This window comes from Phyllostomus hastatus, unplaced genomic scaffold (genome assembly GCF_019186645.2).
Source record: "Phyllostomus hastatus isolate PE091 unplaced genomic scaffold, TTU_PhHast_1.1 phas_scaffold_78, whole genome shotgun sequence".
NCBI classification, from domain to species: domain Eukaryota; kingdom Metazoa; phylum Chordata; class Mammalia; order Chiroptera; family Phyllostomidae; genus Phyllostomus; species Phyllostomus hastatus.
The window spans coordinates 107415110-107539670 of NW_025334041.1; the positions used below are offsets into that span (position 1 = coordinate 107415110).

At 38.2% G+C, this 124561-nt stretch overlaps 1 protein-coding gene across 1 annotated transcript; it reads left to right on the forward strand.

Annotated features, from left to right (window-relative positions):
* The first annotated feature begins 15183 nt into the window (after window positions 1–15183).
* Window positions 15184–117844, forward strand: LRPPRC (leucine rich pentatricopeptide repeat containing). The gene is made up of 38 exons (XM_045827802.1): window positions 15184–15387; window positions 27380–27579; window positions 28620–28742; window positions 32544–32665; window positions 32767–32825; window positions 33489–33575; window positions 34250–34376; window positions 34912–35056; window positions 35369–35514; window positions 36033–36138; window positions 36217–36324; window positions 40864–40982; window positions 42616–42709; window positions 45403–45469; window positions 56246–56273; window positions 58011–58068; window positions 59146–59252; window positions 59472–59549; window positions 59902–59946; window positions 60303–60407; window positions 61405–61535; window positions 62266–62351; window positions 63768–63975; window positions 71904–72028; window positions 72531–72637; window positions 87374–87442; window positions 88270–88360; window positions 92446–92588; window positions 92713–92821; window positions 96808–96934; window positions 102904–102992; window positions 106445–106649; window positions 108329–108468; window positions 108589–108704; window positions 111190–111264; window positions 113161–113245; window positions 115691–115833; window positions 117684–117844. Exons 1-38 carry the CDS (start codon window positions 15239–15241, stop codon window positions 117738–117740), a joined length of 4179 nt encoding a protein of 1392 aa, XP_045683758.1. The 5' UTR covers window positions 15184–15238; the 3' UTR covers window positions 117741–117844.
* Window positions 117845–124561: the final 6717 nt, after the last annotated feature.

Here is a 124561-nt window from a genome sequence, read left to right on the forward strand (position 1 = left end):
CATACAGGGCTCTCCTCTCCCTGCTGGGAGTCTAAAGAAAGAGAATCTTGTAGAAATATTAGTCTTTTAAATCCACCAAAAGATTCATTCCCCTGGTTTGGGGTGACAGATACACTACATCAAGTCAGCTCCACCGCCTGGAGATGCAGCATGGTGCTGCAGTACTGCTGTCCATGGTGCTGACACGGCACTGTGGGCTAAGAAGGCCTGGTTGCTTCTCTCAACTCCGAGACACTGGAGAATTGAAAAGCCCTCATAAGCTCTTGTGTAAAAATGTTCAGAGTTGTATGCATTTTATGTTCTATTTTTGGATGTCAATATCTTTTCATGGTTCACACTTTGTGTGTGTTTTTTTCCTGGGAGATTCATAACAAAAACACATGGAACTTAATATGAGTTTAAATATACTGGGCAATTACAAAAATCTAAGTAAGACAAGCCCATAAATTATGATCCTTCCTGTGGGGACAGAACCTTCCATTCCACTAAGCACAGAGAACTACAACGACCTATTTTCCTAATTACAGAGACTGGCATACTTGGAAACAAATAAAAATAAATAAGCTCAACTCGGTCAGTTGCCTCAACCACTCTACTCACTGTTTCCTTTTCTCGTCCCCATCACATACCATATGGGGTGAGGGCATGAGGCAGAGCTCCGTGGGACAGGGTTAGGGGCTCTGCTGACTGAATACCTAGCAGACACATACGTTTCCTGAGGTGACTGATAAAGGTACTTTAAATCAACCGCTTGGTGTTGTAGCTGAGAAATACAAGCCGAGGGGAGGGAATAAAAAAGGAGCTACAATAAAAGGTGCTGGTGGGGGGCCTGATATCCACAGCACATATTTAGAATCCCCAACTTACACAGTGAGAAGATGGCCTCAATATAATCCTTAGTACATTCACATAGACACATGCAACTGTGGAGTTAATATCTCTTTGTAATGACATAAATTGGAATGCTAACAAAGCATAAACATTTCTGACCAAATCCCACCTCAGCCAAAATCCTACCACATACATTCATTCCTTCAACAGAAGTCAAAGCCACTTGGTTCTTAAACAAAAACTGTTCACATTCACTTGTGTTCCATAATAACTTAACATCTTCCTTTAAAGAGCAATGATCATAGAAGAGTTGTTATAAATATGAAAAGATCTATTTTCCTATAAATGTAGTGCTTAGGAAAGGATAGATACATGCATAACACACATGAAAAGTAAAGCCATGATATTTTGTTCTTAGCTTAAAGCTAAAGCTACCAAAAATGTTCTAAACAAGTGTTAAGTATTTCTGCTCACTTAGACCAGCACGCAATATACTAAGGGCATTTATTGTTTCCCCTCATTTAAGGTGCATATCTGCCCCTGTGATGAATAATGGTCAAAATCATAATAGTCTACAAGTTCCATGCAGTGGAATATTACCTCAAATAGGCTGGCCAAGCAGCCAGTTTCTTTCCTAAACAAAAGTAAAAATAATAATAGTAATGTATCATAGCACACAGGGGAAAATTTTGCCAGAGTCAGTCATAAATTCATTTGTTTTGAACATGTATCTTGTTAGGGGAGACCTGGATGAACAGGTCAGCTAAGTAGAATAGTGCATTTGAGTGCATTCATGGGACAAGCCCATTAGGGCCCAAGGGAGCCCAATCATGCCTTCCAATCAAGAAGCAAACGTACCTGCATACTCGAGACATGACCTGCTTTCAGACAAAAATTGAGAGCTAACTTTTTTAAATTTCTAGTATCATTAACACCTTATTATATTTGGCTGACTCCTTAGCAGCCGCCAGTCCTCCTGAGCTCCTCCAATATTGATGAGGTGATAGTCATAGGATTCAGAATGATCCCTGGAACAACTCGTTTAAAATTTTTTTAAAAAATTCATTGGTTAGAGAGAGATTGAGATTGGGAGATTTGTTGTTCCACTTGTTGTGATTCATTGGTTGATTCTTGTATGAGCTTTGACTGAGGATAGAACAGGCAACCTTGGTGTATAGGGACGAGGCTCTAACAAACTAAGCTACCCGGCCAGAGCCAGAGCCTTTTATTTTTAGATGTTTTGAAGTCTGCCCTCCTGATAAGCCTCGAGGGTTGGAGCATGGCTGCGTATCTTTCTCTGTTTCACAAACACAATGGGTACATCAGTTTCCAAGATCAGTTCCAACAATGCTCCCTTGAGGCCCATCCCATCCTTTGAACACAAACTCTAGGACACCAGGCTCTTCTTTAAGAGTCTCACCACCTTCTGCTCCCACGCAATGCAAAACCAAACTGTATTTTATTTTCTAGATGAAGAGAAACTTTAATTTTTATTGTATTGCAGAACAAAATTATGATTTATATATCCCAATGTATGTAGAGAATTCACATACACTGAGAGTTCTATCAGGTTTCAGTTAATTACAGATGTCTCCCTCTAGAAAGTGCATGAACTATCCACTCTTCCCCATCTCTCTTACTTATAACTCAACCTGGCTTTGAAAACACTACAATTTTACCAAAATGCCTGCGTAGCCCTATCTCCTACTTTCAGCACGCACTGTTAGCAACAGTGAGACAATTGCTTCTTCACTTCTTGCATGCCACTGTCATTGCCCTCTATTTTTAGCTCATTCTGGTTCCCAGACTGCAATCCCCCTCACCTGCTGTGACTTCCTTTCTGTTCATAAAAACCCCACCCAGAATCCAAGGCCCTGCTCCAACCCTGCCTCTACCCAGCCTCTACTCTCCTCTCTTGATAATCCAAATATTTTTGTTCTTCCTCTTCTCTTAGTTCCTTCAGAATTTGTTATTTGGCATTTCATCTTGGGCTGTAGCATGTTTGGATGGGAACCTCAACTTTAATTCTGTGCCAATGTAGTACAACAAACAGGGTATGTGTTTTAGCACCAGACAGTTCTCGATTTCAATTCTAGCTCCCCCATTTCCTAGTTTGAGTAAGGTAGTTAACCTTTTAGTGTCTCACTTCTCTAACCATGAAAAATTATATTAACCTATATGTTATGAAATTGTAAATGCAGTATAAATTACTCAGCACACCACAGTCTCTCGGTAAGCTTTTGCTCTCTTCTCTTGCCCACTGGGGCCTTCCAAGCACACAGGACGGTGAACACATGGTGTCTGTGGCTTTTCAGAAATGCATCCACAGTTCAGCTTGTCCACTCAACCTTGCCATGTGATCCCCCTGCAAGAAACTGGACACATCTGATCGAGCACATTCTGGGTGGAGAAGTCTCCACAAAACCTAAGGGAACAAACATAAGAGAGACCATTTGGAGAAGATGTTGGCTCTTAAAATGCTTAGTGTGATGGTTAATTTTATGTGTCAACTTGAATGGGCTAAAAGATGTCCAGAGAGCTGGCAAAACATTATTTCTGGGTTTATCTGTGAGGATGTTTCCTGAAGAGCTTAGCATCTGAACAGGTAGACTAAGAAAAGAAGATCAAGCTCACCAACATGGGCTTCATCCAATCTTCTGAGGATCTGAAGAAAACAAAAAGGTGGAGGGAGAATTTCCTTTCCACCTCAGCCTCCACATCCATTTTCTCCTGCCCTTGGACATCACGGAGCTCCTGGTTCTCAAGCCTTTGGATTCAGACCAGGATGTCTTACATCATTAGTTCCCCAGCCCCAGCCCCAACTCTTGGGTCTTTGGACTTGGACTAGGGTTGGTTCCCACTGATCTCAGCTCTTCAGATTTGGACTAAATTATACCACCAGTTTTTCTGGTTCTCCATCTTGCAGACAGCAGTTTGCGGTACTTCTTGATTTCCATACCCTGTGAACCAATTCCTGTATTGAATCTCCTCACCTATATTTCTGTCTATATGTCCTATTCATTCTAATTCTCTACACAACCCTGACTAATACAGTCATGTTCTCATTCAAGGTGTGAGTGCAAATACTCTGAAGACATTCATGGACAAGGGCATTGACAAAAACACAACATGGATGTGGAAATCTGACTCCTGAGCAACCTATGTCCCAAAAATCTTTAAAATTCAAAGCAGCATTGGGGGAAATTTCCACTTGCTACAGCATGCTAAATTTGGACATTTTCCCCCTGACATTTTTTATTTTCTATTATCAGACAGGACAGAATTTCTTCTGAAAAAGAGAAGAGAAAGAAATACACAGAATATCGGTCTTAAGTGTTATTTTTGTTCTTGAAAAGGCTTCTCATAGACTTTAAAAGAAAGCTTTTTTATTTCCTTCAGAGATTTATTTTGATAGAATTATCCAAGCCTTGTCAGGGGAACAAAATTTTGTGAGCCTACCATACCAGTAAAATGCCAAATTATAGGCTGTAATTTTTTTGTTTTATTATCTCTCGGTCCAAAGAGAGAAAAAGAGTTTGAATCCAGAACTATTAGCATTTGGAGACAAAAGAGAGCCTTCACTGCAGCCTTCCCCCAGAGCTTCGCTTCCTCAGCCCTATGGGCTCCATCACTCAGACGGGAAGATGCTGTACCCACCCTCCCCACAGCTGTACCCCCCTCGCACACTTCTCTTATGGAGATTCAAGGAGCTTACCAATAGGATTAATAGGATCAGTTTCCTCAGTAACTTCTTTCAAAACCTTTAAGTCAGCTTTATAATAAGCACTAGGACACCAGTGCTCTCTCTCTCTCTCTCAAAAAAAAAAAAAAAGAAGAAGAAGAAGAAGAAGTACCATTTTACTGAGGGCATTATGTCTGCACTGGTCTGTCCTGGTCACGAAGAAGCAGCATAATGCAGCGGAGAGAGTTTAGACTTTAATACCAGACCACGTGGATGTGAATCGCAGCTTTATTACTGTCTCGCTCTGCTACTTGGGGCAAATTACCTAACTTCTCTGAGCCTCTGTTTCTTAATTTGTAAAGAAGAAATAATAAGATCCACATTGAGTGGTCCTGGTTAGGATGAAGAATGTATGTAAAACATCTAATGTACTGACTTGCCTGCAGTAGGAGCTCAATAAATGATATGCTGTTATTGTATGTGACACCTGGGGCTATGACATCTGAGAGACAAACTAGGTTTTGGAGATACCACAGGAAGGCTACTGTGGGTGGAAAGAGGTACCAAGAGGGGCAAGTGAGTAAAGCTAGAAAATGGGCAGGGCTCACATCATATAGGATCTCCCACAAACACGGGAAGACCTTTGGACTTCTGAGTGTGATGGAAAAGGTGTAAGAGTTTTGGCTAGGAGAATAAATGATTAGATTTATGTGTTCAAAATATGACTTGGGTTGCTCTGTGGAAAACAGACTGTAGGTGAGCAGTGAGGAGGCTGTTCAGGTGTCCAGGTGAGGGCCGACCATGGTAAGAGGTGATGGTGCAGGTGGCAAGAAGTGTTGTGAAGCGCAACATGTCCTGATGGTGGAGCTGACAGGACTTGCTGATGGACTGGATGCATCGTGTGAGACAGAAAAGAGGAATAAATATGATCTTCGGGTTTCTGCTCTGAGGGACTCAGAGAATGGATGAGTTATTAATGAGAGGGAAGACTGTTAGAGAAGCAGTTTGGGTCACAGATATTTATTAAACATCCAGGTAGGAATTGGAGGCTGGACCTCAGAGGACAAGTGAGACAGGAATTTGGGCGCCATCATCATAGAAATGGTATATAAAAAGCCACTATAAAAAGACTAGAAGAGTTTGCCAAAGTAGACAGAGAAGAAATCCAAAAACTGAAGCCCAGGGCACTGCAATGTTTAGAGGTTGGAGAAAGGAGAAAGTCCAGGAAAACAGACATAGGACCAATTTCTCCTCTGGATTTGGCAACACAAAGGTATTGGTAAAGGAAATGGTGGAGACAAAAGCTCGATCTGAGTAAGTTCAAGAGTGAACAAAAACTGATGAAGTGGGGGGAAAACGGTATAGACAACTCTTTTTAGGAATTTTATTGTAACAGAAAAAGTAGGGGGTGGCTTCTGGAGGGAGCAGTAGAGTCTAGAGGTTTTTTTCTTTTTCTTTTTCTTTTTTTTTAAGATGAAATGCATACTGATGGGAATCATTTAGCAGACAGGGGAACTTGATGGTACAGGAGAAAGAAGAGAGAATTTCAGGAGTGGAGTCCTTAAGCAGGAAAGAGGAGATGAGATCTGAAATAAGTGGGAAGACTGGCCTGAGACACAATGGGTCGTTAAGACGAAAGAAGGCCAAGTTTATGGGCACAGATGCAGAAGGCTGGTAGAACAACTGTCTTGCATATTCCAGAACAGGGCCTGGTCCAGGGCAAATTATTGGAGAGTACTGCATTTTGGGAGAAGGTGCATTCTATCATTATGAGATTTTGCAGCACAGTACAGGAAAGTTAATTTTATTTTTCCCCCAGTTCCTTCCCACCGACTCCTCCTGCAGTCTCTGTGGCTTTCTACCCAGACTCCAGCATGGCCACTGCATGCTAATGAGATGACACTTGGTCTAATCCCAGGCACTTGTTTCTGAATAATTAATCTGGCACTTTACCAGCACCTACAAGCCATGGATTTTCTGATGATTAAATAAAAGGCCAAGGCTCTTAACAACCATCAACTAGCTTTTCAGTATGGTTTGGCTCCATGTCTTATGAACACACTGGGAAGTCTGGACGGATCTGATGAAAGGAAACACCCTCCCCGCCCCCCATCCCTTCGCCCTCCACCAAACCATAGCTCAGACAGCAGGGGGTTCAGTTTAGTCATTCCAGGAAGATGAAGGAAGATAGGATGTCCTGATGGTTCTGACCCTTCACACGCATTTCAAGCATCACCTGAAGCCTCTAGCTTTCCTGAGTCCCTCCCAGCCATTCACATATCTTGTTTTTGTTGTTTTCCAGCAATGCTTGCATCTCCCTCCTCCAGTCTCATGTCTCCTGAATGTGATCAACATCAGTTTATATTCCCCAGACTGCATGACTCAAGACCTAAATTCAAAATAAAAGAAAGCCTCCTTTCTACTGAGAATTAAAAAACAAAAACAAAAACATAACCCAGGTTGCTCTTAGATCAAATTTGAAAATGCCAAACAGAAGACCCACCTTTTAAACGAGCTTTGACACTTTCTTTAAAGATGACTCAAAGAAAAAGAGGATGGATTAGCGACCAGTTTTGACAGTCCTGCTGGCACTGCCGAGTTTGCTGAATTCACAAGGGGCATCGGAAGCACTGACATGGCAGAGATCGTTGTGGCAGAAGCAACTGGAAAATGTCCTGAGACTGAAACACAGACAGATTAACATCACCCTGGTGGACACTAATGACTTGCACTTTGAAATGCCAGAGGCTCATACTGTCAGTTAAAACAAGGAAAAAAACCAATAACAACACATTTTTAGTCTCCAAAGACTTTAGATCTTCCCAAACTCTGCAGGCAAATGTGACTGTCATGAGTTTCTGAAGCTGGGCAGCCCCTAGGTGCCACTAGGGGAATCGTTGCCAGAGTTGCTGTGGGCAGCATGCTCAGTAAAGCTGAATCAAACAACCATGGAAACCCTCCGAGAGGTTGTTAGTAATGATTCAACTTATAATTCAATGCAATCAAGCCTGCAGCATTTCCAAATACAAATCTTATTTTAGCAGTACTTAGTAAACCACTCTTTGCTCTGAGCATTCTTACAAGCTCAACAAATGGGTTTCCCAACAAGTTTTACATTCGCCATCGACAGATAATTAGAAAGACTTTCAATCACAGGCATCTGGATAAAGTAATTTTGTCTCAGCATGGACATCTGTAGGAAATAAACAAAAGCCAAGGGGACAGGCTTGCTGGAAGCTTTCTCAAAAGGAAAATCTTTGAAGAAGGAAATGTTCCTACACCAATTTGATTAGCAAAATAAGTGCAGGCTTTGAGTAGTGCAGAGCAACAAAAGGATATCTGATGTGACAGAAGGAAGGAGTATCTGGTGAAATATCTGAAAGTGCAAGGGGGTAGGGACCAATAAAATGTAATGACAGTCTCATGAATTCAGTCCTTAAATGAATCTAAATTCCCAAGTAACAGGTTTCTAAAGTCGATTTAGCACTTTCAAGTTTGGTCAACAAATAATAGTGCAGTGCACCAGGTTCTACATGCAAGGGAAGAGTAAAACCAAACATGACTTCTCCGTTAATTTCTGATAAAGTTGAGAAGACTAGCACAATGAAAGGGAAAATCATTAAATGTCAAATTGTGTGATTCTGATTTTAGGTTAATATAAGAAGTTCAGAAATTAGAGAAATCAGTGTTGGCTGGGGTGGAAGAGTTCCTGGGAGGAGCAAAAGACCCCAAATAAGCCTAAATATGTCTTCTACTGACCTGCCTGCAATTGCCATCTTTGTTACTGCACCTTTGCATCAGGGCTGTTATTTTAAAACAGTACTGGGTAGTGGTTAAATACCCTGGCTCTGGAACCAGCCTGTCTGGGTTTCAAACCTGGCTCAACACTTACTGGCTGTGTGTTCTTGATCAACTTAGCCTTTCTGGGCCTCAGTTTCCTCATTTGTAAAATGTAGTTAGTAACAGAATCCACCTCATAGACTCAATGTGAAAGTTAAATATGTTAATTTATGTAATTCACTCAATAAATTTATCCTTAGGTGTGAAACAGAATAACTTGGGAATCTGTACAAGTTGAAGGAACGAAGCCCCCTAGAGCAGTGAATGATGTTGGGGGAGACAGTGGTAGCACTCAGTGCAGTCCCGTATTTCTAGGTGATTTTCATTCCTCTCAGTCAGGCCTGGAAAGCAAGATGGGAGGCCAAGAACAGCCACCAGCAGTGTCTTTGCAACGTAGTGGAATAGAAAATGCATGTCTTCTTTCCTAAGCCCAAGTAAACTTTATTAATAGTCTTCCTCTCCAAATTAAACTGAAATTACCAAAAGGTAAGTTATATAAAAGTTTTTAACTTTTAAAAGATAAATTTTCAACCCTTAGAGAGACACAAGCTAACACTGAAATTCCACATTATCTATTGCTCGGAGACATTAAATATATTTTCTAGTTCCTTAAAAACAAAACAAAAAAAATCAACCAGGAAATTTAAGAGACTCAGGCCACATTTTAGGAATTAACAATGACTATTAGTAACACTTCCTAAAGTTTATGTTCAGCTATTACAAGAATTATAACTGTTTCTGTCTTGAAAGGACTCAGTTGTACAGTACATTGAAATGACAATTATGTTTGACTACTGTTCTATATTGATTTATTCTGACACTATCTTCCCTGTGGGAAACACATAAACTTTCAGCCTTCACACATGGTAACACTGGGAAAATATCAGCAACAGCCCCTTGTTGCCAGTGCTGGTTACTTTCTTACAGTAAATGACCCTGCATTTGTCTTCCTGGTTTGTGCACTTATGAAAGAATTATTGTTTGACAGAGTGTTGCTGAAGGGTGTAACCATAACAAATTGGACCTCCACTTATAATGAGAATCTTGGCGCTGTGTGCAAATAAAGGTCTAAGCAGGATACTTTTTTGAATAATTGGGAATTACATACATGAATAAATTTGGATATGAAAGATGTAGTCACAGATGGAAGAAGCCCTTGATGCATGACAAGTTGCCTTAAGAAAAAATACAATCATAGCTAAACATTAAATCTTCTGCTTAAAATGTTAAGACTTTAGCAAAATAGGCTTTTAAACTCAAGGCAATAACATGGTTCTTTTGCTCACACTATTTTGAATGTATTTGTGTGAAAATTGGAGGAGACTCCAAAGGGGCTGACAAACAATTATGAGTGATCAGCTATTTTCTGATCCTTTGTGATTCATCATAAACTGTTATGAAGCAAAAAAAAAAGGTTAATTAACCAAAGTGAAATGACATTAACGTCCACTGCCTTGTAAATTTCCCATTCAGGGCGTTGAGTGCTATAATTTCAGCTCAGGATTTTGAAGATACAATACATGCAATATCTGACTATTTAGTCAGGGTCACTGACTCTTTTCCCTTAGATTGCCAAATAAAAAAAATGACAACAGCCAAGACAACAATAGCTGTCTGGTGTGAATAAATCAAAATTATACCTATTTTTGTCAGATTGGCAAAAAATATATAATTTCTGGTGTGCCACGGAATTTTAGTAATTAGTTTACGTGTGCCATGAGAGGAAAAGGGTTGAAAACCACTCTCTTAGGCTGTAATGGCTACAAGCTCAGATATTTTATGTTTTGTGTAAGATGATTTAGCAATAACAGTAAGTCTTGATGTTTGGGCAACTATTTTCCCGAGAGGTCAATCAGCCATGTTGTTCCCATGAAGGGACCCGCAGCTCTCACAGGTATGGACTGGTAAGTCTGTCTGCCTGGTGGGCATGAGTGTTTTTCAAACTCCAAGTCATGCTGTATTAATGAGTAGTAAAATCAAAGTACAACCAATAATTAAGACTTTTTCTCTATAAACATTTAAAAATATATGCTAAGTGGAGGGAAGAGTAAAGTAAACTCCTACATCAGCCCAATTCAGTGATTATCAAGGTATTGTCACATTTGCCTCCCCCCTCCCCTACCCAGAGCCACAGAGCTGGCAGGCAGATGCCATAGCTGGGATTCCATCAACCTGGCTCACACTGTTTGCCCTACCCTGGTGATTCCTGGAGGCTCTGCCCCACCAAACTTTTGGGTCTGCCAAGCTGTTTCCAGCAGTTTTTCCATACAAATGGTTTGTCTTGGCCCATGCTTCAAATTTTCCTAAATTGTCTCAAACAAACAGCATCTGGCTTCAGCAAGCCCCATACCTCTTGATTAGTAGCCCAGGCCTGGCACTAGCAGCAGCTGGCCTTGGTTCACAGCTTGGCGTCATTTGGGCACCTTCAAGCCCAGGACAAGTAACAGCAATCTGCAGATCCCTTTGCAGCTTATGCTGTGTGATCCTGGACAGGACACAGATGGTGACTGACCTTGGACATGCCAATAGCCATCAGGGCTCAACTACAACTGCAGGGTATACACAACCCACACAGTTGGTGCACCTTGAGCACCCAGCTTGGGTAATAGAGGAGCCTGTACCACTAGACCCTACTGGACACTGACTACATTAGGCCACTTTACCAAGCCTGGGAGACAAAGCAGCTCTACCTAATACACAGAAACAAACACAGGGAGGCCACCAAAATGAGGAGACAAAGAAACACGGCCCAAATGAAAGAACAGAACAAAACTCCAGGAAAAAAAAACTAAACAAAGTGGACAATAGCAATCTACTAGATTCAGAGTTCAAAATATTGGTTATAAGGATGCTCAATGAACTTAGTATCTCCATAGCATAAAAACTATCCAGACAGAAATGAAGGTAACATTCATTGATATAAACAATTTACAGGGAATCAACAATAGAGTGGCTGAAGCTGAGAATCAAATCAGCAATTTGCAATATAAGGAAGCAAAGAAACAACCAATCAGAACAACAAGAAGAAAAAAGAATCCCCAAAATGTGGATACTGTAAGGAACTTCTGGGACAACTCCAAGTGTACCAACATTTGCATCATGGTGGTGCTGGAAAGAGAAGAGAGAGAGCAAGAAATTGAACACCTATTTGAAAAAAAAAGTCAGAAAATTTCCCTAACTTGGTGAAGGAAATAGACATACAAGTCCAGGAAACACAAAAAGAGTCCCAAACAAGATGAACCCCAAAAGGCCCCCATCAAGACACATCGTAATTAAAATGCCAAAGGTTAAATACAAAGAGAGAATATTAAAAGCAACAAGAAAAAATTACCTACAAAAAAGTTACCTACAAGGGAGCTCCTGTAAGAATGTCAGCTGATTTCTCAAAAGAAACTTTGCAGGTGAAAAGGGATTGGCAAGAAATATTCAAAGTGATGAAAAGGAAGGACCTACAACCAAGCTTGCTCTACCCAACAAAGCTATCATTTGGAATTGAAGGACAGATAAGCTGAAGGAATTCATCACCACCAAACCAGTATTATATCAAATGTTAAAGGCTCTTCTTTAAGAAGATAAAAAATACAAACAATAAAATGGCAAAAATATGTGTCTATAAAACAATTGAATCTAAAAAACAAAAAACAGACAAGAAGAGAAACAGAATCATAGATACAGAGAATGTTTTCATGGTTGCCTGATGGGAGGGGGATTGGGGAGGTGGGCAAAAAGTGAAGGGATTAAGAAGTGCAAATAGGTAGTTACAGAATATCCATGGGGGTGTAAAGTACAGTAGAGGGAGTAGAGTACTCAAAGAATATATATGCATGACCCACGGGCATGGACAGTGGTGTGGAGATTGCCTGAGGGAGTGGGGGGTGGATGAAGGGGGCCAAAGGAGGAAAAATTGACACAATTGTAATAGCCTAAACAAGAAAATATAATTTAAAAAATAAAAAATAAATAAAATTTTTTGGATCATTAAAAAAACCCCTAATATTCCTCCAAAAAATCCTAGGAGGAAAGGCTGGGTATCGCCAGCTTTACACACAAGGAAATCAAGCAGTTAAGTTCTTTTGCAAAATCTAGCTCCTAAGCTGTCCTTCTAAGATTCTGTTCAGAAGCGATACCATTCACTGGGACAGTCAGAGATCTTAATTTCCTAGCCAGTGTTTGAATCCATTTCATAAATCAGAATAAGCTAAGGGAGAAACCAAGGACGATCAGCTTGGACTTCTCTTCCACTTTGTCACAGCTTCTGCATTCTAAAGAGATCTGAGAACTTGAGAAGTCTGCACTGAAAAAGAAGCAAACACCACTTTTTCTCTCACACACACATATGAAACATACAGACACATATGCACCTTGCATGTGCTAACAACTATTCATCCTTCTAATTCCAACCTAAGGATCCTTTCCCTGGGAACCTTCTGACTTCCAGGTGAGGCATATTCTCATGGAAACATGTTTCTTTTTCAGAACCCATGCTTCAATGCATAATTCATTTAGTATGACTACTTGATTAACATCCGCCTCCCCCTCTGGAATGTAAGCTCCATAACAGTAACGACTGCTCCTGCTTTTGCCCATCATATTTTTTCTAGCGCTTAACTTGCTGCTTGGAAGATCTCCTACCTCTCCGGCTATTCTTAGTGTCTACTGCTGGATTTTCATTTTCACATCCTCTAACTATTGAAATTTGACAAGCCAAGCCTCAGTCCTTGGATCTCATCTTGTGTCTATTTATATTTTCTTCCTAGATGCCCAGTGGCTTCATTATTAGGTATAGGCTGTAGATCCCCAAATGTAACTCTAACTCTGATCTCAGGACTTGTATGTCATACAGCCAATTCCCTACTCAAACTTGACCTCTGGATGTCTAACAGGCACCTCAAGCTTAATATCCCAGAAGATCACTTTTGATTTCAACTTTTACATCTGTTTTCCCACAGTCTTCCCAATTTTTAATCAGTGCCATCTCCCTCTTTCTCAGGCCAAACATTTTGGAGTCATTCTTGACTTACATCCCACAGCCAGTCCACCAGTAAATCCAGGTTCTACTACTTAAATAAGAATGAAAACTGGCCTTTTATTATCTCCACCCCCGCCCCGCCCCAACTGGGCGGGGCCATCCAAGTCATTACCATCTCTTGTGTAATTTATTGCAGGGGTTTCCTCACTGATCTCTCTACCTTTAAGTATGTTTATCCCTTAAAATCACCTCTCCAAAGAGCAGCTAGAGTGATCCTTTAAAACCACAAATGGATTTATATCATGACAACACACTAAATTTTACAATGGTTTCCTATCTCATTCTGAACGGAAGTCAGAGTTCTTACAGTGGCATATTAACACCCTGATCTGGCCACCAACTACCTGACTTCTATGCTCACCATCCCTCTCCTCCCTGCCTTGCTCTTTTCTCACATCCACCGTCCTCCTTTCTCCTTTCTCCTCTTTGAAGGGGCCACACATGTCCTCCTCAATCCCTACACCCTGATTTATTTTACCACGCAGTTCTTATCTCTTCCCAAAAATAAACTTCGGAATGCTTAATCAGAGACCAGACTTGGTCTGTTTTGTTCTCTGCTGTATCGCCTATCTCAAATAGAGCCCGGCACTGAATATGTGTTCCCCAAATGTGTTGAATGAGTGAATAAAATATATTCCTAATGCTTGATAGCATATCCCAGAGTAAACCAATGAACCTTTTTTTGGATTTCATCTCTCAAAGGATTGTAAACTAGATAATCTCAAAATACACTTATTCAGTAAACAATGCACCCTAATGGGTGCCGGGCACTGAGTGTGTGCTTGGGCTATAAGAAAAAGTCACAGTTTTTGCTAAGAGCTAGGCAGGGAGGGAGGGGTGGTGGTGGCGGGGGATAAACAGCCAAATGGGTAATTACGGTGGAGGACTTCCAGAGGAAACTTCTGAGTGCTCACCCGGCAATGGGTAGGATACAACTAGGTGAAGAGGGAGTGGAAGCCTGTTCCGGGCTCCCCACGTGTGCACAGGGAACGCTTCCAGACTGCACACCATGGGAAAGCAAGAGCCTCCTGTTTAATCCCCAGATTTGGCTCCAGACTCTTAATCATACTGCTCTTACCTCTGATGCTGATGCATTTACTGACGGAAGGAGCAGAGTGGGAGTTGGGGAAGATAATGAGTTTAGTTCCAGGTTTAAAACTATACGATCTTTGTCAGACTCCATCTATTTCTAAAAGGGAGGCACTGCTTAAGGACCTAGGGTCGGACCTGTGTATTCCTTTATACTGCGCCCCTGGCCCCGATAATACTAATCACGTTACATGTAACTTTGGAGGCCCCTAGCACAGTGCAAAGGTCCTCAACGTTTCTTCTCTCCCACATTTCTGAAAGCGAGGGAGCGCTCCAATGAGTTGGCGCGGCAACTTCAGCTCCCAGCAGCAATCACTAAACGCCAGCGGGGACACCAGCCCCCGCAGAGAACAGCGCCACACTCAGGGATCTTTACAATCGGCTGTTTCCGAGAGTTCTCGAGCATTGGTTCAGTTGGCCCCCCGGCAAGCCCCTGCGCTAACCTGGGAGGAGTCGACCTCTTCCGACTCTACCAACCGAATAGCGTAGGGGTGGAGCGTCTGCACAAGCTAAGATGATAAACAGAAGACCGAGAGAGAAACTCCATTAAATAACATATCAAGCCACATTTGTCATTCAAATTTGGCACGGGGCTCGTATCTCCTCGGGGACGTAGGTGTTGACATCTTCTAAGCTAAAGCGACACTTGCCTCCCCTTACGTCTGGCACGCTAGGCTTTTGGTCTCTCCCGCGCCGGGCGACCCTGAGGTCACGTGCTCCCCCTGTCCTTCTGGCGGAACGTGCAACCTACTGGGGACAGCCGAGCTATGGCAGCCCTTCTGAGACCCGCACGCTGGCTTCTCCGTGCCGGTGTGGCACCGCGCCTCCCGCTGTCCATGCGCCTACTCGCTGGCGGCCCGGGCCGGCCGCATGCCGCCGTCTGTCAGCCCGCAGCTCGCGCCGCGCCTGCGGCCGGGTGAGTGCCTCTGCACACCTGCAGCTCAGACGTCTCCCGGGTCGTTGACGCTGGCTGGGGACGGGTGTCTCCTGTGTTCTCTACGTGCCTATTTCTCCGCTCCAGGGCTAAGCATCCCGGGGCCTCAGAACTTGCTCCCCACCAGGGATTTTCGGGTGATTGGGTTGGTGGCTTTAAAAGGTCATGGCCGCGGGCAAGGCTTGTTTCCGGCTTTGGCCCTGTCCTCGGGCTACCTTTAGCCCTTGCAGCTGAAAGGGGCTTCGAAGGGCCGTTGCGAGGGTCGGTTGCTATTCCTGTGTTTAGTGTTGACCAGTTTGTGATCTGTCTCATGTGCAAGCATTATTGGTGATCAGTAGTAACCAGCGGGGACTCAGTTTTCGAGTGTTACTTATTTTTTATGGTGGGGGGGGTGAATTGGTTGGGAATTTGGGGTGAGCTAGGGATAGCTTAGAAATAGGCGTTTAGTAATGATCCGTTTGGGCTTTTGCCTGACTTTTCTTGGAGTTTCCTTTTAGTATTCATGACGGTGTGATCTGGGTTGGGAATGGTCACAGTAGGCTCAGTAAGTGGCAATGAATGAATAAATGAATACATGCAAGGCACTACTTGGGGGGCCTGGGGGGTGCAGGGGCAAGTTAAATTCTCAGTGAGGGTCACATGTGTGAGTAAATGCCCTCATGGACTGAGGTTTATCAGGAGATAGATATGATAATAGACTTTTTGGGCGTGGAGTGAGGAGCAGGAAGCTTGAATAGTATTCTGACCAGCTGAGAAGGGAAGATGGGCACTGAGGTTTTAGGTTTGGGGAAAGGCTGATTTTGGAACGACGGGTATTTAAAGTAAAGGTATTTTGGGAGACAGCATAAGGTTTAAGAGCTAAGGAGGTGGGATAGGCCAGGGCTGGACTGCTGACCTCTCTTTTTATTTGCATAATGCCATTGGACAAGTTACTTAACATCTCCAGGCCTCTTCTTTAGTTATAAGGTGGGAGTAGTAATAGTGGTAGAATTTTATGTCAAGCACTAACATGGGACCTGGTACCTGATAAGTGCTTTATTAGTTACTATAATAATAACTGTGATTACATGAATCTTTGTGGACCATCCTGGAAACCTACTCTTTATGTAAAATTATATGGAGGAAATGTTTTATGACTTCTTAACAAGTTAGTTACACATTTTGGAATGTGGCCTACTTGTAACCTGGAGTCTGCCCCTAGATTTCCTCATTAGACCTCAATAGTTAACCTTCATGCCTCTGCTTTTGAAGATTTACATCTGTGGCTTTCAGAGTTTCTTTTGACAAAGAAAGGCATGCCATTTACTCTTATTGTTGTCCTTCATTTTTTCTGTCGCATGTGAGGGAAACCCAGTCTAGTAGAAAGGGTATTCTAAAAGGTCTGGGTGTTCATCAGACCCAGGTTCCTTTAACTTGCTGCGAAATCTTTGATCTTCAGTTTCGTTATCTGTAAACTAAAGGTAACAGGCCTGCTTCTTTGTAAAGTTGATTTCTTGTCTTTTAGGACTGAAATGCCCTCTTTCCTTCCTCCCTTCCTCCCCTCCCTTCCTCCCCTCCCTTCCTCCCTCCCTCCCTTCTTTCCTCACCCACCCACCCAAGGACATGCTTATTGATTTTACAGAGAGGGGAAGGGAGGGAAAGAAACATCAATGTGAGAAAGAAACACTGACAGATTGCCTCTAGTATGCACCCAAACTGGGGGGTGCCAGGACCCGAAACCTGGGCATGTACCCTGACCAGGAATCAAACCCGTGACCTTTTGGTTTATGGGATGACGCTTCAGCCCACTGAGCCACACTGGCCAGGGAATATGCTCTTTCTTCAGGCAAGCCTCACCTCAACACTCATTCTAAAAAACTACCTTATTTTAGTTTTGTCAAGGCATGTCTGATTTGTCTGATACTTATCTTTTCTGTTTTCTTAGTAGAGAATGAGTTGCATGAGAGCAGAACTTGAACTTGTTCACCCCTGTGGTGCTCAGCCCATAGCAAGTAAAGAAGTGTTTGTTCCCTTTTTCTCCTGGGCACTGAAAACTTTCTCTGTGCAATCTTCTATCCCTCAGCCTCTAAGGACGCCTAGACCTTTCCCACCTGAAAGACAGACCTTTCCTGGGAATCTGGACTTACTCACGATGCTTCCCAATCTCTCTTCCCTATCTGTACTCCCATCCTTCATTACTTGCTTCGTATTCACTCTTCTACCTGTTGCAGTCACCACCGCAAAAGCCATCGTTGTCTTGTTTATTAATTTTTTATTATACATTTTTAAATTAGAAAACTCATGTGCCTTGAGGAACAGTTGCCAAATGTAGGGGGAAAGCAGTGAACTAAAAATCACCCTTAAGTCTATCATCAATATGTATATAACTTCTTTTAATCACTTATGTATGTGTGAGATGGTCCACATTCAAGGCCTTGACCTCTGGCGTGTTACTCGGTCTCCCATTTCCCCTTCATGAGACCCTTTTCTTGGCATCAGTGACACTAGTCTTGATTTTCTTCTCCTTAGGATTTTTCTCACTCATTTTGCTGCTTCCTTTTTCCTCTGTTAATCTCTTGAACGCTGATGTGGGGAATTTTGTCCTTAGTCACTTTTTTTATTCTTTTAATCCTTCCATTTTTAGGGCGTCAGTTCCTACCTACCTCTCTGATGATGGCATTATTTCTCCTCCTGTACACAGACAGTCTGTTAGACATGTTCTAGTTGAGCTACGGGTACTTCAGACCCATCGCATCTCACGTTGGACTCGCCTTTCCTCCCCAAACTGTTGCTCATGTGTTCCCTTCTTTGTGGTCATTGCTGTTTCTGTATCTTCGAGATTTCTCATTCATGTATCATTGACATTTTCCCCCATATGTTGATCATACAACTGATTAAATCCTGTTATGTTTTCTTCATCTGGAATGAAGTCCTTTTTCCTGCAGCTCCCACGTTAGTCCCTGGTCTCCCTGATAATTTGATCATGTCGTTTCCTTACAGGCAGACACTGGTGGCTTCCGTTAGGTCCCGGAGAAGGTGCTTCATGATCTGGAGATGCCTCTGGAGCCTCACTTCTTAAGAGTTTTTTCCATGCTATTCTATTGGACTGGCCCAAAAGTCTGTTCAGTTTTTTTCTGTAAAATAAAAGACACATTTTTCATTTTCACCAGTAACTTTATTGATTAGGATATTTTGAGTATGTCAGCTGTCTCCTGTGTGGTATAACATTGATTGTTCTCAATTAACATCTTGATCACTGTCAGTTTCAGTGGTTTACCTGACTGTAGAGTGTCCTCCAGCGAGAAATCTCCAGCACAAATCTTTGCACACTAGTTTTCGCATGTTCAGTCATCCCCAGCACCTTCTCCATACACTGCACAAATCTTTTTTTGTGTTTCGGTTTTATTTTTACCTTTCTGGAGATAATAAAGCATAATATACCGAAAATGTTGCATATTTTCTTCCATCTTCTGCATTAAAATAGCCACACAAAAATTCACCAATATTGGTCATTTTTTAAAAAAAATACATGCCAATATGACAGATGTCACAATGCAATCCAACAAAATTGTTTCAAATGAAGTTAAAGACAACTAAGTGCTACTAGAGCCATCTTACGGAAAAAAGCCAAATGAACTTGTTGGTCAACCCAGTATATTCTAGTCCTACCAAATTACTGTCTTGAAGTCAGCAGAGCTTCTGAAACTGTAATGAGCATTAGAATTCCCCGGGATCTTATTAAAAAATGTATGTCTGATTATGTAGGTCTAGGCAGGGCACTGAGATTCTGCATTTCTAACCAGCCCCCAGATGGTAAGATGCTCCTGGCGGGTAGACTAGCAAGGCTCTGATGGCCCATGCTGTGTATCTGCTTGCCTTTGAATGCAATGTTCACTTTTGCAGTTTGTCTCCCCTTCCCGCTACTCCAGTGAAATCTGTCTTGACTGCTTCTCTCGTTTGACTGCTCCTGTCTTGTGCTTTCTTCCACAGCCTGAGTCACTAAAGCATCTATTAACATGGTTACACGTGAACCCACCAGCACGCTAGACCTGGATGGAAGTTCCTTGAAGGCAGAAACTTTGTCTTACTCTTTTTGCCTTGAGTTGACTATATCAATGAAAATCCTAGACCCTGGGGAAGGAATATTGTGAGATGCAAAGAAGTTTGAAGGGGTACTTAAACCATTCTTGTAGTGTGGCTGATTCCCACACATTCACCCTGATCTTTATTTCCAGGAATGCCCTGTCTGAGAAGGAGAGATGAATATTACAATATTAAGGGAAATTAGAATTTATTAATCTTTTTTCAAAATTGGAGCATCAAAAAGTATATATTTTTATATTCTTTAGCCTTACTCTTTATTTTCCTATCTCAGCACTTTTTCTGTTTTTTTAAACAAATGTTTTCTTAAAAATCAGCTCTTACCCTATCCTTTTTGGGGAGGTAGAGGAGCAACTTTTTTTTTTTTTTTATTTTCATCTGAGGATGTTTATTGATTTTTAGTGAGAGAGAAAGGGGGAGGGGGAAGAGAGCAACATCGATCAGTTGCACCCACTTGTGTGCGCCCCCACTGGGAATTGAACTCACAACCTAGGTATGTGCCCTGAGTGGGGATTGAACCTGCAACTTTTTGGTGTATGGGAAGATGTTCCAACCAACTGAGCCCCCCAGCCAGGGTGAGGAGCAACACTTCTGTTTTCTCACACTTTTTTTCTTCTCACACTTCTGGGTCAGAAGCTGCTTATATATTTCTTGTGAGAGTTTTTAGAATAATATTTGTGTGTTTCAGAGGAAAAGATTAACTTTGAGATAAATCACTCTGGAAGTCAAATCAGATTAATGGTTGGCTCAAAGGTGAAGACCACATATTGCCCATGACAGGATTATGTAAATTCTTCTAATGTTGGAAGGAGAGAAAACTTTCCCTTGTTTACCTCTCATCAAAAAAGATCTCAACAACTATTAAGAGTATGTCCGGATCCTTTGGGTTTGTGGTTCAGCCTCTGCTCCTTGTGCGTTTATCACAGAGGGCTGTGATAGGCACAGTGCAACTGTTACCTGTGTGCTAACCATAGGAGGCGAATTCACTGTGGCATTTCAGAGAGAAGAGCAATTGACTGATATTTCAGAAGAGCAGTCACATTTGTTCGTGGTAGGGAATCACTTGAGTTTGAGAGAATGAATGGTAATAACTAGACAGTGTCACAGGGGAAGAGAAGAGCATGAAGAAACTATGTGGTGGAAGTTGATAATTGCAAAGGCCATTTGATTCCTTGAAGCTACAAGATTGATGAGAAAGTTGGTCATTTGGTGGTTGGAAGCCTTCGGAGGGTTTTGAGAGAGATAAGTGTTGGCAAAGTTTGCAGTGACTGATGGAGCGAGAGAGGCTGGAGATGGGCAGACCAACAAGGAACAATGTTGATACTGCAGGTCAGGGCTAACAGGGCCTCAGCTAGTGGGTGCAGAACTGAGGAAAGATCCTTCCTTCCTTCGTGAGAGACAGAGAACAAGAGACTGGTAAGGATGTTAGCAGAATTAGGAAGAGCAAAGTTGGAGATTAGTATAAACAACAGTACCTTTAGGTTAGATCTTTACCATTTTCAACATACATTTGTATGACTATGTCACACGTTTTGTGAGTTGGTATTAAACAGTGGGAAATGGAGACATGGAAGTGTGAACTGATTTATCCAGTGTCTCCAGTTGGGGTCCAACTACTGTGATTCCCAGCTCGGAAGTGTTTTGAGTATGTTGTAGTTTAGGTGCTGGATGTGTTTAAGTACAAAAGCATTTTAAAAAAAGACAGTACATGATACATGATACATTTAGGAATTAAAGACTGTCACAGGTAAAGAAGCACATGATAAGATTGCAGAATGTGATCTCTGGAAGGGATCTTTGGAGTAACCTATCCTACTTCATCCACTTTCACTTTGTGGACTTAGAAGAGTATCCACGTCACATTACAGGCCCCAGCCTGGTTAACGGACTCTTCGCCACTTCCTGCCGTACCTGAGACATCCCTATGAACTGGAGGGGGCTGAGGTGCATGGGACATCTGGATGGGGGGAAGGAACGCATTGGTATTTCAAGCCAGGAAACTTATCAAAGTGTGGAAAGGCTGCACACCTTTTTTAGGCTGAAATTCTGTGATTTACCATAAAGTCTAAAGCTGTGTTTGCGGGACAGCTAAACTGAGCAAGATGTCTTGCAGAATAGTTCAGGGAGAAAGTTGATTGTGACAGCTCTAAAAAAGATTAGGGAAAAGGCCGATCAACAGGTGTGTTTTGAGTACCTTCTAAAGTAAGAGCTTTACTGAGCGCTGTTTTGTTGGGAATCAAATATAGATACTTGATTTTTAATGTGATCCTTACAAGTCAGTATTTTTCTTCAGAGGAAGGAACTAATGCTTAGACCAAATACCTTTCCCAGAGCCACGTAGTTGTTAAATAGTATGGCTTAGATTTATATAGACCTTTAAAATAAATCTTATGCTTTCTGCTAATACATTTTAAAAGAAAGAAAATGCTCTAGTAAATATTTAGTAAATGTTTGTTACACTTACTTTGCCAGGTTCTTTATATACTCTTTCCCACTGTTGCCCAAACTTTGGGCATTTATGGTAGTGCCTTCAGATTTTTTTTTGCCAAATCTGAGAACTACCTAAACTATTATTATTTATATTTAATATTTTTCTTGACATTGGTTTTAGGGTTAGACTGACATTTTTATAACTTAATTTTTGTCTTAAGGGAGAATGCTAGTAAAATAAAGAGCTTGCTGGATAGTTATTTTAAAATACTAAAATAAATGGAACTACCACGGTGGAAGATCTTTGTCTGTGTGCAATCTAAAATGGTCTTCCCTAGCAGCAATGTGATATTTGGGAAACACTGCCTGTCTCAGCCATCTTTGTGATACTCTTGTGAGGCAGATATTGTTATTTCTCAGATGATACAAGCTTAGAGAAAGTTGCAGTAACTTGGCCAAAGTCACACATTTTTTGAATGGCAGAGCTCGAACTCAGACTGGGCTGCAGGGCTAAGCAGACAGTATTAAAGCTCAAGTATTTCCACCAGGCCACAGAGCCTGCTGTAAGATTCTGCTTAGCAAGTGTTTATGGAAATCATACATAATAGGATAAGATATATACACAGGATTAAGTAAGCACTTCTATGTGAAATTTTCATTACCACGTGGAGGTGAGAATTAGCAAATCGTGTGGTGTGATTTGTGGCCTGGAACTTGTGGTTAAATCAGGCCATGGCTTTGGTGAGACGTGTTTCTCCCCTGTCTGCAGGGCCCACTGGGGTCTAAGCTTCCATCGGTCTCTCACCTGGGCTGCACTGCAGCAGCTTCCTGAATGGCCTCTCTTCATTCTTGCTGCCCCCCCAGTTCTCCACCGACTGTTCTACCTTGCTTGGAAGGATTTGGCACATGGGGTATGCAGGGTGAGAGGGATTGAGCAATGAAATAATTATCCTAAGATTTTGAGCTCCAGAGAACAATGTAGTGGTGGTCGAGTGGGTAGCAACAGAGCAATATGAAAGGAGTACCAACCACTTTTAGGAGGAGTCATTATCTTTTTGAATTTTTAACATATTAGAACTCAAATGAAATCAGTGTATATGTAAAATATATGAAAAGAATTACATACAATGGCCAAGTTGGGTCTATTCCATGTGTGCAAAGCTGGCTCAACACTTGAAAACCAGTTGATGTAATCAGCCATATCAACAGGCTAAAGAAAATGCGAGTGGAATAGTTAAGGGATTGGTGAGAACCTAAGTGATGTTTGAGATCCCCATGACCTACAGAATGGAACTACAAAATAAGCTGAGAGAGCAGCTTTATAAGCACATCATGTAACCTAAATCGCTTATCAGCCATTGGAGGCTTTCCATTATCTAGACTCACCTTCCCTGTCTAAGCTTAATGTTGACCCTTTCCAACGTGAAACCCTTCTGCAGCCAGATTAGTTTCTTCAATGCCCTTCCACTGTGTTGAACTCATTTCAGAATGAGACTACCTGAGTACAAATTTTGGCCCCTGTCATCCTGTCATTAACTAGCTTTTACTGTGACTTTGGGCAAAGTGCTTCAGTTTTTCTGTCTGTTGAAGTAGGATTATAATCATAATTTTCTGTTACCTGGAGGTATAATGAAATGCCTATCCTATCATATTTGCATCCTTCTTGAAACTCTGATAGCTCAGAAGTGATGCTGAATTGACTCAGCAGCAGTGAGGATGAGAATAGGGAAGGGAGAGTTTTAAGAACAGGTGTGATTAGTTTGGTGGAGATTCCAAGTTAAAAAGGAATGAATAACACTTCAATAAAAAGTTCACTTGAAAAAATAAACACTGAGACTATCTAAAACATACAAAAAACTCTTAAAACTCAACAGTGGGACATACAGAAGGTAAATAAGCATATGAAAAGCTCAACATCACATGTTGTTAGGGAATTGCAATATTAAAACAACAATTAAATAACTACTACATACCTGTTAGAATGGCTAAAATCCAAAACATCTGTGGCATGAAATACTGGGGATTTGGGACAGTAGGGATCTGTCATTCATTCCTCCTGGGAGTACAGAATGGTACAGTCATTTAGAAGACAGTTCAGCAGTTTCTCATAAAGCAAAATAAATCTAAACTTACATTGTGATCCAGCCCAGATATTTATTCAAAAGAGCTGGTAATTTATATCCATACAAAAACCTGAACACATGTTTCTAGTAGCTTTATTCATAATTGCTCAGAATTGGGACCAATTAATATGTTCTTCAATGGGTGAACAGATAAACAAATTGTGGTATTTCCATACAGTAGAATATTACTCAGCACTAATAAAGAAATGAGCTAGGGAGCCACAAACAGATGTGGAGGTAACTTAATTGCATGCTAAGTGAAAGAAGCCCCAGTCTGAAAAAAGGCTACATACTGCATAGGCCAACTGTAACATTCTGGAAACAGCAAAACTATAGAGACAAGTAAAAAGTTTTTGCCAGGGGTTCAGGTGGAGGGGATAAGGGATGAGTAGGTGAAGCACAGGGCATTTCTAGGACAGGGGAACTGTTTTGTGTGGTACTGTAATGCATCTCATATATTTGTCAAAACCCATAGATGTGTACACACACACACACACACACACACACACACACACACGAACCCTATTGTAAACTGTAGACCTTAGTTAATAATGTATCAATGTTGGTCATTTGTAACAAACATGTCATTAATATCAGATGCTAATAGAGGAAACTGGGTGTAGGAGGAAGAGGGTGTAGGGGAAATCCTCCTTTCTGGACAATTTTTTTGTAAACCTAAACATGCCTTGAAAAGCAAAGCATTCGTTTTTAAAAGGCAGAGCCTTTTGACATTGGAGGCCTGCTTATAATAATCTGGTTCTTACACCTTTTTGAAATACACTCAACTATGAAATTATTATTTTTTTGTACTAGTCAAAATAAAAATCACCACCATCAATTTAAAAAGAATGAGAAAAATACCTTTTTAATGCCGTATTTTGCCAGAGAAAATTTATGGGTCATCTGCATATTAGTGGTGTGTGCCGGAGTCATAGGAGGGAACTCCTGAGCCATTTAAGATGGAGTTGCATCAATTTTGGTCATTGGCCTTTGAAGGCAGTGCATTCTAGCTTGTAGCAGCCAGTGGGTAGGTGCCACCTACATGGACCTGCTGTAACCCCTGGACTTGTTTTTTTCTATCACAACTTATCTGTTTCTCCAGGCTACGAAGTTCTTGTTTGCTTCGGAATGTGTTCAGTGAATTTAAAAATAATTTCTGGGCCCAATAATAAATGTAGAAAGCACTGCCACTGGGGAAGCGCTGGAGAATCCTTTTGAAGACTGAGGAGTCATTTGCTTTAAAATATGTAATCCTTCTACCCCAGTTTATTTTATAGCAGGTTCATATTTCAGCTAAAGTAATGAAAGCCATGCTAATCTTTACACACTTATGTTTAATGGCTGCATTAAAGATTTATGAGAAGAATTAGTGTTCAAATGTTCAGAATGCTATACTGATTTAGTAACATCTCTGTCTTCTGCCTGAATTTTGTTTTGTGTTTGATGGTAACATGTTAAAACCTCACTTTAGCAAAGTTTTATTTTTATTTTATACATTTTTTACTCTCACAGTTTATCAGATTTGCACTGTATAAAAAACTCTGGCAAATATACTTCATTACAATTTTGAAATCTGTTTATTAATCAGCTTTTGTTGCTACTGTGTACTCACTTGAACTTGACACGTTATTCTGGGTGATTTAAAATAATGTCATTTTGTGTTTGCTTGACTAACAAAGGCATAGGTTAGTAACAGCTGACCTAGTTAGTAGGCAGATAAATGGGCAGAGAAAAACTTTGAAAAATAAGGAATAAATATATGCAGGAATATATCTTTTGTGGTTTGTAGGTAATAATCTAGTATCTAATTAATTTTGCTCATTTAACAGACTTTAATCAACTAAATGTGACATTGTTTTAGTGTCCTGAGTTTTTCCACTTTATTTTCATTTCATTCTAATTATTTACGTGAGTGGAATCATTGATGGCCAGAGTAGTTGCGATGTGCCCCAGACCACAGTGATAGCATTTCCAGTCTGTATCAGTTACTGTCTCTGTGTTTTGTGTAACCTTGTGGTGAAACTACTGGTGTAGCTTTTCTTTAATGTAACATCACATACTTAATCATTTAATTTGTGATTGGCTTTCCAGAGTAATGACATAAGGTAGAAATTGAATAGTTTTATTATTAAAATTATTACTGTATAAATATTTATTTTGGTAATTGACTGTGGTAAAAAATGTACACATGCCAGAACACTTGTGTTTATAATGCCGAAGGCATTCTTAGATTAATAAGTAGAGTATCTTTATATTATACTTAGTTCATATGTACTTAAGTGTACATTATTTTTCACATTTACTGACTGCTGTTGGAAAGTAAAAATATTTTGGAATAAATATATAAATATGTGAATTAGAAATTTTATGTTAACGATGTTCAAGTGCAGAAGAAGAGTTTAAATTCAATTCAAAGATTTATGATGGTTTTCTTCACACATAGGATTATTTTTAAGTTTGATATTTGCAAATCAGGTACAGCTTATATTTCTACAGAATGGACTACCTCTGATTTCATGTTTCAGAGCATTTGGCATCATGTTAGACCTGTACTTTCAAGATATTGAGTGGTTTAAAGGCTGTTTATTCTTAATAAACACACATGTACTAGTCTGACATTTCCTAATTTATGATGAACATTTTTCCCTTTTGATTTCCCAATGTTAAATGTTAAACCAGAAATCTAGTTTTATTTTTGATGCTGCAGTAGTTAAAAAATGAGAAAAGTATACAGTTACCATTTTGACAGATGGAAAGCAGGTTTAAATTGAGAGATGTAACAGTATCACTAGACACATGGGAATTCTTTTGTCCTGAATGATCCTTTTAAAAAACTGCATAATTTTAATTTGGACATTGGTCTTCTTTTGATAAACTTAACCTTGAAAACATTTGAAGGTAGTTATCAGAAATTTAGTTATATTTTAGATCCCCTTCCTCATTTGTAGAGGTAAGAAGAGCACTGTAGCATAAACTGCTTCATTTTTCTCTTATTAAACTGCTTTTGGTTAAGGGAGATTTTTAAAAAACACTTAAAACACACCATATTATTGTCTGAGTTTGAAATGATTCCATGTGAAAAGTTATCAGTGCACTGTTGAATAATTAGTCAAGAGATTTACTTTGCATACAGTTGGTATGTGTGCCTGTAATTTTATTTAAAGCAGCAGTCCAAATTTTCTTTCCTACCAGTTTATACTTCCCTGAGCAAAATGCTGGTACACTATAAATGTTTGTATTTAGTAACTAATAAAAAAGGTTTGTATAAATATTGCTCAAAAAGATGACTTATACAGATAGTAGTTCATGTGGTTTATTATTAATTGTGTTTCATTTTATAGAGGGCCACTGAGCCAGGCCAGGCTGTATGCCATTGCTGCTGAGAAAAAGAATTATCTTGCAGAGGAGTCCACTTCTTCCCCAAGAAGGAATGCCAGTCAGTTTGATTGGGCTCTGATGAGGCTGGATAATTCCGTCCGCAGAACTGGCCGCATCCCAAGGACTCTCCTACAGAAAGTCTTTGACAACGCCTGTCACTCAGGTATCTCAGACTTCTCTGGTCAACAGTTTGAACTTTTACTAAGTACTTGTTTGGGGCAGGCTCTTTGGTACTTTCAGTTTTGTTATGGCTAGTGATCATGATTTAATGTTATGATTGTAATCTTTCCAACTCATCAGGGTAAAGGTTTGAGTAAGACATTTTATCTCATGTTTATTTCAAAATCAAATAAAAATCAGTGTGACTCACACTGATGTGAGTGTGAGCCACACTCACATGTGGCTCATTCAGTCACACTGGGGAGCTGAGTCCGCATTGTGAAGTCTGATGAGGGATACCGGACAAGTGTCAGTTATAGTTAATGTGCATTAAAATAATGCTTTTCATTTTCTCTGTTTGGTTTATTCATAGCTGTCCCACTATTACCACAATCCATTTCAGAACATTTCTTTCACCCCGAAAAGAAACCTCCATATTCCCATCAGCCCCAAACCCTCCCATCCCTTCCCACCCTAGGCAACCACTAGTGTACCTACTATTCATATAGATGTGTTTATTCTGGATACTTTATGAAATGGAATCATATAGTCAGTGGTTTATTTTTGTTTTTGTTTTAAAGTCAGCTTTCAGGGACATTTCAATGAAGGACTTGGCTAAGGGTAAAGGAAGCTTATATTTTGTAATTTTTTTATAGGCCTAAAATTGATATTCATGGCTATTAATCATACTACTTTGTGTAATTTCATGAGATAGTGAGAAATAGCCACTGAATTGCAGTAAGTACTGCTTATAAGTTAGGTTCTGTGTATTTTTGTAGTCTGTAGTCTTGCAAATTATATACATTCATAACTTTAGCTGCCTTAAGAAATCAGACTAATTTTTTAAAACTTAGAACTTTTTGTAACATTGTAAATTATACTTGTGGATTAGGATAGAATTTCCCCAGTTACAGGTAGTCTCTAAATAATATCTTCAAGGAATCAAGAGATTTTTGAATATTTACAGATTCCAGTTTAAAATTTGGTATTTACAATGTGATATTGTACTATGTTAAGTGTTACCCATTAATCTTCTTTTCACAGGTTGCCCAGGCGGTAACCATGCCTTGCTTCTGCTGCGTAGCTGCGGCTCTCTCTTACCCGAACTGAAGTTCTCCGAGAGGACAGAGTTGGTTCATAGGATATGGGACAAACTTCAGAAACTGGGTATGATTATTTGAATATGAGATGTGTGTAAAGGGTGTAGATTTTTTCCCCTTTAGTTAAAAAAATATATACATAAAAGCTATAATTTTATGGAAGGGCTACTTGATTCATAATTTTTTTTGAAATAAGATTTATTTGGTGAGTTATAGCGACATCTAGGGGCATTAAGATAAAACAATTTTTCATAACAGCATTACTTTTTTGGTAAGCTAAAAAGCAAAAGAACAAACTGAAAAGGCCTTTGGTTTGTCAAAGTTATCAGTGCACTTACTGTTAGACTAAACAGTTCCACCTGTTAGAATTTAGATGCAGATATTTTCACGTTTGGGGAAGGATATTCTTCATTGTAGCTTGTTTGTAATAGTAGGAAATTGGAACCAATTTTAATGTCCCTTACTGGGGGATTGGTTAAATAAATTATGGAGTGTCCATAAAATGGAATATTGTGCAACTGCTAAAAAATTGAAGGAGTGCTTAAGATACTAATGTGGGGTGTTGTCCAAAATATAAATAAAAATTGAGGTGCAGAACACTGTGTATAATGTGCTGTCATTTTGAAGAAAAATGTTTATAAGTTTATGTGTGTACAGTATTAAAATATTTCTGGAAGAATGATCAACACTAGATACAATTTTTACTGTATACCTTTTTATACTTTTTCTTTAAAAAAGATTTTCTTTATTTATTTTTAGAGAGAGGGGAAGGGAGGTAGAAAGAGGGAGAGAAACATCAATATGTAGTTGCCCCTCACATACTCCCTAATGGGGACCTGGCCTGATATGCAGGCATGTGCCCTGACTGGGAATCAAACCCATTACCCTTTGATTTGCAGGCTGGCACTCAGTCCACTGAGCCACACCAGCCAGGGGCCTTTTTATACTTTTTCAATTCTGAACTGGAAACATAATACCTATTCAGAAAATAAAGTAGCTCAAAAGACCATTTGATAAAATTCAGTGTTCATTACTGACTTTAAAAATTTAAAAGAATAGATGGATGTTTCTTTCACATGTGAAAACCTAAAGCCAACAACTAGTACTATGTATAATAACAATGAAATATTGATAAGATGTGAAAAAAATACTAGAAATTATTATTTTTTAGCTGATGTGCTTGTTTACCTGTAAATTAATCTATAGTAAAGTAGTTGGAAATATTAAGTTGTTAAGAAGCCATAACTTTTCCTACTTAGAAACTTAAGTGGATAAAAATATTCAAATGTAGTCACATATATAAAATATCTAGGCATATCTTTCAAGAAATATGTAGCACTTGGAAACAGAATAAAGACAGCCTCACGTCAAAGTTTTGAATTCATTTAGAACTATGTTGACAAGTCCTGGCTGGTGTGGCTCAGTGGTTGAGTGCTGGCCTGAGAATCAGGGTCGCTGGTTCTATTCCCAGTCGAGGGCATATGCCTGGGTTGTGGGCCAAGTCCCCAGTAGGAGGCACACGAGAGGTAACCACACACTGATGTTTCTCTCCCTCTCTTTCTCTCTCCCTTCCGCTCACTAAAAAATAAAATAAATAAAATCTTTAAAAAAATTATGTTGACAAGTTCAATTTTTAAAAGTTTTAAAAACAGATGAGATAAATGTATTTTGTAATGGAAAAGGGTTTTCTAAATGTAAAAGCAACAGAAAAGTAAAGGTAAAGAATTGACTGTAAAAGCTAGAAATGTCTATTTATCAGTAAGTCACATAATTTTAAAAAATCGTTGAACTGAGAGAAATATTTGTGAAAAAAGTTACGTTCTAAAATATAAAGAAGCCCTTACACAGCAGTCATACTGTTAACACATCAGTAGAAAGGTGGACACATTGCTTTCTATTGTACTTGTTCACAAAGGTGTCTTTCCTCCATATCCCATTTGAGAGTGGAATCTGTAACATCTTTGTTTTCCTCTTTGCCATGATGCTTTCCTCTTGTGCATCACACTTGATAAATACTCATGGAGTCAGTACTGCCAGAAGCCTAGTAGATTGCCAGCGTGACTCTTGCCCACAGACTTGTGAAGCTGTAAGGGCTGGTTTAGCTTAGGTAATGTGTCCAAAGTTACAGGATGAGCTGCTGGCAGGTCTAATACTGGAACTGAGATCTTCAAACTAAAAGCGATTCTGGAGGAAACAGCAGAAGTGATAGTTTCTCATTTTGGTGTTTCCATATGCTCAATTTTTAAAAATAGAATTACTTCTGGTGTACCTCTGTGGCCACGCCATGATAATATAATAAGTCTCCTTAAATTTTTTGTTTAAGTTGTTCATCTTTTCTGGAATGGTCTTTACTTTTTACTCTTTAAATCAATCCATTTTTCAAACTAAGGTTTAAATCCCTTCATTCTAGAGTTTTACCTCCAGTCTAAATTAGAAAGGACCCGTGAAATTAGCTAGATAGAATAGCAAACATGGGGATACAAATTTTACCAAGTTCTCAGAAGCATTTTTGTCATCTACAACACTATGTCAGTGTAGGAGAAATAAGGAAATGAAACTCCATAGAATTACATTGAGTAATAATCTTGACTAAAACCTATATGAAAAGCTAGAATAGATGTTCATCTGGGTTTTGAGCAAGTTTCCCCAGCCTCTCCAAAAAACTTGAGTAAATACCTTTACAAAATTATAGAATATGATTTTCTTCAGCCATAGAGTTGTAGCCAGCCATTGTGAGAGTTCTTCAGCTTGACTTCATGGCTTTTTAGAAGTTTTTAGACACCGTGTGGTAACCTTGTTGCATGATCACACTGCAGATGTTGAATGGCACGTGGTTCTCTGTCAGGCTCTGTAGAAAGTGTTATGGTGGATAAGGGACTGGGCTCTCAAGACATCACCTACGTTCAGATTTATCGTCACTTAACTAGCCATGTGGCCTTAGACAAATAAAAGTCAGTTTTCTTCATCTGTAAGATTGGGACAGTAATCGTGCCCGCCTCAGAGCTGTTGCGAAGAGTAGCCTCTGTGTGCAGAGCACTTAGCACAGCGCCTGAAACATAGTAAGTACTGTACATGTCTACTAAGATAAAGAACAAATACTAATGTAATGGAGTAGGTCTCTGCTGCCTGGAATATCAAACTGATACCAGATAACTGGCCACAGGCATGTGAATATATGAAAGATACAAAATTTAATTCGTGAAAATTTAGTAAAACATGTTAGCACCAGATTGATAAGACGACCATGATGTCGTGAGTGGGTAGAGTAAGGCTGAGTGGCAGCCCTAACCTATGTGGCCTTAGGCACAATGGACACAGGGAGAAAATGAAGGGCATTGGCGTGCAGGTGATAAACAGTAGCAGACTGGAAACGTGTTTAGCAACTGAGAGTGGAGTGCAGGTGGAACCTAAAAAGACTCTGAGTGGCCTGGTTAGTAAACGAGCGTAACCACCAGCACAGCCCCGCCTGTGTAAAACAGCTACCTTCACCGTCTGTCCCTCTCAGTGTGCCTGGCATGTGGCAGGCTCTGCTTTAGGTGGAAAACTCATGCAGTCACCTTAACTACAGAGGTGATGTCAGCATTTTCTAACAGGAGGGGAATACGGTGCTTCAAAAGTAAGAGACCTCTTTGTATCTGAAAACGCAGTTACTTACAGCTGTACGTGACTCAGAGGTAGTGCCCTGCATGCGTGGCTTGCTGTCTGCTCTGACAGGACTTCTGTGCACACGGCTCTGGGTTTGGGGTGGACTGCTGCGGTGACCATGTCACTCTTGTGTTTGTTGGGTTTAAGTACACATGTTCCAGTTGTGATAAAGAGTATGATCTTAAATGCTTTTCTAAACATGTGATTCAAATTTTATCTGTAGGTACTGTGTATGATGTAAGTCACTATAATGCTTTACTTAAAGTCTACCTTCAAAACGAACATAAATTTTCACCAACCGACTTCTTGGCAAAAATGGAAGAAGCAAACATTCAACCAAATCGAGTAGGTAGTTGCTGTTGAAATGTTTGGTGGTCATATTCATTATTTTTTATTTTTTACTCAGAAACATTAAAAACACATTAACTGGCCCATTTCATTGACAGGTAACATACCAAAGATTGATTGCTGCTTACTGTAATATGGGAGATATTGAAGGTGCCAGGTAGGGAACTCCACAAAAGTATGTACAAGCAAACATATATGTCTTGTGATCCTAGAGAGATTCACTCTCTCTTTTATTGAGTCTCTTCTTAGTAAGGGAAATTATTTCAGAAGTATTTTAATCTAGCATATTTGGTAATATGACTTATGTACAATATAAAGTTTTGTAAGAGGTGACAGATAAGTAAAACTTGGTATTTTAATTAAAAATGTGATTTATTGAAGCAGAAGTTTAAAATTATTGAGATATAAAGCTGGCTTTATTTTATTTAAATTGACATTTTTTAAAGTAAATGTTGTTAGCCATTTAAACTGCATTCATTTATAAAACTGTCTCACTGACTCATCCAAAATCAGTTGTGACATTTCTGTGCTTGTGTAAAATTTATTACTACTTTTGGTTAGGGGGTTTAGGAAATAAGGCATAAATGGAAATGTATAATCCCATTTTTAACTCAGTGAATCTTATTAAATTTTATGCTTTTTAAATGTTAATTTAGTGGTATAGAAGAAACAGTCAGATTTTTAAAAATTACATACTATTTTTAACAAGAGTACTTCAGGAGTATTGTTAAACCAAGGAATGGGGGTTTGTGTGTACATGTTATAGAGAGTGTTTTTGACGTTAATTCCAAGGAGTATTTTCGTTTCTTTTTTATTGCAGCAAGATTCTTGGATTTATGAAAACCAAGGACCTTCCGGTCACAGAGGCTGTTTTCAGTGCCCTTGTCACAGGGCATGCGAGAGCTGGGTAATGTTCGCCCAAGGTTTTGTTCTCAGACAAGGTTTAAATTGCAGGAAAAAAAAATGCAGAAAAAAAAAATTCTGCAATTTAAATTCTGCAAAAAAAAAAAAATACTGCAGAATATTCTTAAACCATGTTTACCTACCCCCTCAAAAAAATCTTGAGCATGTGAAATAGAACCTGCATGTTTTAAAAATACCATATTCTTAACTTTATCAGTTTCATAAAACTTTTATTTGAAAATGTTTAGTTTTGAAAATTGGGCCTGATAAAAATAACTGACTAAAATTTATTAACTGATCTGCTGGTGACCTGAAAAATATTTTTTGTTTTGAAGAATAACTTACTAAATGTTATTCACTAAGAAGGTAAATTTGAGTCATAACATACCTAGTGAAAGAATGCACACCATTGAATGTATATGTAATTATGATATAATTTGGTTTCTCTTTTGGAAAAGTTACCTGTAAAAATTTGAGATGTTTATGATCTTTATTATTTCAGAAACTTATAACCAGTTTAATAATATCTTTTTTGTTTCTGACGTTACCATGTTTCTCAATGGTACTTAAGAATTTTTTATTTTAATAAGCACAGGTAATAACAGTTTAGATTGAATGATAATTTTACATTGACAGTATTATAGTAACCTGTTTTATTTTCCTTGAATTAACTTACAGAGATATGGAGAATGCAGAGAATATTCTCACAGTGATGAAAGAGGCTGGGATTGAGCCTGGTCCAGACACATATCTAGCCTTATTGAATGCATATGCTGAGAAGGGTGACATTGACCATGTTAAACAGGTGTGACTTGTGTTGTATAAATAAACATACTTTAAAATCACTTGTATAAGCTTATGTTTTGCATGAAGCAGAAGAATATATCTGCTTTTAAAGATATCTCTTATGACAATAGTATTGCTAAGAGAATTCCTAGAGTTTGGTATCTTGGTTGTTAACATAACAGCATTGACGTAGAATATTTCTGTTTTATAAAAGAAGTCCCATCCCTGGCTGGGATGGCTCGTTGGATTGAGCTCAGGCTGTGAACCGAAGGTTCCGCTGCTCAGTTCCCAGTCAGGGCACATGCCTGAGTTGCAGGCCAGGTCCCCAGTGGGGACCATGTGAGAGGCAACCACACACTGATGTTTTTCTCCCTCTCTTTCTCCTTCCCTTCCCCTCTCTAAAAATAAATAAATAAAATATTAAAAAAAAAAAACACAAAGAAGAAGAAGTCCCAAATCTTTAGATGATATATGTTCCTAAGTTTTAAAACAAAATGTTGGTGTTTTAATACTGGTTTCTAACTTGTATTTCTAATTTCTGGAATTGTCTATAGACCCTGGAGAAGGTGGAGAAGTCTGATCTTTACCTTATGGATCGTGATTTATTGCAAATTATATTCAGCTTCAGTAAAGCTGGATATCCTCAATATGTCTCAGAAATTTTGGACAAAATTACATATGAAAGAAGATATATTCCAGGTAGTTTAAAATTTTTTACTTTCATGATTTTTCTGATAAACTGAATTACTATTTTTACATGATGAATACAGCATTCTCTAACAATAGGGGTTGTGGTAGATGAACATAAAACTCTTAAAGGCAGCTTAATAAACTGAAAAACTTGTGTTAATGAATACATGGGAATGTTTTGATTTGGAAGTGCTTCATTGTTATTCAGAATATTATTGTATCCTTTTGGTGTTTGTAGTTCATAAGTTTGTCTTTCTTATTGGTTGCAATGTGAAAATATTATTCAGTTGGTAACAAAAGACATCTTTGTTTTCTTCCCAGATGCAATGAACCTTATTTTGCTTTTAGTCACTGAAAAATTGGAAGATACAGCATTTCAAGTTTTATTAGCATGTCCTGTATCAAAGGAAGATGGTCTGAGCGACTTTGGCAGTTTCTTTTTACGGCACTGTGTGACTATGAATACGGTATTCTGTCCATTTTTACCTTGTAGACAGTGTAATAGGTAGTGAAATAAGATTTTTTTTAATCCTCTCCTGACGATATGTTACTGATGTTAAAGAGAGAAGAAGGGAGGGGGTGAGGGGAGAAAGAGACAGAAAGACAGATAGACTTTGATGTGAAAGAGAAACATCAATCGGTTGATTCTAGTAGGTGCCCCAACCAAGACTCAAACCCACAGCCTAGGTATGTGCCCTGACTAGGAATCAAACCTGCAGCCTTTTGGTGTATGGGATAATGTTCCAACCAACTTGAGTAATCCAGCCAGTGCAAAATAAATTTTTTTAAAGTATAAGAACCTATTAATGAGATTATTAGAGCAATTATAATGAAAACTTTGTTTTTGTGTCATAAGATGATTGGGTAGAAGAGGATGGGAAGTTCAGATTTTTTAACCCAATAGTGTTAGAATATTTGCAGAAGATGAAAGGGTAGGAGGATATTTGTAGATCTAGCTGATGTGTCCTTTTTATCTCTTCCCTAGCCTACAGAGAAGCTGAAAGACTACTGCAAGAAGTTGAAGGAAGCCCAGTTGCACACATCTCCTCTGCAGTTCACACTCCATTGTGCTTTAGCCGGCAGTAAAACCGGTACTACACTCTCATAATTAAAAACAACATAAGTTTTTTGTGAGGTAGCTTTGTAATATTTCATGATATCTCTTTCAGATTTGGCAAAAGCTCTGATGAAGGCTCTGAAGGAAGAAGGTTTTCCTATCAGAACTCATTATTTCTGGCCCTTGCTAGCTGGACATCAGAAGCAGAAAAATGTTCAAGGTTAGGTTTTGCCTTTTACTGATTTGTGATGGTTCAGAGATCTGGTGTACCAGTTTCTACACACATTTAATTGAATTCTTTGGGAAAGTATGCTTATTCCTGAGTATCAAATCTTCTGAGAAAATAAGAGTTGATTTAAATTATGGTAAAGTATTATGTAAGCTTTTTAAAAATGTAAGTGTAATGGACTTCTTTCATCTTAATTACATTAATTTTATTTCTTAATTCACCGCTGATCTTGATATTCAAACTTGTGAATGTAGTTTTAAATAGTTCATTTTTTTAATGGTTTCCTAGAGGTCTATAGTTTAAGATTTTACATATAGCACTTGAAATTAGTTAGCCTAGTCTTATTAAAAGTAAAGTTACGCATAATCTGGCTGTTTTCCTGATGGACCAGTCTGTTTCTCCTTAACTGAGCCGACTTACAACAATAGGAAAGAGAGAGAAACTTTTACTGCGAAATGAGTGCTCATGACCTGACAGCCTGCTGATTGAAGGACAGAAGTGCTCACTCTTTCAGGTTCTTAAGTACGTTTAAGCATTTAGCATACTTTTCCCTTGTACACATGGGATGTCTATAGGATATGAATAAGAAATGAACAAATATTAAATTTTAGAGTACAGTATCTAATTCTTTGGTTTGCATTATTGGTAATTCAGAAAGACTAGTATCATAAAAAGATGCTTTTAACAGAAGTACTTCCCCCTTGGGGAAACAAAAAATGGTCTTTTTCATTTTATGTCGAAGTATAATGTGCTTTAGAATGAGATGCAGAGTTGTTAGTATGACACTGGGTGACAAACAGAATGCACAAACAACAAAAAAAGTGCTTTTAGCAGACTTTCATATTGCAATTTTATTTTAAATATATAGCTGTCTTCTGGCTTAAAGGAAATAGTGAAAGAAGTATTCCCTAATTGTTTCTGGCTATAAAAGTCTCTAAACCCTTTTTAGAGAAATCTTTGGAAAACAATATGCCAGTTGATTAACTCTTTGCATATCCTCCAGTGCTGAAAGCTTGAAGAAGTAACCTTTAAACTATATTCTTGAGCCCCAGAAAGTTTACATCATTCCATGAAAATATTTGGGTATTTTAGTATTGTCCACCTTTACACAGATACGAATATAGTTTTGGGGACCCCTGTTTACATGTTTGTTTCTCTGTGAGGTAAATTTGCTTTCCTCAACCTCAGCACTGTGTCTAGAGTTGAATCGGTTACCACATTTTATCTACTTACTACACACAAAAGAATTCGTGTGATTTTTTTTCTATCGTTGTAGCTCAAACTGGTAGAAAAGTGGCTTTATCTTGAATCTGTCTTTTCTTAGAATGTTAGAATTCAGATTTCGAGATGCCTTGTTGAAAACTCACTTTATATTGATGAAGGAACTGAGAGCTGCAGAGGGTAGTGACTGACTTTAAATTCCATATCTAGCTGTCAGTAGTGCTAGGATTAGATGTGAGGATCTCTGTCCTCCTCTTTTAAATACTGTTTTCTAATACCATAACACCCTCATACTAGACATTTGCAAGTATTATGCTGAATTTATTGTATGAAAAAATTTTAGCTGTTTGTTAAAAATTAGGTACTGATTTTTGCATTAGGGACATTTAACAAAGTGTTACCAATTTTTTTAGTCAATGAAAGTTTAAAAAAAATTAATTTATCTTCCAGCTACATTTGGCATGTAATATTGTATTAGTTTCAGGTGTACAACGTAGCGTTTAGACATTTACATATCTTAAGAAGTGATCGTATCACCAAATCCAGTACCCACCTGACTCCATGTGTATTTATTACAGTGTTACTGACTGTGTCCCCTGTGCTGTACTTTACGTCCCTTGACTATTTTTAAATCCTCAATTTGTACTTCTTAATCCTGTTCATCTTTTTCACCCATTCCCCCAACTTCTCCCCAGAATCAATGAAGGTTTTATTTGGAAAAATAGAAGAGCTGAGAAAGATAGCTTGAGAGTATATTGTCGATTGTTTTACAATTTTTAAAAACTAGTCTTCTTTGCAGGAGGTCCAGAGATACAGCAAAGTAGTAATCTTCCTTCATGTAACAGGGAAATGTCTGTATGTATTTTATATAGTTTCTCGAGTGTAAGGTAAGCAAGTAATGTTTTTATTAATGCAGTGAACTCGTTCTTTGTCCAGGAAAAGTCACATATAAACTGGTAGAGATAACAGAATAAAATAATGGCTGCAGTGATAAAGGATGTGGTGGAGTGTTTCCTATGAAGTAACTAAAACCCTTCAGGATATCAAATGAAGGTATTTAGTGGTCAGATCAAACTGAACCAAGAGTTTTCAACAATAGGCTGATCAAATTTTTATTGAATCCTAGAATTCTTCTGGCTGCAAATTTAACCATCACCAACTGGTGAGAAGACTCTTATAATGACTTCCTCGTGGCTTACCTTACTAGTTTACTTCTCTGGGGCACAAATAGAAAAGTCACCACTTAGAATTTTAGCAAGTTGGCCTGAATGAGAGGAAATTACCCAGAATAACTGAGGATCTATCTACATCTCTGGAATATTCAGACAACATAAAAATAAGAATATAGGAAGGGTCAATATGAAAGCCTAAATGGTAGTTGAAGTGTTTGAGCCTAAATGAAGTGTTTGAACAGAGAATGCTTTTTGAAAAGTAAGAAATTGGCTTCTAATAAAGTGAGTGCTCTTATTAGAGTCTAAAATTATGTAGCATAAATGCTCATAGTTGGTGAAAGTTGCTCAGTTAAAATCATAACATCTTTCCCAAAAGTTTGAATTATTTCAATTCTTATAAAATTTTTGAATGGATACTTTTCTGTAAATTCCTAAAACTGCTTATGACTGCATTTGAAATATTTTTATTAGGTTATTTAGCCTTAATTTAGAATTTTTAAGTTTCAAGAGATTCGGGATCCCTGTATATCTAAGTTAATATATGATTATTTTAATCCTTTTTTAAATATGAATTTTATTTTTTAGGAGGATGTATGTAGGTATGTCAGATCAGTCACCCTTTTTCTTATTGATATGTTTCTCTCTTCTCATCTGCTATATTACTACTTTTTAAATATTTTTAAAATTTATTTTATTTTTTATTGTTGTTCAAGTACAGTTTTCTGCCCTTTTTTCCCCCACCCTAGCCCAACACCCCAGCCCTCCCCCACCTCCCTCCCCTGTGTCCACCCCCCCTCCCCCGCCTTGTTATTGTCCATGTGTCCTTTATAATAGTTCCTGCAAACCATTCACCCTTTTCCCCTATAATCCCCTCCCCTAACCCCTCTGGTCACTGTCAGCCTGTTCTCAATTTCAGTGTCTTTAGTTATATTTTGCTTGCATGTTCATTTTGTTGATTATTTTCCTGTTAAAGGTGAGATCATATGGTATTTGCCTTTCACCGCCTGGCTTATTTTGCTTAGCATAATGCTCTCCAATTCCATCCATGCTATAGCAAAGTGTAGGAGCTCCTTCTTTCCTTGTGCTGCATAGAATTCCATTGTGTAAATGTACCATAGTTTTTTGATCCACTCATTTACTGATGGGCATTTAAGTTGCTTCCAGCACTTGGCTATTGTAAATTATGCTGCTATGAACATTAGGGTGCATAGGTTCTTTTGGATTGGTGTTTAAAATTTATTTTTAGAGAGAGGGAAAGGGAGGGAGAGAGGGTGAGAAACATGAATGTGAAAGGGAAACATTGATTGGTTGCCTCTTACGCGACCTGACTGGGGACTGAACTTACAACCCACGCACGTGCCCTGACCAGGAATTGAACCAGTGACCTTTTGCTTTGCAGGTTGATGCCCAACCTACTGATCCATGCTAATCAGGGCCCATTTGACGATATTAGTGAAGTAAATGTCTTTGGTATGATCCCTCAGTATGGCTGAGGGAGTGACTGAACTTATCTGAGGGAAGGTGTGAACCAGATTTTCTTAAATGTGCTTTAGTTTCAGTTAAAAAAAAATATGTAAGTTGTAAATGCTAGTAACACAGATCATCTAAGTAAGCAGAATATACTCCTCCCCTGATAAACATTGTTGGAAAAATGAAGAATTAAGAGAATAAAAAGTATTTGATGCATATGTGATTGGGTGAAGTGTTTTATACAAAAATGAGAATTATCAATTTATTGGCCATTTTCAGACATTAGGAAATTGAATATATAGTTACCTATGCTGCATTTATTCTACATATTTAAGGAAAAATTTTAAATTGTTAGAGTATTTTAAAACAGGTAAAAAAATTAATCATTATAGTTACTATTAACATTTATTTAATAGTTTTAGGATTTCACACATTTTTTTCTTTAATTTTTATGACTGCCCTGAGAGGTAAGTAGGGAGGTTTATTATCATCATTTCTATATTACAGAATTTTTCTTATTTCCTAGTTCTGTTGCTTTATTGTTTTTTTAGACAAAATGCTGAGTACTCTTCATTATGATTCAGAAAGCAAATGATCTAAACTTTCTGATCTTTTGTTAATTTATTCCAAATTCTTCATCTCTGTGCCTTTAAATTTTATCTTACAGGTATAGTGGAAGTCCTCAAAGGAATGCATGAAATGGGAGTAAACCCTAACCAGGAGACATACATAAATTATGTGTTTCCATCCTTTGATAGTGTAAAGTCAGCTCGTGCTGTTTTGCAGGTGAGTACAAATAGGTTTTAATTTTGTACTTGAAGAGAATATTTTTCCTCCCTGATGTTTTGCGTAACCAAAAAGAAAAGAAAAAGTCCTAAGCTGAGCACTAAAGATGGTCATGTTTGTATACAATTTTCTAAAGTTTAGTAAAAATACTGGTTAGTATAAAATCTGTAGTGGTTAAACTTGAAAAAACCTTGAAAGTAAAGCAGCATTTTTGTGTGTTGAAAGACAGCATGCTAATACCAGAAAATATTAAATAAGACAGTATTTGCTCTTTAATCCTACTCTACAGTGCAGCTGTAATTCTCACTTTGTGAATATTGCTTTCCACTTCTATGTGAATTTTCATAATACACTCAGTGTATTTACTATTCTGTTTTTTTAATTAATCTTTTTTTAAACTTTTTACTCTAAACCATTATTTTCCTACCCCATACTTCTGTCCCCATGAGAATGAGGAAGGCATTTGTGAAGGAGCGCATGGAGAAATTGACTTGGTACAAAATACACTGGATCAGCAAGGGCTGCACTTCCTGCTCTCTGCATTTTCAGAACTGTGCTGTATGCAATTAGGAGTGACATGAAAGAGCACCAGATACTTTAATGAGAAATACTGTGTTCAAAATGTGTTTTTTACATGCTTAGTCTTAGTCACATAATGCCTTGACTTTTCTGCTATGAGATTGTTTTCTTTTTTTTTGAAATAATTACGTAATTACAACCCTCTGAAATGTAGAATTTATGTCTTGTCTTTACCTCTCTTCCCTGAGAACCATATTCTGCTGTGTATACTGTACACTTTTTGCCCAGAATTTTGAGGGAAAAATAAGGGTGAGCATGATACATGGGTATAAGGATTACATAATCCCATGTAATGCACAGAAAAACATGGGTGTATATTACACACAGCACATTATACATGGCAAAATACGGTAATTAGCAGAGTATTTTGAGCCTGTGCTATACATAATTTACTGTTAAAAAATATATTGAAAAGGTAATTTCCCACATATTCTTATCTCTCTAAGTCTTTTTTTCACATGGCACTTTCCCATTACAGTCATTCCAGGATGTAACTCCAATTATTTTTTGATGTTTGCGTGTTGTTTTATTGTGTGGATATACCATAATTTATTTTTATTCCTTGCTTATTATTACTGAGTAGTTATTAATATTGTGCTCTTATACGGTGACCCAGTAAATGTGTTTGAGCTCATTTTAGGGTCATGTACTTAAATTTTTAAACAAATGATGCTGTTGGCAATAGTGATTAACCATTTGGAGAGAAACTAAATTCGACTTTTACCTTACTGTATGCCCCACAATGTCATTTTAGATCAGTGCATTCATTTTTCTCTTGTTTTAAATTAGAGAATTATTCTAGTTCATCAATACTAATTTCTTTCTAGAAGGAAGGCACTATAAGGGTAATAAATTATCTGAATTTGAAGATAAGCATTTAATTTGAAATGTTAGAGCCCGTGCTAAAGTTCAGTTATTCAGTTTACATATTGTTCTAGAAAATGAAGGATTATCAGAATATGGTAATATAAAGAAATGGGAAAACAGGACATTTGAATAGCATATTGAAATGTTTTTAGCTGAGGCATGTTATTGAAATGTGCTTTTCCCCCAGGAAAATGGATGTCTACTTGAAAGCAATGTGTTTTCTCAAGCTGAATTGAAAAGTGAAGCAGTAAATGGAAACTTGGACCATGTTTTATCATTTTGTAAGTATGCAGCACTGGCAGTGAACTTGATAGGACTGATTTCAGTTACTATTGAAAGCATACAGGGTAATTCATGGCCTTATTGCCTACCTCAGTGTAGTTCAAGGTAACTTCCTTGAAAGCAAGTTTATAAATGTCTTTTTTAAGTCAGACTGATAAGACAGTTTATGATTTGAACTTGTGGATAATTCGGATGTAGTTTGAAAGTGAAAGGACCTTGGAGATAACATGGTGATAGGTAAGACTGGGGACCCAGAAGACTTGGGTTTTGTTTACAATTAAGCCACTGATTATTGGATAGTATCTATTAATTTACCTTGTGGAAGTTGTGAAAATCGTGAGATACTGTTTCTGGAAGTGTTTTCTAAACTAACTCCTGCTTTAGCTATAAGTTACATAAAGCCAGTGCTTATTAACAAAAACACAGTGAATTTTTACTAAATACTTTTAAATTCAAAGGTGTTTTACAGTGTTCATCACATGTTGATAAAATTGCCTCCATTGATAGATGAAGAAAGGCATAGTGAAGTTACGTGATTTGCCCAGAGTTAATGATTTAACTAGAACCAAGACTTTGTAATTTTAACTTCATGCTTTTCACCATACTGCATTTTAATAAATAGGACATTTCTTAAGATCTTCATTTTGGGGCATTTTTATGATCAGATCATGTGGAAAAGATATCATTTAAAAACAAAACACAAAGTTCAGTTTCTAACCCCTGAAATATTAAAAGTTAAGTTCTAATTAATGGATATTCAATTTTATGGGTGGAAGTTTTGTAAAATCCAGATTATTGGTGTATATTACCTTTGTATTTGTTATTTAAAAGAGTTCATAGTATTGTAAGGAAAAGGCAAAATATTCAGCGTAAAGAGTGGGGACTGTTGGAGGTGCAGTTATTTGAGTTGAATGTTATGTATTAATGCCGGCTGCTGAGTGTATTGATTTTGCCTCCCACTCTGTACGATGTACAGATTTTCCGTCTGACACGACGGAAACAGCAGCATTAGCAGAGGAGTCTGGGTACACAGGACGCACACATGAGAGCTGCCATCCTCGTTATCATGCCACCCTTTCCACTTCATTGTCAGCTTCCTGGTTTTTCAGGCTTGTTTGTTGCTAAGGAAACTAGATGCTTTTTGTCAGCATCCTTCAACTTGCTGGGATGTTTCTGGTCCCTTTTTTAATGAATAAAATGTGACAATATTCTGTAAAATACTAATTTGAATAGTATAAAAATAAATTTCCAGAGATTGCTTATTATTTTTGAAAAAACAATTTCAGGAGCTTTAAGACTAGAGTATTTCAGTTCGCTCATCAGTGCCTCCCTTCCCCTTTTGATTTAGAGGTGTTTGGAGAGCTGTTGGTTCTGTAATTGCCGGTATTCGCTATAGGTAGCTCCTGGGTCTGCACTTTTTGGTTACCACATCACAGGGAATGGCAGGTGGTAGACAAGAGAGTTTGTGGAGTAGTAGGAAATATTCCCCCATTTGTGTTTGGAGGCATGAAAAATTAATTTGATCGGGTAAATTAAAGGTTGCTGAAAGACATTTACTTTAATTCCTTGAGTGATGAAATACAGGTCATTTTTTAAGTGATTTAGATTTTCAAATGCAGTATAAAACCCTGAGGCTTGGGCTACCTGTTTGAGGGATGTAACAGGTGATATAAAACAATTCTCCTTATGTGTGGGCTAAATTTTTATTCATACTTAGGGGAGATGAGCAAATATTAAAATCTAATGTAACTTTTCCCATGAGTTTTTTTTTCAATCAACCTAGTATCTTAATCTTTATCTAAACTATATTTATTGTCTTCAGAATTCACTTCCACTTAGAGTTCCTCTACAATTCAACCCATCTTATATTATTCAGTAGCTAAATTGCACGTATACAGAAAAGAATAAATCAATTACTTAATAACGTGGCACAGTGACAGGGAAAATACAGTGTCAGAGAAAACAGATTCAGGAGATGCTTACTGTGATTCCATCCCTTGCTAGTTAAGGTCTGATTCTAATACTAAGGCTGGTTGGACTTACGATATCAGCAGTGAAATACGCAAAGCGGTAGAATGTTCAGTGATAAAACGAGTAGTAGAGCAAACAGATGCTCAGAAAAGTGAAAGATCAGTATAAATCAGTTACATAAGAGAGGTAAAGACCTATTTTATTATGACTTTAGGTTGTCACTCGTACATGCATGCTTTTCACTGATCATAGTGGAAAACAGGATGAGAAAGTGTGAGTGGTTTTAACAGAACCCACGCCAGCCCCCAGAAGAGAATGTTCTCCTCGTCTGCTGTCTTTAAAGGCAGCGGCACCACAGCATAGTCACAGGCTCTCCGTTGGCAGGGCCGCGCTGTGCATCAGTACACAGCCTTGGCGTGTGTGCCAGGCTGCCTCCCAGCATGCTGGTAGGTTAGTTAGGGTCATTTATGTGAAAGAATATCTGTAAATTCGTTAGTTGTACGTATTCATGAAAACAAAGTGTTTTCAGAGGATAGTTTACACTGCAAATATATATTACCACGTTATCTAGTTAATTTTATATGAAAGCATTTCCGTTTTAAGGATAAAAATTTTAGAATGAGAATGAAAAGGTATTGGTATAAATGTGTTTCCAAATAAGATGATAATTTAAGTTTTTGTTTTTGGGCTGAGATTTAACAATGACTGTTTTCTTTTGCAGTGGAATCAAATACATTGCCTTTCTCGTTGACTTCTTTGCGAGGCAGCCTAATTCTAGGCTTTAGGAGGTAAGATGATCACCTCATATAAGGTGCTTTACCTGAATGTGGTCTGATTTCCCCTGTCTTTGTTATCTACTGTATGAGGAAAGACAGACAGATATTCTTCCAAATCTTCCAGTGTACTAGTTACCTGAAATAATCTTAATCTGCTTTTTATTCTTCCTACTAAGTAGTTGAATTGAGTTCAAGCAGCCTTTTATATCATCTTTTCCAAGAAATACACACAATTTGGTGATGGTCTTGTTTTAAAGAAGAAAGCACTGTTTGAAAATGGAGAGTTGGAGTTAAAGGGAATTGACGTGTATGTTTGATTTATACTTTGATTATTTAATTACAAGGTGACTCTTATTCAGTGTAATACTACTCTCCTCTGCACTAAGAGAATGTTAATGACCTTTTCCTTCCACTTTTGTTATTTTGAATACATTTAAACATAAAGAAAAGTTGCAAGAATAGTAAAGGAGACATCCACATTCCTTTTATATACATTTACCATTTGTTGATATTTTGCAACATTTACTTGCTTTCTTATGTACTCTTTCTCTACTATATAATTCTATATAGATAGGTATAGATATATGTATGCACATACAGTGTGGGGCAAAAGTCAGTTTACAGTTGTTCATATGGAAAATAATACAGCATATTTACAAGAATAAACTGTGTTTCATGTACTTATATCCATATACCTACTTTAGCCCAACTTTGTTTATATATACACTTTTTCTTTTCTTTTTTTCCTTTTTTTTTCCTGAACCACTTGAAGTTGTAGACATCATGATACTGATGAAGCCAGATCCTTCAGCTTATGTCTCCTAAGAATAAGGTCATCTGTATAATCACAATAGCAGTATCACTCCTAAAAAGTTAATAATACTATAATATCACCATATTTAGATTGCCCCAGTTCTAAAAAGTTGTTTTATAGCTGTTTTACTTTTTGATTGAGGATCCAGTTAGGATCATGCATTGCATTTGATTGATGTCTATATTCTCTTAAATCAAGAGCAATTCCCTTAACTTTTTTGTCTTTTATGACAGTGGCTTTTTTTTTTTGAAGAGTCCAGGGTACTTTATCTGTAGAATTCCCTCCTACATTTTTATTTGTCTGATTTCTTTTCTTGTGATCAGATTTGGAATGAACATTTTAGCAAGAATACTTTTTAGGTGATAAGTATTTGTTACTGCATCAAGAGATATTGATGTCAGGTGCCAAGTTTCGGTGCCATCAGCTAAGTTTGATCACTTGGTTATGGTGGTGTTTCCCATGTGCCTCCCCCGCAAAGGAACCTTACTTACCCGCTTGGTAGTCAGTAGGATGTCTGTGGGGTGAGACAGTGTGTCTGTCATGGTTCCTGGTACCTTTCACTCAGGGTTTTAGCCAAGACTAGCAATGCTTGTAGAATCAATTGTTAACAGTGTTGTTTGTGAAGTGGCGAGTTTCTAATTTTATCATTCTTCTGCATTTATAATGTTAATGACTTTGACTTCTGATATCAACTCAGTGATTTTTAGTCTGCTCGTTGGTTGGAGGGCTAGAATTTTCGGTAGACACCTTGGAATCACCGATGCAGACGAGAAGAGGTAGGACAAGTAGGGGGTTCTGTGTTGCTGCCCTTTCTTTAGTAGGTGTGGTTCTGCTGTTTTCGGTGATGGGTTTATGTAAATTGAAACCAAACAAACAAACAAAACCAAGGGTCTTTGTCTTTAAAAATAAAGTTTGGAAAATACAGAATACATAATCAACTGGATAGACATACTAGTAGAGCCAGATTTTAAAAAAGAACCCAGAATGCATTATGAAGTGAAATATAGTAACTTTTTCCTATAGTTATTCTTGGAAAAAAGATTGGGGACTGTTTTTTGTATAAACTTCCAGGTGGTGGGTATTTCCTTCTTTAATTTCACTAATGTTATATTTTCTTAGTTTGAATGTCAGTTATATTTCACAAAACCTAGATGTAGACAAAGTATGTGGACTATAAAGTTGATCCAATATGGTGGAAAAAAACTAATTGTATGTTCTGACATATACTCAAGTCAGTCATTAAGCTTTTAGCGGCTTCATTGATTAAAGTATGCAGAGCTGCCTGCCCCTCTAGTATATGTGTCTGGTTGCTGTATTACCTCTGTTTCTGCTTTTACTTTTGTGCCCTCATCTTTGCTGTCAAATTTTTTTGCTGTTACTTGTAACAACTTTCAGTGTTTATCTTAAGTAACCTATATACACATAAATAATCTGTTTAATTTTTTTAAAGATTTTACTTATTTATTTTTAGACAGAGGGGAAGGGAGGGAGAAAGAGGGAGAGAAACATCAATGTGTGGTTGCCCCCCATGCACCCCCTCCACCAGGGACCCAGCCTGCAACACAGGCATGTGCCTCGATGGGGAATTGAACCGGTGACCACCCACCTGCTTTGCAGGCTGACAAACTAGGTAACCGAAGTCATGTTTGTTTGGTTTATTGCACTACCTTCAGTGTGTAGATTAATACCTGGCACGTGACCAGTACTATTGGATTAATTACTGAGGCCTTATTTTCTACCTCTGTTTTTAGGCATGCTCTTTAACTCAGCAAGTATTTATTGTTGAGACTGGAGATGTTGGTTGGGATCAGATTGTGAAATATTTAAAAAAATAGCGTAAAGGAACTTGGTCTTTATTTGAAGAAAGTAGACTAACTTGTCTGATGTGAAGGCTTGGCAGAGACAGAGCTGCATTTGGAATGTATTTTAATTTCAGGCATATTTTTTTCATTTCTAGAAATTCAACTTGGATTTTTGGAAATATCTTCTATGTCTCCTTGATATGCTCATGCTTTTTTCTTCCTTCTCAACTATTTGAAGATATTAATAATAGATGTTTTGATGTCCTTGTTTACTAATTCCATCATCTGCATCGTTTCTGGGTTTGTTTATAGTTCATTTTTTTTCCTCATTATGTGTCATATGTTTCTGTTTCTTTGTAATTTCTGTTTGGATGCCAGGTATGGATTTTATGCTGGTGGATCTGAATTTTTTTTTTTGGTATTTCTTTAAATATTTTTGAACTTTGTTCTGAGACAGTCTTGAGATAATTTACTTGGAACGTTTTTTTTAGTGTTTGCTTTAAGGCGGTACTAGGCAGGACTGGAACAGCCTTTACTGTGTGGTTGTTCGCATTAAATTAGTTTGGCTCTGGTATTGAGGGTGAGTTCTCTACCTGCCAGCTCCCAGGTATTTGGAAATTGTTGGGAACGTGAACTGTTCGTATCTCTGTGGAAGTTCTAGGAATTGTCTTTTTCAGACCCTCTGAAAAGATCTCAGGTAGTTTCCTCGGCTTCAGCGTGTTTTCTCAATCATGCGTGCTTTCCAGTGGTTGGTTAGAGACCGAGGGCAACTCTCCAAAGCTCCCCGAGCTCCCTTTGTTAAGCTCTCTCCTCTGGTACTCTGCCCTGTAAAAATCAGTTTTAACTAGTCTGTTCCAAAAAGTATTTTAAGTCTGTAGGTTCCAAAACTAGATTATACTGGTGAATTTTTTAAATTGTAGACTTAGAAAAATTTCAGGCTGTGGTAATTTGCCATTATCCATAAAAATATGTGCATAATTCAAAGCGTTTGTTACTGGTTCTGATTTCTTTCTTTTCCTCTCTCCCCCAAAACTACCAAAAATACAAAACATAATCCATGTCATTATAATCCATTATCTTGGCGTTAATGTAGCCTTTTGTTTCATCTGATGTTGAATCAAGTAATACATATTTTAACATTCTTTTGTTAGTACACTCAGTACAGCTATTGAAACAGTCACCTATCGTGTGCTTCTCAGGGTGCTGTTATAACTCTAGTACCTTTGGAATTGTCCAAGTGGATAGGAGAAAACTGAGTATTTAATGACATCCCAAGCCAAATTAATTTTCTGCAACTGCTGTAAGGGTTATTGTGTAGGAGGTTGATTTAGTTACTCCTTACCAAAATAATTATTCATAGTTGTCAGAAATGTTAGGAGTTTTAGAATATTAAATGAAATATTATAGTCACAGGAGCTAATCTAAGGGAAACTTGGGTATTAATTTCAATATTGGAATGCAATTTTTGGAATACTTAGTTACATTTAGTATATTCTGCCACCTAGTGGTAGATCCAAAGTGTATGAGACAGTAGTTCCTGGCATGTAGTCTATAACCTATTTTAGCCAAGATTAATTTTTATGCTATCCTAAAATATTTTTGAAAAACCAAATGTTCTTCTGGTCAAGATGGAGGCTTACGTAAATATGCCTTGCCTCCTGTCACAACTACAGAAAAAAAAATTATAACTAGACTATAAAACAAATACTACCCAGATACATCAGAAAGTCGAGCTGTATGGAAATCCAACCACCAAGGATTTAAGGAGGCTACATTCATCTAGATGGGCAGGAGAGGTGGAGTTGCGTGGAAGTGGAGTGGTGCAGAGAGGCACGGAGATGTGGAACGGGTTGTCCCACACCCCCGTGCAGTAGATAAAAATTGGGAGGGATCCCAGCTCTAGACCAGACCACCCAGCCCAGGGTTCCAGCACCAGGAAGTTAAGCCCCCATAACTTCTGACTGTAAAAATCAGTGGGGGGTGGGGCAGCAGAAGAAACTGCGGCATTCACAGGAAACTCCGCTTACAGGCCCTGCAACAGACTTAGCACTTATGCTGATTCACTTCCTCTGGGATTCAGGACCAGGGCAACAGCTGAGCTGGAAGGGCCCCAGTGGCATATGGGGAGAAAGTGAAGTGACTGGCATCAGGGAAAATGCCAGAATTCCTCCTGGGCAAAACTCCAGAGACCAGGCAGTGTAGCATTGTCCCCTCTCTGAACCCTCCCCCACACAGAGCCACAGAACAGGTGACATAGGTTGCCCTGCCCACAGCTCTGCCCCATTCAACTGACAGGTACACTTTTTGACAGCGGGCCATACTACCAAGAGAGGGGGTCAAAGTAGCTCTACCTAATATGCAGAAACAAGGGAGGCTGCCAAAACGAGGAGACAAAGAAATATGACCCAAGTGAAAGAACAGAACAAAACTTCAGAAAAAGAACTAAATGAAATGAAGATAAGCAACCTATCAGATGCATAGTTCAAAATAGTGGTTATCAGGATGTCCAAGAATTCTTGGGTACTTCAACAGCATAAAAAAGGCCCAGGTAGAATGAAGGTTACCTTAAGAGAAATTAAGAAAAATCTACAGGGAACCAACAGTGGAGGGGGTGAAGCGGAGAATCAAATTAACAATTGGGAACAGAAGGAAGAAAAAAAGCATTCAGTCAGAACAGCAAGAAGAAAAAAGAATTTGAAAAGACAAGGATGGGCTAAGGATCCTCTGGGACATCTTCAAACATACCAACATCTGAATCATAGGGGTGCCAGAAGGAGAAGAGGAAGAGCAAGAAATTGAAAACTTACTTGAAAAAAATAATGAAAGAAAACTTACCTGATTTGGTGAAGGAAATAAACATACAAGTCCAGGAAGCACAGAAAGTCCCAAACAAGTTGAACCCAAAGAGGACCACACCAAGACACGTCATAATTAAAATAACAAAGGTTAAAGATGAGGATATCTTAAAAACAGCAAAGGAGTTCCCGTAAGACTGTCAGCTGATTTCTCAAAAGGAACTTAGCAGGCTAGAGGAGACTAGGAAGAAGTATGCACAGTGATGAAGAGCAAGGACCTTCAACCTAGGTCACTCTATCCAGCAAAGCTGTCATTTAGAATTGAAGGGCTGATGAAGTGCATCCCAGACAAGGTAAAACTAAAAGAGTTCATCCGGTCATCATTACCAAGTATAAGAAAAAGATTAAAACTGTGAACATTAAAATGGCAATAAATTCATAGCTATCAACAGTTGAATCTAAAAAGCAAACCAAGCAAATAAGCAGAACAGAAACAAAACCATAGATATGAAAATCATTTGGAGAGTTACCAGTTGGGAGGGGGAGAGGGGAGAATGGGGGAAAATGTGCAGGGATTAAGAAGCACAAATTGGTAGCTACAGAATAGACAGGAGAGTGTTAAGAACAGTATAGGAAATGGAGCACCCAAAGAACTTACATGCATGACCCATGGACATGAACTAAGGGGAGGACTGCTGGAGGGAATGGGGGTACCAGCTGGAGGGTGGCAAAGGGGAAAAACTGGGATAACTCTAATAGCATAATCGATAAAATATATATATTTTAAAAACCAACAATGTTTCTTTCATATCTTTGGAAAGTAGTATTTAAGTGACAAGTTAGTATTTCCGTAAGTCGATAAGCTCAGGTCACTGATTACCAAGCAGGTGTAATGTCTTCCTAATTCCACTTTATAAATTGTCTAACATATGTAGACAAAGTAACCTCTAGAAAACTGTTTAACATCAGTACTGCTTAGATAAGGTGAGATTATTCAAGATTATTAGGGAACTTTTTCTTTACCTTGTTTTTAAAAAGGCTGTTTTGAGAGTATATTTTAAAGGGCCTTTAGCTCTAACTGATAAAGTCAGTAAATTCTTATGTTAAATCCAGGGCAAGAAGATGTTTAGTATGAATAAGACTTGCTTTCCTTCCAACAGTAATACTAGCTGAACAAAGTTCAAATGAGAAATAAGATAGTGTCCTTTATATATTTTACTGAAAACTCCACCACCAGAAATACTGAGTCACTTCTAAGAGACACTGTGTCACTGAAGCTAGTTCACAACTTGACAGGGAGTGTAACACATCAAAAAGAGAAACGTTTCAGGATTTCCGTGGAGCCATTGAAGTGCTTTCGGTGTGCGGAGAAAGAGTTCTGTGGTCTGAGGAGGGGTTCTGACCCAGTGCAGGGGGAGTCTGCACTGCTGGAGTGGTGCAGCTCTTCACATGTTGGGAAAAACCAAGTTTCTGTTGCTGGTCCTATTGACGTCACCAAATTAAATGCCAGCTATTAAGGTTTTCTTTTTAGGCCACCAGTGATGTTCCTTTGTGACAGTTTTACAGGGGGAAGAGAAGTACTTCACGAATTTGTGAGTGCTCAGAAAATATTAACTCTTTTAGTTGGTGCTGTGGGCTGGGACTGCGATATGTATTTCAAGGATGAGGAGGAAACTTCTTGCCCTCTCGTTGTTCGTGGTTGGAGACCAGAGAGTAAGAAATCAACTGCATACTAGTCTTGATAATCATGAGTGTCGAAAGAAGAAGAGAATCTCTCAGTTCAAGATGTGCAGAGACGGTGCTGAGCTGAGTATTGAAGGATGAGTGAGGGTTTGTCTGCAGGGAAGGAAGGGCGTTCCAGGCAAAGTCTGGAAGAGAACAGTGCATCTGGGGACCCGAAGGTTGATTGGTAAATGGTAGCCCAGGAAACCGTGGAATAGTGGCAAGAAATAAAGCCAAAATGGTAGCATGAGGCTCTCTTCATGAGTGATCTTAATTCTAAGTTACTAGCTTTGGGCCTTGAGTCATGGCTTCGAGCCATTGGAAGTTTGCACAATTGAGACAACTGAGAGTGGGTATTTGAAGGGTGGAGAAAGGGGTGCAGGTAAGAGATGAGGGAGCAGGACACCATGAAGAGATAATCAGCAATTTGTGGAATCTTTTGAGGAGCCTGTGGGCCTTAAGGTGAAGACAATTAGGCTTTCTAAGTCTGTTTCCTCTTCTGTGAAACAAGAACTTTAAATACCTGCGTGCAGTATTGCCTTAAAAATAACAAAACTGTGCACTTGGGACCTAGTACAGAAGGCCACCTTTAAGGAGCAGCTAGGGAAAGAGAATTGCTGAAAGAGATTGAGTAGCATCACTGGGAAGCTGGCAGATAATGATCAACAGCAGCACATCTCAAAATGTGGTCAGAGAGGACCGAGGGGTGCGAGGTGAGCTTCTGAGTGTAGATGGGCGGTCACTTTAGCCAGAGTGCTTTCGGTGCAGGTTTGTGGCTGGAAGCCAGGTTGCAGCTGATTAGGGAGTGAACATGCAGTAAGGAGATGTTAACCACCTTTTTCTATTTTAAAGCTTAGTTTTAAAAGATTCTGTGTGTGCTTTTTTTTTTTTAATTTGTCCCACTTGTCATAAAGCTGCACCTGCAAGGTAGTGCTTTCAGTCACCTCCGGTTGTTTAGATAACCGTACAGTTTTGGAAGTTTATCTCTGTGCCTTTCCTAGTTACTTCATGCCTGGTTTGAGGACAGTTTAATATCTTAGCAATATTTTTATTCTCTATGGAGTAAATATTTTTATCAAAGAGATGATTAAAGTAGCTTTTCTTAAAAAGGAAGCCCAGCTTACTAATGTCGAGAGTTGGAATAGAGATGCAAAATTTAGACCAGAGCTGGTATGTGTTTATTTTTTTATTCTCTTAAGAGTTTTCAAGCATTTGCAAAAGTGAAACTCCCAAGTCCCAATCAATCCAGCTTCAACACTTATGATTTTGGCAAAGTTGTTTCATGTATTCCTTTTGCAACCCACTCCTGCCCCTCCCTTTTTTCCTGGACTGTTTAAATGATAGACCTCTCGTCATTCCACCCATGTACTTTAATGTACATCTCAGAATTTATTTTAAACAAAAATAACCACTATAGTATTATCACACATGACAAAATTAATAGTAATCGAGAAGAAGAATTCATCAAATTCCCAAAGGAGTACGTGATACAGAAAAGGTGAAAAACTGCAAGTCTTGCCACTTAATAGTGTGCACTTTTGGACATTGGCCTCTCATGTACTCGAAAACTGCTGTTTCTACTCCCCCACCCCCACCATTCCTTAGATGTGATAGGCAGCTACAGATTAAGAGTCCTTGGAATTAAGGCTCTTTCTAACCTAACCAAAAATGATGCCTAATTTTTTATCACTTCAGATTTTTACTGTATCTTACTCTAAACTGCACAGTATTTTATCTTCGTATCTTGAGTTCTCACTCTCCTTATGTTTACTGTGTGGGAAAAAATCTTGGTTTTATTTGGCCTATGAAAATGTCAAGTAGTCAAAGGAGGCTTGTTTTGTGATCAGTGGACAGGTGAGATGAAAATTAAAACTCTCTTGGATTCAGTGAGAGGTGGTTTCCTGCTGCAGTCTGGAGTTGTCCTTACATATTCCTTACGTAGCTGCATTCCTTACGTAACTGCAGCACATCGTCAGAACCAGGAATCTGACAGTAGTGCAATCAGTGTTCGTGGACAGTTCTCACATTTTATCACGGGCAGATTCGTGTCACCATCACTGCAGTGAAGATCCAGAACTATTCCATCACCACAAATACCCCCGGCACTCACTCACTGTGGTCATTCCTCTCCCTTTGCCCCACCATCTCTAACCCATGGCAACCATTAATTTGTTCCCCGTTTCTGTAGTTTGTTATTTTGCAGTGGTTATGTAAATGGATTCATAAAGTATGTTTTAAGATTGTCCTTTTTCATTTAGCATAATGCCCCCGAAATCCATTCAAGTTGTGTGTATCAGTTCATTCTGAACATGTTTCTAAAGTACGACTAAGTGCCCTACTCACTCACTGTACCAAAACGCAGTCCACCCAAAACTGCCCAACCTCAAGTTTAAATATTTTCTGGGTATTTTTTACACTGTATATAATATGTAATTTTAATGAATATATAAATTATATTTACATTGTAAAATTACTGTTAAAACAGTCTTAAATAGATTATATATTTGAATTACATAGATAAAAAAGTATATAGACATTAAGTTTACAAAGCTTAGAAGTAGTATGAGACCAGTGTTAATTGGTTATCCTGTTTTGTAAATGGATTTTCATTTGAACAGGCAAAATTTGGGTGAGCTGTTCCTTTTGTTTTCTTTGGAAATAATTTCAAGTTTACATAGTTAACAAGAATTATATTGAACATTGCATACTCCATTTGCTAACTTTAGCATTTTGCCACATTAGTGCTATTCATTCCCTCCATATGTCTGTACGTACATACATACAGATATATAAAATTTATTTTTTCAGAACTGATTGGGCTTAGGTTGCATACATCATGACATGACCCTTTATCCATAAGCATGTCAGTATATAATTCTGCAGAACAAGGTTATTCTATTACACAGCCACAGCACAGTTGGCACATTCAGGAAATTTAACATTGGTTATTTTTGTCTAATATAGTTTATGTTTCAGTTTTATCAGTTTTGTGTGTGTGTTTTGTTTTTTTCTCATATTTCCCTGCTCCTGTACAGAATCCAGTTCAGGGATGAATATTAGTTGTCTTTTTCTTTTTAATTTTCTCTAAGTTAGAACAGTTCTTCAGCCTTTGTCTTATATGACATTAAAATTTTTGGAGTATATAAGTCAGTTATTTTATAGAATGTTCCTCATGATGATTCCTTGTGGCTGAAATATCCCAGGAGTGCTGTTTTTCTTGGGGAATTAAATCTAAAAACACACAATATCCATCAGCATCTTGTTAGTGTTGTCAATTTTGATCACCAGATGAATGTTGCTCTGTTTCTCCATTTTATGATTACTGTCTTTACCACTACAAGTAATAAGCATTCTGTGGGCAGATACCTTTGAGACCATGGAAATAATTTGCTCCATCAAACTCCCCAAGTTTTAGGGATGGTTCTTAATGATTTTTGCTCAAACTAACCTTTATTTTAAGAGTTCGAAGTCAGTGGGAGCCAGCCTTTTTAAATAACCTTCTCCTGAAAATTCATCTTGCTTTGGTAACATGTATTTACTTATTTGTTTTGCAGCTTTAATCTGTATGAACTGCATATAATAATTGCTAGTTGACTTTAACTTAAAATGGTTTTGAAAACTGAGTTTATCATTAATCCTTTGCTGCCCTCTACAGGTCTATGAATATAAATCTTTGGAGCAAGGTAAGTACTAATGCAAATTCCAAGGTGATGGATGTATAAGTTATTAAGAACAAATGTTATAGTATGTGTACACATTTATGATATATTATTTTAAGCTAGTAAGTTTAGAATCTTGAAGTTGATAATTTTAAAACTGCTTTTCTAAAGCATGAAATTTATTATTGAAGCAATCCTTGACTTCTTAGTCCTAAATTCTTCATAGGTTTTTAACTTTTCCAAAGGACAACTGTCAACCTTATTGTCTTGATATTTGACCATTAGGTGTAATAGTTAATTTTTAAAATATATACATTCTGATATATTTATATATGTGTATCCATATATGAATGACATACTGACCAGTTTGAAACTGCTGTCTTTTTTAAGAAGTTGACTGCTTTTATACAGGAAATACAGTTATCCTTATGTTGAATCATTGGACATATTTGTAACTAAATGAAATCAGAATGTGCATCATTGACTGGAATTTCCAATTTAAATATTTTTTAAAATCTAAATGTTATCCAAGTTTAAGTATTCTGCTATTTAGACTGTGTAGTCAATTATAATATATGGTGGAGATAGTTATATTTGGAAATAATTTTTCAACTAGAAAGATTTTTTTACTGGTTTATTCATTAAATATGTCTGTTTAAATTTGGTATGAAATGTGACTGACTTAATGTACGGCTACAACTTCTGATAGAATTTATTGTCTATCTTCTGTACCTGTCTGTGTTGGTTAAAAAACAGTTTGTAGGTGATGATTGTTTTACTTTGTTTCTGAAGAGTTTCTACCTCAACTATCCTTTGAATTTTAACCACAGCATGATTTTCATGGTGGAGGGAAGTGGGATATGGTTAATTTTGTCAGATCTTATATTAGCAAATAAATAGCAGTAGTAGTAACTGCAGTTTGAGTTATTAACACTTATAATATGTGCCAGTGCTATTTTAAGAACAAGTAAATTTAGTAGTAGAGTACACATAATGTAGTTTATGATTCTAACGCTTTGGAAAACAACTAGATGTTTTTGTTCTTATTTTCTTCAGCCCAAGGATATATAGTCGAATATTGTGTTCAAAAGTTAAAAGTCAGTGCTACAGAGTTTGTAATCGTTTTTATTATAAAATACATAGTTGGATTTTTTAAATTAAAACTTGGCCAGCAGAATTAATGTTGAGTAAGTGTTATGTTTGTCTTTCAGTGTCTCTACATTCAGTTGATACAAACGCATGAGAACAAACACAGAACTTTTGGCCTCTTTTGTTTTAATGTCATTAAAACGACTGGGAAAAGGTTGTTGAAAAACTAAAAAATAAATAAGTAGTCCAGGATATTTTACTGTATTATTTCTGTAATACTTCATTTAAAAGGAGGCAACTGGTCCAGTTTCCACAAGACCAAAAACAACATGAAAAATAATATTCATCGATAATTCTTACAAGCTCTTTCCTATTTATAACGATTCATTTAAAACAATATATAAGCAAATCAGTTTAGAGTTTTTCTTAGTGACATTTTATAAAACATTGCAGTTTTCCTTCAACATGGGTTTGTTTTGGTTTTGTTTTTAAAAGACAAACCTATTAAAAACAAAACAATCTCCTTGGCAGGTGGGGGTGGTGTTAAATTACTGTGATATAGAATAATACCTTATTGGGGAGAAGCTTTATTATTTCAAGAATTCAATTTCAGATTGTGTTTGTTCTTATTTGCCTCTCTTGCTGCAATGCACAAATTTTCTGTCTTTCCAGATAACGGAACTGTTGTACAAGGACGGACGTTATTGCCAGGAGCCTCCGGGACCGGCGGGTAGCGTTTCAATTTCGATGATTGTAACTTATCCACAAATCCATTCTTCTGTGTAATGATGGGCTGGAAAGATTACAGCAGTAAACAGTCTCTTTTTGAAAGTGAAATTTGAAAACATTTGGTTATCAGTCTTTATGTTGATAACCACAACATTTTGAGATCTGTGAGGTGTTTGGTTTTTATCATAATTATTTTCTTAAAAGACAGTTTTGGAAGGCTTTTTCTTTTTAGAAATTGAGGAAATGCTTCTTATAGCACCTATGAACATAGCCTTAAAAATCAGTCATCCTTACTGTTTATGTGATTTTAATGTTTTGCAAGTGTTAATTTTAAACATATGAAGTAAAAGTAGTAAAGAGGTCTTGTAGATTTTTTCCACTTAAATATAAACTATTACATTGTTTGACATTTAATCATTTTCATTTTTTTATTTAATGAGGACTTGAATGTATGGTTTTCTATAAGGTACCTTTCTTGAAAGTTCAGATTTTCTATACTAGATATTAACACATGGCCCTATACATTTTATGCTTGAATGCATAGAAAAATTACTGCTGTTATAAAACATCTTTGTTAATCTTGGTTTTACATTGGCTAATAGGCAGCTCTCCACAGCATTACTGTATCTGCTTATTAAAATTATTTAGCTTTCTACGTACAACATTTAACCATCCTTTCTAATTTTATATGTTTCCCTAAATATTGCCCATAAAAAGTTAGTGTAGAAATGTGCACAGGCATGTATTTATTCTCAGCACTGTGATTTGGACAGGAAAGGGGTGAGGCCTTTGGGCAGGACCACTTCTGTCACAGAGTGGTCTGAAAAATAAATTGAAGTAAGATTCAGTACTGAAAAGCTGTCACTCGGTCTGAAAATAATTAATATTCCCTTCACTCACCAGTTAGATATGTGCTCCCAAACCACATAATCTCTATGCCTCAGTGATCATTGTTGCCATTTCAGAGCCTCTCATCAGGGTGACATCTCACACCAAAATGATTTCTTATAAATTAATCTTGATAACATGACAGTCTCAGTAATTTTAGTGGAATGCTTTCTCTTGTTTTTTTCCACAGAAGCTGTTGGCTATTTTCTTTATAACTTGATTGACAGCATGAGTGACTCAGAGGTACAGGCCAAGGAGGAGCGTTTGAGACAATACTTCCATCAGCTGAAGGAGATGGTACCATTTCATTTTTTGCTATATAATGCCTGTCCTGCCTGACATGTATCTATTAGATTTGAAATTGCTGCTTTTAAGTACAACCAGACCACTTCTCAATGACATACACGAGTTGGAGACTTAAATTATGTCTGAGATAATTTCTGTTAGACAAATTTCAGTTTGCTTGTCTAAAACTGAGGTTTTTTTTTTTTTTTCCCCTCCCTTTCCTTACCACAGAATGTAAAAATTCCTGAAAATATCTACAGAGGCATTCGTAATCTACTGGATAGCTACCATGTTCCTGAATTAATTAAGGTGTGTGAGAACTAGCAATCAACTTTTTAAAATAATGCTTAATTAATATTTAAAATCATGTTAAAATTTTATTTAAATATGATGCTTAGTCCAAAAAAAGTTTATTTAAATGGCAGTGATTTTAACAAGACTTTTTTATTGATTGTTGGTAAATACTGTTCATGTATCAGAGAATACATTTAAAACATTTGTTTTAGTGGTTAATAAAGTATGAACAGAATTTCTGGAAAATTTTGGAAAGATGGAAAAATAGCAGTAAAATGAGGGGAGAGGTTCAAAATTTGCTTTTGACATTTGCTAATATATTTTTCCATGTGTTTTCTAATTCTAATAATTTAAATCCCAATTTTAGGATGTTAATGTGTTGGTTGAAAGAGAGAAGACAGACTCTCGAAAAGTAAGTAAGATCTTGAGTAGATTCTACATACTATAGTTAATGACATTTAATGAAAATTCTAGACTGACTGTATAAAGTCAGTGGTTCCTAACACTTTGCCATCAGTATACCTCTAAGAAGTTGGTAAAGGGTATTCTTCAACTCAGAAAAATCAACATGTCTAAGAAAATCGCATATAATCTCAGGAGTTTCATAATCCCCTACAGTCCATTCCCAGATTCCCAGATTAATGTCCTTGGTAGTAGCATTTGTGACAATTAGGAAAGGTTAGTTTAAAGGGAAGAATGGCAAGTGATACATTTTCTTTTTGCATTAAATTTCTTTCCTCTTTCTTTCCATTTCTGTGGACTATGCAGCTTTCGTCATCTGATTTGGAGCTTACACTTGAAAAACTAAAAGCTGAAAATCAACCTATAGGAGATGTCCTAAAGCAACTCATATTAATGCTTTGTTCAGAAGAGGTAACATTTGTTTTAATATTTCAAATATGCTATTACAGTAAAAAAATTCTTTATAGATAAAAGTAAGCAAAGCCAAATACAATATTTATGATTTTTACAATTGATTATTATACATCATGCCTGTGAGGAATGCAATTAAATGAAAGGTTAACTAATTTCAACTACACCTTGAATGGCATGTTTTCGGGTTGCCATAGTTTGTTTACAATAATCTGCAAAGTGAATGATAGAAACAGCCGTGATAGGTTTATCATACATGCCAAATGTCCTTTCAAGCCATGGCTCCGGTCTCTTATATCCAGATTGTCAAGCAACTGATACATGCAGTAGTCATTTGCAAGTCAAATATTAGTAGGTTGTTAATGCAGGGATTGAAATTCCATTTTCCTCCTGGAAAAAAGCTCTTTCTGAGATAAAGGGTCTCTTGCCTTTTTTTCAGCAGGCATACAGCTGTACTTTGTGTTTATTTTAGTGTGTGTCTGCAATTTGTGGCGTATCACTAGACTTTTTCAGTTTGTAGTTCAATATAATTTGGTCGTATGCCTGTGATTTTAGGGAACAAATACAACTGAGTTTAAGGCTATAACATGGTACTGTTAAATTCCAGACTATTTCTTTACATTACCAGGACAGTAAACTAGACTGTGAGGAACTGTGCAATGATACATGTTCTGTGTAGGGAAATGGTACTGTGAGTAGGAGGTGACTTGGTACATATTTAATCTGGAAGTCTTTTTTATAATGCACTACTAAAGCCAAAACATCAAATTTGGCATAATGGCCTGTTTGCATCACAGATAACAAATTTTAAAACCCTACATGTATATCTTACCTGCTTTTGAAAAGGTGAATGAAAACATCAAGTAGCGAGGTGAAGTAAATAACATGAATCCATTTACTTTAAAAGTACTCAACTTTTTCTACAGTTGGAACATAAAACTAACAAATTTTACATTTTCTTTTATATTTATTTTTTTTACTTCTATCCTTTATTTAGAACATGCAGAAAGCTCTTGAATTGAAAGCAAAATATGAATCAGACATGGTTGTCGGTGGCTATGCAGCTCTGATAAATCTGTGCTGTCGACACGATAATGCAGATGATGCACTGAACCTGAAACAGGAATTGTGAGTACCCTGGCACTGAAACATGTCGTTGGCGTTCGTGCCGAGACGCAGTCCTCAGTGGGCTGTGTGGATTGAACAGTACTTACTTTCATAATGTAATTTTTGAAATAATGTGCTTTTTTATCAGTATTTTTGCATAATATGAGACTCTGATTAATTATGGCTTGTTTTCAGCAAAGAGTCTTTGTTTAAGACATTCTATTCCTTTAAAGCCAGGTTTTTTCTCCACTTTTACAACTGCATATCACAACTGTGGTGATGGTAGCTATTTTATAAGATTTGTTAAACAGCCCCCTCTCTATACTGTAGTGTAAACAATTTTCTGTCCAATTTTTCAGGTATCTTTGGTTTCCCACCTTTTAGATTTATCAGATAAAAGTATGTGTCTTTGGGTATTTCAGTGTTCATTACAAAGTTAGAATCACCTGAAGTGCCACAAAGCAAAAGAATTCCTCCATTCCTATCATTTGAAGATGGAGTGATGCAATTTAAATGTAATGTTAGTTTTATTTCTTTTGTCACTTGAAATAACAAATTCACATGTTATTATATTTGAACTTGTTATTTGGTTATATGCCAAAAATAAATCCTAACTGAAATGTAGAGGCAAATATTTAATAACAATTCAGACCATCCGATGAGTTTTGGAAAGTGATAAAGTGGATATTACAGTTATTTTTTGTAGTTGAATTGACTTTCAGCATAATACAAATGTGGCTTTAATTTTTAGTGACCGTTTAGATTCATCTGCTGTCCTTGACACCAGCAAGTATATAGGCCTTGTAAGAGTGTTGGGAAAACATGGCAAACTCCAAGGTAAGCCCAGGCATATAAAGGAAAGATGTGATGCAAGTATCTTGCCACTGGAATAATATGTGAATTGATATTAATGGTATATCATGTCCTGCAAAGTGCTTGAACACTTTGCATACAAATTTGCATGTGAATCCAACCAGAGCTGCATGGACAGTGTAGGCCATTAGTTTTAATGGATTGGCAAGCTTGTCATTTACATTTGCACAGCTCAGTGCTTTTTGCATTTCTGCAGCTAGTTTTTATTAGCATTGCTGTTTGGATTGAGTTTGAAGATCATGACTTATGGCACGATTTGCTTATGTGCCTGCACTAATGGCTTTGTTTTTGCCTAAGAACATCTGAAGGCTGAACATAAAGCCTCTAAATATAACTTTGATTAAAGAATGTGAATTTTGCAGTAGTCATTGCCTTACCTTTTGACAACATTAACAAAATATACTTAAACAAGTTTTTATTTAGAAGTTTTCAGGGAAAGCCTAGATGATTATATAGTTGACATCCATGGTCTAGTTTTCTCATTGTTAGATAATGCTAAGCCTAATATAATTAATTACATTTGATGTATATTCTTACTATTTGTTTCTTAACTTTCTCATTGGGATTTATTTTGAAACTTCCTTTTTTGTCTTTCCCTCTTCCTTTTATTTCCAGAGAAGATTTAAAAACTTTTTTTTATAGTGAAAATTGTATGGATAGAATATTTTATTTAAAAATTGATTTTTTTCCCTCTAGGAAGTCTTTCTAACACAGAAAACTCTTTATAAGGATTAGCCTACTTTTTTAAAATCACATTTTGTAAAGCGGTCAAAACATTTTGCCTGTGCAATAATTAAGAACAACATTATAAAAATGCACTTATTCCATATCCTAAAATGTTTGTTTCTGCCTTCCTAATGAAGCTTAATGAATCTAATGTATTAACATGCAGTCTTTTGGAAAGCTTTCATTGGCTCTGCTTGGCTAATTAGTATCGACATAGCAAACAGGCCCTATCGGTATCAGACCATTAGTCTGGCTGTATATACAGTGTAAACACATCTTTATTATCTGGCTTCCTGACAAGCCATCTGCTGAAGAAACAATGGTGTGATTTAGCAGATGTTAGCTCTGAACGATAAAAGCATCCATTTAGGAGGATCTTACAGCTATAGGGCAGACCGTACAGGGTTATGTGGTGCAGAGTGGGCACACAGTCCCTATCTGTAATTTGTAGTCAAAGTTGCAGGGAAATGATAAAACCATGCTATTGTGGATTTATAATTGTAGTCTCGTTTAGAAATGCAAGTAGTAATTAACTTGAAATCGGCATTATACACTAGAATTTACATTCCTGCTGGGCTTGAAATGCTGTTTTAATAGCAGTTTGTTTTCCCTACATGAAATTACCTAAGGGTCTTTTGTGTTCTTTCATTGTAGATGCTATTAACATTCTAAAGGAAATGAAAGAGAAGGATGTTCTTATCAAAGACGCAACAGTCTTGTCCTTTTTTCACATCCTGAATGGAGCAGCTTTGAGAGGTGAAACTGAAACAGTAAAACAGTTACACGAAGCCATCATGACTCTAGGGTTAACGAAACCATCCACCATCATAAGTTCCCCATTGGTTACTCTGTATCTGGAAAAGTAAGTTAATTGAATTTTGAATTTTAAATGTTAGCATTAAAAGAATGAGTGTAATCATTTGGGGATTATACTTTATAAATATTCTGTGGTGCTGTGGAGGCCTTGAGGTTGTATGCCAAGAACAAGAGGACTTACAGGGACTAAGAGACCTTGGAAATCACCAGCAGCTGTGGGTCCTGTGGATCACTTCTCCATGGCATGATCTCTGCTGAAGTTTTGTGGGGCATGTGATGATATTACATGAAATCAAATTTAATTTTTTCAAGTTTTGAGCCTGATAAGTGTTAATTGTTAATAAGTATAAGAAAGAAGGATTCCCTGGGGCTTTTGACTATGCATCATGACTGTTAATCAGGCAACAGTGCACAGCATCTCTTCAGTGCTCCTTTTCCCTACGTCGGATTTCATTTTAATTGTGTGTATTGATAAGTGGTTTTTCTAGCTTTGATAAATATTATGGAACACATCTCTGTACCTTATGAGAAGATGAATTCTGTTTATAGGGCAGGATTTATTCAATTTAAAACTGTTCTATTTGAAATGCTTGTGTTGGTGTACTATTTGCAATGCAAATCATGAAATCAACCTACTCTCCTAATGAGTGAAACATTTTAGTAAGATGATTAAGTACCCTTTATTGTCTTCTTTTCCTTTTGTGTTTGTTTTTTAATTTCCTAGATCTTAACTCTTTGTCATATTTTCCATGCTTAATGCAGTGTATAATCTGCTTATTTCCTGATTGGGATTTTCTGATTTTAGTATGGATGTAGTGCTATCAATGCCAGGAGGAAAATAAAAGCTATGTCTTAGCAGTTCTTAATATTTTCCCCAAATTTCTGATAATTTTTCCTTATTTATTAGGGCATATGATTAATCAAATATAGTGAATGGTTTAGTTGAATTTAAAATGTAGAAGAAAAAATCTGTTAACTTGCTCTGTGTTAGGAAATATGTATGTAAATATATACACACACAAATATATGCACATACATGTTTTATGAAACAATTCCTTTGCCATCCAATCAAAAAACAGTTTATCAAGTTAGATGATTGGCCAAATCTGAACCTTCACAATCTCAGCATTACATCCTTTTAAAGAAATGGTGATTCAAACAATTACTGTGTTACTGAGTTCTCATGTTCACAGCCAACTTTATATAGAAATCCTATAATTAATATGCTTTCTGCTAGAATTTTTTGATTGTTTAAAAAAGACCCATCTCTGCAAATTGCATGTGGAGCTTTGCATAGGGATTTGAAAGAATGGGCCCAGTGCCCAGAAGAATTAGGCCCTCCTTCACTACTGGGCAAAAATAAAATAATTAACAATGAAAATGAGGCCATGTAGAAAAGTATCTTACAAACAGAAACACTTTGAAGACAGAGGAGACACAAAAGTCTTCCAAAACAGGTCTGCAGATGGGGCTCATGAACCAGGAGAGCTTACCCAAGGGAACATGGAAATACCACGGGCGTCAGACTTAACCTGGAGCTTGCTCTGTGCTTTTGATTTTGTAGTCCAGTCAGAGGTTTGTGTGTCTCAGTAAAATCTGACTGTCCCTGTCATTTGGACCAGAGAAATCTGTTTGCATCTTTTCTTTTATGACTTTTTCACTGCTTTCACATGGATAGAGAAATTGTTATTACCTTTTATTTTTATTTGCCTAGGGTTTTGGGTGTGGGGTGGGGTTTTTTTTCTGTCTTTGCAGAGGCAAGTCTGCACGACAAGGTCTTTCAAATTTATCTGTTATAATAAAAAGTTTTGTGGACTGTTTTAGAGTTTGAGAACAATAAAAAAGAGACAAAGGAAATTTTATGTTTATAAATTGTAGAAAACAGTAATAGTACTCTTAGTTGGGGATAAGTTGAAGGAAAAAAATTGACTTTAAACTCTTTTCCATTTGTGTTTTCCCCAGCTGATAGAAGGTAGCTAATTAATTCAGAACCTTGACAAGTGCAGTCCTAGGATTAAACTACAGTAGTTTGCCAAAAAGTCCAGATGTATTTGATTTGATTAAATGCTTAATCTTCAATAATATAATGTAATTGACCTCAGCAGGTATGAACTCAACTGGGGAATGAGACTTAATTATTCAAACGAGATAAAATTATGAAAAGCATTCCAGAACATTGTACAAAATCTTCCATCTTTTCATTCAAAGGCAAGCACCTTTTTGGAATGTCATAGCAAAGACTCCAAAGAGGCTTTTACTTACACATTGTAATTCTGGAGCAAATTCATGATGTGGAGTTCCTTAGAAAGATGATATTTAAGATTCAGTAGATTTTAATTTTGAACGGACTTTTCCAGCATTAGAAAAAAGAGGGGAGAAATTAACACTATCAGTTTGTTACTTGGATAATGTATAAAAAGGTTTTAGATATGGAAAATAATACATTTTGTTTTTGTTCATTTGCCAAAATAACAACAGGTTTGCCCAGTGATAAACAGGTTTGTAAACTAATCTGCTTTTCTATTATCAAAATGATAATACTGGCATTGAGCAGAAAAATAAGAGTTGAACAGAATTTTTCACGTGTTCTGTTTACATTAGGGTTGTTCTGTAAACCATGTGTGCACATGTCATCCAAGTGTTACTTTAAACATTTTCTTTCGTGGCTGTTTAAATTTTATTTTTTAATTGAAATCATACCTCATTCTGGGAAATGACCTGAATCCTCCATATTAAGGATGGAAGAAATGCTTTAAAATAGGTTAGAACAGCTTTCGATTCATCTTTATACAACATTAAAGGAAGTGAAATTAATAAAATCTGGGTCAATTAGGTTTAAAGGCATAAGAATTTGTATGATGCCGTTTTGGATTCACTTGTTTTATAGCTTATCTGCTTTGGTTTCATTGCATACAAAAAATATCTCAGGCTGTTTAACTGGATTATTTAGTACAACTGATCAAGGAAGCTTTAATTTTTGCTTTCCAATAAGGATCTTTCTGTGCTGATTTGTGCTGTAATCTGTATATGCCCACATACATTTCATGTAAGTGAATCATGGACTTTATATATAATCCTTTCAGAACTCTTGCTAAATTAATCTTGAGTTCTTCATAAAGGTCATAATTTCTGTTCGATAACAATGTGGGTTTTAAAACTCACTGTAGCACTTTAATATATTACATAAATGGAAAATATACTTTATTAAATGCTGGTTATTCTGTCATATACACGCCCCTTCAATTTTAGCATCTTCATTTGTACTGGATACTTTTATTATTTATGGGAATGCTTGCCTTCTAGACTAAAACTCTTTATGTGCTGAAAGGAAATTAAGGAGGTTTGCCTCTTTTACTCCATTATTGCAATTAAGAATTTAGCATCATCAGTGCCAAAGGACAAAAGTGTGTCATTTGCCCTAGGGGGACAGGACAGTGATAAGATGATTTTTCGTCAAGGATCATTGGGTCGTAATTAAGTTACATTCATGGCTATTGCTTTTTGAAGGATGATTGGTAAATGACAGGCTTCATGTGCTTAGTGCGGACAGTGTTCAGTAGGGTTTTTTCTCCCTCTGACAGAAAATCCTGTTGAGCCTGATAATGTAAATGTGGCATTTTATTCTGAACAAAAGAGCAGGGAAATGAGCTATCTTGTCTAATCATTCAGTTGTTTAACACCGACTTCCAGTTTAGACTCAATTGGCTGGAAAGCACTTGACATGTGAAGTTAGTTAGTGCTGTTCCGAACGCATGTTTGAGTAAATTTTAAAGTAAGTGACAGCTAAATTGTACCTAGGGAAATTACAAAGCCTTCAACACAGTTAATTTTTTGGGGAGGATTAGTTGTAATTGCAACACCAGTCTCCTTGAAGATTCCTCATTTATAGATGATGAACAGAAAAAAAAACATTTAGCTCTTTCAAGGACTGGTTCTTTTAACAGAGTAATTTTTGTGAAGATGATGGTTTCTCCTGAATTGATTTCTCTCCAAACAGAACATCTGCTTAAAATTTACAGAGTAGTTTGTTTTTAGAATGTTGGGGTGTTTTCCCCCCTTTTAAAAAAACTTTTTTCCCCCTGCAAAGCTCTTTTTTTCTCTAGTGATTTCAGATTTTGAGAGCTTTTTAGTCAATAAGCACTCTCTCTAAGTAAATTGCCACTTCTCTAACACTTTATGCATAATGTTGAAGCACTTTATTCCAATTAAAAATCAATATTTGTCATTTTTTGGTTGTTAAAGTTAAGTATACTCTCTGGATTGGAAAGTTATTTACCATAGTTAGGAAGACTATGTCTGAAGCTATGAATAGTTGAATGGATGGTTATGGTTGTTCGTGTCTAACAATCCAAGATCACATGAAACACGTGTGATTTTTTTTTTTTTTTTACAGTTACATGTAGTGGGGATTTGGGGTCAGGAGTGCTTTGTTTCCTGGGACGGTTAAGTAGATATTTTTATAATCAATGAATGCTGTATGTGAATGTATGTCCAGTGGGTTTTTGTGTCATGGACATTACAGCACATTTTAATTCCACTAATAAGGACGAAAACAAGAGGTAACAGTTGAAGGTTTGCCTTTTGGGATGTTCCTCCACGTAATAATGAGAAATTAAGTTCATAGTAGTTTTATCTATGGTCATATTTCCTTAGGAAAGTGAATTAGAGATTTCTAAAATGAATTTTAATATGAGCCAAGTGAGCCCGTTCATGTTAATAAATAAAACTTTTTTAAGTGTTTTAATTAAGTATTGTAATTGGACTATTATATAAATGTGTTCTTAAAACTTAGAATTATAGAATCTTTCTGCTGTTCTGCCTTTATTTCATAGACTTACAGAATTTTAATAAAGTTAATGTGAAGTTAATTTGCATCAATCAAAATATTTTTAAGTGAGTGCCTACTTTTTATCAGCACATAGTTTTATTCATGGAAGTTACGTATTTCACTGTGTTTTCGGAGGTAGTCTAGTCATTGAGCTATCACAGTGGGGTTTTTTAGAAATAATAATATGTTGTAGAGTTGATTTTCTTTTAGTATTTGAAGTTTGTGAAAGCAGTGGCTAAATTTTTATTAGGCACAGACTTACAATTTTTGTTCCATTTGTATATAAAGCTACAGGAATTATTCATACGGGGTAGGCAAAAGTAGGTTTACAGGTGTAAAACAAAGTTAACAATAATTAATAAATAATAATACAAGAATAAACTTTTGCGTACTCACTACTCTAAACCTACTTTTGTCCATCCCAGTATGTACTGCAGTAAGCATGGAATCAAAGTTTTGAATCCAGAGTTAATGTTAACAAGATTTCTTAAAAGGATTATTGTTATTTTAGGATAGGATTTTAAATCAGCTCTAGTGTTTTAAAGTATACAAAAGAAATGACAGAATCATTCTGGGTCACAGAAACTAGAAATGCACTGATTGGTAGTGTTGTGTCCACATTTGGGGTATAAAGTAATTAACACATTTTCCTTTAGATATTTTGCTGCTCTTAATTCCTTCATCTTGCCTAATAAAAGGGGTATTTTCACAAGATGATTTTCTCTGCTGGTGTGAAATAAAACATTTGAGTTGATGAACCTAATAGGCCTAAATTCATAGGACCTCACATAAGAATACTCCAGCTGGGGGGGAACCCAAAGGTCCTTCAGTTCAGCAGTTGTGAGAAGCTGCTTTTCATCACCTCTTCTAGATAGAAATGTATCACATTGCTGCAGCTGAACTGCATATACTAATCAGTAGGACTGAAATTCAAGTCTCATGAGTATACAGCTCTTTTCATTGCAATATGAATTTTAGATACTTCTTCATGTTTACTTCCATCACCAAAGTTTCCCCGCTTTAATAGGAAAGATTAATGATGACATAAAATTATATGAGGAATGAACCCTTTTATCTCTTTTTAAAGTGACAGGATCCAACCACAAGTCAGAATGTAGATAACTGGGATTGAAAAGAAACGGACTAGTTGTTAGTTCATTTCTATCATGAGTATAGTTTGTTTGAAATGTTTCATTATAGATTTCGAATTCTTTTTGTTGGCAACCTGAGGGCAGTAACATCAGTACTTAAATTTCTAACAAATATATGAATTATTTCCATTTTGCTATTCTTGTCTTTTCTGTTGTTGTTCTGAGCAGGTATAATCTTTAGAAGCATATATTTGGAGACCAAAGACTATTAACATGTCTCTTTGATTGACAGAACAATTATTCATTCATTTATTGATAGCTTTGACCTAAAGTAGGAGAAATGCAATTGAGACATTACTATTCTAGTTTGGGAATTGATCTGAAAAAGCAAATCATACCGCTTTTAAAAAATCAGTATGTGTTAGCTTTTCTCTTAAAAATATTTTAGTAGTTTTCCATTAAATGGAATTGTAGAAAGGTAATAACTGAACTTGTGTCTGAAGCAAGGGAAAATACTGATTATATAAAGCTTTATATCATATGTGTAGCTACTGTAGCATTTCTCTTGCATGACAGTAATCTAGCCTGCAACATCTACTTGCGGTTTTGAAATTAACCTGTAATTTAGTCTTCACCCCAAATGACAAAAATTCAAATGACTCTGTGGGGTGCTGGAAGATGCACTGTAAACAGGGCTCAGTAAGGGGATGAGGTGGAGTTCCATCAGGATGGGCTCCTTTTCACTGTGTCAGTAGTCTTGCAGTGAAATTAACGATTCTCCATGCTATTTTACTTTTTCAGTGTGGCTTAAAATCTTAATCTAGATAAAATAGTAATTCAGCCTAGGGCAACATAACATTTGAATAATGGACCAAAATGTTAGGGCTTCAACAGAAAATTTAAAGGGGCTTTCTTTCAAGAACTGCTGTATCCAAGAAAGGAATGTGTTTTCTCCACTAATGTTGACACTGCCATTAGTACTGCTTCGGTCCATGTCTCTAAGCAGGCCTCTTTTTTAAAAAAAAATACATTTCACGCTCTTTAAAAATTTTTTATTTCTTATTCCAAATTGCATTGACTATTAGGTTAAACAAACAACAGTGCTTTTAATGGAGCTTAATCTAGAATTAGGCACACTCCATGGAAGTGGGAAGTCCAGGGACCTGATGGCCACGCCTTTCTTCCTCTGTTCACCTGGCAGTTGTCAGTCAGTCTCCAGATGCTCTCACTTCCTTATCTGTGTAAAAGTGAAGGGTGGTGGCAGGTAGAATTGGATCAGATAATGTACAGTTTTTCCAAGGTCTTACGTATTACTCATACTGTCATTTCCTTTTACAGGAAAAAGTTTTTGAGGATTCACAAGAACGTATTTCTACATTCTTGTTTAAGAAACTGACTTAATGAAAATATTTTTTATTTTAATTTATTACCACATCAGAGAAGTCTTGACTTTATAATTGGAAATAATTTTTAAAAGCTTACCCTCTAATGAAAAGCCTTTTAAGAGTTCTAGAATTCACTGAATTCACAAGAATATCCTAGCTTTAGCAACAGTACATTTCTCTATGTATGAATTTTAGTTATTTTCTCCTCATCTGGAGAGATGGCAGTATAAAAAATAAGATAAAGGTGGAAGTGCTTGGAAATGCCTTGATAGCTGTTGACAGACATTTAATAAAGTTTCCCAAATTTGGAATTATTGAGAACTATAAATGCATAAGTAGTTACAAAAATATTGGATGGTAGTCATTGTTTTTAGAAATAATGCATTCTTAGAGTAATCTTGGAGAATATGGAACCTTCATCTATTTTGACTTTTTTTATAGTGCCATTTAGCAAGTAAAATTGTAAAAGATGAAGCAGGGAAAGCAGGGAACTGCTGATGATGTCTGAACACTTATTTATATGTAAGGATTGTTTCTCTTACTGTTTTTTCATTTTGGCTTCATGGTTTTCTGCCTCAAAGCATAGTCGTGTACATTTTTAACTGGTCATTGTACATGTCTCTAAACTAACACGTATTTTTTTCATTGTTAATATTTTTATGTTTTCAAGGGATGACTTACCTGCTGCTCTTGAAGCCACCATTGGATGCTATGAAAAGTATAAAGTATTACCGAGGATTCATGATGTCTTATGTAAATTGATAGAGAAAGGCGAGACTGATCTAATTCAGAAAGGTTAGTCACTTTTTAATATCCCGGTGTACTCCGAGTTGCCGCTGCCCCTCCCCCTCCCCTTGCACTCATCGCTTATTTAATCTTAATGCATTGCTGTGAAAAGAAAATGGAACACGAAGGCAACGCACATCCAGAGAAAATGTTATACTTCTAAATTAAAAATATATCAGGTAGGTTTTCATAATTGTAAATGTCCTTGATTTTAACAACTGCTCATTTTTAAAAGTTGCCCCTCTTATTTTCTATGTCTTGGTGATGTAGCTTTATGAGGACTTTCTGCCCTCATTGTCACCAGTTCCCTCTGAAGCTGGTCGTAGGTACTGATTGTTATAAATGGGTGCTGTTAAATAAAGACTGTGCCAGGAAGTTGGTTGGCATAGCTGTAATCTTTAAGATGTTCTAAATATATATTCTACTGTTTTCTTATATTTTTCTAGAACTTCAGCTGATGCTGTTCCTCTACATTTTTTTCTTCTAATATATTTTCTTCTTTCCTCTCTAGCAATGGACTTCGTGAGCCAAGAGCAAGGTGAAATGACAATGCTCTATGATCTCTTCTTTGCCTTCCTACAGACAGGAAATTACAAAGAGGCCAAAAAGATCATTGAGGTGCGATTTTAACTACAGTATTCTAATTGTACAGCCTTTTAGACTCTTAATTAGAATATGTTTTAAAATTTTAACCTTTAATTACACTTGTTCTGATTCATGTTAATATAATTCAATCCCAGTAATGGGGTGGGGGTAGGGAGAAACTCGGCCAGCTTCTTTATTGTATATAATTACAGTTCAAAAAAGGCAGCCTGGTTGTATATTGAATTTGTTTCCTTACTTTGTTAAATTCACTGTTATATATCAAACTGATATTTGCATAAATCTTGGATTGTGGAACAATTAAATTAAACTGGCATTCCTGGGTGTAAAGTTACTAATCCTCTTTGCCAAGGAATTCTTTGTTCTTAAAAGCAGTGGAATTTAATTTGTTGCAGTTCATGCTCAGATTTATTTGTAATGCTTGTCTGCAAGTTAATCAACCAAACAAGTGCTGTCCGCAACTGTTTGGCATTTAATTTAGAATTTCTCTCTCTCTGTCTCTTTTTTTAACTGTGGTAAGCAGCTTATGAGAATAGTAGGTGACAAACCTGGCCTATTTAGGATTTAGCGTATTTTGTCTAAGCGTGATTGAAATTTTGCTTACTGAAATTAATAAGTCAAAGGGCACCTATAAAGTCTGTCCTAATTGTGATTAATTTTACTATTAAACAATTCTGTGTCCCCTAAAAAACAAACTGTTTCCAAAAGATGGAACCATAACCTTAAAGAAATATTTAATGTGATTAAATAAATTTGTAAACACATCAGTAATCATGTTTCTCTCAGATCATGCTTTGCCATTACTTCATTTCTTTTTCCAGAAGTGCCCATGGTGGACAGCACACAGGTGTGGTGTTTGGCCCTCTTGATTGTATATTGATGACTCCTTATCATGAAATTGCAAATGTAGACACACAACCCATAAAATTACTAGTTTCTATTGATGTTTTTGAAAGAAAAGTCTAGTATGGAAAAGGAAGACTATGAAATTAATTCAGAACTTTCTTCTCTTATTGTTTGTCTTATAATTCAGTTGATCCTCCTGCCAGAGGAGAGTGGGAAATGCTTTCTTGGACAGGTGTTTCTGTAGCTCAAGTAGTTCATTTGTATTATGTAGAAATGGTTTATAAATTTTTTCATTGTAAGTACACGGTGGGTCTGTCAGAAATTGTGAGGGGAGCTGCCTGCCTGTTGAGTTCTGTTGCTCTTTATACATGGTGTCAGTACAAGCAGGGCAGCGATCAGAGTAGAAGTGAAGCTCAGCTATTCACATAATGGTGATGAAAGGTTCTATAGTAGGCAGTCATGTGCCTTTGTACGTAATAAGCAAGACACAATAGGAAGAGCCAAAGGCATAAGAGTGAGTTCTCCTTTTGCCATTTACTGGCTAGTGTGATAATGGACAAGTTACTAAACCATTTTACACTTTCTTATCTATACAAGGGAGTACAGGGTGGGGCAAAAGTAGGTTTACAGTTTATATGGAAAATAATAATAATTACAAGAATAAACTGTTCCATGTACTCAGAACTGTAAACCCACTTTTGTCCTACTGTATATAGTCTTTTTTTAATACTCAATCACATAATGTATGTAAAGCAGCTTTCCTGCTTCCTGGATTATGACAGTAATAAATAATATTAATTCTCTTCGCTCCTTAAAGGTAGGGATTGTATTTTCTTCTTTACACCACATAATTCATAATATGATGCTTAGCAGAAGGTATATGCTTGTCACATGAATAGGTAAGAGAAGACTGCCTCTTAATTACTCTAAAGCTTTGCCAGTGTACATCATCACTAAGTGTAATCATTTAGGAATGGCTGTCTACTGATTATACAGTTTTCATAGTGGATATGTGTAAAATTGCTTAAAGGATAGAGAACAGCTTTGTAGAATCCTTGCAGTCCGCTAGAGTAGTTCAGCAAGGTGTGTAACATGAGAATATGCTGAAACACATTTCAGTCGCGTTTTTAATGGTTAGTTGGAGTTGAATTAAAGCTGGGAACTTGCTTTTTTTCACTGTGGAAATTTAAGACCTGGAACTTTTCTTACAGTTTTCTAAGGATTATTAAAAATATAAAAAGTAAAGAAAATTAATAAGCTGGGACTGTATCAGCATATAAAGGAATATTACAAAATACTGAGCAACATTTTCATCATTCCCCAAAATGCAATAGAATCTTATCAATGAGTCAGTCCATTAGGGTTGAATTTCCAAAGCAAAGTATACAATGAAGCTTCTTGGCTTTGAAGCACTGCGGGAAATAAACCAGTGATTAAAATGAGCATAGTCTGCCCTGGCTGCCCTGGCTCAGTGGATTGAGTGCCAGCCTGTGAACCAAAGGGTTGCCGATTTCATTCCCAGTCAGGACACCTGCCTGGGTTGCAGGCCAGGTTCCTAGTAGCGGGTACATGAGAGACAACCACACACTGATGTTTCTCTTCCTCTCTTCTTCCTTTCCCCTCTAAAAATAAATAAATAAAATCTTAAACAATTAAAAATAAAATAAAGTGAACATAGTCTTATGTTTTATATCTATACACGGATTATTGCAGGAAGGTGGAATTGTAGCTGGTATTTCGCTTTATACTTTTCTGTATTTTCTGATTTTTCTAAGCACACGAGGTTTGTCCAGAAGGTATCCAGCCATATAATATGGAAAACAGAGACATTTATTGAAGAAGATACAAGATACAGGAAACATTGTACACAGGACAATGATGACTCAGTCCCCTTCAAAGTAGGCACCTTGGGACCTCACACAGTTCTCCCAATCTCCATCAGCTGCCTGCTCATATTTTCCTGAATCTCATCAACTGAAAATCATTTCCCTTTCAAAGGTGATTTTAGTTTTGGGAAATGCCAGAAGTTGTAGGGTGGTAAATCTGGTCTGTAGAGGGCTGAGTCACCTGGGTAATTTGATGTTTCTCCAAAACACTCTGAACGAGACATGATGCATAAGTGGGCACTTTGTAGTAATGAAGCTGCCAATCAACAGTTGCCCGTAGCTGCACCCTTCTGAATCATCTGAATAGTTTCTGAGGAGGAATGTTCAAGCTTAACGAAAAATACTGATGCAGATTCGTTGCTCTACTCATTCATTTTGAATGTGATATCCACACAGTACACATGTTCACTCAGTGGTGTCTACCACCCCCACTGACTAGTACAGTGAAGTTGTCATTGTTCACACATGCGCATTCTCGTTCATTCTCCTTGGCTGCCAGGTTACATTGATGTCACGCAAACCATTATTGTTCTGTTAACAATGGCTGGACTTTATCTGGACAGACCTTGTATGTATATATATTTTTTAAAATACATAATCTTTATTATATTTCTTTCCATTACCATTTAGTCCCCCTCCCCCAGCAGTCACCACCCTGTTGTCCACATCCACAAGTCCTTTTTCTGTTTTACTCAATTCCTCCACCCCCTAATCTTCCCTCACACTAGCTGTCATCTGTTCTTCATCTATGAGTCTGTCTCTGTTTTGCTTGTTAGTTCAGTTTGTTCATTAGATTTCACATGTGAGTGAAATATGGTATTTGTCTTTCTCTGACTGGCTTATTTCACTTAGCATAATGTTCTTCAAGTCCATCCATATTGTTGCAAAGGGTAAAATTTTCTTCTTTTTTATGAGAATTGCATTGTGTAAATGTCCTATAGTTGTTCTATCTACTCGTCTATTGGACACTTGGGCTGCTTCCATATCTTGGCAGTTGTAAATAACGCTGCAGTGAACATAGGAGTGTTTATGTTCTTTTGAATTAGTGTTTCAGGTTCCTTTGAATATATTCCCAGAAGTGAAATCGCTGGGTCAGAAGTCTCTCCATACTACTTTCCACAGTGGCTGTACCAGTCTGCATTCCCACCAACAGTGCAGAAGGGTTCCCCTTTCTCCATATCCTTGCCAGCACTTGTTGGTTTTTGATTTACTCATGATAGTCATTCTGACAGGTGTGAGGTGATATCTCATTGTGGTTTTAATATGCATTTCTCTGATGATTAGTGACATTGAGCATCTTTTTGTATGTCTGTTGTCCATCTACATGTCCTCTTTGGAGAAGTGTCTGTTCAAGTCCTTTGCCCATTTTTTAGTTGGGGTTTGTTTTTTTCTTGTTAGGGTTTTTTTTTTTTTTTTGGTGTTGAGTTTTGTAAGTACTCTATACATTTTGGATATTAACCTCTTATCAGATGTATTGGCGAATATGTTCTCCCATTTCACATATATTCTTATAGTCAGAAAAAGTGTTATTTCCTTCCAAAAAGAGTAAGAAAGAAAAGCAAAGCAGACTAAGACCAGCCCTCAGGGAGCTAATGTAAAGCACTTTGAACGTGAAATTAAATGTGAAGAGAACTTCTGTATAAGACTAAGAAGTGTTAACTGCTGTAAGTATAAATGGTACTACAAGTTTAAGAGTAGAACTTATTCCCAAATAGGAAATTAGGCAAGACTTTCTGGAGGAAGTAGGGTATGAGAAGGAGACTGATGGGTGTGGTAGTACTTAATATTGGGGAGTTTGAGGATTTGGAAAGTATATTTTTGAAGTATTAGAGCAAAGAAGTAGAAGAGGGGAAATCACTAAATATCTCTCCCCAGCTGTGTTGAAATATACAGGTAATTGACATGTAGTGTTTTGTAAGTTTAAGGTACACGTATTTATATATTGCAAAGTGATTACCACGGTAGCATTAGTTCACACCTCTGTCACTTCACATAATTGCCATTCTTTTTTGTGGTGAGAACATTTAAGATCTCTCTTAGAAACTTTCAGGTAAATAATACAATATTGTTAACTATAATCACCATTCTGCATATTAGATCCCTAGAATCTGTTCATCTTATAACTGAAGGTTTGTACCCTTGACCAACATTTCCTCCACCCCTGAGCCCCTGGCAACCACCATTCTACTTTCTGTGTCTAGGAGTTGGAGTTTTTAAGATTCCACATATAAGTGATATCTCACAATATCTGTCTTTCTCTTGTCTGACTTATTTCACTTAGCCTAATATCCTGAGGGTGTGTCTGTGTTGTTGCAAGGAGCAGGATTTCTTTTCTTGTGGCTGAATAATATTGCCTTGTATGTAATATATACCACATCTTCTTTATCCATAGACAGATACTTAGGTTGTTTCCTTGTCTTGACTGTTGTGAATAATACTGCAATGAATATGGAGTACAGACACCTCTCTGAGAGCCTGATTTCATTTCCTTAGGCTATATATCCACAAATGGAATTGCTGGGTCATAGGATAGTTCTATTTTTAATCTTTTGAGGAACCTCGGTACTGTTTTCTATCATGGCTGAACCAGTTGACATTCGCAACAACAGTGCACAAGGGTTCCCTTTTCTCCACATCCTTGCCAACACTCGTCTCTTGTCTTTTCAATGACAGCCAGTCTAACAAATGCGAGATGATAGCTCATTGCAGTTTTGATTTGTGTTTCCCAGATGACTAGTGATGTTGAGCATCTTCTCATGTACTTGGTCATTTGTATATCTTCTTTGGAAATATGTTTATTCAGCTCCTCTGTTCATTTTTTAATTGGATTGTTTAGGTTTTTGCTTTTGAGTTGTATGAATTCCTTACAGACTTTGGATATTAATCCCTTATCAAATATATGGCTTGCAGATATTTTCTACTGTTCTGTAGGCTGCTTTTTCATTTTGCTGATTGTTTCTTTCGCTGTGCAGAAGCATTTTAGTTTGATGCAGTCCCATTTGTTTATTTTTGTTTTTATTATTTGTGTTTTTGATGTCTTATCCAAAAACTCATTGCTAAGACCAATATCAAGAAGCTTTTCCCTATGTTTTCTTCTAGGAGTTTTATGGTTTCGAGTCTTATATTGAAGTCTTAAATCCATTGTGAACTATCTTGTGACTGGTGTTAAAATAGTCCCAATTTCATTCTTTAGCATTTGATTATCCAGTTTTCCCAGTGCCATTTATTACAGAGGCTATCTTGGCTCTCTTGTTAAATATTCACTGGCCATATATGCAAGGGTTTATTTCTGGCCTCTTGATTCCGTTCTGTTGGTATATGGGTCTGTTTTTATATAGTACCATACTGTTTTGATAACTGTAGCTTTGTACAATAGTATAGTTTGAAATCAGGAAGTATGGTACCTTCAGCTTTGTTGTTTTTCAAGACTGCTTTGGCTCTTCACGATCTTTTGTGGTTTCATATGAATTTCAGATTTTTTTTCTAATTCTGAAAAATGCCATTTGGTGTTTTCCTAGGGATTACATTAACTCTATACATGCCTTGTTTAGATAGTATGGATATTTTAATAATATTAATTCTTCTGATCCATGAATAAGGGATATCTTTCCATTTATTTTTGTCTTAAGGTTCTTTTATCAAAGTCTTACAATTTTCAGTGTACAGATCTTTCACATTCTTGGTTTAATTATTCCTAAGTATTTTATTGTTTTTGATACTGTTGTGAATGGTGGGGGGTTTTTTTGTTTGTTTGTTTTGGTCAGATATTTTGTTGTGTATAGAAGTGAAACTGATAATTTTGTGTATTGATTTTGTATCCTGCAACTTTACTGAATTCATTGACTAGTTCTATAGTTTTTTGGTGGAGTCATTAGGGTTTTCTGTGTATAAGATTATATCTGCAGCCCTACCTGGTGTGGCTCAGTTGGTTGGGCGTTGTTCCGCAAAGTGAAAGGTAGCCAGTGTGATTCCAGTCAGGACATGTGCTTGGGTTAAGTCCCCAGGTGGGGTGCATACAAGAGGCAACCGATTGATGTTTCTCTTACATCTCTTTTTCTCCTTCTCCAAAAAGAAATAAGTAAAACCTTTTTAAAAAGATTATATCTTCAAACAAAGACAATTTTACTTCCTTTCTAATGTTTTAAGTAATTCCTTCATCCTGTGGCATAGGATTTGTGAGAAATATTTTGTAAGGGTAAATTGTTCCCAGAGACCCTTAACTATCTGAATATGCAGACTGGAGTTCAGTCAGAAAACAGTGTTAAAAGAAAACGGTGTGAGCCGTGTTAAAAAGAAATTTATATTAGCAGAAGGATATGTGATAGATTAAAGGGGGTTTGAGGCAGTCAGTGAGATTAATAGGATCTGAATTAGGATAATGGTTGTGGGAATTTTTAAGACATTTTAGTCAGTTATTTCAAGTGATATTTGATAATGGAAGGATAGTGACCTTAGCAGGAGATAGGATGAATTAACAGAGGCATGAGATCATTTAAGCTCTGACTTGAGATAAACTAAGCTCTGAGATCTGATAAAGCAGTTGCCATTATAAACTTTTAAAGTTGGCATTGACATTCTTGTCTGAAACTTCCTGAATATAGTCCTTTAACAAAGGTGGTTGATAACATCTGTGTGGCTTCTCAATTTGACCAGTGTCCCCTCACCCCCACATTTTTTTCTCTCTGTCTCCCTCCCTCCCCCATCCTTCCTTTCCCTCTCCCTTTCTTTAACAAATACTAATTGATGACATCTTACAGTCTAGTCCTAGAGATAGATATTAGAAAGCTGAATCTATAAAATACAATAATTGCTGTAAGAAAAACTGCTATTGAAAGGAACTATTTCAGATGAGATTGTTCTGAGGAAGTGATGTTTGGAATAAGAATTGAAGGATGAACTAAAAACCAGCCACATAAGGAGTGAAGGCAGAAGCATCTCAGGTGGAGAGAACTGCTTGTGCAGGAGGTACTTCCACCCTTAATCCTTATTCTGTCTTTTAGGACCCAACCAGAGAGTCCTACAAGACCACGTCTAGAATGCTTGGTACATCGTTAGACAATAAGTGTCGGTTTTATTCCATTCCTTCTATGTGCATTCTTTCAAGCTGTGTTGAAGTTATTCCTTTGGTCTCTTCTGTAGTATCATCCTCTGCAAGCTAACTGTCCCTAGTTCCTTCCTCTGTTCTGGCATGAAATATGCCATGAGATAATGTTCACATATTATTGTTCAAACTTACATAATAATTTCAGGTAAATATATTTTGTGAACTGGATCTCTCTTACCAGTGATGATGATCAATTGGGTTTTCCCCCTGTATATAGAGATTCAGGTAAAACTTACACGTGTTATTGTTCAAAATACACCAAGTATAATGACTAACTATTAATCCCACTATTCATCTAGTTATGTTTGTGGGTTTTCTGTCCATCATTCAATGCATGTTTCTTTTATATATAATTGAAATAAACTGAATCATATAGCTTAATTTTTTCTTCACCCTACTTAATGTCTCTGCATTTCCCTACATGTAATTAAGAAGTCTTCTAAACATTATTTTTAATGGCCATATCATTCCATTGTAAAAGCGAACTAAGGTTTATTTGCCCATTTTTCCTTTCATAAAAATGTTCACTGTTGGTAGTCATCTTAATTCAAGTCTACCTACGGGCATATTTGGTTTTCAGATATTTATTTAGAATCATTTCTTAGAAGTGGATGAAAGGTCATTACCATTTTTAAGACTTCTGATACTTAAAGACAAATTTTTGTTGTGTCTTTGTAGGTGATGGCTCTTTTATCGTTCGTAGTGACAGAGAGTTGGACTAAAACCCAGGCTGTCTGAGCTCTAGCTCCACATTCCTTTTGCTAGAAATTATGATAAAATAGATGGAATTTTTTTGTTTAAAAAAAGACTTCATTTTTTTTTTAAGTAGTTGATCTTTATTTGCTGCATTCTAAAAGGCAAACTCTAAAAGATAACAAACTTAAAGTAATATATCAAATAATTCAAACTTCTGTGTAAGTAAAGTATCATTGCTAATAAGATAGTAAAACCTGCTTTAACATTGCTTTGTTGAGAAAATTTATGTGTTTCTATGGCAAATTGTACTTAACAGGCATTTAATTGAGGAGGAAAAAGGAATTCTTTTAGTCAAGTATCTTTTTAGGTACTTCTGTCACCTCCCAGAAAGGAACTCTTACAGATCATTTAAATAAATTAACACTGGTTGATAATTCATTTTGTGTTTTAAGACTGGACATTAAGTCCAGAGAGAGATGATACATATAAGTATAAAAAGCTAAATGATAGTATGAAATGCTGAATAACCATATTAGAAGTTTCTAGGGACTTCTGGCCAAGATGGAGGCGTAGGTAGACACACTGTGACTCCACACACAACCAAAAGAAGGACAACAAATTTAAAAACAAAAAACAACCAGAACTGACAGGAAATCGAACTGTATGTAAGTCTGACAACCAAGGAGTTAAAGAAGAAACACCCAGACCTGCAGGAGGGGTGGAGACGGGCAGCCTGGCAGAGAGGACTCATGGCAAGGTGGCAGATAGAGGAACGGGTGGTCCCACATTTGTGTGCAGATAAATAGGGAGGAACACCTGGGGAGCGAAGCAGACTGTGAAACCCAGGGTCCCAGCGTGGGGAAACAAAGCCTCAAAACCTCTGACTGGAAACACCTGTAGGGATTGAGGCGGCAGCGGGAGAAACTCCCAGCCTCACAGGAGAGTTCATTGGAGAGACCCACAGGGTCCTAGAATGTACACAAGCCCACCCTCCTGCGAATCAACACCAGAAGGGCCCAATTTGCTTGTGGGTAGCAGGGGAAGTGACTGAGAGTCAGCAGAGAGCTGAGCAAGTGCCATTGTTCCCTCTCGGACCCCTCCCCCACAGACAGCATCACAACGCAGCGACATGGGTTACCCCGCCCTGGTGAACATCTGAGGCTCCACCCCTCACTATGTAATAGGCACGCAAAGACAAAAAAAAAATGGCCCAAATGAAAGAACAGGTCAAAGGTCCAGAAAAAATACAACCAAGCGACAAAGAGATAGCCAACCTATCAAATGCACAGTTCAAAACAGTGGTAATTAGGGTGTTCACAGAAATGGTTGAATGTGGTCACAAAATAGAGGAAAACGTGAAGTGAAAGAAAGGAAAATACACAGGGAACCAACAGTGACAGGAAGGAAACCAGGACTCAAATCAACAGTTTGGAGCAGAAGGAAGAAAGAAATATTCAGCCAGAACAGAATGAAGAAACAAGAATTCAAAAAAATGAGGAGAGGCTTAGGAACCTCCAAAACATCTTTAAACTTTCCAACATCTGAATCACAGGGATGCCAGAAGAGAAGAGGAAGAGTAAACATTGAAAACTTATTTGAACAAATAATGAAGGAGAACTTTCCTAATCTGGTGAAGGAAATAGACTGCCAGGAAGTCCAGGAAGTTCACAGAGTCCCAAAGAAGTTGGACCCCAGGAGGAACACACCAAGGCACATCATAATTACATTAGCTAAGATTAAAGATAGAGAATCTTAAAAGCAGCAAGAGAAAAGGAGACGGTCATGTACAAAGGAGTTCCCATAGGACTGTCAGCTGATTTCTCAAAAGAAACCTTACAGGCAAGTAAGGAACAAAGTATTTGAAGTCATGAAAGGCAAGGACCTACATCCAAGATGACTCTATTCAGCAAAGCTATCACTTAGAATGGAAGGGCAGATAAAGTGCTTCCCAGGTAAGGTCAAGTTAAAGGAGTTCATCATCACCAAGCTCTTATTATATGAAATGTTAAAGGGACTTATGTAAGAAAAAGAAAAAGATCAAAACTATGAACAGTAAAATGACAACAAACTCACAGCTATTAACAACTGAACTAAAAAAAAAAAGAAAAACATAAACAACCATAACAGTAACAATCACAGAAATGAAGATCACATGGAGGGCTATCAGTGGGGGAGCCAGAGGGGAAGAGAGGGGGAAAAGGTACAGAGGATAAGTAGCATGAATGGTAGGTAGATAATAGACAGGGGGAGGTTAAGAATAGTGTAGGATATGTGGAAGCCAAAGAATGACCAATGGACATGAAGTAAAGAGGGGAATGCGGGTGGGACGGTGTGCAGGGCAGAGGGGAATAAAGGGGGGAATGGGATAACTGTAATAACATAATCAATAAAATATATTTAAAAATAGAAGTTTCTGTAAAGAAATATATTATCTAGTTTTATTCTTAACCTTTGAGCAGTTCAGTAACCACTTACTAAGTGCCTGTCATGTGCCAGGTGCTGCTAAGCTCTCAATACAAACACAAAGATGAGCAAGAGCCTGCTTTAAACTTACTTCTTCTAACTTCTTCCCTTGAGGTTCAAACAGGCTAAACAGTATAGCTAATGATATTGGTAACACTTCTACACTTCTCAAGTGATTTCTATGTATATCTTCATATAAGCATCACAAAACAACTCAGAAGTTACTAGGGCAAAGAAACTTTAGCATGTAAATTACAGCTTGTTTAGTTCGTAGTAGTCATGGAATTTGAGATTGGGTCCTGATTTCATGTTTTCTATTGGTTCCCTTATAACATTTCTGCCTTCAAGATAAGAAATGTTGTCTAAGTTTAAGATATACAGTGTGTTGATTTGATACATTTATATATTGCAGTATGACTCCATTATCGCTAGCCCCTTCAGTGTCCGAAACCCCAGAACAACTTACCTTTCTCCACAAGTACTCTTCCCCGAGTTTGTTCCTCGCTCCTTATCTGCTGTCCTTTCATCACGCTGCAGAGAGAGTACGTCTGCTGTCTTCTCATGGGGCAAAACTTTCTTCTTACGGTTTGTGTTTTGGATCAAAAGTTTGGATAATAGCAATCCCCCAATCTTTGTTACTCATGCTTTTTGTTCTTGACTAGATCAAATTTGGGGTTTTACCTTAATGTGCCTTCCCTGATAAGTCAGGATGGATCTTATATACATAGAAGGGGTTTTAGAGCTAGTTTTTTTCCCCCTGACCTCCCAGATTTTAAGAGATGTCAGTTCTCATGCCAGTCCCTGCCCCACCGCCATGAGTCTGTTTACTTGGCGTCTCCTTTAATGCCTGGTCGAGTGAGTCGTGGTTGGTTTACAGTAGTTGGACTGTTGGTTTGACTTGCTCAGTCCTGCGTATTTCCTCCTTACTAGACGTGGTCTGTACGTTTATCTCTGAAGATTTTGGATAAAAGGGCAAACATGGAAAGGTTTAATAAGTTCCACAATACCCTTTTCCCTTCCTTGCTATCCTGGCTCTGTGGATAATAGTTGGGTTCTTGTTGTTTTTGTTTGTCCAGCCCCCGTGTGCACTTGACTTTCCTCCTAATACTGTGGCTCAGCAACATGAGGCCGTGGGTGGATGTTTGTTTTCCATTTCTAGCAGTAATGGCAAGAAGAATTAAAATAGGTAAAAAATTCTCAGTCAAATTTAAGATTTTTTTTTTTTGAGATAGAGTTTGAAGTAAAAGAATATTTTCCCTTTAAAGGTAATAATTACTTTATCTGTTTTTGTTAGTATACATAAAAGCCTATTATAACAAATTTTATATCACTAACAGAATGATGTTAAAGTAATGAAATTATTTTTAATTTCGGATTGCTTTTTGATCTTACACAAGTGAACCTAGTACTGAATCAGAACTTCATAAAGTGTTTTGAAGCACAGTAACCCAGTTGGAAACAGCCACGCCATTTTTTATTAGAATGATTATGTTATTCTCACTGTTCATTAAGTAGATTGTATATAGTGAAAGCAAAAAACTAGAAGTGAGTCCATTGTTTTAATGAAGCATTAACTGGTTTTTGATAAGTTATAGTCAACATGCCAATTACAATTCTATTCTTCTCCGTGTTTTTATTATTTTTTCTATTTTTGCTTTCAACTTGCAGTGTTTAAAATGCAATAAGACGTTAAGAGAAAAGCCAGCAATGTAGACCGTGACAGAAGCCTAGGAGATTTAGTTAATCTGACCTAGATGTTCTTTTGATGATTGAGATTTGTGTGAAAGCAGTTCTCAATTTCAAAATGAAACGTAGGAATAGCTGTGTATAAGTCAGCTGTCCTGCCAGGGACGGAGGGATTAATCTGCCACAATGAGGAAGAGTTTGACATGAAGTTGTGCTGTTTAGATTGTTGGCATTTGGATCAGCAGTAATATTGAAAGTTGTAAGTTAATATAACCCTTGCATTATGCCATGTTTGAAAAAGGATTATCTAGTATTTTTTCAAGGACTTTTGTATGAGGTTGATGTTGGTGTCATTTTCAGTGTAATGCATATGAAACAAAATAGATAATGTGAGGAAACCCTTGCACGGGAATTATGTAAAAATGTGAATATTAATGATAATTGAAAATATATTTCAAAAATTAATTTATTCAACATTCATTTCTTGTATCCCGAAATGTGGATACTTGCACTGTTAGAATGAGCACACTTGTACAACACTGCTGTACCAATTTCTCCGTCATTCTACCAAAGCTCCGAGATGCTAGTTTCTACTTCACTTGTTAATTTAGCATTGTACAATATTATTTTAAGAAATAAAATAATGAGGACTTACAAGGAATCAGATTGGGGGGAATACTTGGCTTAGTCAACAAAACTGAATGGAGAAGGCAAATAAAGGTACCTCCTCTAGACTAGAGCAGCCAGGGCTAATGAGTATGTAGTTTTCTTACCATAATGCTGTGATTGAAATGTAGTATTTAATGGTGAAGCCCTCTTACAGATGATGAAAATACTATAGTTACAGTGAAAAATCCATGGAATTATATGTGAAATGGTTTGTCTTTTATCCCAGTATTGAAAATTGTAAAATAATGGCTTTGAAACCAGAGTTATGGATTAAACCTTAGTAATTTCTAATTGAAGATATATGTTTCAATTATTCAAAGAATTGAGGCTCTAAACTAATTTTAGGTACTTAGCTTGATTTAAGTACTGAGCTCTTTTTTAAGTATATTTTATTATTATGCTATTACAGTTGTCTCATTTTTTTCCTTCCCTATATCCCCCTCGCCCTGCACCCCCTCTCCGTCCAGCATCCCCCGCCCCCTTTAGTTCATGTCCATGGGCTATACGTATAAGTTCTTTGGCTTCTCCATTTCCTGTACTATTCTTAACCTCCCCCTGTCTATTTTGATAATAAGCTTAACAATAACCCACAACCTTTGGACCAACTTCCCCTTGTCTATTTTGTACCTACCAATTATGCTTTTTATTCCCTCTACCTTTTCCCCCAGTCCCCCCTCCGCCCCTTTCCTGCTGACAACCCTCCATCTGATCTCCATTTCTGTGATTCTGTTCTTGTTCTAGTTTGCTTAGTTTGTTTTTATTTTTATTTTTTAGGTTCAGTTGTTGATGGTTGTGAGTTGTCATTTTACTGTTCATTGTTTTGATCTAAGTATTTAGCTCTTTAAACATTTAGTTTAAGATACTAGGCAAGCATTTGCGGTAGTCAGAAGACTTATCACTAAAATTTTACAAAGCAGTTTTTAACAGCCATTGGCTTATTATTGTGACAATTGTTAATAAGTCTGTGTAACGTTAATAGTTTTTGTTTCCTGACTCTATTGGCATGTCTGAGGAGGGGAGGCAGGGCACGAGATGGGATCTGTTCAATTTGACATATTTTGGAGTTCATTTAGTTCATTATTTCAAGGTTTCTATTTGAACTAAAGAAAGCTTACCCATTTTAATAGCTGAAGATTTATGAAATGAAAATAGATCTGCAAAGCAGGATTTTGAAATCACCTGAATCTCCTAGACACGGGTTAGGTATAGGTCTTATGTTATGCTCTCTTCTGATCCTAAATGTCTTTGATAACTGTGGGTTTAAGTTATAGGTTTCTTTAATAATATATATTCTAAAAGGAGGCAGCAGATCCATTAAAGGAAAATTATTTGTCTTTGAGGGAAAATTAACATTTAACTAAAGCTTTACCTTGTATGCTGTATGATTATTTTGTTTTACAGACTCCAGGTATTAGAGCTCGGCCTGCAAGGCTCCAGTGGTTTTGTGAAAGATGTATTTCAAGCAATCAGGTTTGTGTTTAATTTGTGGTCTACAGCACCTAAAACCTCGAGTAGAAAGCAAGTGTCCTACATGTCGTGTAAGCATTTGGGGATTTCAGGAGATAGAGCATTATTAATGGAAGTAGTGCTATGTTAGCTGTTTTCCAAATAAGCTATAGCTTAATTCTTATTTCTGTGGTGTGGTAGTTCCTAAAAGTTCTGAGTTGAGCCATGAAGATTGTAGCTTGCTTTATCTGACTTGTTTTGAGCAGGCTAACCTTATTTTTCCTTGTCAATTAAAATCCACTTCAGTCCTGGGTGACCAGAGGAGTCTCTTGATGAGAGCCCAGTGGAAATTCTACTTTACCTCTTTTACCTCTGCAGTTCAGAGACCTGTTTCCATCCTGCTGAGTCAAAGCCACGGGGGACAGTAGTGCAACATTTGAGTGGAAGGGTATTCTTATGAATAAATAAGTGCAGGATATATTCACTGAGTCATCCACACCAAATATCTTCGAATTCTCCAAAATGCACCTGGGGGAGGTTCTCTCAACTGGATGGTTGGGCACATGGTGTTCTTGGCCCTGAGGAGTCCTTGAATGTTGTAACCTAAAATTTTTTTTTATTTTCAATAGTGATAAAACACATGTAAAATAAAAATTCTCATTTTAATCATTTTAAGGTGTACAGTTTAGTGGCATTAAATGCATTCACATCTTTGTACTCAACCCTTTAACTTTTGAAGTAAATTTTCCTTTTGGGTAAAGCTGATTTCAAGGATTATTCAACTGAGATTTGTCAACTAGAAAATATATCTTTTGTACAGACTAGATCCATCTGTCATTCTTATTTTTAAGGTCGAAACTCTAGAAAAATTAGTGGAGCTGACACAGAAGCTATTTGAATGTGACAGAGACCAGCTGTACTACAATCTGCTAAAACTGTACAGTAAGTAATCTGACTGTTCCTCATGTTTCCATTCTGATACATTTATAAATCCTGTTCAAGGCAGTGGGCAGGAAAGGAGTCTCAGGCTTTGAGGAAGCTCCAGGGATTGTCAGAGGTGGAATATTCTAAAGAGGCTCAAGCAGAGGCCAGGTTGAACTTTATCACAAAATGTTATATTGTATCGCTAGACATTATAATTTCTGATATTCTTACCACAGTAATGAGAAGATGAGAAAAATCTTTATCAGAATTGCATGATTTAATAGGACTTTTGAGGATAGATATTCTTTTTCTTCTTTATGTATAATCTCTAGATCAGCTATTCTCAACCCTTTTCACCTCGTGGCACACATAAACTAATTACTAAAATTCTGCAACACACCAAAAAATATATTTTTTTTCCAATCCAACAAAAACATTGGTGTAATTAATTGATTCATTCACACCATTTGGCTATTCTTGTGTTGGTTGTTGTCATTTTTTTATTTGACGGTCTAAGGAAAAAGAAATCATGGCTCCTGACTAAATCAGCCAGGTATTGAATGTTTTAAAAATTCTTGCTGCCCACCAGTTGAAAATTTTCCGTCTAGATGTATCACTCATTTCTGTACCTAGGTGACGGTTGACAGTGTTCCTGAGTATAGATCTTTTTCCAGAAAAGTGCATGTTGATGTACAGACTCATTGCTTAGCGGTTTCTTTTTAAAATGTGATCATATTATAATACAGGTTTTGACTCAATTCTGTATTACAAACATTTTCCTACATTTATTACCTATAAATGACTACATTGAACTAGAATTTAATCAATATCCTATGGCTAGACATGTGAATAGATTTCAGTTTTTCATATTATAAATTAACATTGCATTAGTTATCTTTGTACCTTAATTTTTGTTAACACTCTAATTGTTTTGGGGGGCTACATTTGTATTTGTGTTAAAGGTTGGAAATGATTGACATACCTGGAACTTTGGATGTCTGTTACCCAATAGTGCTCTACCTCTTTACCCGTCTGGGAACTTGGCAGTCTCTTTGGCGTATTTGGGTGGAGGGAACAACACTTGAATAGTCTGTTGAGTTTTCTCTTTTTCCTTCAGAGACCGTTGATCCAGACTTCCTGTCCTCGTTTTCTAATGGGAAACTTTTTTTCCCCAAACGTAGACAGCATGAATGAGCTGGTTCGTTTGTCTTTTTGAACTTGTATTTCTTATCATTGGGAGCTTTATCTTACATTTTGATGGTAGAAGTGGAAGGCAGCTTGCTGTAAAATTTACGTTTCAGTGTTGGTTGCTTTGAGGTACCCACTTCTCAGGCATTCTGACAGTTCTTACTTCACCTTGTATTGTCAGTCTTAACATTTTGGCTTGATGATCAAATTGTGGCTCCCAATAGTGAGGTTGTTATTGACTATATAGAATTTAAAAAGCTATATTTTAGTCATTTAATCCTTAAATTTTGTGGATTATAACCTGTAATGAATACTAATTCTTCCTCTTTCCCTCACATTTTCTCCCTTTTGAAGAACTGACTGTTCCATGCTTAAATTCTTGTTTTATGCAAACCTCAGAAAAATACTGAGTCTATCAAAATGAGTCTCAGCAATCACAGTAGTCCGCATAGAAAACTGTATAAACTTTCATTCAGAAGAAAATTGTCTCCGACACTGTTACTGTGCTGGCCGTTGAGGTGGGCACTGCAGATGTAAGGGCAGTGCGTCCTGCGGGAAGAGTTGGGCCGGGCACCCAGACCAAGAGCAGGGGAGGAAGTAACAACTGCGGGAGTGTTCAGGGCGCAGTGGTGGTCCAGGGAAGGGGGAGAGGTGGCCCGCCTCACAACATTCCTTTTCTTATGCACATGGCCTTTCGCTGTTGATTCTTAGAAAGAAAAGAAACAACTTTTAAAGTTCATCTTAGAATTTCTTTTAGGGATAAGCAGTCTCTGAGGTTTACTACCATTTTCTTCTCCTTAATTCCCCCCTATCTGTTCTGCTGGACACCTGACTCCAGCTTCTCACTCTGCACTCGAGCCGCGAGTCAGGAGCGCTGTAACCTCTCGTGAGGCTGGAGGCCGGAGGAGTCTGCAGAGAAGGGCGCCTTTTGACTCAGTTTGTGTACTTCCCACCTTCGACAGTGCTGTAAATAGACAGTGTGGAGTGATAACCCCAACTCTTCTCTGTCTGGAGGACAAAGCAAGTTACCTCCTCCTGTGGCCCCTTCTCTCCATTTTGCCCTCTGACCTGGACCACTAGTTAAATCTGTGAAACAATTTACTAGACACTGTGGACTCAATTTATTTGAAAAGGAACATATGGTATGGAGTAGTATATGAAATGTGGTCCTATTAAACTTTGTATTTTGGGTTGTAAGTTTTGGGGGGTGGGGTAATAATCTAGGAATACCTCATTTGTTTCATTAGGTATTTGGGTATATTTGAGAAGCAAATTATGTTTTCTGAAACATTTGTGCCTTGAAACAAACCCCCTTCCTAGAGCTGACTGTGCACAGTTGAGATATTCCATCTTCATATTTGCAAATTAAAAAACCACATTTAAAACAGGATTAAAAAAAATTTTTTTTAATTACAAATATTCAATTATTACAAGTATTTAATTATTCACAAGTATTGATTGAGCACCTGCTGTGTCACCTCGGCACAGGAGGGACCTCACATGGCAGGTGATGTCTGGAGGGCCAACATGCTGGTGGGACCCCCAACTCCTCAAAGCTTTCCTATGTCCTCCCCCAGCTCTGCTCCCATTGTCCCAGAGGGCACACTTGTCCTAGGCCATGGGACATCTTCTTGTGTTCAGGTCCAGGGACCAAGGGACACAGGGGTCATGCTGAACCCTGGGAGCAGCAATGTCCAGGTTTACAGATGAGGAAATGGAGCAGCTGGACAGGGCGTAGATTTGAACGGGGACCTGAGGGCTTTCTACAAAACAACTGCCCTCAACTCCACGCCCTGGTCTGACCTCACAGCTTGGTTTTACCTCCTCTCCTGGCCCCTTGACTGCAATTCGACCCCGCTCCCCAAAACCCTCGGCAGACCAGGCCTCCGGGTATACAGGGCATGGAGGGACAGCTCACCGACTCTTGCACCTTCCCCTGTCCGCACACCCCGGTAACCTCCTGGACACTGTCTGCCATGCGGCCATCCTCTACCCCTTGTGGTTCCAGAGTGGGAGTCTAGAGCGGTATTTCTTTGTGTTTAGTAGTCATTTAGAACTTAATGTGTCACACGGCACTTTTCATATTCTGCTATAGGTTTTCACAAGCAGAATGTTGAATTATTTGATCTTTTCTCTTGAAAACCCATTAGAATGTGTAAAGCTCTTTTGGTTTTAGTAGATTTAGTTGAATTTATTGGGGTGACATTGGTTAATAAAATTATATAGGTTAAAGTCTTGATTTTTAAATTTTATTATTTGTGAAGACTAGCTTACCACATAGAAGGAACTAGACTTTTCAACATGAAGGAATCTGCCTAATTCCTTCCAATAAACCTCCTGTCCTTGCAATACTTCCTTTGTCTGGTGGCATTGTCTGTTGAGATAAGAAGTTATTACACACTGTCATAGGAGTTTTTCAAGTCAACCGAAGAGACAGAATTTTCCCTACTCAACTATGTGAAAAGGTTTGATTAGTCACTTTTAAAGAAAATCATCCAGCTGCACACTTTCAAACCTCTTAGACCGTCAGCTGTGTCCTGCACCTTACACACCCAGCCATTATCTTCCCAAGGACTGAATGCCTGTCTCCGAGTGTGACTCCAGCAGTGCGCAGTTTCTCAGTTACTTTAAAAAGACAAACTTTTTATCAACGTGATTTCTAAGGTGTTTAATAGAGTGTGGGGGTGGAGGAGTTTGTCTTGTTTTTTAATAGGCGAGGAATTTCTATGGTTTAAAATTCAAAAGGCGTGCAGAAAAGAAGCCATTTCACCTTTGGTCCGCAGTCACCTGTTCCTTTGCCTGGAAGCAGTGTGTGGCGTGATGCTTCCTTCCACATCAAAGAAGACAACGTCCCAAATATTTTCATGAATTCTACTTCGTATGTTCATTAACTTCTGTCTCATCAAATTTTATAGAAATAAATGGTGACTGGCAAAGAGCTGATGCTGTCTGGAATAAAATGCAAGAAGAAAATATCATTCCTCGTGGGGAGACGTTAAGGTTATTAGCAGAAATCCTTAGAAACAATAATCAGGAGGTTCCCTTCGATGTACCCGAGGTAATTTTTTTTTAACTGTAAGCATTACGGGTTTCGTTGTCAGTGTAATAGATTAGCCCAGTTTTATACTGAGAAGATCATTGTATTTACCACTTTTTTGTAACCGGATAATTTTGTTTTTAAGTTGTGGTATGAGGATGAAGAACACGCCCTGAATTCCTCAGCACCCTCCGTTGGAGAAACTAATTTCCAGAAAGATCTGTTGAATGCCTTCCGACAGAGGAGAAGCAAAGGTGAGCGCGCAGACTGGGGTCTTGCTCCTAACAGCAACGTGGAATCTCATCCCAACAAATTAAATTGTGTATATTCTATTTTTTAAAGTAACAAAGACATTTTAGGGATATTGGAAAAGTTTAAATATTGACTGAATGGTAGGTAATATTAAGGAATTGCTCTCATTTAAAAAAATTATTTATTTATTTATTTTTTGAAAGAGGGGACAGGAGGGATAAAGGGAGGGAGAGAAGAAGCATCAGTGTGTGGTTGCCTCTCATGTGCCCCCTACTGGGACCTGATCTGCAACCCAGGCATGTGCCCTGCCTGGGAATTGAACCAGCAAACCTTTGCTTCACAGTCTGGCACTCAATCCACTGAGCTCTACCACCTAGGGCTGCTCTCATTTTTATTAGATATTATAATGATATTACTATTTATAAAAAATGTCCTTAAATTTGGGAGTCTATCATGAAATATTGAGAGAGAAATCTAGATTTCTAGAAATTATTTTAAAATATTTAAGCAGTAAAGAACACAAATATCAAGCAAATCTGGCAAAATATTAATAATAATTAGTAAAGGTAGGTGACAGGTGAATGAGGGGTTCATTATACTATTCCTTAGGTTTTTTTGTACATTTGAACTTTTTCATAATGAAAACGAAAAGAGGTATACCTTTTCTTCAGAAATTACACTTTGAGCCCTGGCTGGTGTAGCTCAGTTGGCTGGAGCGTCACCCCACAGGTCGCGGGTGTGATCCTTGGTCAGGGCACATGCTTACGTTGTGGGTTTGGCCCTGGTGGGACACGTACAAGAGGCACCTGACCAGTGTTTCTCCCCACCTCTCTCTCCCTCCCTTCCCCCTCTCTAAGATCAACAACCATGCCCTCAGGTGAGAATTTTTAAAAATTACACTTTGAAAATAGAATTATCATGAAGTTTTTGACAAATAAATTTATTATATAGTTTGCTTTCATTGAAAAGCAAGAAATGATGAGGGCACTGCCCTAAGTGCAGTGTGTATTGAAGTAGTGAAACGACACAGTACTGAGTGTTACAACACAGTGAAGTAATGAAACAGCTTTACCCATGGGCATGCGTTCCCAGATCTCCAGCGGTTGACTGAAACCGCAGTAGCACCTATTTTTGTGTCCTGCGTACACATACTGATGATAACGTTTAAGCACAGTGAGAGATTAATAGCAATAAGTAGTAATAAAATAGAACAATACACTGTAATGAAAGTTATGTGAATGTGGCATTATTAATAAAGTAAGGGGCACCTGAACAGAAGTGCGGCAGAAACGAAAGAGCTGGTCTGATGACTGAGCCGGCGGCTGCTGGGGGACTGAGGGGTGGGCTGCATGGGCAGCGAGGATGCTCTGGGCCGAGGGATGAGTCTCGTCCTGAGCAGAAGAGTGTGAGGTTTCAGCGTGCGACCCAGAACACTGTGCAGTTTCTCACTTACAGATTTTCTTTATTTCTGGAATTTTCCATTTAATATTTTTGGTCTGCAATTAACTGAGAAACCTTAGATAAAGGAGGGGCTACTGTATCTTAAGGTTGGAGACAGGACATGAGCTTTTTTCTGGATTGTCTTCCCTTTCTGTAGTGGAAAACGTTCCTGTAGGCATGCCTACTTCTATTACGAGTGCTTTAAAAGTACTCATCTTGAACCCTCTGGTGCCTAAGCTTGCTGATTGCATTCTAGCTGTTTTCACTTAGACTTTGTCATACTTTCCCAAAATCAGATACTATTACTGTTTCCCACGTTTTTGTTAATTTTTCTCCATAGAATGGTACCATTATCTTTTAAGCCCCTCAGTTTTTATGTGGATTTTCAAGTATGCTTTATCATAGTTGAACTACTATGCAGCAGTTGTTGGGTTTTTTGTTGTGGTTGTTGTTGTTTTCACCTTCGTATTGACAGTTTTGAGCTCTGATCAGTAGAAAGAAATCAAATTAGAAATTTATCAAGGCTCTTAATTTCTTAACTAGAAGTTTTGTGACACCAGTGGAAAATACATGAAATAAGAATAAGCTCTAGACTCCTATGCTTTGTCAGTCATACAGAGAAGCTTTACTCTTTCTTAATCAATTTTCATTGCTGCATATTCAGCCTATACATTCTTGAGTCACCATGCAACTGTTAAACCTAAATATACAATTGATTGTTATTATCAATACTTTTTAAATATTCTAATGGAGTTTTGATTTGACTGAGATGAACATAAGGTTAATATGTAGTTTCTGGTCAAAGATTCTGAAACTCCTTCATGTATTGCCTTTTTTTAAAAAAAATTGCTGTTTTATTTAAGTAAAAAAGTTAACCAATTAACTAAGTAAATATAATGTGGTATTTATTATAAATGTAGAGCTACATTCCTATTCTAGTTTTAATGTACAGTTTACACTTACCTAATTAGTTTCATCCTGTTAATGTTTTCAGAGTTTTTAGTACCTTTTGTATATATCTAGGATTTGAATTCTTAGCAAAATATGAATACCTTGAGAAGTGAATGCTTGCATTAGCCCTTGGTCAATTTCTGATAGTTAAGTGTACTTAAAGGGACAAATGTGACTTTCACACCAGAAACAAACCTGTGGTGAATGACTTTGGTACATTACAATGATAGTTTTAAAAAAAAAAAAGCTACTAGAAAATAACAAACACAGCCATATCAATTTGTGTGAAGACAGTTTTTAGGAAACAACTAGTAAGATTTTTAAATTATTTTATTGATTTTAAATATTCAAATTGTACTTAACTTATTCAGTAAACTAGTGAACTATTATATATGTTTATTAGTAAGTAGACAATGAGTGTATTACATTTTAACTTCTTAGCTCCCTTAAAAGGAAAATATGTGCATTGTGTACTGAATGACAGATTCTGTCTGTTCTCCTTAGTTAAAGTACAAATATTCATGTCATACCTTTTCTTTCTTGTTTTCTGTGAATGTACCTTGAAAGGGTAATTTTTTGATGTGTCACTTCATTTTGAGACGCTAATGCAAACTCTTCTAATTATAAATACAAGCATGGTTTCTGCTTGTTCAGAAACCTCTAAAATAACTCATAATGTTCTTCTGAGCGTTAGTACCGTGTTCATTCCTAGCTGTGTGGTCTGTCTTTCCTCTCATCGAGCCTGGTATCCACAGAAGGTTGCACGTGATGGTTCAGTTATGCCCCGTCTTTACTGTGATTTGTTCGTGCATGCCCGAGAGTGGGTTGCAGTTTCAGTCGGATGTTTATAGCCAGGCAGTTTTATTTCAGAAAAGTAAGCGACTGAAAAGTGTAGTTACTTCTCTTTTGGTAACATCCTTTCATTCACTGACAGTTATTGTGAACAAGTGAAATAAAACTGTTAATCAGTCAAACAAATGTTGCTTAGTTTACTTGTTAAGTATCTGTATATTTGAAAATTGTATGTTTTTGTATAAGTCCTGTCGTAGCCAAATAATTTGATCTCCTAATTTTAGAATTATAGGCTATATTCACTTTAATGCTATTGTGTGGGAAAGGTAACCATTGTAACCACCCACTTATAGATTTCTGATAGCTTTAAAACGAGTCTTTTGCTCCCCTCAATCTAAATTATACCTCTGGTTTATTTGGACTTTAAGACACATTTTGCCGTTTATTTCGAAACTGGTATCTTTTGACAAACAAATTCAGAAGAGCTGTTTCTCGTTTTTATTGGCACGAAAATAATTTATTGACTTTAGAAAGTGAATTTGAAAAAAAAAATCTTTAAAAGGAGGCCCTTTCGGGTACCATCCATTAGGATTAAGTAGTTTCCAAAACTCACTTTACATTTTAGAGCTCAGAAGAGCCGCAGCATCTGCCTGCTGGGCAGTGTGTGCCTCTGTAGAGGGGTCTGGTGGGCGGGTTTTAGAAGAAACAAGTATGTGGGTGCAGGGCTTTGTTTTAGGGTTTTTTCCCTCCTCTTCACTATTTCAGAGTTAATGTCATCTCATTTTCTGTTTTATTTTCTTTGTAGATGCATATAATATTTTCCTGAAAGCACAAAAGCAAGATGTTGTGTTCGACAGTGAAACTTACAACAAACTCATACAATTACTGTTGACGAAGGACAGCTTCACAGAGGCAATGAAAGTGAAAGATTGGTGAGTATGAGTCTGTTCATCAAACCCTCACACAGATAGCACCTGTTATTAAGGGCTTTTCTAATGATGTGTTGTAGTAGTCGTTGCTTAATTATCCTCAACTACCCACAAAAATTACATTTGTAATTTTATGGATCTTTTTAACCTATAAAATATGTAGCTTTTACTGACCCTACATGGTACAATATCTTTTATTTACCTTTTGTAACCTCGTAACTTATTTAAGATACCCATATATAAAAAAATAATTTTTATCGTATTATGTTTCTTGTTCAGTGGCTAGATCCGTGTACTTCTTGTGGTGGGAGCAGTGTGACATCAGGAAGATGCCAAGGGCTTTGAACTTAGGCAAGGCTTTTTTTCTTACTTGAAAGCTCTGTGACCCTGAGAAAATTGCCTCTCACATCTGAGCCTCAGTTTTTCTTGTATATGATAAGTGAATGATAATATTTACATTAAAGATTTCTTCTAAATAATGAAAGAGATAGAGGGAAGTAGAGAAAATATAGGTAGTCAACACATTTTAAATACCTCTCCCCCGTTCTGTTGTATTAAGTTTGTTTGGTGGTGTTGGTATTGGTGGTGGTAGTGGTTTTGTCTCTCCACCTGGTTCCCTAGAGTAAAATACTTGATTAATCAGAACAAGAGTAAAGTTTTCATACCTGATGTGTCTGTTAACTCAGGGGTCCCCAGCCTTTGGGCTGCAAGCAAAACTCGCCTGAGCTCTGACTCCTGCACACCGCCCCCACCCCTACCTCCTGTCTTCCCCAAAAGCAGCCCCTGCTGCCAAAAAGGTTGGGGACCACTGATTAACTGACTCTGTTGTCTGACTCCCCAAGGAGTTATCTTGAAAAGTCGAGTAATCAGAGCCCTAGAAAGGAGTAGATCAAGTCTGTTCTAGACCGTAGGCCCGTCCTGTTGATGAGTCCATAGCTTTATTTTCAGTGGCAAAGGTCACTCTTCTTAGTATGTTGGGAGTTCTGAAATAATCTCTCTTGGCTAATTTTTGGCCTTTAAATTTTTCCCCCAAATTTTATTGTGAAAAATCTAAAATATATAGAAAAGTTTCAAGATTCCTACAATTAACACCCATAAACCCTTTAATTCACCAGATGTTAACATTTTGCTACAGTTGCTTCACTTTCTCACACACATATTTGAGCCTTCAAATTTTTTGTCTCAGCCTTTTTGAAATATTGGAATCTTGAGTAGATAATGGATGCTTGCCATTCTTGCAGTTTGCTGGAAAACTGGTGTAAATACTAGTGTTGTGTTAAAGTTAAGCACCAGGTGGCCATAGTTACTGCTGTTTTTCTGTACATTTTGAAAACTGTGTTGTGTATGACTGTACTTGTCTGTGGAAATACATATTCACATAAACACATGTGTACCATGTATATGGATGTATGCAAGTATTCTCTATGGGTATACATGTACTCACACACACCATGTATAACTGTGGTCCTGAATCATCATTTGTATGTCGATACTAGACAGCCACACTGGGACTTCCACGATCAAGAATACTCACCGCATCCTCAGCTAGTGACTTAGAATGTGACTGTGAGCAGCATCCTGTGTTCTGCAATCACTGACGTCATGAAGGGGGTGTTTTTTTCCTAAAATTACTTTTCTCAGGAAATTACTACCTAAACTCTCCCAACACTACCAGTTATAACCAAAGGTGTTCTGAAGCAACAGTGATTTGGAAGGAAGGGGAGGCAGGAAAAAGAGAAGGGCATTTTGTGTTGAGAATTTGGTATGAATAAGTGAGGGGACAGAAGCAAAGAAGGAAAGCTTGAAACAAAAACAAACAAAAAACCTTTTGCCCTGGCTGGTGCGGTTCAGTGGATTGAGTGCTGGTCTGTGAACCACAGGGTCGCCAGTTCAATTCCCAGTCAGAGCACATGCCTGGGTTGCAGGCCAGGTCTCCAGTTGGGGGGTACTTGAGAGGCAACCACACATTGATGTTTCTCTCCATCTTTCTCCCTACCTTCCCCTCTTGAAAAATAAGTAAATAAAGAAATGTTTAATTCTGAGATTGGTTTCAAAGACCTCTATAATACTTCCCAAAAGCACAGATCATAATTCTATTATTTTAACTGGGCTTGTTCTAGAACGGTGAGCCTCACATTCTGGTAGCATAAAAAGATTCCCTACAGCCAAAGGTTCTGATTCAGCTGATCAGGAATCTGCATTTTACTAAAACACCCAGGTGATTCAAGAATCATGTCAAACATTTTGATCACATGCCATTAATAGTGAATTGTACTAGTGTCTCACATGTAAGTATATTATAAAACATACTAAAAAATTTTAAATGTTTTGGAGGATAAGATTTAAACAGAGGTCTAAACATTTTCTTGCCTCCCCTCCCCCGCTAGGACATTCACACGATGCGCATACCTTTCGTTGAAGAAGGCTGACCTTGAGTGGTTTTTCAAACTGCAGGTGTAACCAGTTACTGGGTCATGGAGCCAATCTAATGGGACAGTTTCTTAGTTAAATAGAAGAGAAAATATCAAAGCACTTTAGGTACTAGAAGTATTTTGTGAAAGTTTTATTTCAGCTACATGTGCATTTACATACCTGTGCACTGGTATGTAGTATAAAAACACCATTTCTTACTGTGTTTGGCTATGAATCTTGATCGAACAAGTGTGTAAGCTGCCCACCTAGAAGATGGTTATAAGCACAGCCCTTCTATTTCCCCTTATGTCCACAACCTGTAAGATGTATCTTCTTCCCTCCCTCCCTCTCTAGATCTTTGGGAGGCCTTACAGTACTCTTGAGGTCACTGTTATCTTAGCTATCTTATTCTTCGAGGATTATGCAGCTGCCTTCTCCAAGTAGCTGTGTGGGCCCAAGAGAATCCTAGATGCAAAGCCATCAAGTGCCCAGAGGCATCTGATCTGGGGGTTGGGCGCACATCCTTTCCCTCAAACCATAAAATGTTATATTTGGCTGTGAAGAATTGTGTATGGATCAGATCTGCATCGAGTACTTTTGAAAATAACTCTAGATTGAGAATTCAGAAGTGGAAGTTGTACTTCCAGTTTTCTAACTAATTAACTGTGCTACTGAAGGAATGTCATGTAATTTTTCTGAATTCATTTCCTGGCTTATTGCCAACATGAGACCAGGTTAGCTCTTCCCCTTCTAGCTCTGTATCCATGGTCAGAAAGGAGCATGTGTTGCTTTATTATAACATGGTGTAACCGAATAAGCCACTGTAGCAAGGGGCAGCACTTTTTGGTAATATTCCGGTGCTGTTACTCAGTAAGTAGCAGTCTGTTGTTCATGTTACCTACATGATGCCACTCGTTCAATCTTAAGAGCAATGGTTTTTGCTATGAACTAAAAAGTGCAATCTTTGTTTTTATAATGCCTTTGCTGTCACTGATGTGTTGCAGATTCACTTGACCTCTTAAAAGATTTCTTCAGCTTTACTAACAAGGTCATTTAACCTTCCCACCTTGTAATAGAGCCTCAAAAGTAACAGTAAGAGCTGCCTTTAAAAATTTTTTAAAGAAACCAACTTTTTTCTAACTTTCTAACTTTTAGTTAGAATTACAACATTTCTTCATGTTGCAAAATAAAACTTTAGGTATAGTGAATTATTTCAAGGGAGTGGAACTGCTTATTCAAAGAAGAGAAAGGGATATAAATTACTGTTTAAAATTGCTGATAACATTAAACTGTAGTCTTAGGAAATTTGAGAATCATACAGGAATAACGTTACCTTATCTTTTGAAAATAGTACTTTGTTTTCTTTCGTCCCTGCCAGCTTCTTACTTCATTCTATCTAGAAATAATGCTAAATCAGGCACTGATGGTTTTCACTGGATTGGCCAGTTTTTCTTATCCAAAGTAAGATAAATTATAATCACTAACAAATGCTCTGTGTACTTGTTATGTAAGTAACTTGTATCCACAGACCAGTCATTGCTCTGAAATCTTTAAGGTGAAACTTTTCCTGTAATACTATCTTCTTTGGTTAAGACAGATTAATTTTTGCACTTGATCGTAAGTTAAAAAATTGATACCCTTTATTCTTTGTAGTTATTTCCATTATTTTAACAGTTCTGAAAATGGAAAGAAAATGTCTAGAATTCTGTGTTGTTCAATCCAGTAACCATTGTGTATGTGCTTGTTTAAATTTAAATTAATTAAATAAAATAAAATTATTTCCATTCTTCCATCACATATAGCCAGCCACAAGTGGCTACTGGCTGCCCTATTAGACAGCTTGGTTAAAGAATAATCCCATTGCTACAGGAAGTTTGATTTGACAGCCTGGACTAGATTTTTTCCGACAGGAAAGATCAGAATTATGGGTCAGAAGAAAACTCACTGTATTGTATTGTGTGGACAAGTCCTGTGCAAAGATCTCTACCAGTAACTTTTTATAGTGTTTTTTTTTTTTTCCTTTTGCCAGTTTGGAATGTAGTTTGGAGGTGATTGATCAGTTCTGAATATGTAAAATTTAAATGTTCTGTATGTAATAAAGTTTTTGTCTTCCTATTTTTCACTTTTATATTTGTATTGAGTAGGCAGCTTCTTAAGGTGGGAAAGATGATGTTCTATGTATTGAGGTCTTTGAAAGGTTCGTAATTCACATTTATGTTAGTTAAAAGAAAAGTGTTGTTACCTTGTGCTTTTAATACATTTTATGTAATATTTTTGAGTAGATATGGTATAATATATGTAATATCGCTGTAAGAAGTGAGTTTAATTTTAATAGAATCTCCTGTTTACTTAATCACGCTAAAGATTGAGAACATAAATCCTGTGTTTCAGGCAGTTTATGGTCTCATGCAGGGGCTGTTGACCCGAGAGCTCTGACAGATGGCACAGAGGGAAGAAGTCAGACTGAGCAGTGGGCGCTCTGTGGGATTAGAGGGCCGGCCAGGGGGTAGGAACATCCTGTGCCCGGGACTGCAGGGTGAGCCTCAGGCTGGAAGTGGCAGAGGACGGGCACGCCACAGTGTCTTTGGAGGGTTTTCTCAGGATTGATGAGAATAATTTAGCAGTGACCCTGCTGTTCTCGAAATCTGCCCAGCGTGGGTGTTCATGTCGGCAGTGAGGTTGTTGGCAGCCAGATTGTCACTGAGCTTCATGAGGCCAATGGCAGCGGTTGTGTTTGCTCCCTCTGACCTGTGGAGGTTTCCTGATTTTTCCTGGGGCATCACAGACCCTGACACTTCATCACAGCATATGTGCAGACGGTGTAGCACACGGAAATGATCTCTGACTAGTTTTTTGGGTTTTTTTTTTTTTTAATAATGTAGGTTTTAGCCATGAGTAGAGCAGTATTTTGTTCTTGAGTTTTAAAAAGTTGGGGGGTGAGGGTTTCATTTTAAATTAAAGGCCAGGACAGGATTGCTGTGTGAAATTTTAAATTTTAAGGTAGCAATGGTTTTAGCTGTGCAGTATGTTTGCCTTTAAAAACTACATGTATCTAGATAGAGAAATTTGAAAATTAACCAAATGATACGGGGTTAGTTAGTAATATGCTTTAGTTTATACTTAAAGTATACAGTGCTGAAAATAAGTGTTCATTTTTGTTGCCGAAAGAACAGTTTTACATTTTATAATTATGGTGAATGTAGAAAAAAGAGGAAAAAGGATCCAGCTTAGGATACAGCAGAACAATGCAGGGCATGCAGTTATTTTAGTCATCTCATATGTCAGCATTCAAGAATCTGAACCGATTGTTTAAAAAAAATCTTGTACTTTGTTTCTTTTGTTGCTCATTTCCAACTTTGTCATCTGTCAGAATGCAAAAAAAAATTATCCTTCTATAACCATTGACAGGATAACACAAAAGCTGTCTCCAGGTCGATATTTTGCAGCAATATTTTTAACATACGAACAGTAGTTTTTATAATTTCACCTTGGTGCTCAACCATTTATTATCGTATCAGAAGCATGTCAGTAATTCCTTTCTAAATGTCTGCTTCTTTTAGCGCTGAGACCCACATCAAGGGCTTCACACTGAACGATGCTGCCAACAGCCTCCTCATCATAACGCAAGTTAGGCGGGATTATTTGAAAGGTATGTCACAATGCTTGACCTTTACGTCACATTAATGCCTCTGCAGATTTTTCTTGTAACGCCCTTCGAATACTTGGATAAAGGAGTCCATTTAGCAAATTACCTGCTTATCAAGAGCCTTTTGTGGTAGCTGAGAGACGTAAATTACTGTACATGCATTTATAATACAGCTTGAATATGAATGTACTTGTCATTTGACCACTTAGTCCAGTTTCCATTCCATTTAACACAAGATGGGTTTTCTTAAGATGAATCACAGCTCTTCAGACATGCAAAATTTGTGTTCCAGGACGAGAGAAAGTACAGGCTTTCAAGTGCGTTAAAATTCACAGCACAAGTCATTTTGCTTTGGAAATTAACATACTTTAGAGCATCTGAAACAATTCCCAGCAGTTGTTTCTTGCGTATTGTGTTGGTTGTGTGTGAGATAGCAAATGAGTTAAATTGAGTGTTAAATGTATGGGATTGTGCACCAAATGATTATAATATTGATTTTTAAAACTTAATCTAATACTTTTTTAATAGTTCATAATACCAACAGCAATAAAATATGGTGTTTGTTTGGAGTTTGGAATTTGGAGTTTTTAAATTAATTTTAAGATTATACCAGAAGATGACTTTGGGGAAGATTGGGAGGGGGCTGGTTGTTTGGTAGAAGCTCTTTGTGGGTTTGCAGAGGAGTGGGTTTGGATCTGAAGGACTTAAGAATGAGCTCCCAAGGGGGAAAATGATGGATCTTAAATTTAAGTAAGCATCTTTTCATGTTTAGGTTTACATTTGAATTTTAGTCGGTACAGTAACACCACAGTTTCTCCAATAGAACAAAACCCACTTAGGAGATCTTGAGAGAAAGTTGAAAAGGCTCTTTAACTGTTCAGTATGTTACCTGATTATTCCTCAATCTATAATAACGGTGTTATCCCTCACTTGTATGTCTATTAAGTAATTTCACATCCCTCAGAGAAAGTTGCTATCTAGTTGTTCAGCTTTAGTGTTGCCTGTAATACCAGAATGTGCTTGTGTTTAGATTTCTTCCTCGTTTAGTAGTACAGACCGTGGAAATGATGATTTCTCCCTTTTGCAGAATTTTTGCCTCATTATTCCACATGGGGCCAGCCTGTGTAGAGAGTCTTTTTGGTCAGCCTTAAGTCATAGTTGAGTGATGTAGGGCTTGTTATTAAAATTTTTAATGCCTTCATTTTCTTTTCAAAAAAGTCTTTCTGTCAAATTGATATTTTGGTGTGTGTATGTATATGTATATGCCCCCCCCCCATACACACACACACTTAGATGTAAAGGTGCACTTTTTTAATTTCAAGGGGTTAATTTTTGGGCTGAATCTGAACTGAATTTGTTTAACTTGACTCCTACCCTTTACTTACACGTTAGGTACCCTGGGAAAACTACAAGAAACTTCGTGATGCAATTTTCACATCTTTGCAGCTATTCAGTTCAATTGGAGGTTGGCTGAGAGCAGGATCCCTGAGCCCATGTCCCCCACTGCCACCTCCACCCCCACTCACCGCCTCCTGTGCTTCACCACAGACTTACCTGTCATTAAAATGACCACTGGTGAGGACGGGATGGTGTTGGCACTGTCCCCATGTCTTTATTTTGCTCCATGGCTGAGTGTCTGATTTTTTAAAAATCCCCTTCCCTTTTTCAGGTTCCTTTTTCTCAGTCCCATCTAAAGCAGGGGGAAAAAAATAAAGCCAGTTTAATTTTAAATCTAATTTTATAAATTAATGCTGTTCTAGAATATAATAGTCCATACGTGTCACCTTTGCAGTATAATCAATGGGACTTTTAGATCCGGTGAGAGTAAGAAACGGATCCACCGGAGGGGTGTGGGGAGGCGCCCGTCTTTGTCGTCACTTAGGTCATAGACTGTAGTGCAGGCAGGTCCTGGGATTCTGGCTCAGGCTCTAAGGCTCCAGGCTCCGTTTGGACAGGCATCGTGTGATCTGCTCTTGGTCCTCTGCAGTCCTGCACACGTGCGCCCGTGGACGCAGGCTGCGGGAGGTTAGATTCTTGGGTTCATGTGTAGCCATATGATCTTGTCCAAATTATTTAAACTCTGTGCCTCTCTTTCTCACCTGTAAATTAACACTTGCGGTAGTTGTCATACTTGGCTATTAATGTGTCTGGCATTTAGTAAATGTTCAACAAATGTAGTTAAAGCTCAATAAATGCTAGTTACTACCATCACCATCATTGTCTTTTATTTTTGTTATTATTTTGATTGACTGGTGGAAAAATCCTTCCTAGCTGACAACATTCCTGGTTAAAGGACTATTCTGAAGTTGATTATCTATGTATGACCACCAGTTAAGATTTTATCAAATTTATTTCTATAAATTATATTATTTTTTGTTTCCTATGTGTACATATTTATAAAATTTTATTGAATGTGCCTTTTAAACTACCTATTTCCTCTTTTCCCCATTTGAGAATCACTGGCTAGTTTATAGATTTGGAGCCATTACACTTTGTTTATTCAGTAGTAAACACTGAATTCATTATGTCTTTTACTCTATCACTTTTAGCAGACTGTTTAATTATTACCTTTTCCCTATGTTTCTGTAGAAGATAGGCTCTCCTTATTCAGAAAGCTGCCTTGAGAGTCTTACTTTTGTCTAGGTTGCGTGGCTTTAATCGCTATAAAGCCATGAAGTTTTCCTTTCATGCTGAGTGTTACATTTCCCCACCACTGTACTTCACATAATGCTTTCGGCACACTTGCACATGAGTCTGTAAATCAGAAGGAGTTTCCAAATTTATCCATGATCAGGTACTGGTAAGTATGATACTTAAAAAACAAACAAACAAAAAACCTCCTGTGGCTCTGTCCATGGGAATCTGATGGGCTGTATTTCCTCTGAAAAATGAGTGCGAGAAAATACCTGCTAGGTGTTATTTCATCGTGCGGCCTGAGCGCGTGTGAAAGCTGAGTGTTCCGGTTGGGCTGCTCCTGTGCTGTCCGTCCTGTGTGGACGAGAGAAAGACACTGCTTTCAGGAAGGAGTCTTTGGGGTATCATTCTGATAATCATGCAGTCTTTGTAATAAAATCCGGGAAAGTACAGGTTTGGGTAGAAATTCCATAATTTTGGATACTTTTAATTTTTAAAATTCATATTTATATACCTCTGAATTTGTCATTTTCCTTGAAATTAGTCACTAAATGTTACCCCAGAATGGTACCCAGGTTCTTTCAATAGCATTTGTTATTTTGTCTGTGACTTAGAGGACATTTCTCTGGTCTCTGATATAGGCAGTCAAATAAATTATTATTTTTATAAAATATTAATATTTTCTGTAATCTAGAATAAATTACTCATAGCCTTTTGTTTATGGCCACTTGGTGCTCATATTTAAAAGCTAGTTTTGAAAGTGCATTAAAGTCAGTGTGGTTCATGAAAGACTGACCCCGTTGCCTGCACTTCTGTCGTAGAGGCGCTCACGACACTGAAAACAGCCTTCGATCTGAGGCAGACCCCTTCGAGGATGGCGGTCACCCGCCTGATTCAGGGCTGTGCTTTGAAGGGGGATTTAGAAGGCATACACGCAATTCAGAAGATGGTAAATGGACTTGAAGATTCGATTGGGCTTTCAAATATGGTTTTCATCAATAACATTGCTTTGGCACAAATAAAGAAGTGAGTATTTTTAAGCTTTCTTTTTCTCCATTGGATACTGGAAAGAGCATTATCTCTAATACCAGCTGTTAAAACTTTCTAAAGCTATTAGAAACCATGCCATTAGGGAATAATTTATTTTTACATGCTACAAAATGTGTGTTAGCTTTAAATTAAATCTTAGAATAAAGAACATTTATCAAATTTTTCAAATTCGTAAAATGTGTTCCAAAGTTGGTAAGTGTTCTCATTCATACAGTCTCTCGTCGTGGAAACACTTTGTTACAGAAGTGAAAAGCGAGTTCATTGGCTGCCAGCAACACTGAGGGTGACACTCTGCCGGAGCGTGGTGACAGAGCCCGGCAAGCTTGTCAGAAATAGGAGGTTCTGGTCCCCCACCCTCCTGCCCTCTGCCCCTGTCATTGCACACCCTCCAAAAGGGAGATACTCGGAGGGGATTCTCCTACCACCGTCTCTCGATTCCTTGTCGAGCATCACCACTGTGGGCAGAAATAAGAACTTGATTTTTATTAACTTTGCTCAAGTCAAAGACTCATGGGGATAATCATGGAATTGACCCTCTTCAGGCCTCCAGAAGAAAATCTTCTTTAGTAGTTAGTCTTACATGCATTTAGTGTGTTGTGATACAAAAATGTAACGTTTGCGTTTTTTGTCTGTCTGTATTTCTTTGGACAGAGAAGAAGTAGTGTTTTGTTTTTCCTTTTAAAACTATTTCCCCAAATAGAACTTCACACTTTCCCTTTAATGAGAAAATGTGATTATGTTGAGTTGAAAGAGCAAGGAAATTATCCATGTAAGAGCTGGGTGGATTTTTAAATGTTACCATATAAACACAGTTTTGTAAGATGTGGGGGATATGTTTGTATTCACTAGTAAATAATTTTTCCAACTAAAACCCACGAGAAGAATTTATTGTAATGGAGTCTTCATATGTAGTTAGAGAATTCTTATGTTTTAGGTAATAATTTCAACATAAAACTGGTTGTTTGGATTTGGAATGCCATAACCTGTACAGTAGCAACTACAGAGTACCTTAACCAGAAAGTCATAACGATAATTTTTATTTTAACCTCTTAAATAAGGCTATGTGATTGGCTTTTTAATGCAAAGTGTGGAGATACTTCTTTCTGAGTTTAGTATTAATTGAACATTTTTCAGATGCTTTCTATAGTACCTGACAGAGAAAAATGGTTTTGTTTGTGGGTTGAGAAACTTGAAAATGCACCTTTTAAAGACATCCTCAGCATCTTTAAGAATCATGAGTTGGTTGGTACATATTCTCTTTACCTCATGCAGTAGTGAGCATTGTAGATTATAAAGCCAAAGTTGTAGCACTCACACAAGTTTTTATCTTACATCTAAAGAGATGAAAAATCAAATTAAATACTTAAGATACAATTTTTTAAGTTACCGTCATTAATGCTTCTGTATATAGGTGTTCAATCTTATCTGTAGTGTTTTCAAATAAGCAGCTGCCTCACTTATTGTAGCATAAACTGTTGTTACCTAATTGAAACCCGGTTCAGCTGGCACGGTGTTTTTTAATCTGGTTAATTGTGGACGTAGCTCCCTTTTTTCCTAAAGCATTTGCATGTGTGAATCCCAAAGTAAGTTCTCGTATGAAAGCTGCCTGCACTATTACTACAAGAGCAGATATTTCTTTATAATTTATTTTACAGCAATAACATAGATGTTGCAATAGAAAACATTGAAAATATGCTTACTTCGGGGAGTCAAGCTGTGGAAGCCCAGTACTTTGGCTTGGCGTACTTATTCAGAAAAGTGATAGAGGAGCAGTTGGAACCAGCTCTTGAGAAGTGTAAGTTAGCTGTGCTTGCTAAAATAAACAGAAGCACATTTTCTCTCTAGTAAAACCGGACCAAATTTTGGGGGGAGATGGTTTAAAGGAAAGATTTTTCTTACCTTTTTTTTTTTCCAGTAAGCATCATGGCAGAGAGGTTGGCCAATCAGTTTGCAGTATACAAACCAGTCACCGACCTTTTCCTTCAGCTTGTGGATTCAGGCAAGGGGGATGATGCCAGAGCTCTCCTACAGGTAATGACCCACCACACTCAGAGCAGTGGGGCCGGTGGCTTGTGAGCAGCAGGTAGAGAAATTACTTATTTAGCCAATGTGTGGTGTGGGATATTAGAAACGAAGCGTGGTGCTGCTGGCACATGTAAGTTCATTGCGAATCGAGGTTGCCTGATAAGGACTGGATTGTCAGTTGTGGGTTGCTGGTTTTAAACATGCCAGATCAGACTAGAAATGCCCTTAGGTTTGAGGGGAGGGGAGAGAGAGAAGACTTGTTTCGCCAAAATGATTTAAAAACAAATGTTTCTGTGCAGATAGGTAACACAAAAACAATTCCTTTGATTTCCTACTTTAATTTCTCTAATGCTGTAAATACTGTGCATCACCATGGCAACACAGTTTGCAAACAAAAAGTAGGAAATGTTTGCTTTTCAAGTACAGCTTCTCACTTGCATACTCAAACATTCTCAGTGCCTTATTCAAGGTTTATTAAGAGTTGAATTTGCTTTCTATTCACTTGTGTGTCACAGACACATTAAATGACAAATGCAGGTCTCTGTGGCCCGCACTCTCAGTTAAATTAGCAATCTTCAGGGAGGGAGACAACAGCATTCATGCTATTCTAACAGCATTAAACATAAAGCTGCTCCAAGTGCCGAACCGGTGGGTGATCAGAGCTGCCACTGGCAGTGTACACAAACAGGCGCCACCGGGGAGCCCCTTCCCAGCAGGTGGCAGTCAAACAGTCCCCGTGAGCCTGCCAGCGGCTGTGTTTGTGTAGACTCCCTGTGTCAAATTGAGGTCTGGGACCAATTTCTGATAGTAAATAGTGTTATATTCACTTACATTTTTATGAGCTGCAACACATCGTATGTAGTAGATAGGAATGATTAAACTGTACCCATTTGCCTGAGCTCTAGTTTTGATCCTTAAAGTTCATCCAGTTTGACAGTGGAATCCAAGCCATTTTTTAAGGCATGCCTGAGAAATATCTGTTAACAGTTTTCTTTAAAGTATAAAGTATTTAAAAGTATTGGCACTGCCTCTGAGGCTTTTGTACTTTTATTTCTGAACAGAAAATGTTTAAATAATTGGAAATTTTATTGTTTTGTTGGGGTTTTTTTACCTTTAAAAAATACATAACAAGAAAGACAGTTTATGATAGCTAGGGATTTCAGCAATTTTTTTTTATCTTGCCTTTGGTGTTTCAAGTTCTGTCTTGAAATAAACTCTAATGCTTCATCTTTGTGTGTACATATCTAAGTGTATCTACTAGGGGTATAAGTGTATCTAATTATACATGTGATAGTATTCATTCCATTTTAACACATTATTTTGATGGTTCTTTAGCAAGTTGGCACTTGGTATTTCCTCTCCCAGCTTGTTCTGAGCTGGAATCTTTCAAGGCTCCTCCCAGGGACCCCAGCTGACAGCAGCCTGGGATGGGAGATGGCAGGGGTGTTGCCCCCCCCTCCCCCCCCAGCTGCCCTCCTGCGCTGAGCCACAGCGGCCTGTCCGGGGGCTCTTGATGGCAGCTGAGTGTGGACACAACAGCAGCAGTCTTTGCATTTTCGAGCCTTCAGTAGACTGAGGTTTCAAGTGATAAACCTTTACCCACCCTCTACCTGCCTGTCAGTAAAAGGTTATTCTCACTGTGCTGAAGAATGCTTTAGTCACAGATGTCGAAAACATCATTTATAATGTAAACGTTCTGTGTCCCCAAAAGTTCTTTTTATAGTATTCGCTTTAGTATTGACAGTGTTTTAAAGCTTTGAAAGAGGATTGTGTTTTTTAGAAACTTAAGGGATGACATCCACAAAGAATGTAAACTGAAATACTGTCTTCCCATATTTGATTTCACTATAGCATCTAAGATTGAATAGACACTTGATTTATCTGGTCTATCATATAAACTTTTTTTTTTTTTTTTTTTGAGTTTAACTTTTGTCTCTTTCCCGAGCACCGGCTGTCTGTTGCAATGAAAGCCTTTTATAAAATAGGGAGATTGAAATCAGTCCTTTTGTATGCATAAGTGTAGGTAATTATACTTTAAAGAGAACGTGCTTTGTACATTTTAATTTTTATAAAGAAACGAGCAGTTATCTCCCTGACACCTTATTAAATGTATAATTAACCTTATGATCCCTAGCTCACTTGTGAATGCTTGGCAGTATAATTGGAGAGGAATAGTGTTTCTTTTTTTCCTCTTTCTTCGCAGTCCTAAACCTTATTCTTTGGTTGTTGAAGTACTAGTTTAATTTTTCCCCTGTCTTTTTAAACAAACTTTATACTTGAAATGCCAAGGACAATATTCACAAAAGCTTGACATAGCCTGCACTTGTTTTCTTTTTTTCTTGCCTTAAAAAAAAATTGGTCAACTCTTAGGCCCTCCTATTAGTAATAATACATTACTGTATCATTGTGAACTTTCTTAATTGGAAATACTCCCCTTGGTCTGCTTGTTTATCAGAAACCTTCACTTACTGGATGATGATTTAATTTTTAGAGATGCGGAGCAATTGCTGAACAAACCCCAATTTTCTTGGTGTTCTGTGTGAGGAATTCTCGGAAACCGGGAAAGGTACTGTGCTCAACTTGCTGACAAATCACTGATGCTGTAAGCCAAAGATGGGAGTGTCACGTGAAAGCTTACTGGTCCAGGGCCTATCCGAAACCACTGTGGAGGTCGAAGACTTGCCTTGTCTGTACGCGACTTCACCTTTCCATACCTGACAGAAAGTTGGCTCTGGCTCCCTGGTTGTACTGGAGGCGCAGAACAGGGTCATGCAGTGCACTCTCCGTGCACGTAGCTGTGCATTAAGAGCCCCAAGAAAGAGCCCTGAGAGTGGAAGGTGGAGATCCTTTTGCTTGGGTCACTTGGTACAGGTAGCAGTGTGGAAGCACTCCTCGCATTAGGCGGCTGTTTTTGACCATTTCTGAGGTGTAAACCATCAGGGAGGTTAACCATTTGGCCTCAAAACTGGTGTGTGCCAGAATTAATGTTCTCAGTTTGTGCACTTACGTACACTAAAAGGTGCGTGTGTGCCATGTAAAACAGAACCACATTCTATTTTTGATGTTAGAAAAAATAAATAGTTATTTAGATCTAGTTTTATTTATTGGTTAAGCACCAGGAACCCCATTCGTAGTTTATTTGGGCACATTATGAAGTTTCAAACTGAGCACCAATTTTAATGTTTGTTTTACTGTGAAACATTGAGGTTGTTTCCAGTCTGGGAAGTCTTAAGTTTTCCTTAATTTCTGTGTACTTCCCACACACATAAACACACTTAAAAAAATTTTTTTTTCACCTAACTGCAAATTTCATTTCTGGCTCATGTATTTTTTTCAACAAAAAACTTTTTGAAAATATTTAGTTGCCCTTTTATTCCTTTCAGAGAGACTAGTTTTTGAAAATTTGTGATTGAAAAGTATAAGAAATCTAAAAAGCTCTTGTCGCTTCCATATGGGGCTGTGCCACGAACAGCACCTCCTTCCCTTGCTAGTAAGATGGGACGGGAAGCGTGCAGGAGTATCTGCTCGGAACATTCCTCCCGGAGACTTGGAATCGCAGCAAGTCCTTGAAAGATGCAGGTCCAGGTGTTGGCCGACCAAACAGACATGCCAAAAAGTGGTTTTGAAATTTTGAAAATTCCAGTTACAGTGCCTATCTGTTTGACAGTAGAGAAATTAGGCCAGATTTCACTTCTTTTGGTGAGATGGAAACAGGGCATGGAGCTCTATGGAATCCACCTTTGCTTGTTCCAGCAATATTGCGGCTGTGTTTGGGAATACTCGGTGGTGACGCACTTGGGAGTGGCACTTATATTCCCCTCAGGAGCTAAAAACTGAAAGCGGTCAGTAAAAACTCCCATGAGACCTGCAAATGCTCTGTTTATACACCGAGTAGGGAAAACTTCAGAATGTGTGGCTGAATTCATCACATTTTACCTAAAAATTTTGGTACCAAAAGATAGTAATTATGTCTTCTACTCTCTGGGCTCTCATAACCTCCTGCTAACCAGCTGACAAAAGAAGCAGTCTTTATAATATTTTAGGAAAATATTCATGGAAATGGAAATGGAAGTGCATTAACTTGAAAAATACTTGTTTGTTCTGCCTGTAAATTATTAAATTAACATCAAATACTGAGATACAGGCATACCTCATTTTATTGCATTTTGCTTAATTGATGCTTCACAGATGTTGTTGTTGTTGTTTTTTTTTACAAATTGAAGGCAAGACCCTCCACCAGCAAAAAAAAATTACAACCTGCTTTATTAAAATACTTTGTTTCTCTCAGTTGTCTGGAGCTGAATCCATAGTATCTTTGAGCTATGCCTGTATACAGAAGGGGAAATAGTCCATTAAATTGAGTAGGCAGTTTTATTATAATTATTGTCAAGATTTTGTGATACAATGTCTATATATCAATGTTGCATTTCACAGTCTTTTGACCTGTGTTTTAATTCTTTAGGCACGAACGTTGAAATCTTTGTTAGAATTGATTCCTGAATTAACTGAAAAGGAAGAAGCATACACTTCCGTCATGAAAAGCTACGGTAATAAATTTAATCTGATTATACCATTTAAGTGGTTTAAATATTTGCAGTATAGTTAACTAAGTCTTCAGCTCAAAGGTAGTAATCCTAAATATCAAATAATTATTATATAAATGTTTTACAGTTTTATGTTTAAAAACTGTAAGAAAAATATGATTTATCTATGTAACTTTGACATGAAACCAGTGTCACTGAGCACTTTCAGAGGGGCCCTGGTGTGTGGAACACCATCCCAGCCCCTGGAAGGAGTTGGAAGGCCACTTGAGTGTGCATATCGGGAACAGGGCAGTCTCCCCAGAGCCCTGCCACCTGAAACACTGCATGCAGTAGGTGCATACTTGACCTACCACTTGACTGGTCTTCTTGCTCCTTCAGTACCCTACCCTCCCTGCCTACCTAGGCCTTTGAAATAACAGGCCCTTAACTAAAAAGTGGGCTCCAGATTTTACCTTAAGTCCCAGTCGAAATTCCCGTCCTTTAAGCAGTTTGTTCCCTGATTGCCACCCATCACATGTGAAAGGGAACCAGTCTAAAATGTCCTCAGTAATCAAGGTAAATGTTAGCGTTTCTAAGTTTTGATCACCTATCCATCGGCCACCCACTGAGTTGCTCACTTCATGCAAGGGGTAAATAAAGAATTGCTTTTTTGATTTTATTGTTGGCAGGACAACAGATTGCAATCAGAATTAACTAGTAAGTCAGTTCTCCAGTTTTCCATCCTTGTCTGGAGAACGTGATGCATGAGGTCTGTCCAGAAGGAATCCAGCCCTGTGATATGAAAAAGAGAGACATTTATTGAAGAAGATACAATACACAAGAAACATTGTACATAGGAGACTGATGCCTCAGTCCCCTTTAAAGTAGGCATCTTAGGACCTCACACAGTTCTCCCAGTCACCACCAGCTACTCTGTCATATTCTCCTGAATCTCATCAGTGGTCTGAAATCACTTCCCTTTCAAAGGTGATTTTAGTTTGGGGAAAAGCCAAAAGTTGCAGGGTGCCAAATCTGGGCTGTAGGGGGGCTGAGTCACCTGGGTGATTTGATGTTTCTCCAAAAAAAACCTCTGCATGAAACATGCTGCATGAGCAGGCGCCTTGTTGTGATGAAGCTGCCAATCACCAGCTGCCCATCGCTGCAGCCTTCTGAGTTATGTGAATAGTTTCCACAGAAGAATGTTCAAGCTTAACACAAAATTTAGTGCAGATTTGTTGCTCTGCACACTCAGTCATTTTGAATGCAGCAGCCACACAGTACACATGCTCACTCAGTGTTTCTACCGCCCCCACTGACTAGTACAGTGAAGTTGTCCTTGTTCACACAAGCACATTCCAGTCCCCTCTCCTTGGCTGCAGGTTACAGGGATGTTGCTCAAACTGTTCTCATTATAGTAACAATGGCTGGACTTCTTCCGGACAGTCCTCGTCGTATTTCAGAACAGAGCTATGATCATAAACCTCAAAGTTCCATTTGGGAAATTAACAGATATTAAATAGTAACATGGAATGGGGTCAAACACAAAAAACTACTAACTTGTGTGAATCCACTTGGGAATTGGGAGGGAGAGGAGCAGGGCCATCATCAGTGGTGAAAGACGAGATGGAGTTTTTCCTGAACAGCATCCTGGGAGATGGTAGCGGCTGAACAGAGCCCTTGATAGTGTCAGGGGAAGGACTGAGACAGGACATTGAATTCACCCGACCAACCCTGGTGATCTGTTCAACCCCAGAGGCATCCATCCACCCTGGAGGCTCTTCCTGGTGCTGCTAGAGTTGGGATTGGTCATAGAACATCAGTGTAGGGTAAGGGGGTTGTTAGGGGCTTAGATGTTAACAATTACCAACAAGTTAGTAGCAGAGCCCTTACAATCTCAGCAGTAAACTTACAAAGAAACCTTCTGCAGATCAGCCTAAGGGGAGAGCTAGCCAAACCTAGCTCCTAGGGCACTCCATTTAAGGGAAACATCCCTCATGCCTGCTTATTTTATAACAGAAGAATGTATTGAAAGTCTTGGTGGTGGTGTTTAGCTGATGATCTTGATACTGATGTAGGTAGATAAAGACTTCTGCATAATTTATGTACCCCTCACCACAACAGTTGCCCAATTAGCTTGATTTCAAAGTGTGATTTTAGGTAGAAGAGAGTTAAAGGGTGTGTGCTTACTCTGTGGTTGAGGACTTCAGTTTGTGGTCACATTTACAATCACGGATCTTCTAAAATAGTTGTATTTATCATTTTCTTTCTTTCATACTGATTAATGCTGAAGGAGAGGCTTGGGGAAGGAGTGCAGGAACTTGTAGATTCTAAATGTGGCTTTTTGCTAAAGGTGGTTAAGATCCCATTTGCCTAGGGATCCAGGGATCCAGGAGTCCCTGAAGAGCTGAGTGTTTTGGGAGAAGAGAGAGACAGGCTGTCTTTATCTGTGACTGATGTCTTTTTCCTCAGTGTTGGACAGTGATGTCTCGTCTGCTAAAGCACTGTATGAAAGTTTGACCGCAAAGAATATAAAATTGGATAATCTGTTTCTAAAACGTTACGCAGTTCTGCTGAAGAAGGCTGGAGAGTCTGTCCCTTTTGCTGAACCCCCTGTGAGTATTTCTTAATTAAGGGGAAAAGAACTACCTCTACAGGCTTATGTATGCTTTGCAATAATATGTAAAAAAAAAAAATAATAAGTAGAGTACTTAATTACACGAGGATTAGATCTCTGTGAAGAACCCTCAGGGGAGGGTTTCAGGCACCGAACCCTCAGTCCTTGGCTGTGGGCGGAGGAGGGCACAGCTCTCTGGGACTGGGGTTTAAAATGCAAGGTCAGTTTCCGACCTTCACCTACAGGTAGGAATTTAGCAAATGTCCTTGGGGTGGTTTTCTCATCATTTCAACTGGAAATAGGATTTAATAACCTATATTTCAATAGCCAAGTGTATCATGGAACTGTTGATTGCTTATTCATTTTAAATAAGTTTGTTTTTATTTCTTCATCTAGGAAAATTTTTTATTGAAGTATAATTGACATTGTATTTCAGGTATACAATGTAATGATTTGATACTTATATATATTATAAAATGATACCATAATAAGTCCAGTAATATTCATTACCTTACCTAGAAACACATTTTTTGTCTTGTGATAAAAACTTTTCACAATCACCCTGCAAGCTACTTTCAGATGTGCAATCTGGTATTATTACCTAACAAGCACCATGCTATGCATTACATCCGCATGACTTACTGGTTTTATAGCTGGAAATTTGTTCCTTTTGGCCCCATTTCACCCACCGTCCTCCTCAGGCAACCACCAACCCATTCTCTATGTCTGTGAGCTCGGTTTCGTGTTTTTTCTAGATCCACATATAAGTGCGATTATATAGTATATCTTTTTCTAAGTTACTAGCATAATGCCCTCAAAGTTCATTGGTGTTATCACAAATGGCAAGATTTCCTTTTGTATAACAGAATAATATCCCCCTGTTTGTGTGTGTGTGCGTGTACATATCTTTTTATCCATCCACCCGTTAATGGACATTTAAGTCGTCTCCCTGTCTTGGCTGTTGTAAATGATGCTGCAGTGAACACGAAATTGCATATATCTTCTGAATTAGTGTTTTTGTTTTCTTTGGATAAATACCCAGAAATGGAATTGCTGGATCATATGGTAGTTCTATTAATTTTTTGAGGAACCTGCATGTACTGTTTCACATAACAGTTATACCTATTTGCACTCCTAGAAACAGTGCATGAGGCTTCCTGTTTCTTCACGACCTCGCCAACGCTTGTTACTTCTTGTCTTTTACAACAGCCACTCTCACAGGTGTGAGGTGGCCTCTCATTTGGCTTTGGTATGCATTTCCCTGATGACGAGTGACAGTGTGCGCCTTTCCTTGTACCTGTCGGCATCTGTATGTCTTGGTTGGAAAAATGTCTATTTGGATCTTCGGACCATTTTTTAGGATTTTTTTTTTTTTGGCTATGGATTTGTATGAGTTCCTTTATATTTTAGATATTAACCCCTTCCTAGAACTCTGATTTGCAGATATTGTCTGCCGTTCGTTCAGTAGGTTGCCTAGGAAGTTTTATTTAACTGTTCTGTTTAGCGAGAAGAATCAAATGCAGAACTTCTTTTCACCGTGTCATTGAACTACACGTCACTTACACCATGTTGATTTCAGACACGTCAGCCGTCCGTGCCAGTTATAAATGCCTGCACGTGCACGCACGCATGCACACACACCCCTGTGCTAGCGTGGACTCTGCACGCGGGCCCTGGAACCACAGGCTCCGGGGAGCATCACGGAGAATGAAGCCGGGGGCACACGGCTGCCCTGGGCCCAGCGGCCTTTGCTGCCTGTTTGCAGTGCTTCATGAGTTCTAAGTTTCGTGCCATCACCTCTTGCTAAGAATTTTGTCTTACTTCCCTCCCTTTTTGTCTCCTAAACAGGAAAGCTTTGAATTTTATGCAAAGCAGCTAAAGGAATTACGGGCAAACCCTTTGTGAAACAAGCAAGCACTACTTTGTTTTGTGTGTACTTGTGACTCTGTGTCTAAAATGTTATTTTTTAAATGTATTTGAAAGGACAAAAATAAATAAATGAAAAGTCAGTCTGTGTATCGCTGGTATTTATTTGTAATAGGGGATATGATATACTCAAAGTCTTACTGACAGTAACTGTGTGCACTTCGTCACCAGAGTGTTGGGGCTTTGCCTGTGACAGAAACCTCTGGCACTTCTGTGGCATTTTGGGGTTCCTCCTGTGTGGAGCTATAATTTTTCAGAGCCTTCTCCCAATTGACTCTGTAAATCCTGTACTTAATTTCATTTATTGTTTTCATAAGAGGTTATTTATTTAGGACTTGTTAATATTGTTTATTTGAAAAATTTTAGACCTGGACAAAATGAGGTTCAGTGAGCTTTCTGATGCTTGGTGTTCTGTGCCCTATCAGTTCTTTACAAGTGGGAAGCTGTGAGTAATTTTCCGTTTGGTAAAGTGTTGGCACTGGAAGGCATCTTCCCCGTCTTCAAATCTAGTGCTCATCGTTGTCTAGCGAGAGGCAGACACTCAAGGAGACTGTTGCTCGCCCTGGTCTGGGTTCTGTCTGCCAGCGCTGGAGCCTCCTCACCTGGCTTCACCTTCTACCACAGTGGCTTCCGTGAGCCTCCGTGCACAGGAGTCTCTGAAACTGAGCCTCATTCGTGAGTTTGATCGTGAAATGGAGCAAGGTGTTTCCTCCTGTTTTGGTTTCATGTCTTTGTCAGCACAAAATACATCCAATACTGGGCTTGGCCCTTTCCACTCATATTCCTATAACTACATGATTTAATACACAAAGGAGTGAAGTCTTGGTTGGTATTTAGCTTTTTCAAAGTTACCCCCAAACGGGCTTCCACACCTGTCACCACATTGTAAGTGGTGGCTGTGAAAGAATTGAAGATGGTAGTCAAAACAGTTTGCCATTACAAAGGAATGGGGATTAGGTCATTAATTACTAAAGAAGTTGAAAATGTTTTGTTTGAGAATTATCCCCATTTTGTGGTGTTCCTCGTCTATTTGAAATTGGTGACCACCTACTGTATTGGTTTCGGGGACCCCTTACCTGGTTCCACTGTTCCCTCAAGGGGTGGCCTTGCCTCGGGGAAGGATGTGGGCCTTGGCTACTGGAGCTGCTGACCTGTGCCTCGTGGGGCCAGCCTTCCTGCAACTGGAGCCCAAGGATGGCTTGAGAGGGAGGGATGGTGGAGGAAAGCCCAGAAATAAATGTTACAACGCTGGCCATGCTTTTCTTCACCTTTCTTCTCCTTAGACCTAAGGACTCGGGCCCGGCCAGTGCCCGGCCCGGCCTGCAGGACTCCCCGATGCTCTCCTCTGTGCACCCCGGAGGGCAGGACCTGCACCTGCCGGAGTCTCGGTGTCGTCTGACGGCCGTGAGCCTCACGCCATGAGTGATTCCACTGACACAGACCTTGGTTTTTGCAGTTCTGCTCATAGTTGAGCTAAGTTTTACTCCTATTCTTTAACCTAGGTCTCTAAAGTAAGGCGTAACCTTGGGGTGTACTTGGGCTTCATAGTCCCCCATGGGGACACTGAGTACAATCTCAGTGACACGAAGTGACTCCAGGCCAGCAGTGCATGTGGACCTGGTAACCGTGGCTGTAGTGCAGAGAGAGAGTGGCACAACTCCCCACCCGGCGTTCTAAACACGGGGCTGGAAAACACGACATGCAGTGACAAAGAACTAACTACCTTGTCATGTATGTTTAGCACTGATTGGCTTTCCATTTTGTATGTAGGGATTTAAAATTTAATAATTGTATGTCCTAGGTGGGCTTATGAGTGCTTCCTAAATATCTACCAGTGAAATTAAGTAGAAATACGGAGTAAACACAATTATAGCAACACTTAGTCATACATTTTAGACTCAAGTTACAAGCAAATGGCTAATTCTAAAAAGTAAATATCATTGTAAACTTTTAGAAACTATAGCATTTCATATGTAATTCAACATCCATGTATTTGAACCTAATTTTGATGTGAAATGCTTTGAATAAATTGTATTCCAAAAACCTGTGGGCTTCTTATTTTTATCTTGTCAAACTTTGCATAACCACTTTTAGCTAATTCAAGGACTTCACTCTAGAAATTTTAAATTAGGAATTGTGTGGTGGCCTCTGTTGTTACCAGGCTCCTTGGAGTGCAGTTTTTGTGGGGAACCAGTGAAGTCACTGCTAATCTGCTTAAGGACAGGCAGGTAGCTAATCTGAAATCCCTGGGGTACAAAGTTGGCAAGAATTAGTTGGGTTGGGTATGTGATAAGTCAGCACTTACAACATCGGGGATTTTATCTCGGGTCTGAAGGTTTCACAGCTGCATAAATGACTCGGATCCACCCTCACGCACTGTCTTCAGCACACCTTTCCTCTCTGCCTTCACACTCCTAATTCCTTTCTCCTGAATGCATCCCAGGCTGGCATCAGTGTCACCTTTCTGCCACTTTCTCGGGCCCTCTTCCCACGCAGTGTATTAATTTTTCTCTCTCCGGGGCTCCTGGAGCCACTGGAAATTGAGCGAGTATCTCACAGGCTGTGAACCCCCTGCAAACCAACCAGCTCTTTGTCTCCTGTCTGTATCCCTTGTGAAGCGCCATCCTGGCTTGGAGTTCAGGGTAAATCGAGTTGCATAGCTAACGCCGAGTCTGCACCATCCTGTGCCAGACACCCCTCTTGCCTGATACTCCGGGCAAGAAAACAAGGACTTACAGAAGCTATGCACCCAGAATCACAGCTGTATGTCACAGCGCCAGTACTCTGAGGAGTCACTGAGTCACTGAGAATACACAAAACAAGCACTCCAGCTAAAAGTAAAACTGGACTCACTTAAGCGTATTCTATTTATTCAAAAACAAAAAACAAGAAAAATCGTTTTCACAGGAAGTTCCCAGTCTGGACAGCTTACACTGGGAGGTTATCCTCTATTTAATCAAATACCTATTTCCTGGCATAATTGCCGAGTCTGTGAATTCCAGGAAATTATTAAGCAGGCTTTAGAGTGCAAATTGTTCTTCCCAGTACAATTCATTCCTGAAGTCTGCAATGACTGAACTGCATACTTCATGTCTGTGAGCACAGTTTTCATCTAATGTTTGTTTTTATGACAAAACATATTTGTAGAGTTTTTGTAAGTGAAAGTGGCGTTCCTGAAGTACGGTGGAACTCATACCCGCGGGGGGCACAAAATCACGGTAATTTATGGCTTTGGTGGTGTACAGTCGTGTACGAGTGTTTCCATTAGAAGTGTATCCTGCGGACTTTACAAAACCCATATTATGCAGCTTGGTACAAATAAAAGAAGTGCCTGCATTAGCAAATTCAAAATAGGCACTTACCTTTTTCTTTGCATGAAGAAAAGAAACATCATTGTGTGCAGGTAGAGCAGAAACACCGAATCAGCCTCAGACTCCGGGCCCCTGCACGTTCTTCCGGATTGCACTGCTCTGGGTTCCACGCTTGTAAGTGGTGGTATCTCCACCAGCCCTGCCCCAGGTGTGCCCTTGCTGAAATTCCCTTCATTATTTCCTCCCTTGTCGTTTCCTCCCCAGGAACGCGGCCCATGGGTGAGAACAGAGCCTGGCACTGGTGCCCTGGAAGTGTCTTGGAGGGAATCAGTGGGCACACCTGTTTCCCTTTCCACGCCAGTTTTTTGCTGAGATGTGTGGTCTGTGCATCGGAGGGTTTTCTCACACACACTTGTGTTCACAAGAGGTCGAAGATGCCACTTTGTAGCTCGGAGCTTGGATCCTGGGGGTGGAGGCCCGTGAAGTCCTTTAAAACCTGCGTTCTCGCATGTAAACACTGCCGTGTCTTGCGTGGAGCGGGGCATTCAGACCTGTGATAGCCTCAGCTGAGCACGGTCACAGGTCAAGAGTGGCATCGACAAAAGAACCCCATTTCTGACACAGGGCAGGAGAGCTTTCGGCAGTTGGGAGAAGGTGAGCGCTATTCCAGAGAGAGCTAGTGTCAACCACCTGTGGACTTGATGTGGGTTTGAAAATCTCAACCCACAGCTTGAAACACTATTGTTTTAATTATTAGCTGCTAACGCCACATGCTCTGCTGTTCCCGCCTGGCAGCCAAAAAGGGACTGGGACCTGCCTGCCTGCTCCCTTGCAGACACCACCTCTGGCAGACCAGTGATGGGGACTCCAGGGTATAGGATTGCCCTATACCCTGGCCCCTTTACAGGAAGAATTGGTCAGGTCAGAAGAAATGGCAGATGACTTGAGATTTGAATGACCTAGTTTAGGCCATTTGCAGGTGAGAATTTTTATTTTCAAGGATTTCACGAACATTTGATACCTTTTCCAAATGCACACAGGTTAACCAACAAGGTGCTTCCTCGCTCTCCCATCTGACCCCCTCGCTCCTTCCTTGGAGTCTGCCTGGTGCTCCCGACCCAGGCCTGGGCCTGAAGGACAGTGACACGGGGTGGCTGTGCTGAACCCCTCTCACAGTGACTGATTTGAGTCTCGGTAGAACCCCGAGCCCCGGGTCTGTAGTTAACACCTGGATCTGGTGTAGACTTAAATGTCACTGCTGCTAGCTGTCTAATCTGAGATCAAAACCAGAGGAAAAGTGGGAGAAAGAAAAAAGCAAACACACAACCCACCTCCGTGAGCCTGACCAAGGAAACTAGTTTGACCCAGGGCAAGATTATGTCCTAATGTTTATAGGAACAAGAGCAGTTAAGTCACATCAGGAAATACTTGAGTCGATACAGGTCATTATTTTCTGCCTAATTAAAATGTCCCCATCAGTAGCATAATTTACAGTTGGAGGGCTTAAAATGTAAATTCCAAAACCGTGACCTTTGGATCAAGAGCCTGCAACCAGAGCCTGGGGCCAAATCCAGCCTGCTGCCTGAGTTTGCAAACTTTCACTGGAACACAGCCACGCCACCCATGCTGTAGAATGTCTGTGGTCGCTTTGCAGCCGCAGAGCTGATTGACTAGTTGCAACAGAGCCTTTGAGGCCCCCCAAACCCGAAAGATTTGCTCCCTGACCCTCAACAGGCAAAGTTTGCAGTCTCTGCTTCTGGTAATGACACAAGCAGACCCCTACCCCTTGCAATGCAGAGGGTGGGGTGGGGGGTGGGGCGGGAAGTGAGCTGCATTTGTGCCTCTAGAACAGTGAGGGGCTCTCCCTGGCCTCACCAGCCCTAGGAAGCATTTTAGAAAAATGGACCGTTGGAATCCGAGTCTCCCGAGGGCAGGTCCACACTGGCATTCGGTTAAAGCTCCAGGGCGGGCCAGCAGGGTGGAGAACTGGGATGCTCTAGGGGAAAACAATACCCAAAAGAAATGGCGGCTATTGGAGTTTCTCCATCTCAGTGGCCTTCACTCTTCACTCCTCCCCGCTGTGGCCCTGCACACCAGAACCCACGCAGTTGGTTGTTAAAGCCCTCCACAGTCTGAGCAGCTAGAACTGTCATCGGGACAGACGACGCACCTCAGGGGCGTGGCTGTCAACCCTCTCTGCACATCGGAGTCACTGGGGAATTAAAGGAAAAACCCAGTGCCCTCTTTCTCCTGTTCCCTTCTCCATTCAGGCCTGGTCACTAGGTGACCAGTGCAGGTGGGGGTGGGGTGGGGTGGGGGAGCTGGAGTGGGCCCCAGGAGGGTGAGGAAGGCATTCGTGCAAACTCAGGGACAGTTTGCCGTAGGAAGTGCAGCCAGGGCCGGGTGAGGAGGGTCAGCAGGCATGCGGGTGCGGCGTAGGTGGGAGGTGGGTTATACACAGGGATGAACCTAGTGAATGAAAATATTAAGGGTAATGGAAGCCAAACCCCTCACAAGGGGAGGAGGGAGCTACAGCTATGAGAAGGGAGGGGACTAGGATCAACTCTGTGGTGCAGGATTGGAGTTTGCTGTGTTAATATCCCTTAGCTCCTTCCACTGTCCGGGTCTGGGAGCACGGCACGCCAATAGTAATGAACATAATTATCACTCAGATTGTGGCCTTCGAACGCCCTTTTCCGCTGAAAGGAACCAATGTTCTTTAGGGCAGTGTCTGCTCTCTGGACGGGGTGGGAATGTCCTAGATGAGCCTGAAACACTTCGTTGTGAAAGAAAGTGTTCAAAGAATGATGCACACGTGTCTGAAGGGTGCAGAAGCCGGCTTAAAGGGCTCTCGTGGCCAAATCAGGGACAGTTTGAGCATCCAAATTAACAAGCGGAAAGGAGTATAACAACAATGAATAAAATAGGAAACCACGAGTTCATATTGATAAATTTTAAAATGAATAAATGAGAAGTTTAACGAGGAATGGAAAATTTACATAGTTGCAAAGTGCTTACCTACAGACAACTTACTTATTACAGGAGCAGGGAAAGTAGTGACTTTTTTGTGGGGAAGCCTGGCACACCCCTTTCATCTGGTGATCAAAGCGAGCATCACAAAAAAGGGACAAACCGCAATCACCCGACAGGAGGCAGTGCTGCGGTATACCTGCCAAAGGGGCGTGGCCTGGGTTTAATCGCGACAATATACCACATAAATCCAAAACGAGAGCTACTCTATAAAATATGTGTCAAGGTCAGGAACGCCAAGGAAAACTGAGGGCTGTGGTCAACTGAAGGAGACCACAGAGAATTGTCCACTAGCTCGACACTCGATCCTGAGCTGGACCCTTTGCTGTGAAGGACGTTGCCAGGGCAGCGTGTGAACCTTGAATCGGGTCTGCCCGTTGGATGGCGGCGATTACGGTGCAATGACGTGACTATCCGGAGTTTGACGGTTGTGCTGTATAAGAGCGCAGCTCCTCGCAT

Bases quoted from the DNA above. Each gene is read 5' to 3' on its own strand.
- LRPPRC (XM_045827802.1), top strand. From the start codon at position 15,239: ATGGCAGCCCTTCTGAGACCCGCACGCTGGCTTCTCCGTGCCGGTGTG. The intron at 32,666-32,766 runs GTAGGTAGTTGC...TTTCATTGACAG, and splicing joins CAAACATTCAACCAAATCGA to GTAACATACCAAAGATTGAT. The intron at 61,536-62,265 runs GTGAGTACCCTG...TTTAATTTTTAG, and splicing joins CTGAACCTGAAACAGGAATT to TGACCGTTTAGATTCATCTG.